At 36.0% G+C, this 144,179-nt stretch overlaps 7 protein-coding genes and 1 long non-coding RNA gene across 22 annotated transcripts; 7 read left to right on the top strand and 1 right to left on the bottom strand.

The window, feature by feature from the left end:
* The first annotated feature begins 20,070 nt into the window (after positions 1–20,070).
* On the top strand, positions 20,071–57,239 carry LOC114308905 (vesicle-associated membrane protein 714). Of its 3 annotated transcripts, XR_014350995.1 has the most exons (6): positions 20,078–20,568; positions 23,565–23,755; positions 24,631–24,794; positions 31,620–31,816; positions 32,431–32,482; positions 56,662–57,239. XR_014350995.1 is itself a non-coding variant. In XM_028254607.2 (4 exons), the coding sequence occupies exons 1-4, from the start codon at positions 20,352–20,354 to the stop codon at positions 31,708–31,710; spliced, it is 663 nt and encodes a 220-aa protein (XP_028110408.1). In that variant the 5' UTR covers positions 20,071–20,351; the 3' UTR covers positions 31,711–32,007. The 3 variants fall into 3 exon arrangements, 1 of the variants encoding a protein (XP_028110408.1); XR_014350994.1 differs by lacking the exon at positions 56,662–57,239 and having other exon boundaries at positions 32,431–32,706; XM_028254607.2 differs by lacking the exons at positions 32,431–32,482; positions 56,662–57,239 and having other exon boundaries at positions 20,071–20,568; positions 31,620–32,007.
* LOC145807689 (uncharacterized) lies at positions 25,738–26,726 on the top strand. The gene is made up of 2 exons (XR_014350996.1): positions 25,738–25,823; positions 26,670–26,726. It is a non-coding gene; the product is annotated as an uncharacterized LOC145807689 (long non-coding RNA).
* LOC114308904 (mitochondrial fission protein ELM1) lies at positions 57,195–68,868 on the top strand. Of its 2 annotated transcripts, none has more exons than XM_028254605.2 (10): positions 57,195–58,474; positions 60,819–61,057; positions 63,426–63,522; positions 64,216–64,365; positions 64,479–64,605; positions 66,034–66,146; positions 66,234–66,297; positions 66,403–66,496; positions 66,580–66,688; positions 68,435–68,868. In XM_028254605.2, exons 1-10 carry the CDS (start codon positions 58,289–58,291, stop codon positions 68,534–68,536), a joined length of 1,281 nt encoding a protein of 426 aa, XP_028110406.2. In that variant the 5' UTR covers positions 57,195–58,288; the 3' UTR covers positions 68,537–68,868. The 2 variants fall into 2 exon arrangements, with proteins under 2 accessions (XP_028110406.2, XP_028110407.2); XM_028254606.2 differs by lacking the exon at positions 68,435–68,868 and adding an exon at positions 67,720–68,220 and having other exon boundaries at positions 57,704–58,474.
* Positions 68,869–69,992: 1,124 nt separating this feature from the next.
* Positions 69,993–71,515, top strand: LOC114308903 (casparian strip membrane protein 3). Its single transcript, XM_028254604.2, has 3 exons — positions 69,993–70,411; positions 70,907–71,030; positions 71,129–71,515. The coding sequence occupies exons 1-3, from the start codon at positions 70,125–70,127 to the stop codon at positions 71,342–71,344; spliced, it is 627 nt and encodes a 208-aa protein (XP_028110405.2). The 5' UTR covers positions 69,993–70,124; the 3' UTR covers positions 71,345–71,515.
* A 3,313-nt stretch (positions 71,516–74,828) lies between these two features.
* On the top strand, positions 74,829–95,699 carry LOC114308901 (OVARIAN TUMOR DOMAIN-containing deubiquitinating enzyme 6). 12 transcript variants are annotated; one of them, XM_028254602.2, is made up of 11 exons: positions 74,915–75,045; positions 75,237–75,252; positions 75,333–75,410; positions 75,473–76,128; positions 76,714–76,875; positions 80,909–80,986; positions 93,669–93,747; positions 93,850–93,995; positions 94,366–94,431; positions 94,540–94,714; positions 95,230–95,699. In XM_028254602.2, exons 4-11 carry the CDS (start codon positions 75,496–75,498, stop codon positions 95,448–95,450), a joined length of 1,560 nt encoding a protein of 519 aa, XP_028110403.2. In that variant the 5' UTR covers positions 74,915–75,045; positions 75,237–75,252; positions 75,333–75,410; positions 75,473–75,495; the 3' UTR covers positions 95,451–95,699. The 12 variants fall into 12 exon arrangements, with proteins under 12 accessions (XP_028110404.2, XP_082762455.1, XP_028110399.2 ...); XM_028254601.2 differs by having other exon boundaries at positions 75,479–76,128; XM_082906332.1 differs by having other exon boundaries at positions 74,917–75,045; positions 95,233–95,699.
* A 2,645-nt stretch (positions 95,700–98,344) lies between these two features.
* MEF22 (mitochondrial editing factor 22) lies at positions 98,345–101,574 on the top strand. Its single transcript, XM_028254597.2, has 2 exons — positions 98,345–98,627; positions 98,933–101,574. The coding sequence occupies exon 2, from the start codon at positions 98,937–98,939 to the stop codon at positions 101,130–101,132; it is 2,196 nt and encodes a 731-aa protein (XP_028110398.2). The 5' UTR covers positions 98,345–98,627; positions 98,933–98,936; the 3' UTR covers positions 101,133–101,574.
* A 4,149-nt stretch (positions 101,575–105,723) lies between these two features.
* LOC114308899 (mRNA-decapping enzyme-like protein) lies at positions 105,724–116,551 on the top strand. The gene is made up of 8 exons (XM_028254596.2): positions 105,724–106,152; positions 106,228–106,268; positions 106,427–106,476; positions 108,067–108,211; positions 111,746–111,802; positions 112,756–112,882; positions 114,776–115,246; positions 116,278–116,551. Exons 1-8 carry the CDS (start codon positions 105,994–105,996, stop codon positions 116,332–116,334), a joined length of 1,107 nt encoding a protein of 368 aa, XP_028110397.2. The 5' UTR covers positions 105,724–105,993; the 3' UTR covers positions 116,335–116,551.
* An 8,453-nt stretch (positions 116,552–125,004) lies between these two features.
* Positions 125,005–142,944, bottom strand: LOC114308898 (uncharacterized). Its single transcript, XM_028254594.2, has 14 exons — positions 142,467–142,944; positions 139,072–139,235; positions 138,031–138,134; positions 133,769–133,835; positions 133,155–133,247; positions 132,906–133,070; positions 132,663–132,803; positions 132,485–132,562; positions 130,347–130,459; positions 130,184–130,244; positions 127,232–127,399; positions 126,634–126,735; positions 126,443–126,532; positions 125,005–125,566 (listed from the first exon to the last, which is right to left on the bottom strand). The coding sequence occupies exons 1-14, from the start codon at positions 142,753–142,755 to the stop codon at positions 125,504–125,506; spliced, it is 1,698 nt and encodes a 565-aa protein (XP_028110395.2). The 5' UTR covers positions 142,756–142,944; the 3' UTR covers positions 125,005–125,503.
* Positions 142,945–144,179: the final 1,235 nt, after the last annotated feature.

Below are 144,179 nucleotides of genomic sequence, written 5' to 3' on the forward strand. Positions count from 1 at the left end.
TTGGAGTACCTCCTCTTTGCAAGACTCCGACACAAAAAAATGGACAAAATATCTAACACTCGAGTCAGAATACACGTTCAAGCCCTCTTCTACCTTCCCCTCTTACATTAAAACACAACCCAAACCTTCCCAAGATGCGTCACAATATACAGAATAACCCAAACCTCTCCTGGAGTAATCGACACTGGAGTTGTGATAAGTCTAACCTTAAGCTCTTAAAATGACTTCTCACAAGTTTCATTCCACACAAACTTAACTCCCCTCCTCGTAAGCCTAGTCAATGGTGAGGCTAACCTCAAAAAATCCTTCACAAACTAACAATAAGACCCGACCAACCCCAAGAAACTACGAATCTCAAAGGTATTCTTAGGTTGTTCCCAATCTTGCACTGCTTCTATCTTAGAAGAGTCTACAGTCACTCCCTTCCTGGACACCACATGGCCTAAGAACTTCACTTCTTTCAACTAGAATTCACACTTCCTGAACTTAGCATACAACGTGTGTGCTCTAGGCAACTCAAGCACAACTCGCAAGTGTTCCTCGTGCTCCTCCTCAGAGGGTGAGTAAATCAAGATGTCATCAACAAAGATGACCACAAAGCGGTCTAGAAATTTGCGAAAGATCCGGTTCATCAAGTCCATAAACAAAGCCAATGCATTGGTTAGCCTAAAAGGCATCACTAGGAACTCATAATGGCTATACCATGTACGGAATGCCGTCTTCTGGATATCCTCTTCATTCACTCTCAATTGGTGATAACTCAATCTCAGGTCTATGTTAGAAAAGCAACAAGATCCATTCAACTGGTCAAACAAATCATCTATACGAGGCATTAGGTACTTGTTCTTAACGGTTACCCGGTTTAACTTTCAGCAGTCAATACCAAGTCGCAATGTGCCATCCTTTTTCTTAGCAAAGAGAGCCAGTGCTCCCCAAGGCGATGTACTAGGGAAGATAAAACCTTATCTAACAATTCTTGGAGTTGAATTTTCAACTCACTCAACTCGACAAGTGCAAATCTATACAGTGCCATAGAAATCGGTGTCGTGCCAGACACTAAATCAATAGAGCACTTAATCTCACGGTGAAGTGGCAAACTAGTGAGATCCTCAAGAAAGACGTTCAGGTATTCACAAACTGCCCTCGACAGCTCAACTCGGACCACATCACTCTCAACACCCAAAAATGTAGCAAGAATGAGACTAAGTTCACCCCGACCACGCAAGGTCACACACTAGAAATAAAGCTCTATCAACTCGGTCCCCCAAGAAATGAAAACAGTCACCGCTCAAGGTATATACAGTAACCCTCTGACGGTAGCAATATATAACAGCCCGATAAAATGATAACCAATCCATACCCAATATAGCATCAAAGCTCAACAATCAATCAATGTAAATGCAAAAGGAAGTCGGTGATCGGCAACCTCTATTTCATAACCCCGACACCCCTGGTCCAACACAACCTCACCACCAACTGGTAACTCTACCCTGAGTGGAGATGCTGACTGAGCCACTTCTAACCCCAATGTTGATGCAAATGCAAACGAAATAAAATAATAGGATGCATCTGTATCAATTAACACATTTGCAATAGAATTGCATAATAACAAAGTACCTCTCACTACTAAAGGCGCTGGCACACGTCCTGTAGGTCTCTAGTCTACTTGCTCACCCCTTGGAGCATAAGTCTGATGCACTAACTCAGCCGAAGAGGATCCCTGATTGGCCCTCGAGGCCTATACTGACTCGGTAGGTTGATGACTCTATGTCTACCTCGAACTAGAAGCACCAGGCGTGCCATCCAACTGAGGGCAAAATCTCTTCATATGCCCTGACTACCCACACTGAAAACAGGTAGGCGGCTACCCTCTCCCTTGACTCTAGCCCTAAGAACAAGACAAAGATGGTGCAGACTATTGCCATCCTCCTTACTACGAGAAAGCTAGAGACTTGTGACCCAACTGGCCACACTTAAAATAAGTGAAGCCTCCCTAATTACCTCTTCTTGAACCCAAACTCAGCACAAGAAATATGGATTTAGACTGTGTTGCCTAGGACTACTATGGATTAGAACCCCTCTGCCTCTTACTGTCCCGATTCTCCCCTTGGACGTCCTGACTCCTCTGTCTAGAGCCCCTCACCCTCTCTTCATCGGTCTAAATCACGGTCTCTAAGTGAGCCACCGCCTCCACAAGATGACCGCAATCCCTAATCATGGATACGGCCACCTTGAAAATGAGTCTGGTCCTCAACCTCTTCTCAAACTCCAAGCAACGTCATTCCTCTGTCGGTACCAACTCTGGTGCAAACCTCGACAAACTAGTGAAGGTAGTCTCAAACTCGGCCACCGGTGTGTTAAGCTACTTGAGCTTCAAAAACTGCTCTCTCAACTTCTCCCTAATAGTGGAAGGTAAGAACTTATCCAGAAGCCATTGACGAAAACCTCCCAAGTCACCCCAATACGCCCACGCGCAAACTTACACCATTGACTTGCATCTCCCTTCAGCTGGAAGGATGCCAAGGTCACTCTCAGCCTATCATCCTCGATGTCAAGCATCTCGAACGTCTTCACCATCTGTTCTAGCCACTCATCCGCCTTTAGTGGCTCTTTAGAATCACCCAAAAACTCATCTGAATTAGACCTGAAGAACTCCCTCTTCAAGAATGACGGCCCTACTTCAGTAACTTAGGCCTAGACTTGATTCTCAGCCCTGAGAATGTCCATAGATTCCCATAAAGCTCCGGCCATTTCAAGGGCTAAAGCACCCATAGCCTGCTGACCCACTGGTTCGACCATATTTGCCTGACCAACTCCTTTTTCTTGCGTCGAAATCTCATCTAGTAACGGCGCTTCCTACCACCTAGGCCTGCCACGCCTACTACCATGCCCATGTCCTAACATCCTAATGAGGGTAACACAAGAAATTAGCACATTTAAAAATGTGCCGAAGCTAACTCACTCAGGTCCTAAGGCAATGGACAACAGTAATTCACTCCACATAAGCATGCAGTCACATAAACACATACGAATTTCCTTCTTAGATAATGATTGTCCCGTGACATTCCTAGAGTTACAGTTAGAAATAGCAGTGATCAAGTGCTCTTCTAACAGGACTTCTAGAAACTCGTAGGCCCAATCAATATCTTAGAAATTAAATCTCATACCCATATAATCACATAAACATGTTATCACATAGCATACCATACATACAAATATCTCTATCAAACGAAATAAATCCATTGTGGTAACAACCACTTCCCACATACTCAAAGTATTCAAACCCGGTACGCTCTGATACCAAGTTGTAACGCCCCAAAAATATAACGATAGCTCATGACATATAACCAAATAAGATAATGCGTTTCCAAAATAAATATCATTTCCATTCATATATGATTTAAATTATACAAAAGATAACACATGCATTTACACATTTACAAGCTCTAAACCTAAATCTGTAGCATGTGTTATAACAAGAGATATGATATGAAAGTATAATAGATAATAAATGCCCTAAAGGCTTACAACTTTCCAAGACGATACCTGGTTATAACAGTGGATTTAAATCCAATACAGTTAAAGGCCCTTGGCCTGTACAAAACATATACAACAATCAAACAAAATGAAACTCTTGCTCTATGTCCTCCCAAGCTAATGCCTTGGCGGATGCATTTCATCAGCACCTAAAATTGTTTTTCCCACATAGGGTGAGCCAAAGCCCAGTATAAATAATCCAACAAAATATATAAATCTTAACAAAAATATAAGGTGAGTGCACATGCAATGCTCATGCCAAAACATTTTATGTCTTTTCCAAAACCATTAAATGCCAAGTTAATATCAGAATTCATAAATCACTTCCTTTACAATAGAAAACAAGGTAGTGAATCACACCTTGGGAATCTCAAAACAATTCCAACCTTTCACGAAAATTTCATCCGTGGGAAACCGTAAACAGGCACCCACCCATGTAAACGTAGGCTCTATAAGACTACTATTGCAATTTCACGAAAATTTCATCTGCGAGATCTGCACCCATGTATACGTGCGGTTTTTAGGACTTTCACCATGGACACTCAGGCCAACTTATTTCAACGAGACAATATATACTTCCTAGATTCACCTATTTTTCTCAAAATGATAAACATTTCCAATATATAAGAATGAAATAATACTCGATGCAAATGAATGAGACAATAGTTTCAATTCTCCTAATTTTCATGCAATTTCTACAACAATCATAGCTATCCTCCACCGATAGCCCAAAACAGATATTTCTAAACAGATAAGTAATTCTCAATAAAGATAAACTTTTCAAATTCCAAGATGTCAGCGATAATACATATCCAACTCCACCATCCTCATCAATATCAACCTAATTCCACATTTGCAACATCAATTTCATTTATCCTTTAAAAATCAACATTTGATACATTTAGCGTAAAACCATCATTCCTTTATAAACCAATTTCAAAAGTAAAAATCCACTAATTCATCATAACTCAAAAATAAATACATTCTCTTAATCATTTCCAACAAATCATTTGAAAACCCCTATTTTGAAATCAAGCCAAACCCTAGGTTTGTCCAAAACTCCTCCAAATCACAATGTTGTTTTATAAAGACAAATATCTAAGTTAAAAATCATAAGAAAGTGAGGAAAATCCCTACCTCAAACTTAGAAAATGAGAGAAAGAGTGAAGGAACTTCAAAAATGCCGAAACCCAACTTTGTTTGGATCAAAATAAAGCTCATGGCATGCTCGGCCTTTCTAACAAAGGAACGCAGGTGAAGAACTCAATGGATCTAGGTGTATTTGTAGAGAGAAGTAGAGTTTTAGATAGAAAATGTGTATATCTAGGGGTTTTGGAATGTTTAGAGAGAGAGATATGAAAAAATGATCTAAAAAGTTACTTTTACGGACTGATATAAGCGTGGACTGCTCGAGCACAAGAAGTGTCATTCGAGCGTCGAGACACAAAAACATGGGACCGTTCGAGTGCAAAAATTACCACTCGAGTGAAGAATACAAACTTCCAGAAGTTTTACAGACAGAAGACCGCTGCTCAAGCTCAACAAAGACTGCTCGAGCCAACACCGCTTAAGGGCAAGAAGTGTCGCTCGAGCGAAGAATGCCAACTCCCAATATCTCTGCAGGCCTGTAAAAGTACTGAGAGTTTACAATTACCGCTTGGGCGCAAGAAATAACGCTCGAGTGAAGAAGCCAAAATCTAGGCAATAACAATTTGAAAAAAATAAGCTACTAACCTGTTCCAAATAGGGATGGCAATTTGAACCCGACCCCGATTAGAACTGATTTTTCTCGAAAAATACCCCCTAAGGGCCGGGGATGGTATTAAAAAATGAATCCCGACAATTTTCAGGCCGAGAACGATGATACGTTTCCCAACCCCGGATCCGACCCATTCTCATCCCCGTTTTTCCCGAATTGAAATTACTATCATACCCCTCTATCCATTCATATATATACCTCTCTCTCTCTCTCTCTCTCTCTCTCTCTCTCTCTCTCTCTACTCTCCATCACCGCTGATCATCGTCGTCCCTCCATCGCTAGAGCTCTGTCGCTTCTGTTGCCTCTGTCGCCTCACCAACGCTGGCGTAAGATCTTCGTCCTCCTTCTAAGCTCTAGCTCCACCATCCTCCTCCTTACCTCCATCCAGATCTACTGCCATATCTGCCATATCCATCGTCTCCATCAACATCTACGTCGTCTCCGCCGCCGCTAGTGAGGGAAAGATAAGAAATAGAAGCCGATCTCCACCACCACGACATCGAGATCTCCACCACCACAACATCGAGATCTCCAAATCTCTAGATCTACCACCATATTCTTCCAAGTAAATTCAATTGCAAATTTTTTTAGTGTTTGTTATCTAGATAAACATGTTTAGCTATACAAATATTAAAAATATATTTTTATATATTCTGGAATTGGAAGTGGTCAGTTTGTTAGATTATATTGTTGTTTGTTTATTGTCAATACATAAAAGCTTTTTTTTGGGGGGGGGAGGGGGGGTTTGCACATCCCATACTGCCATTGGTATTGTGTTGTATTATTGACTGAGTCACTGGAAGTGTCTACTGCTTTATTAATTTTGAATGGATAGAGTATGTTTCCTTGAGCATTTGTGGATTGGAATTTTTTGTGGATTCATTCTGCTTTATCAATATTATTTTTATTTGCCTAAAAAAAAAAGGGATATGCAAAATTCAACAAAAAAAAAAGGATCCGGAATTTTTCGGATCAGGGAAACCCGCTTCCCATTAAGGGGGCAAGGTGGGGCCGGGGGGTTGATGGGTTCCTCGCCAAGGATCAAGGGCGGGGATGGGGATTTTTTTACCTTCGGGGATCGAGGACAGGGAGTGTAATCCCCGACCCGTTGCCATTCCTAGTTCCAAACACAACCAACACATTCCTATAGCCAAATTCAAAAAGAAATAAGGAAAAACAAGACATGAACAACTATATAAGACATTGAAACCCGGATCCAAAACATCAAATGGGTCGAGTCTAAACCAAAATCGCTATAGAGGGATTTTAAGTTCATCCGAAATGAAGAGGGTCTTTATCCATCCATCAAAGTAAATCACTACTCCTATATCTACCGACGACTACCTATATCCAGATACTCAGTGTTGAATACAAGAAAATTGGTTCCAGTTGTTTTATATGGATACTTAATGCCAAGCAAAATATATTTATCCAAATACTTAATTCTAAACATGTGAAGTTTGTTTGAATACTCTAATATAAACCATAGAAAATTGGTTCTAGTTGTTTCATATGGATATTCAGTATCGAACAAAATATATTTGTTCAAATACTTAATTCTAAACATGTGAAATTTATTCAGATACTCGGTTCCAAATCAATTCGGAAAACAAACTTACCAAAAAAGATGAACAACAATTAAAAACTTATTTTTTCTATAGAAAATTGCTTGAAAACGTCTTTTTTATTGTCCATTATAGATTTCAATATAAAATAAAATACAAGAATGATAGATTAAAATAAATAGAGTACGGTTTAGGGTTGAGTATAAAGATGCAAAGTGATAAAAATAGAAAGAGAAAAAAGAAAATAAATATTAGGGGTAATGATGAATGTGAGATCCAAAATACTTTTATCAACAATGATTCATCCCACTAAAAATATCACCACTAATAGCACTAATGCATTAAAAAAGTTAAAAAAAAAAAAAAAAAAAAAACACAACTCCAAGACCAAAACATCACATCATTAATGACAGGACCCACTGCCACCTAATTAGTGGGAGCACTAATTAGTGCTCCCAAGCATTTTTCTACTTTTATTTACATTTTTTTCAAAATCAAGTACATTTTGATCATTTTAAATAAAAACTTAATAATAAAAAAATATATATCATTAAATTAGAGTGTGCAACCTACCTTTTAGGTGCAAATAGAAGCTCCCAAATATTAGTCGTAGGGTATGATGGGCCCTTCGTTTGGGTTAGAGCTTAGATTGGCCCATTCAACCGAAATTGCTGCTTGTGTGTGCACATAGCCAATTTTATTTTTTTATTTTTTATTTTTTTAGTTTTAGAATCCAACACAATTCTATAAAAAATGCCACAAACTGTATAAAAAAATTATTAAAAAATTTATACAATGCTCATATGAGTCTATGTGCATCTCACACCCATGTAAGTATTGTATAGAATTTTTAATAATTTTTTAAAAAATTCTTAACATTGCTCATTTTTTTGTATAAAAGTTTTATGTTCAATTGTATGACACGACTTTTTTTTTTTTAAACCAAATAAATTAATTGAGTTGCCTATTGAGAATTTATTTTTTTTTCATTGAGGCTGGTTAATTTTTAAAGTTGGGCCCCGTTAACTTTTTTTTCATAAAATCATAAGTAATATCAAAACAAATAATTTGTAGTAGTAAAATAAAATATATGTGAGATATGATATATATATATATATATATATATATTCTATTATTAAAAGGGAACAACTTTCTTAGAGTTTTGAAGCCATTGTCTTAGAAATTTTTTCCTATTTTTTCTAAAATGACCTTAACTTTGTAAATAATTATACTATTTTTACACTTATATCAATTTCTAATTAAGGGTAACATGATAAATTACTAATTCACAAACTGAATAACCTCCACTACCCACGTTTCACAAAATGCTGCAGTTCCACGTTTACAAAACAACTGCTGCTGGTAGCTATTTTCTCTCCTTCCCTCTCTATTCACAAACTTTTTCTTCTTTTTGGGAAAACACTATTCAACTATTCAAACAACTTTTTCCTTTTTTTTATTTGGTGAAGAAAGACTAATCAACTACATTCAATCTTATGGACTAATCATCTAAAACTGTAAGTGTACTATTGTTAAGCTTTTGTTTGTTTTTTTGTACACAAATTTAGTATTTTAAAATTAAATTTGTTTGTTTACTTAATTTTGTGTGTTTGCTATTTAAAATTAAATTCAATGTTAGTTTATTTATTTGTTTATTACAACCAATCCAATATTCAAATAGAGATTTAACTTCTATTTCGGTCATTTTTCTCTTCATTTTTGTTTCTTCTCATCACAAAGCCCTCCCTCAACTTATTGATCCAAACAGAGCCTCTCAATGGCCAAAGCATAAATAACTGTTCAATAGGGAATGGAAACATTAGCATAAACAACCAGTCAGGATGTACTGCTTGGAAATTAAAACCCAAAAATGAGAAAAAAAAATTATCAGTTTGATTTATTTGTTAATACAATCAGTGTTCATAAAATTTCTGTGTTTAAAAAAAACAAAATCAATGTTCTTAAATTTTCTGTGTCTGCTTAAAAAATCAGTATTTATTTGTTTGTTGTCTTCATTTTGTGTGTTAAAAAAAAAAAAAACTGTGTTCTTAAATTTTTGGTGTGTGTTTAAAAAATTCAATGTTCTTCAATAATTCAATGTTCTTAAGCAGTTTGGGATTTTTTCTCATTTCACTTTTTCAAGCTATTGTTTTTTTTTTTTTTTTTGTATAAATTCAGTATTTTAAAATTTGATTTGTTTGTTTACTTAATTTTGTGTATTTTTTATTTAAAATAAAATTCAGTGCCCTTAAAAAATATATAAAATGAGTGTCTTGGATTTTTTTTTTTTTTTTGTAATCATACTTTCTATAAAAAAAAAAAATATTAGTTTGATTTATTTGTTAATACAATCAATGTTCATAATTTTTTGTGTGATCATACTTTCTATAAAAAAAAAATTATTAGTTTGATTTATTTGTTAATACAATCAGTGTTCATAATTATTTTTTAAAAAAATTATTGGTTTGATTTATTTGTTAATATAATCAGCGTTTTAACCGTTTGTAATAATATACGAATGTTGACAGCGTGGATGGACATGTCTGGAACTTGAAGGATTTGATTTTGCCCAATATGAAAAATAAATAAAATAAAATAAAAAATAAAAAAATTCCCAATTTTGAAGAAAATAGAAAAGTTTAAAGTTGTGTGCGGTTTCTGAATTTAAAAGGATAAAAAAATATATTTAAAATATAGGTAAAAAATTAGGTTGTTTGATTGCTTAATTTTGTGTATGTGTTTTTCTATGTTTTTTATTTAATATAAAATTCCTTGCTCTTAAAAAAATCATATAAAATGAGTGTCTTCGATTTTTTTGTCCTATCAACTTTAATTGTTTAGACTTAGACTAAAATAGTTTGGGGTTTTTCATGTTTCACTTTTTCAAGCCAATTAGTCAATTAGAAAACCAAAATTATTATTGTACTCTATTAGTCAAAGTACGTATGTGTACAATTTTTTATTTATTTTTTTTTTTTTTGATTGAAAGAGGTATTTCATTTAATAAAGCCAAAACGGCAATTACAAAAGTCCATTTAATCCAAAACTTACACCAAACAAAGAAAAGATAATGCAAGAAGCACCGAGGAAGAAAACTAAGAAAATATTCGAATGTAGTGCTCGTACTGCGAAACAGAGTCGATCATAAAAGTTCGACAATAGAGCATGTCCGAAATAATTCATAGATCCCAACCACAATGAGGGTAAGCTAAGCAAATCCGCACAAATGGACTCTGAGCACCAAACAAACCCTGGAACAACACAGACCGAAAGAAAGAAAAACAAAAAAAAAAACAAACAAAGGTAAAAACCAAACAAAATAGACCCACAACCAAGCACATCCAACAGCAACGTCGGCAAATCCGACGATGGAGAAGACTGGCGAGGGAGAGGCGGCGGAGAAGAGTCGGTGAAGGCGGTGGCTAAGGCGAATCCGGCGTCGGCAAAGGAGGGAGGAAGAGAAGGCAGTAGCTATGGAGAAGACGGCGATGGAGAAGACTAAACCAACCGGCGAGGAAGAGAAGGCGGTGGCTATGGAGAGGACGACGGTGCAGAGGCGGTGAAGGCGCGGATCTGAGATAGCCACTCCCGGAGTGAATGGGTGGGGGAAAAACCTCACAAAGGAGGGAGAGGATGGAAGCCAAAGCTTCCAAGTTATGGGAAAGCAAAAGGAAAGGAAAGAGCAAAAGAGGGGTAGGGGGAGGGGAGAGGAGGCTGGAGGCCGCCGGAAACCCCTCCCCCACCACCACCAGCCACCAACTCAAGAAACCCTAGGGGGAGAAAAGTTTAGAGAGAGAGAAGCTCTCAAACTAGAGAGAGAAGCAGGTTAATCAAGTTTGGCATGTGTACAATTGTTGCTCACTTTAACAACATAAAATTCTAATTTAATCAATGTATATTGTTTGTAAATTAATTTTTACATGTATCTTATATATTTTTTGCAAGATTTGTAAGATCTCCAGTCTTATCTTTCCAAATTGAGATTTTATATGAATTTTTGTTGTAAAGTTTTCTTTAGTTAAGATTAGTAAATATTATATTTTCTTAAAAAAAAATTTGAACAAATTTGAACATACATATTTTTATTTATTAAATAGCTTAATATCAAATGCTACATTACACATAGTTATACATGTGATTTATATGTGCATTATTAAAAAATTTAATGTGAATTTCATATTATAATTCTAAATAAGTTTGTACACACATCGCGTGTGCGCGGTCGCTAATATATATATATATATATAGGTAACCTAATGGCCTAAATAAATTTAACGTAACCCAATGGGACTTATGAATATATCGGTCTCTGTTCGGCATAAATTTAATCAGACTTATGAATTATTGTCCAGGCCCACAATGAATTTAAATTAGTCCTATACTCCTAGAGAAGGAAAAAAAATTAATGAACCAATATTGTGTTGTTTTGGTTGTGTTCAATTTATGAATTTGGAGAAAAAAAAAAGAAAATTAAAAATGAAAAATATATGCAAAATTAGGTAAAATATGAAAATATTTTATTTATATTTTATCTACGTTTTTCCTTTTTAAATCCCTATCTAAATCTGAAAATTAAATACAACCTTAGAGTATATTATGTCATTTAGGACCCAAAGCCTGCTACATTATGCTGCTAGAACGCCTTCCTGTTCTATTTGTTAGGCACTAGCCCAATGGCCATCCAGCCCGCTATATTTAATCACGTTGGGTTCAGTTGGAACAATTTTTTTAACACACTAATTAAATAAGTTGGGTTTGCAAATATTATAATCGGCCCAATCTGGCCCAACCCAAAATAATATATTATACAAATTATATATTATGTACATATATATTAGTATATATATATTATGTACATATATATTAGTATATATAATTTGCTTAGTTTTATTTCTATTAAATAAAAAATGAAAATTGATCAATAAATCTTAAATATTGAAATTGTGATCCGATAGTCTCAAGATTTTTCTTATGTTTCATTTGGTCCTATTAGATATATAATGACAAATTTAACTTTTTGTTGATTATTACAATGGGAAGAAGTGGAGGTCACAGTAAGAAAAAGTACACTATAACAATTTTAGAATCCTTCATTGTGGTGGAACATGTCACATCAATACTCTCCCAACCTTTTGTTAATTTTTTGTTGGGTGTTCTAGTGGGAAACGATGGGTGTCACAGTGGAAAAAAGTACAATACAATCGTTTTAGAACCCTTGTGATGGAACATGCCACATGTCACATTAGTTGATTTTTTGTTAGATGTTGCAGTGGGGGAAAAAATGGGTGTCACAGTGGATAAAGGTACAACCATCCAACAAAAATTATCAAACATACAAAACAAGATCTCACGATTATATTGTTAATACCAATAGAACTTATTAGAGCAATAAAAAAAGTATGGGACTGATTGGAGTAACTGTTACTGAGATGGACTTTTTGATAATTTTCCCAAGTTAGGCTTAGAAGGAAAATATATATCTACCAACTAGATCACGTAATTATTAATTATTATTTAATATATAAATTTATGGACACTTAGTTCATAAATTTAAATTTAAAATTTGTTTGTCCAAAGGTCCAGCTGCTCAAATACCTTGTCTAAAATGACAAGCTTAGTAAAAATGACCAAAATACCCTCTATATATATATATATATCATATACACGACCAAACACTTATTCGAAACCCTAACTTGTCATCTCTCTCTCTCTCTCTCTCTCTCTTTCTCTCTCTCTCTCTCTCTAATGGCCCTGTTTGGTAGAGCTGTAGGAAAGTGCTTATAGCTTATGCCTCAACAGCTTATAGCTTATAACTTTCAGCTTAAGCTGATTTCCAGCTTATTCTTAAAGCATCTCCTGCCCCACTCAAAGAATAAGCTGATTTCTGACTTCCAATAAGCTATAAGCTAAATTAAACACATCAAAATAGCTTAAATTAAGCTGAAAACTAAAATAAGCTGTAATTAAGCTCTGCCAAACAGGCACAATATCTTCTCTTCACAGCATCAACGAATGCACCAGTGTCCCCGTTGTCCTCCGCCAGAGTACCCTCTCCGCTGCAGTGCTTCCTTCTCTCTCGTTCTTCTTATTTGGAATCTCTCTCTCTCTCTCTCTCTCTCTCTCTTTCTCTCTCGACATTGTCAAATCGAAGAAAACAATCATCAAACTCTCATCATCTCTGAACTCTCGCCGAAGATTTCCCCAGCAAAGGTCGAACAACTCAATCTCAGGCAGCGGAAGTCAAGCTGTTAGTCGTAGTTCCTAGCGGTAAGTCTTCAGATCTACCAGATTTGTGGCAGATTTGAGATCTAAGGTCTCTCAAATATATTATGGATCTAAGACCTGAGAACGACACCGATCTCCCTCCTCCTCCGCCGCTCTCTCTCACCTAAACACCATTCTTATTTTCGAACTCTACGATTTTGGATGGAAAATCTTGAGATCAGTTTGTAACACCCAAAAATATATGGAATTATAACATTGTTTTGGGCCATAGTCGAATTAGGGGAAACTTATACAATTGTTGTTCAGAACCACATGGAATTCATGGGTGCCATGTGGTGAAACCACATAGTACAACAGTAGTTGCATAATGTTGTCTTCTCACCTATAAATATGTAAGTTTGCATAGTAATGAAATCATAAAAATAACAAACGGGGGTATATGAAAGAGTGAGCCGAAGTCAGAACTGAGAGTTAGGCCAAATTTGGTTACCCAAAATAAGTATACATTTTTTATCTTTTTATCTTTTTTCCATCACATCACCTCTCTACTTTTTTGTACATCTTTTCATAAAAAGACAAAAAGTACACTTACTTAGATCATTCTAAACAATCCTTTAATGATCAAATTTTACCATAACTTGTTTTTTTGTAAAATCTAATTTGCAAATTATATTAGTTTTTAGAATATGTTATTGTTAAAACAACCTTATTTTCTTAAAAGGGAAACACATGGATAAAACTGTTTATGAAATGTATTTTTAAACAATGATTTTGTAAGTACCACCACGAAGGTCTCGTGTCTTGTGAGACTTAATTTACCATTGGCTCTTTGAATTGTCACTTTATGTGATCTTCTGTTCTGATTTGTTATCACTTTAAGTGACCCTCTGTTTGTCATGGATCCACTGACCCTCTATTCTGTAATGTTGTCACTTTTGTGACCCTCTGAAGGTCCCATGCCTGGGGACTCAAATATCTGGCCCTCTAAAGGTCCCATGTCTGGGGGACGTAAATATCTATTGACTTTTTATTTTGTTCTATATCGTGGTTATGATTATTTTCTTATTATGATATTTGCATTATATGTCCATTATTCAAAATGATTTTCGTATTATGTATTCTGTATTTTAATATCAAACTAAGCTCTGTTTAGCCTATTAATTATTCATGGTGATTTTTATACCCTTATGCTCTCAGTATAATATTTCTCACTCTGCCATATACTTATAGTTGTTAACTACTTTCATGTGACGTATCAGCACCAGTGCGTAGGGTAGGCATAAGGCACTTGTAGTCATAGCTCTGGAAATGTAATTGAATAGTAGTTTCAATGTATATATTTTTATTATAATTAAATTAAGTTCTGGGTACCCTTTTATTTTACTCTGCTGCACTATTATTTTGTTATGACTTCAGTTATTGTCTTGTTGCAACGTTGAACCTCCGGGTACTAGGTTTAGGACGTGACATAGTTTCTATGAAGATTGGATTTGTCACTAGAGGAATGATCAAAGAGGAACCAACGTTGCCGTAACTCTAGATCCGACGCCTTTGTCTTCTTTCATTATAGTCGAAGTAGACATCGCGGATGCTGCCCTCCCTCACACCCTCAACAAATTAAGATCTTCTCATTTCTGTTCTTCTCCTGGGGAAAAAAAATATTATTAATCTCCTCTGTTTGTTACCACAGAAAGAAGATTTTCTAGGAAATAGTTTGTTTTCACAGAAAAAGTTATTAGATGTAGTTGATAGTTAACAAGTTGTACAGTAATTATTTGTAGTTCACATACGTCTATGTTGATTAGTAATTTGATTAGTATAGTTTTGGACCTTTTAGTTGGGAATTAATATAGAAAATGAATTCTAGGCAGTATAGTAACTTAATTATTAATATAAAACAAGTAGGATTAGTTCCATTTTCTTTCATTGGTTTAAAGATCTGTGAGGACTCAATCAATTTATGTATTATATGCCTATATATGCTACATTTCTATTTTAGCTAATCACTTTTTTAATATACGCTTCAAGAAGCATCTTTGTTTGAAATATTATTCCTTTCCACAATCATCGAGTGTCCAAATCTCAGGTTCTAGTCCTCCTCTCTCTCTCTATGATTACAGAGGCTCTCTTTTGCGAGGGGTTTATTGGTTAATTCCTTGTCGCCTTCTTGTTGATGAATCTTTGGTTGTTTTGATGGATGTTGTATATATGTGAAAATTTAAGTAACAGATCTTGGTGTATCTGTGTAAAATTTTCCATCTAGATCTGTAATGTGTGTGAATATGTTATAAAGGCTCTGGGTTTGGATTGAAGGATCTAGTTTGTTTAGTTTTTAGATCTATTATTAAATTATTGGTATTTATTTGTTTTCATTGTTGTTGTTGTTGTTGATTATGATTTTAACAGATAGTGGCAAAAAAAATGTGTGGAGAGGTTGTTTGTCTCTATATATGTGTGGTTATTCAATGAAATGTTTTGAACGGATAGATTATTTTATTGTTGTTGTTGTTGTTGATAAAATTCCATTGGAGATTTTGTTTTTGCTTGGTTTGGAAGAGAGTGGAGAACATGTAGGTTGTTTTGTTGTTGTTGTTGTTGTTGATGATGATGATGATGAAGAATTTCGATAGATAAGGGAAAATATGTTTGGTAAATATCAATAGATAAAAAAAAATTAGTGAATTTTAACAGATAGTTACAAAATTGAACAGATAAAAAAATGTTGTTGAACAGATGGTTGAAAAATTTGAACAAATAGATATAAATTTGAACATATAAGAGCAAAAAATTGAACAAATAGTTACAAAGTTAAATAGATAAAAAATATATAGTTTGAAACTTTTGAACATATAGAGTAAGAAATTTGAACAAATAGGAAAATTTTTGAACAGATAGTCAACGAAAGTCAACAGATAAATTAAGGGGTAAAAGTAGAAACAAAATGTCCTTTAAAACAAATAAAAAGATTTCTCACCAAATTATTTCACAAATGATGGACCGCTCACTAACGAAAAATATCTACTAGACGCAATGATTTATGCCCTTCTTAGTTTGGATTTTTCAATAATTTACTCTAAATTTATTAGGTGAGCTTAGAATTGTAATATTACTTTGCCTCCGTTTGGGAAGTGAGTTGGCTTTTGGACTTTTTTGACTATTTTAGCCTAGGATTAAAAAGCCTGATTTGGGAAGGATTTTTTGCCTTTTTTGACTTTTTAGCTTCTTGGTGATGTGTCTTCATGATAAATTACCAAACTGCCCTTCACATAATTAATACATGTGAAAGAATTGGTTCTGCTTCTCCACGTCAGTTGATGGCGTGGATCACAATTGATTTAATTTTTTTTTTTTTCTCTATTGGGTTTGGATTTGGCCTTTTTTTATGTTTTTTTTTAATTTATTTTTTTTGTCATTTTTCTTTTTTTATACATTAATTAGTTCTTGTTCTTTAATTTATGTTATTTTTCTTTTTTATTTTTATTTGTATACAATAACTTTTTTTTATTTTTCAAAAATGAGTTTTCATGTGTTTGATTTATTTCTAAATTACGTCGCGAATGGTAATTTATGTTTTTATGTTTTTTTTAAAATATTTTTGAATGAGGCGTATTTTTGTCGTTCTTTTTTTTTGAAATTTACGTTTTTGTAATTTTTTAAATATTTTTGAATGAGGCGTATTTTTTTTTAAATAATTTATGTATTTTAAGTTTTTTTTTTGCAAATGGTTTTTTCATGTGTTTTTTATTTTATTTTTATTTTAATTTTTTTTTCATTTTCTGTGAAATGATAAAAAGTGAGGTTTTATTTTATTGTCCTGTGTATTTTAAATAATTTAATTTTAATTTAATTTAAATATTTATTTTAATTTTAATTTTAATTTTAATTTTAATTTTAATTTTATTTTAAATATTTAAATAATGTAAATAATCTAAAAAATTTAATAAGCAAAAATTTAAAATAAATATTCAAAAAATTTAAATCGTAAAAATTTAAATAATTTAAATATTCAAAAAATTATTTTAACAAAAAAATTTAAATAATTTAAATATTCAAATAATTGAAATAATTTAAAATGTTAATATTTTAAATTTAAAAACAACTCTACACTCAAATCGTAATCAAACACATAAAATAAAACTCAATTAATAAATTATTTTTTAAACTCATAACCAAGCACATAACTCGAAACCAGGGGCGGAGGCAGCATGTGACCAGGGGGTCACGTGGCCCCCCTGGATTTTGGAATTTTTTTTGGCAAACATAAAAAAAAATTTAAATAAAGAATTACAAAAATATTATTAGAGTGAAATGTCAATGACATTTTAAAATTTATGAAAACAATAATGGTTGTTTTGATTGAAAATGAAGAGACTATTATAAATAAACTATATTAGCTATGAAATTTTTTGAATGCAACGACGATATCATTATTAGTGATATGCGAGTATAAGTAATCTCACTATAAAGATATGAAATTTATTAGATTGTTAGTTATATTTGACATGTGAGGTTCACTTTTTATGCATTTATTTACCATTAGTGGGTGATATTACATACCAATGATGACATGGTATTACCATTATATTGAATTTTTTATCAAATTTTGTATCAAAAAATAATTTATCATTATATAATTTATTTTAAGGCTTACATCCATTTTTTTTTTGGTATTGTCCATGATACACTAGTTATAAATAATATTTTTTTTGATGCTTCCTGAAATCAATCGTAAAAAATTTACGTGAAATATTTTTTGTAAAAATTATTGTAATTAGTAAGTGCCCCATCTAAATTAAATTTCTGGCTCCGCCACTGCTCGAAACTCCATACTACTTTCACAACTCTACATTCAAATCATAACCAAATACATAACAAAAAAATTAAAATATTTAAAAATATTTTTATAAATAGAGTTTAAATTTATTTTTATAAATTATTTTTAAAACTCATAACCAAACATATAACTCGAAACTCCATACTACTTTCACAACTCTACACTCAAATCATAACCAAATACATAACAAAAAAATTAAAATATTTAAAAATATTTTTATAAATAGAGTTTGAATTTATTTTTATAAAATATTTTAACAAAAAACAAAAAAATGTTTTTAATTTTTTTTTCAACTGTATTTTAAGTTTTTTTCCTGGGAAAAGGTTTTTTTTTGGGAAAAGTTTTTTTTTTTTTTTACTTTTCATGTGCTAAGGCGATGCCCCTGCAAATCATATGGGGCAGTTTCGTAAATTTAGCTGGGCATTGATTGTTGCCAAGCAAAACTCAAGTTTTTGTCTTCACTTGGCTAATTAAGTCTATTTTGTCATGTAGTGACTAATTTAGCCTGAAACTTGCTTCCCAAACACACGCTTTAGGATTGGGATTGAGAGACTTTTAGGCCCAGAGTCAGCCAACCTAGATTTTACATAAAATTTTCAAATATTTTTTTACTCAAGTCCGACTTGAACTCAATCTAAATCGATGTTTGTTCACTCTCTAATTGTTATCATATGAGATATTATGATTTATTCCCCAAAGAAATATTGAAAAAAATAATAATTAATGTGTAATTTACATGTTTTGTTGGTTTAAAAGTCATTACATAAGTATGTTGTTTAAATTGAAAGGATAAATCAGCTCCTCTACTTGCACAGAAAATAGGATCATAAAATTATTACCAAAATACAGTTGCTTAAGCCCATCTTGTTTTAAAAATAAAAATAAATAGTCAATTTTCAAGACAACATTTTGGTTCTCAAGCTTTTGTGATAAATATTGTCATTGGATTTTGTGACAACATTTTGAAATTTTCAAATTTCAAAAAATTTTAGACTTTTTTTTGGATGACCAAGTTTATTTTTTGAGTTTTTACAAAAAATAAAGGGCAAATTATATATACCTCTCTCGAGGTTTGACTAAATTACAGATATCCCCTGAGGTTTCAGAAATTACATCTCGCTCCCTGAGGTTTATATTTTCATAACAATTTGCCTCATGTGGTTTATATTTCATAACAAATTACTCCCTAATTTGTTATGCAAATATAACATTCATGGAGGAATTTGTAATTTCTCAAACCTCAGGGAGATATTTGTAATTTAGCCAAACCTCAAGGGGTATATGTGATTTGCCCTAAAATAAAATGTGTAGATGTGATGTAACCCAAGTAAGTGCACCTATTTAGGAGTTATTTAAGATAATTTAAATAAATATATTTTTTAATTTTTTACAAAAAGATGTGATATGATCTAAAAAGATAAAAAGATTTTTAAAAAAAAGTACTCCCTCCGTCCCAAAATAATGGTCCATTTTGGGGAATCTAACTTCTTTTGGTAGTACAATTATTGTACTTTTAAAAAGTTGGTTTTCCAAAATTACCCTTTGATAGTACACTTTTTTGAGAATATCAATGTCATAATTGTACTTTTTATATTATTTATGAATTTAAAAGAAGGGCAAAATGGGAAATTTATATTATTTTTGTACTTGATTTTTGAAGAGAGACTAATATTTTGGGACAATGAAAAATGGAATAAGGGACTAATATTATGGGACGGAGGAAGTATACTATTTTAGGAGATGCCAAATAACTCCTTAGTTTATGCCAAATAGTGCCTTAATATGATAATTTTAATATCATTATTTTTTAAAATAAGCATAGTTACATCCACCGAATTTGAGCTCACTCAAATTGTTTGAATTTGTGCATACAAATTATCTAATTAGATAAGAATTGACACATCGATAAACAAATGTGACATCGCGATTGACAAAAACGACAATCACAATTAATAAGAGTAAGACCGGTTGTCGTAGCAATCGTTCAGACAGGCATCGAACTTATATAATTCGAGCAATTCGGATGAATTCAAATACAGTAAATCAATAATATCTCTTATAAAATTTATTAATGAAATAGAATTTGCTCTTTTTAAAACAAACAAATTCTATATTTTAAAATAAATAAAAAAGAAATAAGATAGGCATCAAAAAAACGTCCACGTGCTGGTCGTGGTGAGAATATCAAACTTACTGCACTACCAAAACCACCGTGGACCAATCGGTGACATCTCGGCATTGCTGTCTGTACTGTCAACTCTCTCCAACCTCGTTTCTCTCTCTTCGATCACCTCTTCTCTCTGTCTCTCTCTCTCTCTCTCTACAAATCCTCCGAAACCTTCAAAACCCTCAAATCAATAGCTCATCGTCAATCGAAGCAGTGGGATATATATATATATATATAGAGAGAGAGAGAGAGAGAGGAATTCGAATGGCGATTCTGTACGCGGTGGTGGCGAGAGGCACGACGGTGCTGGCGGAGTTCAGCGCCGTCACGGGAAACACCGGCGCGGTGGCTCGGCGGATTCTGGAGAAGCTTCCGTCGGAGGCCGATTCCAGACTCTGTTTCTCTCAGGATCGCTACATCTTCCACATCCTCAGATCCAACGCTCTCACCTTCCTTTGTATGGCCAACGACACCTTCGGAAGTCCGTACTCTCTCTCTTTCTCTCTATAATTATGTCTTGGATCAATGGTTTTGTAGTTGATATCATATTGCTGTTCAATTTTTAGTTAAACGTCTTAAAAACTGAGGTTTTCAAGAGGATTGGAAGTGTAAACACAGAGATTAATCGAGTGATTTGGAAGTTAAGTTACTGTCTTTTGAGTTTATGTGTCAATCAATAGCATGGGTTTTGTTTGGGGATATTTTGATTTTTAGTTGATTTTAAGGTTGAGATTTGCAATTCAAATTTTCAATTTGATGCTCTAGCTTCGAGAATCTTGTGGTGGCAATCAATTCTTCATTGGGTTTTGATCTCATCATATTCTGCTGAGTTTGGCTGCACTGTAATTTACTAATTTTTATTACTTTCGGTGGCATGAAATGGTTTAGCTGCCTATCTGGGATATGGAACTTGGAAGTGATTTCCATATAAGAAGTTAAGGGCAACTTTGGAGCTGCCATTTGGACAATGGGGAATTTGTTCAACCTAACTGCTTCCCCTTTTTTTACGTTGAATGTACTGGCATTATTGTGCTGATTGAATCATTTGCCCAATATAGCTAACCTTTGTATTCTATCAAAATGCAATTGGGAATACATAGAAGTTGCATTCATCCTAGCAAAAACCTCTTCCAGAGTCTGTTTTTAGCATCAAATGCAAATAGGGAGGTATTAGTCGAATCCCTGGGATACGACACCCACTTTATGATGTATTAGTCGAATCCCTGGGGTACGACGCCCTGCTCCTTGTGTATCATGGGATTAAATACCCGACCTCCCAGAGGCTCCTAAGAAACCTATTTCAGCCTGCTGAGCAGTAATGGGTGATTCCTACGTCCCTCATCGGTCTGGATTCCCACCCCCGCGGAAGGGTGGCACCTCTCGTGTGCATAAGTTCCTTGAACTATTTAAGTCTGGGAAAAGTGAGGTGGTTAAAGTTCAACAATTTTTTTTGTGTTTTGTGATCATCATCTGTTGTAAAAGTGAGTTTCTTGCTTCGTGTGGAATTTTTTTGGTTGAAGTTATAGTTCATTCATAATTAGTTAATGACATCCTCTTGTGAGCTATTGTTTTTAAGTTTTGCCAAATGGCTTTAAAACTATGAAGATAGATGATGCACTCAATAAAGGACTTGGCTAGGAAGTTTCAGTTGAATTGCATTTCAATTCTATTAAATTTCCACACACCAACCACTCTTAAAATACATAAAGTTTGTAATGAGTAAATAAATAGAAAAGGTACTGCATAAGAGTGGCTAAGCCCTTTTTATTGTGATTGCGATGGAATCTTTGCCTCCTTTTGAAGTTATTTTGTTTAAACGGTTTGCCAACTTGGTTTCACAATGTGCTCTTTCCACTTGGCATTGAATGTATCCCATTTTTAGGAAATCCAAATTGTGAAAACACCTGTTAGGATTATTTTTAAAGTCCATCAATGGGAGACACACAGAAATATTTAAATCCAACTTAGAGAATTCTACAGATGCAGGGTAACTCACCAAAGCCCATGCTATCAACCGGGATGATGATGTCATATTCCGTATTTTGAGTTTTCTTCTTCTCCTCAATCAGTAATTCATTGTAGAAACAAAAGCTAATTTTAGTAAACAAAGGCAGTTGAGCAGTGAATCTTGTTCCACTTAAAAGTACACATTAAATTGAAATTATTGTTATGTAGTATTAGTATTACTTATAAGACAGGGTATGGAAGGAAGGAAGGAATGATAATCTAAATGTTCCAATAAGAGATGAAAATTTTCAAAACGAAAATATAAAGTATTGTGCAAGAAAGCTTGCAGCATCCTATAACGCAACAACAGACATGGTTCCCTGACCCAAGCCCATTTCCTAAGCTCCCAATTTCCATCTACTCAGCTTACAATCCTACATATTCCCAGATAATGTAGCAGGTCATTCCCTTGTTTTGGATAGCTGCTAGTTTATTGGCTGTGTTTTACAGCAGAAGTTTTTCTCCACTGCATGGAAGTTAAGGAGAAGCTTAAAAAGATTTTGCATTGTAAGTCACTTGGGAAAATTTTGGAGCATAGGAAAAACCTCTGCTGCATTTTGGCTTTGTCACGATCAGTTAATAATACTTTGTCTTGATTCTCTGTTGCAAGTTGCAACCATATCAAAGTGGTCAGGTGGTCAGTGGATCCTATCCTAATAGTATCGTGCACACAGTCTATGCACCATGGTACAAGTTTGAGGCATGCAACATGTTGTGATTGCAGGTGTGATGCATCACGCATCACGGGTCTTGGTGAAACCTCTCTCATCTAAGACTGGTCAAGTGTCCTAAGCAGGAACCTTGATGATCCCTCAGCTCTAGCTTCCAAGGCACAAATCCTCCAATGATCCTAAGTAGAGAGCCTAGGCCCTGCTCCTTGCCTAGGTTATTCAGGATCTAAGTATAAGTGGAGATGGATTGCAAGTGATGAATCTCACGTGATCGATCTCATTTGGAGATGGGTGGTGGAACTAGATATAGTGAGATCTTGGAGATCGGGGTGAGATCCTACATGTAGATCGGAGAAGTGGATTGTATTTTAGGATCGGGAGGTGGATCCTACATCTTGGATCGGGAGGTGGATCTTACATCTGGATTGGGAGGTGAAATCCTACATGTAGATCCATGACATGGTGAGATTGTAGGATCCTTAAGCACACTTATGATGGTGCGTCAATTCCATGGAATGGAAATGGACCCATGTGCCTGCATCAATTAAGTGATTATACAATTGTACCTTTTTCATTTGTCTATCTGAGTTTATTTTGTCTAAGATTATCCTCTTTTTTCCCTCTTCTTTTATTCATGCTTTCTAAAGTCTATCCTATATCATATTTTCCAAATTTTGAGTACTATTTATACTTCTTCATTTGCTCATAACTAGGCTGACAAGATATTTTTAACTCTGATCTGCTGCGCTGCTTATTGTCCACATGAGCTGACAATTTGGTGGTCTGTACTTTGGTCCAGGGAGAATCCCTTTTACATACTTGGAGGATATTCACATGAGGTTCATGAAAAACTATGGCAGAGTGGCTCCCTACGCCCCTGCTTATGCAATGAATGATGAATTTTCAAGAGTCTTGCATCAGCAAATGGAATTTTTCTCCAGTAATCCTAGTGCAGATACTCTTAATCGCGTAAGGGGTGAAGTTAATGAGGCAAGTGTCTTCTAATACTGAAACTTTCTTCTGTACCTTTGTGTGTAGGTGCGTGTTTTTTTTTTTTTCCCCTTCCTTTTAATTTTGTAAATTTTTATTTGTCTAATGCTGGCCTAAGAGGATGAATGGATTAACTAACCAAAATAATTCTAGCTAAGTTCCCAACTCCAAATACTTCATTCTCTGGTTACTTAATGTACTAATGAGGTTCCAACCCTGGAGTTTCCCCCACGTCCCAGCTTAGTTAATCTCCTACCATGGCCCTTGACATCCCGTATACCATGGGTAGGGCCTGGGCCTTGAGTTCAGCCCAACCCATTTGCTTGACCTAGACCTAGACCTATGACCCAACCCGACTTGAATTTTTCACTAAAATGGAACCGTTGGCCTGAAGGTTATATTTGCTTTTCTTTTTTTCATAATAAATTTCTAATCTTGGGCAAAAGCCTTTAAATACCCAACCCCCAATCTTCATGTCTCACAAATCAATATGTACTCTCTCTAATCTCTCTAAAACTTTCTAAATTCTCACTCAACTCTCAAGTTTCTCTCAATATTTCTTCTATCATGTGTGAAAATCAATTCAAGGATCCACCATTCTTTTTTCAACTGCATCCAAAATCAATAATGAATAATTGTTTTTTGTGTTTTTCATAATGCTTGCCAAGAGTGGAAGCTGTTATCCAAAATGCAGAAACAGGAACTTTGTGAAAAATTTCACTTATATTCTCCTTTCTCATGATTTTAATGATCTAGGATTATGAAGAGACTGTAACCATTTACTAAATTGCCTGTTCTTGTAAAGCTATTTCTAAATTTCCCCTTTGTGTTTTATATTTGTTTATCTCACAGACATTGGCATTAATAATATGCAGGTACGAACTATCATGGTGGATAACATTGAGAAAATACTGGAAAGGGGTGACCGGATTGAGCTTCTCGTTGACAAAACTTCAACAATGCAAGATGGTGCTTTTCATTTTAGGAAACAGTCTAAGCGCCTTCGACAAGCTATTTGGATGAAAAATGCCAAGCTCTTGTAAGTACTGTTGTCCTGCTGCTTTTCTCTCCTTATAGTCACCCATGCTTGGACATTATTGAAAAAATTGAATTATTTAATACGAAATTGTAAAAAATAAATTGATAGAGAGAATAACTTGTATGTATTATTGATTGATATATTGATGGATTATTGTTGTATTATATTACAAAGCAGAGTAGCTCATTATATAGGAGAGGGTTTGGGTAGTAGGTGAGGAGTAGGTGAGGGTAAGGCGAGGTTGCCGCCCGCCGGTGACGCGAAAAAAATACTAAATTCTTAACCTTGCTCTGATACCATGTAAAAAATAAATTGATAGAGAGAATAACTTGTATGTATTATTGATTGATATATTGATGGATTATTGTTGTATTATATTACAAAGCAGAGTAGCTCATTATATAGGAGAGGGTTTGGGTAGTAGGTGAGGAGTAGGTGAGGGTAAATTGGTGGTAGGTGTAGTAGGTGTGGTAGTAGGTGGTGGTAGGTGTAGGTAAATTCTAACAGCCCCCCGCAAACTCAAGGAGGATAGAAACTAACCAACTTGAGTTTGGAGAGAGGAGTAAAACAAGAAAATACATAAAAATAAAAAAAGATAGGAGACACTGTATGGTCGTGTCAGACCGTTGGTGATGGCACTGTATGGTGGTGTCATAACGTGGTAGAGGACACTGGATGGTGGTGTCATAACATTATAGAGGACACTGTATGGTGGTGCCAGACCGATGTAGAAGACAGTTTATGGGGTCATGTCGGACCGTTGTAGCAGACAATGCTGTGACAGTTGTTGTGACACTTTACGGAGTCTTGTTGGACCCTTGTAGAAACTAACCGGAATCAATGTCGGGACAGTTTACAGAGTCTTGTCGGACCCATAAAGGAGCTAACCGGAATCAATGTCGGGACAGTTTACAGAGTCTTGTTGGACCCTTGTAGAAACTAACCGGAATCTATGTCGGGACAGTTTACAGAGTCTTGTCGGACCCATAAAGGAGCTAACCGGAATCAATGTCGGGACAGTTTACAGAGGTTGCCGCCCGCCGGTGACGCGAAAAAAATACTAAATTCTTAACCTTGCTCTGATACCATGTAAAAAATAAATTGATAGAGAGAATAACTTGTATGCATTATTGATTGATATATTGATGGATTATTGTTGTATTATATTACAAAGCAGAGTAGCTCATTATATAGGAGAGGGTTTGGGTAGTAGGTGAGGAGTAGGTGAGGGTAAATTGGTGGTAGGTGTAGTAGGTGTGGTAGTAGGTGGTGGTAGGTGTAGGTAAATTCTAACAGCCCCCCGCAAACTCAAGGAGGATAGAAACTAACCAACTTGAGTTTGGAGAGAGGAGTAAAACAAGAAAATACATAAAAATAAAAAAAGATAGGAGACACTGTATGGTCGTGTCAGACCGTTGGTGATGGCACTGTATGGTGGTGTCATAACGTGGTAGAGGACACTGGATGGTGGTGTCATAACATTATAGAGGACACTGTATGGTTGTGCCAGACCGATGTAGAAGACAGTTTATGGGGTCATGTCGGACCGTTGTAGCAGACAATGCTGTGACAGTTGTTGTGACAGTTTACGGAGTCTTGTTGGACTCTTGTAGAAACTAACCGGAATCAATGTCGGGACAGTTTACAGAGTCTTGTCGGACCCATAAAGGAGCTAACCGGAATCAATGTCGGGACAGTTTACAGAGTCTTGTTGGACCCTTGTAGAAACTAACCGGAATCTATGTCGGGACAGTTTACAGAGTCTTGTCGGACCCATAAAGGAGCTAACCGGAATCAATGTCGGGACAGTTTACAGAGTCTTGTCGGACCCTTAAAAAAGCTAACCGGTATCAAATGTCGGGACAGTTTATAGAGTCTTGTCGGACCCTTGTAAAAGTTGCACCCTCAAAAGGTGTGCCCAATTTTTCAAAAGGCGTGCCATCAAAAGGCGTGCCCACTTTATCAAACGATGTGCCATGAAAAGGCGTGCCAGTTTGTCGGGCGTCAAGAGGCGCGCGATGCGCGTGGCTGCCTCGGCTATAAGACAGAGGCTGAGGTTGAGGCAAAAACACCTGTGAGAGATATTCTGAGAGAGATTTCTGAGAGAGATTCTGTATAACACTATGTTGCCCAGAAAATGGCTTCGTCTTCGTCTTCGTCTTCCCGTGGACTGCTCACCCTCTTTCCCGACCTCAACGAGTCAACAAGAGAGAGAACTGGTGCGGTGGCACTGGAACCTCAACCAAGCGCCCCGGAGTTTGCTCCGTTGAACTTTCCGATGCGGTCGGTGGAGCAAAGAATGGCAGTGTAGTCGGATGTGGAGGCCAATCAGTATACTCTGAAGGCATGTGTGGAAAGCATGACGGCGGTCACAAATTTGTCGAACCGGCTGCAGAGTAGGACAAATGAGGTGCAGCATTTAAACTCCCAGCTGGCTCTGCTCCAACGCATGTATAAGGATGCGCGAGCAGAGATAAGTGTGCTAAAGGCGGAAAATAAGGAACTGAAGCGGAAGGCCACCGTGATGTTCCGTTTTGGAGGTCCGCCATATGCTGCAGTGGAAGAGTATGGGGGAGTGAACGTGCTGGGTGGCGTGGAAAACACAGAGGCAGCACCGTCAAGGACTGGCCAAGACGGAGGCAAGAAGAAGAGACCGGCGGCAGAGTAGAGAAGAAGTGAGGTCGATGTATGGCCGCTGCAGAAAAGAAAACAAAGCTTTTGTTGTTGTTTGTTTGTTTTTTATTTATTTATTTATTTTTATTTTATTTTATTTTATTTTTTTTTGTGTAGAAATGTGATGGGGGTTAATTCCCTGGCATGAATAAAATGATGTGTGGTGTGTTTGGTTTATGATTTGTTTTTTTTTTTTTTTTTTTTTTAATATTATTTTATTTTATTTTTTTTTTTAAATAGATATGTGATAAAATAAATGAAATTATAAAATCAATGGGGAACAGGTTGGCAGAAGAAAAGTTTAAAAGAAATGATGGGAAATATTAAAAGAAATGTGGGAGAAATGATGAGTGTAATGTGATGATGATAAAAGAAAATAAAAATCAGAAAGAGACATGCCACGTGAGTTGAAGAATAAAAAAAAAATAAAAAAAGGAAAAGGTTGAAAGTTTAAAAAACCAGAGGTGCATGTGTGAGTGTGTGGGTCTGTCCAAAAGAGTTTTTTTTTTTATTTTTTTATTTTTAACAAATGCTGTCCCTCATCCCCTCTTCTTTTACCGAGAGAGAGGTAATGGCCAGCTAAGTCCAACCAGATAGAAAGTAAAGGGCACATGGGATGGTCCCAAAAATAAATAAATAAAAATAAAAGACACACATGGGGTGGGTTATTAAAAATAATACTTATCTCTCGCTCTGTGTTGAAAGGGGAAAGATGAGAGAGAGAGAAGAGGGTTTGTTTTGTTCGACTAAGCTTCTCAAATCCACACTTGTAGAGAAGAAAAAAACCCTAACAGCAATAGAGGGCTTCGTAGCCTGCTCACTCACAACTCCATTGTTACCATCCCCAACCTGCGAGCACGAGACAGTCTCGTCCCACTCCAATATCTGTGCCGACGAAATCGGCGAAATGCAGTTGGCGACGACAAAGCCGAAACTGTGATTGCGAGGATGCGAAGTCCAGTGGAGAGTACGATCGCCCACGGCGGCGCGTAGGGCCAAGAGAGCGTCCCTGTACGCCATCAGATCTGATTTTCCGGCGGGTAGAGAGAGTTTGAATCGGACGGCGGAGGCGAGGACGTGCTGGATGGAGAAAACCAGGCTATCCAACGCCGCCAAGCTTGCAAGAATGACAAGGACTTGGACAGTAGCTCGGGCAAATGGACTGCAACCCAGTCTGAGGCAGGTCTCCAGGAGGAATGGGATGATAGCTTGCTGACAAAAGAGGAAATAGAGGCAAAGGTTTGGTTTCGGCGAGGTGGTGAAGCAGAGTGGAGGTATGTGTAGCAAAATTCTAGCGGACTAGGTTGAGGTCCGGCGGGCGGCTAAGGCGAGGTTGCCGCCCGCCGGTGACGCGAAAAAAATACTAAATTCTTAACCTTGCTCTGATACCATATAAAAAATAAATTGATAGAGAGAATAACTTGTATGTATTATTGATTGATATATTGATGGATTATTGTTGTATTATATTACAAAGCAGAGTAGCTCATTATATAGGAGAGGGTTTGGGTAGTAGGTGAGGAGTAGGTGAGGGTAAATTGGTGGTAGGTGTAGTAGGTGTGGTAGTAGGTGGTGGTAGGTGTAGGTAAATTCTAACAGAAATACATAACAAAGTGGATCAGTCATCCTAGGCCTAAAGAAAGCAAAGAGGTCAATCATTATGGAAGTAAGGACGCGATAGCATAGCTCTAGCTCTTATGGGCAAAACACCCCTACCCTAATTTTCCCTGTTGGAGATAACTACCATCCAGCAACTGTTCCTGCAATCTCGGACTGTGAAGATTCCTTGATACCATCTCCACCCTGTCTGTCCTGTCTATAAGCAAGATAAGACCATTAGATTTTGAGAAATTGTTATCACCAACAAAGATGGGAGGACCTCCCAGAGATGAACATATATATGGTGAAGAGAACATAACACTTCTATGAGATATATGTAAAAAACTGAGCAGTGAATTCTGGTAAGCTATCCCCATGGCTACCCATAATGAAGAGGAGCTCAGTAGAAAAGGCAACTATTGTTGTGAGGAAGGATAAAGTGGAATGCTGAGAGTAATGATAAGCAGGAGACCCTGAAGACATATTTTATATACCCCCAAAGATGATTCTGTTTTTTTTAATTTTTTAATTTATTATTATTATTATTATTATTATTATTTCTTTTCAAAGCGTAGTTTACCAGTATATTCACAATTTTTCTTTTAAACTTTATAATATTTGTCGGATTATTCCACTTCCACTTTGATCCATAGTATAATCTGAAGATTAACTTTGTATTTTAACTAGTTAAGGTGTTTGATGGGGTGACAAGGTGAGTTTTACCAATTGCTACTCTGCATTAAATTCTCATAGGTTTGTGATCGATTTCTGTCAGTACCAAGCATCAAGAATAAGAGAATAGTAAACATAATGGCAGAACTAATCAGGACCTTTTCTTTTTATTATAATGAACCATATTGGATTGATTTTATGATTTTTATCATTTATTCAGATTGTTTTCAATGCTTTTGAAGCGACCACCATGTTTTTAGCCCTCTAGCACTACTAATCAGTGTGAAATGAGCCAATTAAGAAAGTAAAATTGCAATATCATAACAAGAGAAAGATCTTTTATTAAGTACCATCACCTTCATTAATATTGAGGTCATCGCCATGTTAGCATCGCCACCGCCACTGCAATTATGATGCAAGAACTGCATAACTATGCCTATCTTTTGTTTTGCACCAACGGTAGGGGTAAAAAGTATGTCCTTCATCAGTGTTGTTTTTCCGTTCTCTTACTTCACATGAGTTTGGTGCTTCATTTACATTTCAATTCTGAGATGATGCATCCATTTATATTCCCTTTTTTTCTTTGAAGTTTGCCACTTTGAAATTCCATCGATTATCTTAATCTGTGACCTTACAAATTTCCCATATGACCCATCCTTCATCCAGCTTAGGTCTCACTTTTTGGCTTTCCTTTTAGGTGCTTTGGGGCATTAAAAATTATTCTCAACTGCAACCTTTAACAAGCAATATTTTGTTAATTTTCTTTAAAAGTCGTATTCCAAAAACTCCCTCTTACAGAAGGGTCTAAAAGAGGTAATAGATTGGCAGCCTTAGCCTTACCCTCATTTATTGTAGAGAGGAGGATTCCCATGACTCAAAACCAAAGGGCCGCAACCATAGTGCTAGAGTTGGATAGCACTTGTCATTGTGCAGGCCACAACCTCTAGGAAATAATAAAAATTCATTATATATATATATATATATCTAAATGGCAGTAATTTAGATGGAAACAATATATTTTCTCTATTATGTAGTGCTGAGGCCCTGTTTGGGGAAGGATTTTTTTGGCTTTTTGGACTAAAATAGCACTAAAAGACAAAATAGGCTAAAATAGCCAATTAGACAAAATGTCACATCAAACCCATAATCATTTCAATTTTTCTCTCACAAATATCATATTTAACTTTAAAAAAAATCCAGCCCTCTTCCCAAACACAACTATTTTAGCCTACTAAAATAGCCAAAAACGAAAATAGCCTACTAAAATAGTCAATGTCCCAAACACCCCCTCCGTGTGTCTGAAATGAAAGATTTATCTAAAGTGGAAGAAACTCTCTTTGCAGTCAATCCTGACTACAAGTTCTAATAATTGGTAAATCATTAGGTTACTAAATAGGTTATGTAAATACAATGTTGGAGAAAACCAAGACCCATAGGGACACAGCAAAGGAAAACTAGATATTGCTCTAGCCTCTAGCAAACAAAGTAGCAATGGAAAATTAGATCATGCTAATTGAAGACAATTGCTTGATTTGGTTGAAGTTGAAAGGCTAAAAGGACAGTCACTAACACTTTTATAGTGTAGCCAGCAAAATATTTGAAAGTGATTTTTTTTTTTCAGGCCATCTAGAAGTTTTTTTTGTGTGTATTATATACTCTGCCCTATAATCAAAAGCTGTCAAATTTTGAGTTATGACTACTGTAAGTGTGATTTGTTTCATCAAGGCATTTTTGAAATATACAACATGCTTTCTTTTTTTATTTTTTTTTTTCATTTTACCGAAGTTGTCTTCTGATTATGTAATTCTCCAAAATGTTCCTAATTTTGAAGCTTGGGGGTTTTGTCATTCATGCACAGAAACTTATATTGTCTTGTGACAGGGTTTTGTTGACATGCTTGATCGTTGTGCTTCTTTACATAATAATTGCCGCTTGTTGTGGGGGAATCACTCTACCATCGTGCAGATCATGATTTCCAGCTGTGTTACCAGCATTTTCTGAGACATGCACAGATGACTAAAAATGATCGACATCACATTATACTGGGAAGGAGCTGTCTTGCGGTTGAGACTTCCAAGGTGTGTTTGGAAATCTATTTTATTTTCAGAGATCTCAGAAATAATTCCATTGATTCTCTTGTTGTTGCGCTTGATGTGAGTTTATTGTGGATATAGATATTGTTGCAGATCATCTCTGTATTTGTAGATACCAGGATGTTTTCCTTGTACTATATTGATTATTATCAAAGCTCAGATTCCGCTTTCTATAATTTTACAACATTGTCGTATTTTTCATGACATAAAAGCCCAGTGAGGATAACAAATTGCGTTTCAATCTGTTGCCAATGCTTAATCTGTTTCATTTGTGACATGACATCACTATGCATTAGTCAGTGTGTGAAGGTGCATGCAGAGTATCTTTATTTGAATCTCTGCTTTTATTTACATGTTGCTTATCCTTTCTGGTTAAATAATTTGATGAATAATGTACCCTGGTATGCGTAATTTAGAGCAGTGATGCATGGACTAGATTTAAAACTAGGATTACTATTTTTTAAAGGAGTTGTACGAGGAATGCTAACTCTTTTTGGGATGGAGACTTTGCTGGCTTGATTTGAATGGGACTGTAGGAGTTTCTTTGATGTGTTTTTTTATTTGGATCCTCATTACTGACAATGATTTCCCTCCTCAAGATTGTCTCTAGGAGAGCTTGTCCCTGTTTGGACCTGCCTACAATCCATCAAGGTACGATATAGACTATAGTCACAAAGTGTCCTGCTCCCTTGGTTAAAATGATGGGATGTTTCTAGATTTACTGCGGTAGAAAAAGTTTATGAATACAAAAATTGATTATGGAATCGAACATAACTCTGTTGCATGAGATGAATCTCACATTTTTATAGATCCCGAACTTATATGAGAGGATTGTATCTAATTTTGTGTTTTCTATGCAAGTAGAAAATTTGATTTTTGAGTGACCAGTAATTAACAATTATAAAAAAAACAAGAAATTAACTTTAAAATCGATCTGATAAGGTTTTAGGAAGATGTTAATGTCAAAATATTCTGAAGACATAGTAGAAGGATATCAAACTGATTTTGGCGGTAATTATATAATTTTACTAAATGGCAATGAAATGAATCATCACCCTCTCAATGTGAGTTGGGAAAATCATATAAGCGAGGGGTTCAAAATTTTCTTTCCCCCTTTTTATCTTTCATTTTCTAAATTAGTTATGATAAAATAAGGGAAACAGATAATATCTTAGTCCCCCAACTCTCACATTGAAAAAGAGTAATTTTATGCATAAACCATTTTTTACAAGTTTTTATTTATTTATTAATATTCAATGCAAATTTAATAGAAGTGGTGAATACATGTAGGACATGCTCGCTTGCTTTATTCATCTCAGCGAAAAACATATTTTAAAAAATATTTTTTTTATATATTTTGAAGGAAATAAGTAAATGACGAATATTTTTTACTTTCAAAATGTGAAAAATATTTTTTGAATAGGGGATGGCAATTTTTTCGCACCTGCTCTACCTCTGCACCCCATCCCTCCTCATGCTAGATTTCCCTATCCCTCGACGAGGAAGTTGGGTGGGAATGGTTTTGCTTTTATAATATTAAAATATTACACTTAATATTTATTTATTATTCATCATACATCTTTTGACTTTAATTAATTATAAATTATTATTCGTAATATATCATATTATCTCTAATTTTTATTAATTTCTCAATTTTTAAAAATTATAAAATTAATTTGCTCCTATCGATCCCAATTTACCCCACCCTTGATATGATACGGTGCTGGTTCAGGATATTACAAACTTGTCCCGTTGCCATTCCTATTTTGAGACTTAAGTCTTACCATTTCGTCACTACTATCATTGCCAACCTTCATTACCACTTTTACCATCACCATCCCACTCTCACTGCCACGGTTGCCTCTACCACCACCCCTATCATTCTAACATTCATTTGCATATTAATTTTAATATTGCAACATAACATTGAATTTTTTTTTAAAATGTCTTTTGTAAAAAATATTTTCTCTTAAAAAAACAAAAGGTAAAATAAGAATACTTGTAGCTGCCAAAAAAAGAAAAAATCATTTCAAAAGAGAGTTTGTGCTAAAAGAATACTTTTAAACATGTGTTTAGCTAAATACCTTTCCGTCATGTTTGTATGGCAGATTAAGTTGAATGAAATTATTAGTGAGGAGATGGTTAGTGAAGAGATTATTAATATGGGGATTGTTAGTGAGGTAATAAAGTCAAAGTGTGTTTGTTTTGATGATAGTGGAGGAGATAGTTAGTGATGGGATTGTTAAATTATTTTTATATAAAATAAAAATAAAATGTTTCTATATTAAAAAAATTCAAAAACAAATATAATTTTATTATTTTTTTTATTTTTTACAAAAAACCACTGCACTTGGGTAAAAAGAAAAAATGCAATGTTCCGGTTGACCGGTTGGATGATCGGTCGAATGTCCGAGTGGATAACTGGCCAGACGTCCAGGAGGATGACTAGATACACTTGGCCTCGTTTGGGAACAGGCTATTTTAGTAACTTTTTTACTTTTTGGCTAAAATATGAGGTTAAAAAAACTAGTATGTTTGGGATATTTTTTGACTTTTTACGAAAAGATGTGCAGAAAGTAGAGAAAAAAATGAAATCTTTGACTTTTTGGTATAGGTTATAGGCTTTTTGATTTTTTTATTAACTTTTTGACTTTTAAACTAAAATAGCTACTTGCCAAACGAGGCATCCCCTCACTATTTTTCCAATCCTATCTTCAACCAAGCAAAGCTAATCCAATCACTAAGAAGTATTGTTAATACCACTGGAGTGTTAGTCTAGAAGCTCAAAGAATGCATCAAACATGCATCATGGACCCAACAAACATGCTAGTTCAATCCCACCCTCTAAGCGTTAGATGAAATTGTTAATGAGGGGATAGTTAGTGAAGAAATTGTTAATGTAGGAATTGTTAGTGAGGTGATTAAGTAAAAATGTGTTTGTTTTGATGATAGTGTGGGAAATGATTAATGATGGGATTGTTAAATTATTTTTACATAAAATAAGAATAAAATATTTCTATATTAAAAAACAAATTCTAAAACAAATATAAATTTTATTTACAAATAATAGCTGCACTTGGGTAAAAAAAAAATGCACTGTTCTAGTCAATCGGCCGAACATTTGGGCGGACGTTTGGGAGGATGACCGGATACACTTAATCCCCTCACTATTTTTTCAATACCACCTTTAACCTAGCAGAGCTAATCCGATCACTGAGGAGTATTATTAATACCACTAGAGTGTTAGTCTAGGAGCTCAAAGAATGCACCAAACATGTCGTCATGGACCCAACAAGCATACTACCAATCCCACCCTCCAAGAGGCAAAACAAACGTGACCTTAGAGTTAGATTAGGTAGGTTGTTAGTGAGGAGATGGTTAGTGAGGGGACTAAAGAAAATTGTGTTTATTTGTGATATATTTAGTGTGTTTGTTTGTGATATATTTTAGTAGAGGGATTAACTATATGAAATATTGTAAATACTGTTCGGTGTTTTTGATATATTTTAATATTAAAAATTATATTTTATAAATATTTTTTTGTACTATATTATTTTAATATTTTATATATATATATATATATATGATGTAATACCCATAAAAAAATACACACAAACACATAGCACTATGGGTGAAATCGGTTCGGTTCGGTCGATTTTTTCACTAGTTTTACACCAAATCGGTAATTTCGGTTTTACATATTTGTGAACCAAACCGTCCAGAAAAATGACATAAACCAGCGCAATTCGATTTATTACGGTGCGGTGCAGTTTTTCGATTTGTTTGCTCTTTTTTTTTTTTTTTTTTTTGCTGATTGGGCCTCACATTTTGGTCCTATATTTCTATCCATTTTGCATAAAATTTGGGCCTCAAGCCATGTAATTCTTGCATAGGTTTGGGGCCTCACATTTTGGGCCTATATTTTTATCCATTTGCATAAAATTTGGGCTTCAAGCCATGTAATTCCTGCATAGGTTTGGGCCTCACATTTTGGGCCTATATTCTTATCCATTTACATAAAATTTGGGCCTAAAGCCATGTAATTCTTGCATAAGTTTGGGGCCTCACATTTTAGGCCTGCCCTGTTATTAACATATACCAACAAAAAAATAAAAAATAACATATATCCAACCATAAAGTCTAAGCCTTGTATCCAAGTCTAAGTCTAAGCCATCAACCAACCATATATCCAATCCAACCATAAAACTATGTGTCTAAATCTAAACCTTAATAAATATTACAGACCATTAATATAATCAATCTCAAAACTCAAAAACATAAAATAGAACCATCTAAGGCAAGTCTAAGCCATCAACCAACCATATATCTGTACGGGGAGCAAATATTCAGGCAAACCCGTTTTCCTTTCTTCCAAGCTCCTGTCTGTCCGATCGATCTGCGTGCACAACGGCGGTGAGCTACCCAGTGGTGTGTGGCCGGAATACCCCTCTGACAATCAAGTTAGACACACACAAGGATAGAAAGAGAGAGAGAGAGAGAATTAAGTGTTTAGTGTAAATCTTACCAAATGTGCCTCTGCCTCTGCCTCAGCATGGGGGCGCAGACTTGCTTATATACGTTCTGCGCCCCAAATCTACTCCCATTAGTCTCTCAACACGTGGTGCTGCTATCCCATCTGTTAGCACAAATCTTGCTGAACACCACCTAACCAAACTGCCAGCCCACTCTACTGGGAGCTCGGCAGCCGAGCTGCAGCTTCTCGGCTATCAACGGCCATATTATGCAGCTAGCCAGAGCGCTCCGCTCGCCGTATTAAATGACGATCGAGCTCGGGTGCATCCCAGCATAGCCGAGCTTGGGTTAACTGTTAGCCTTCCTGCCGAGCTAACTCTCGAACCATGGAACCCAGTGAGGCAGTGGATATCTCGGTTGAATCCTCACTTGACCGGTTTCTGTACCATGAAGCCAAACAGCTCGGTCCAACCTATCTGGACAGGCCCATGCTACCATGGTCCACTGTGTCCGGCCCAAATCTGCCCAGTTATTCCCACGGCCCAATCCAGATCACAAATCTCCCTCTCAATTGCCCCTTAATTTCGTCCACGCATGCATAACCGAGATTACCTGTTCTGACCGGGGTAACGCCTCGGTCCTCAGTTTTGCAATAGGTCAACCGAGCTACTTTCCTTGCTCGGTTCCTTGACTCACTCAATTGATGGCTCGTCTGACCTTCATGTCTCTTCAACTCTGACGCTTCTATTAATAGGGACACGTGTCATGCATTGATTGGCCTCGAGCAGCCAACCATCGCATCCGTTGGCATTCAAATTTTTGGCGGCCTTTCCTCCTCTATAAACATGCCTCATTTCACTTCAACCCCTTCTTACTGACTCTCCTTCCTCTTTGACGATCCAAAGCTTATGCCCTTGCTTTCTTTGCCATTCCTGAGTTCGAGTTCGAAGAAGAAGCCACTGCCCTCAACTGGTAAGTCCTTCGAATCCTTTTTTGATTAATTTTTCGCTTTATACTTCACATTTTAGGGCACAAATCGTAGATTTTAGGGTATAGGCCCCCAAAACCTTCTCTAACCCGTCATTCTCCTTATTGTTCTACATGTTCTCTGATGAACACTGAAGATCTGGGGCGGACCGGGTTCCAGGTCTTCCTTTGATCCCAAAAAGCATTAAGACCGAGCGAATTCAAGTTTGTCGAAACCTTAGAAGAAACCGGGGTAGGCAGAGAACTTGGTCGCTTGACCGGGCTAACATCTAGTCCGCTTGAGCGACCGAGCTCCCTCAGACCGGGGTGGTCTGGCACTCTTCATGACCGAGCTAAAGTCAAGCTCGTTTGCGCGACTGCGCTTCCACTTACAATTACCTTCATTTTCCTACAGAGTCCAATGGGACCACAGACCAGTACTGAGGCTCTCAAAGACTGAGCAGCCATTAAACACCAGTCTTTGCCAAACCATCTCAGCCGAGCTAAACCAGCCGACTACACATGGGGCGCTTTCGTTTCCTTGTCGATACTCCAGCTGCCCTGGCCGTATTTCGGGAAGAGTATGGTATCCCGACCGATGTCCACCTAGAGCTCGGCAAGATTGAGACAACCCCTTGGGGAAGATTAGACCAGTGCCCCTTCACCGTGCTATCCATCATTGAAGGAAGCCTCTGCTTCCTGGTCAACCCACTGATGACTGAATTCTTGCGCCGCACCAGGCTGGCACCCACTCAAGTCTCAACAAACACTTACCGAATAATCAACGGGGTCCACGAGTTGAGCAACCGGCTAGGAACCAACTTAGGTTTAGCCGAGATACTCCGTCAATACACCCTTGGGCACACGGGCGATAGCTTCGCCTATTACTTAAAAATTCAACCGGGCAAAGAAAAAATAGTGACTGGCACTCTAGACAAGGACTTACACGATGACGATTTCTTTTGGGTGTCTGGTAACTATGAAACAGCCGACGTACCGGGCTGGTTCATTAGCAAGAACTTCGGCGAGACATGTAAGCCGTGCTAACTGCTCGGTCAATTTATCTTTCTTTAATATTCTGTACTTGACACTTTTCTTTTCTCTGCAGCGATCCAAGCCTTACAAGCCAACTACCACTACCCCAACGAAGCAGCCATAAGGACCGTGCTCCGTTAGCGCAATCGGGATTGTAACGAGCTCCTCGGCTACACTCCAACATACAGTACTCAGCTCCACGCCGGAGTAAGGTCACAGACTTTCTCCGTGCTCCATCATCTCCTCCAGATCCCACACTGCCAGACGTCCCCTTCATCCGTTTAACCGAGGCAGAAGAAATGGCGAAGAGAAGCCGTATCAAGAACCTACTCACCGTAACATCCACCGAGATACTGAGCATACCAACCCGCTCTCCTGCTGCCGGTCAATCCAGCGGGGCCGTGGTGGCGTTGGCATCTACCGTCACCGGGCAAGCAAGCCAAGACATCCGCCGCGCTGGGAAAAGGCCTCGTGCAGACCCATCTACCGAGCTGGTTGCGGAGCTCAATACCGAGCAACCTGCCGTCACGGTCGACCCAACACCCGCGTGGAAACCGCAGCTCAAGCACCGGGGGAAGGAGATCCCATCAACAGCTTCTGTCAAAGGCGACAAAGAGCATCTGCTCGCCTTTGACCTCACCAAAGCGCTCCTGCTACCGAGTGACGTGGTTGGCAGTGATCATGTGCCAGACACCCGGTTGGTGAAGTCGTCGGTCAAATCCATGACCAGGGTAAGAATCTCAAACTTCTCTTAAAATTTCTTCAGTGTTTGTTTGGTTTCCTTTCTAACAAAACTTTCTTCTTGTAGGTCATCCAGAAGCAGCACTTGGTCATGGAGCGCATTCATCGACTCCGGCAGAAGGCCAATGATTCTGCCAGCCAGGTTGCAAGCCTCCAAACCGAGCTCGGGTGGGCCAAGTCTTCTCTGCAAATCACAAATGCGGACAACGACAAATTGCTCGGCCATCTTGGTGCTACCGAGCAGGAAAGAGATGCAATAAAGGCCGAGCTGGAGGCCTTGAAACAGTCAAGGGAGAAGGATCTGGAGGACGCCAATAATGTCGGCTTTAAGGAGGCCGAGGAGAGCTACACGAAGTAGGTTCATGCCACCCAAGATATCTACTTCAAGGCGGGTTGGAAGACTGCTTATGAGCAGCTCGGCCAAGGACTTGGGATCGACATATTTGCCTCTCCTCCAACTGTCTTCTTGCCGACTTACCTTGTGCCATACGCCAACGATATCTTCGCTGCATTGCAGGCTGAGGCCGAGAAAGAAGGAGAAAAAGAAGTCGAGGGTAATGCTTAACAAGAAAACCATCCAGAGCAGCCCGGCGCCCAAGATCAAACAGCAACAATCAACCTGGAGGCAACCGAGGACGAATTCCCTGACCTTTCCCCCCTAGCTTAGGTTTCTTTCTGTCTTTTTTTTTTTTTTTGGCTTGCACATGTAACCGGGCTATCCGCCCCTCCTCTTGTAATTTCATTTCACATCAATGAAAAAACTCAATTTCCTTCAAGTGTTTGTACGGTCTACAAGCGAAATAGGTTCAACAGAGCTAAATATCTCGGCAAGACTAACAAGCTCGAGTAACCAGAATAAAACATCGTGGTTAAAGTCTTATGAAGTTGAATAAATCATCAACTCCTTCGACTAGAATAAAACATCTTGGTTTTAAACTAAAAGTTGAGCAAATCATTAACGCATTTAACCGGAATAAACATCTCGATTGAGAGTCTCAGAGTTGAGCAAAACATTAACTCATTCAATCGGAGTAAACATCTCAGTTGAGAGTCTAAGAGTTGAGCAAAGCATCAACTCATTCAACCGGAATAAACATCTCGGTTGAGAGTCTTTGAGTAAAACATCAACTCATCCTACCGGAGTAAACATCTCGGTTGGGAATCTGAAAGTTGCGCAAAACATCAACTCATCCAACCGGAATAAACATCTCGGTTGAGCATCTAAAAGTTGATCAAAACATCAACTCATTCAACCGGAGTAAACATCACGGTTGAGAATCTAAAAGTTGAGCAAAACATCAACTCATTCAACCGGAGTAAACATCTCGGTTTTAAATTAAAAGTTGAGCAAATCATCAACTCATTCAACCGGAGTTAACATCTCGGTTGAGAATCTAAAAGTTGCGCAAATCATCAACTCAATTAACCGGAGTAACTCATCTCGGTTTTAATCTCGAAATCAATCGGAGTAAAACATCACGATTGAGAATCTTAAAAAAGCAACAATCAGAATGCTAAGGCAAAGATGAGACACTTCTATATATTGACAAAAAGAATATTACATTCTGAAGTATAAGGCGAAAAATTCCTTTGCACAAAAAGAAAACAAAAGCTAAAAATAGTACAGTTTGAGGTTGGCCGCATTTCATGGCCGGGGTATTCCTCTGCCTTCCAGGTCCTCCAAGTGGTATGCCCTCTTGCCCATCAGATCGATTATCTTGTAGGGTCCTTCCTAGTTTGCCCCTAGTTTGCCTTCACCTGGCACCAGGGTATTGCCCATGACTTTCCTCAAGACCCAGTCACCTACTTTGAATGGTCTGGGGTGCACCGTTTTGTTGTATTTCCTTGAGAGCTCTTGTTGGTAGGCGGCCACATGGATGAGAGTCTTTTCCCGGCATTCTTCCACGAGGTCCAATTCTAGGGCAATGGCTTCGGCGTTCAACTCGGGCTCAAAACTTTCACTTCTGAGGGTGGGCATTCCAACTTCCAAAGGTATGACGGCCTCCATGCCATATGCCAAAGCAAAAGGTGTTTCCCTGGTAGATCGCCGCGGGATTGTTCGGTATGCACAAAGGGCGTTGGGGAGTTCCTCGGCCCATTTTCCCTTGGCTTTTTCAAGCCTCTTCTTCAATGCATCAAGCATGGTCTTGTTTGATGCTTCGGCTTGACCGTTAGACTAGGGGTAAGCCGAGATAGAGTTGTAGAATTCAATCTTCAAGTCTTCACAAAATCCTCTGAATAGGCGACCGTCAAATTGGGTGCCGTTATCTGAAATCAGAATTTTTGGGACGCCAAACCGCGTTATCACATTCTGCCAGACAAACCGCTTAACGTCTTTCTCCTTGATTGTTGCTAAAGGCTCTGCTTCAACCCATTTGGTGAAGTAGTCTGTGGCCGCGATAAAGAACTTCCGGTTGCCTGGTGCAGTTGGGAGTGGCCCCACTATATCGAGTCCCCACATCACAAAGGGCCAAGGGCTGGTGAGGGGAAGAAGTTCTCTGGCCGGTTGGTGAATTTGGTGGGCAAACTTCTGGCACTTCTCACACTTGCGAACATACTTCTGCTCGTCGGCTTGCATGCACGGCCATCAGTAGCCTTGCGAAATAGCTCGGTAGGCCAAAGATCTGCCCCCTATGTGATTGCCATAGATGCCTTCGTGAATTTCGTACAGGAAGGCGTCCACGTTGCTCGGGTGCACACACTTTAGATAAGGACCGGTAAAAGACTTCTTGTATAAAGCGCCTGACGGAGAGAGCCAAAACCGCTCTGACTTCACCCGGACTTTATATGCTTCTTTCTTCTCCTCTGAAAGGGTCCGGTCTCTGAGAAAGAGGATAACAGGGTCTATCCAAGAAGGACCTAGCTCGGCGCAGAGCACTTCTGTCTACCCGGTTTCTTCAATGCTGGGCCGCGGGAGGAATTCAATGAGGAGAGGGTTGGGAGATGTGCTGTCGACCATGGAAGCAAGGCCGGCCAATTCATCTGCTCGCCCGTTTTCTTCTTGGCCAATTTGTTGGACCCTTATTGCCTGGAATCGCTTGATGTGATCTCTGACCAGAGCCTGGTACTTCATCATCCTGTCATCCTTTGCTTCATAAACCCTAGAAACTTGGTTAACCACAAGCTGGGAATCACTGTAAACCATTAGCTCGGATGCGTGCATCTGAAGCGCGCTCTTGAGGCCGGCCAAAAGCGTTTCGTACTCAGCCTCGTTGTTTGAGGCCGGGAATCTGAGGGTGATGGAATGTTCGATAGTCAGCCCGTCTGGCGAAATCAAAACGATACCTAGCCCGGCTCCGTGACGATTCGAGGCTTCATCAATAAAAAGTTTCCACATTTCGCCAACAAAGAGCTTTTAACAGTCTGAGGGGTCCTGAGAGGCTTGAAGGTTGATGGGATCACGGTTGTTCGGTTGTTCGGCTTCAAGTTCTGTGCTGAGCGGTTCCACTTTAGCCCCCCTTGGCGATTCGGCGTCGGACTCAACAAGTTGATCCGTAATGCCTAAGTCCGTAGACGAATCGCCGAGTTGCAGTATTATGCCGACTGCAGGCTCTGTGCTGAGCGGGTCCATTTCTTCCCCCCTTGGTGATGCGGTACCGGACGGGGCGGGTTAGTCGGTGATACCCGACTCCGTCATCGCATCGCCAGGCTGTGATACTGTACTAACCGAAGGTTCTTCGGTGGGGCGCGCAAGTTTCGCGTCGCCGTCATTGCTTAGCTGTGTTATTGCGGTCCGGCCTGCATTCACCTCCTCATCTGCCGCAGCAATATCCACCGGGCATACTAGATGAGTTCCAGGTGAGAATTCAGCCACAAAGTCCGCCAATGTCTGGGCTTTTATGGCAGTGCGTGGCTGGAACTTGACGTCAAACTATCCCAGTTCGACCGCCCACTTAAGAATTCGACCGGAGAAATCCGCCCGTTCGAACAAAGCTTTGAGGGGGAACTCGGTCAAAACGATGATGATATGAGCATGGAAATAGTGCGCCAACTTCCTAGAGGCCATCATCAATGCCAGTGCAAGTTTTTCCAGTGGCAAGTATCTCGACTCTGCCGGTAGCAAGGTTTTGCTGACGTAGAAGATGGGGAGGTGCTTGATTCCTTCTGATCGGACAAGCACCGCACTGACTGCGTGCTGGGAAACGGCCAAATAAAGGTGGAGTTCTTCGCCAGGTTTCGATGTGACCAACAGGGGCGCTGAAGACAAATACTCCTTGAGCTCGGCCAAAGCCCGGTCACATTCTTCATCCCATAAGAACTTTGATTTCAGAGCTTGAAAGAAAGGGCGGCAGCGATCTGATGATCGGCTTATAAATCGATTAAGCGCGGCGGCCATTCCGGCTAGATGCTGCACGTCCTTAGCCGAGCTAGGCTGCTTTAATTCTTGTACGGCTCTGATTTGTGTGGGGTCTGCCTCGATGCCTCGATTCGTGACTAGGAAGCCTAAGAATTTTTCGGATCCCATGCCAAAGGCACACTTGGACGCATTCAGGCGTAGCTCGTGTTGTTTGAGAATGGCGAACATCTCGGCCAAGTCGGACAAGTGGTCTGCTTGATGCCGGCTCTTAACCACCATATCATCTATATACGCCTCCATTGTCCAGCCTAGCAGAGGAGCGAATATCTTGGTCACCATCCTTTGAAAAGTTGTCCCAGCGTTTTTCAAACCAAAAGGCATGACTCGGTAGCAGAAGAGTCCCCTTGGTAGTGAATGAGGTGATCTTGCGGTTGGGGCCATGCACGGCAATCTGATGATAACCGCAGTAGGCATCTAAGAAACTGAGTCGGTTATGTCCAGCCGTCAAGTCCACAAGCTTGTCTATTCTAGGCAATGGAAAGCTATCTTTAGGGCAAGCTCGGTTGACAGTTTTATAGTCGACACAAACTCGCCACTTCCCATTTTTCTTTGGTACAACCACGCTGTTTGAAATCCACTGAGGGTAGTGCACTTCCTGAATAGCTCGTGCCTCAAGCAAGTTCTTCACTTCCTCTACAACTACCTCGGCGTGATGCAGCACCGATCTCCTTGTTCGCTGAATGACCGACTTGGCTCCGGGGAAGACATTTAGGTGATGGCAAATAAAACTCGGATCGAGGCCGGGCATGTCATAAGGCGACCATGCGAAGACTTCGATATTGGCCATCAAAAACCCAACCATCTCGGTCCTTTCTTGTGTGGTAAGGCTGGAGCCGAGCAAGAAGAACCTGTCCGGACTCTGTGTATCAATTCGCATGTTGACCAATTCCTCGACGGCTTTGTCCTCGGCCCTTGTGCCCACATCGTCAAGGACTCCTCGATTTTTCGGTCCCTCTATCATTTGGACGAAGCCCTTGGCAGCTCGGCTCCCATTGACTACCACAAAGCATTGCTTCGACATGACTTGATCGCCCCAAATCTCCTCAATTGCCCCCGTAATCGAGGGGAATCTCATCACCTAATGGAAGGTCGACGCTACGGCTTGCATAGCGTGAAGCCATCCCCTTCCAAGGATCAGGTTATAAGTAGATAGCACCTGCAACACTCAGAACTCCACCTGCTTGACCACGGATCCCGCTTTGACTGGCAGGATAATTTTTCCCAAAGGCCACTCAGGTTGTGAGTTGAAACCAACCAGTGGCGAAGTTGTCGGAGCCAAGTCTGTATCCCGGAGCTTGAGTTGTTTGAATGCGTCGTAATACATGATCTCGACCGAGCTTCCCTAATCGATCGATCAAGATGCGCTTGACATCGAATTCTTTGATGCGGAGTGTGACCACTAAGGCATTGTTGTGCGACGTTTGAATACGCTCTAGGTCCCTTGTAGAGAAACTGATTACGTCTTTTTCTTCGGTCTTGCCCCTTTTGATCGTGGGCTAGACCGACAAAACTTCCCTCATGTGCTCCGATGTCTTGATCATACCTCGGAGTTCACACACACGCGCCGGTTCCACAATGCCGTGGATAACATTAACAATGCCCTGAGGGGGTGCCTCCAAGTCATCCGGTCCGCGCGGATCAACCGGGGCTTGATTTGCCTTCACGTCCCCGTCAATGTAAAGGTCCAGGTATCCGGCTACGACTAGCTCTTCAAGTGTTGCCTCAAAGGCAAACAGTCCTCTGTCCGGTGGCCGCGCTCCCGGTGAAACGTGCAACGATACCGCGGATTGAAACCCTTCTGTCCGTCACCCAACTTAGCAGGAAACCAGACATAATCCTCGTCACGGATTTCGCTAAGTATGTGATAAATTGGAATCTTAAAGACCGTAGTGATGCTTGTCCTGGCTTTCAACCTTCTGTTTGCATCAGCTACGTCGTCGTGGGGGTATTCATCCTAGTCATTCCGTCGACACCTACCCCGGTTTCGACGATTTGAACCTCGATCAGATTTCTCGGCACGATCATTTGAACGGTTGGTATCCTGTCCGACCGCGTGCACCTTGCCAGCCGACCTCTTGTCTGTTGCTACCGGAGTTACCTTTGCGGTAGATGCTGCCGCATCATCTTCTACTCGGATGTGTTTGTTGATGCGCTGCATTAATTGGCCCATGAATGTCGGCTGGTACATAGTAAGCGAGTCTCGCAGTCTATGACCGACCGGGAGACCACGCTTATACTGCGTGATTGCAAGGTTGACCGGGCAATCCAAGATCTCGTTGAAGGTTTCCCAGTACCTGGAGTTGTATGCCTTAAGCGTGTCGCTCGGCTCCATCTTGACACTGAGAAGGTGGTCAACTTCCTTCGGCGTCTTAGTGTTGGTTTTGAAGCGCGTCACAAAGGCTTCCGCCAACTGCTGCCACCCCTCGATGCTTCCCTCTGGCAACCTTTCGAACCATTTCAAGCCCAGCTCACCCAAACTTGACGGGAAAGTAAGGCACATAAGAGCGTCATCTCGCCTATGTCCGGCCATGACCTGTCAGAAGTGGCTCACATGCATATATGGATCAGTTTTTTCGTCGTAAAGCGTGAACTTTGGCTGGTGGAAGCCCGTTGGAAGCGGTGTTGTTTCTATCTCCAGGGAGAAATGAGTGGCGCTCAGCCTTGCCAAGTCTGTGTCTAAAGGAGAGGCGCAGCGAGGCGGGGTGGAGGCATTCCGACCTCTTCACTGGCTTGAACCCCATAAGATAGCCGCTGGAACGCCGGCACCCTCTGAGCCTCCCGCTGACGAGCTCGTTCCTTCAAGACTGCCCGCAAATCCTCTGAACGAGCGGAATAAGAATACCTCGACGTCGTCGCCGGACGTGAGAGTTGATAGGTGTTGTCTTGCGCGCTGGACTTCTCTACGTGCGCGTCAGAATCTCCAACCTTGTAACTTCTGGTGATTGAGATGAACGGAGTACGCCGCTAGCTCTGATTGCCTGAACGGAGGGGTTGGGTGCGCTCATTGTGGTCTCCCACTCCAGCTACACCCTTCCCTTTGACATGCCGCTTAAGATCCTCCATCTCCGCCGCCATTTACCGGATGACGGCGTCTTGGTTCCTTAGCTTGTTTTCCAGTCGTCTGGCATGCAATTCTTTCTGCCGCCGGGGATCGTCTAGACTCCATGAATGACCAAAGCTTCTTCCGCGCTTATCTCGCGCGTCTCTTGAATGTCCTCATGGAGAAGTCTCCTGGTCCGCCATCGGAGGAATGATGGTGGGATGTCCTTCTCTCCGTCTGCCTGACTCCGGGGTAACTCCATCGATGGCAGACAACGGAATTTTGTCGTTGTTCGCCATGGACGGCGATCAGATGAGCCTGGAAGACAAGGTTTTGTCTGTTAAGTCTTCCCACAGACGGTGCCAATTGTATGGGGTGCAAATATTCAGGCAAACCCGTATTCCTTTCTTCCAAGCTCCTGTCTGTCCGATCGATCTGCGTGCACAACGGAGAGCTACCTGGCGGTGTGTGGCCGGAATACCCCTCCGACGATCAAGTTAGACACACACAGGGATAGAGAGAGAGAGAGGATTGAGTGTTTAGTGTAAACCTTACCAAATGTGCCTCTGCCTCAGCATGGGGGCGTAGACTTGCTTATATACCTTCTGCGCTCCAAATCTACTCCAATTAGTCTCTCAACACGTGGTGCTGCTATCCCATCTGTCAGCACAAATCTTGCTGAACACCACCTAACCAAACTGCCAGCCCACTCTACTAGGAGCTCGGCAGCCGAGCTCCAGCTTCTCGGTTATCAACGGCCATATTGTGCAGCTAGCCAGAGCGCTCCGCTCGCCGTATTAAATGACGACCGAGCTCGGTTGCATCCCGGCATAGTTGAGCTCGGGTTAACCGTCGGCCTTCCTGCTGAGCTAACTCTCGAACCGTGGAACCCAGTGAGGCAGCGAATATCTTGGTCGAATCCTCACTTGACCGGTTTCTGTACCATGAAGCCAAACAGCTCGGTCTAACCTATCTGGACAAGCCCATGCTACTATGGCCCACTGTGTTCGGCCCAAATCTGCCCGGCTATTCCCACGGCCCAATCCAGATCACAAATCTCCTTCTCAATCTCAAAAACTCAAAAACATAAAATAGAAACCATCTAAGGCAAGTCTAAGCCATCAACCAACCATATATCCAATCCAACCATAAAACTATGTGTCTAAATCTAAGCCTTAATATATATTACAGACCATTAATATAATCAATCTCAAAACTCAAAACTCAAAAACATAAAATAGAAACCATCTAAGGCAAGCAGTAGTAACATGAACTTTCCAACTAAGCAAGCAAAAGAGACCTGTAAAAAAAATAAAATTATTATCAACATAATTCAATTTAACATAAAAAAAAAATTACATCAACTATTCAATTTCTTACCCTTGCTTTCAAGCATCAATCAATAACAGTTACATCCTTGTTGCTTGTTCCTTCCATAAGTACTAAAAAAAGACCCAATGCACAACAGGTTAAAGTGTTAAACATATAATTTTCATTAAAAAAAAAAGAAAAGAAAATAAGAAATACTTGTGACTTAAGAAAAAAAATACCTGAATCAAGCTCCTCCAATTCTTCCAATTGATCTGTAAGACTGATTTTTATACATCATTTAGAATAAAAACTGGGCAAATCAAAATTCTTCCTCCAAATGGACTCTTGCCTTGTGAAGTGTAATGTGTTTAACAATGCTAAGAAGTATTACAATCAAAATTTTTGACAGGATTGGGGTTTAACCCTCTTGTTTGCACCATGGTAGTCCCCAAACAACCACTACAAAAATTCTGAAGTCAAAATGCTCCTCAAGTGAATCAAACATAGGAATGAGGTCACAAGTATTTTTTTTTTTTGGGATTAAAAAGTCATGAAGTTTTGCCACTTTTCAAACTACTTGATATTCAATAGTTTAGTTTGCTGAATAATCTTCAATATTCACATGCTTTCACTAAACTTATAGTATGATGAGGACTCCTATAAGACTCAAATCCAATCAACAAAACTAGAGCAACCTAGCATATTCAACTCCCACTGAACCCAAAACCCCATTTCAACATCTCATCACAAAACAAGCTCCAAAACCCAATTCCCACACTAGCCCCAAAAAATAAAAGATCAATTTTTTACAAAAATTCAAACTGATAGCACAACATTCACAGCAATCAAACAACAGTTGCATCAAAAACAAAACCAAAGCAAACAATAAACAGCTGGAATTGCATGGAAAACTGAAAACCCACCAAGATCAATAAAAGGGATTTCGAAAATTAGGGCACAATCAATAAAAGGGTTTTCGAAAATCACCTTAGGGTTTTGATTAAGCTTCTGCTTGTTGATTTTGCTATAAACCCACCAAGATCTTCATCGTCTGCTTCGTTGATGAGTGAAGGAAGTGCGAAGAGAGAGTGATGGTCGGTGTCTCTCGTTCAAAACAGAGAGCTCTCGTTTGATTCTTGAGAGAGAGAGAGAGAGAGTGATGGCGAGAGAGGGCCGTGAGAGAAATAGAGTGACAGTTTGAGAAAAATGGAGAAAAAATGGAGAAACTGAGAGAGCTTCTTCTTAGGAAGAAAACGAAGAGACGAAGAGAGAGAAAAAATCTATGGTGTGTGGTGTGTGGTGTGTGGTGGGTTGGTGAACCGTGTATGTGTGGTATTTTTTTTTCTTTTTCTTTTTTTAACATAGTGAGACACGTGGACGGCTTAGATGATGCGATGTGGATGGCTAGGATTTTAAGACTATTAATATTATATGAGTCGGTTCGGTTCGGTGCGGTTCGGTTCACAAAACCAAAAACCATAAACCGAACCGAATGTACAGAAAACAATAAACCGAACCAAACCGCCCGATTGAAAACTTAAAGCACCGACCGAAAACTGTTCAGTTCGGTCGGTTCGGTCGGTCCTTCCGGTAATTCTTTCACCCCTACATAGCACACACCATGGGCAAAATAGTCATTTTCCAAGCTAATCCTTGGGTGCCTCTATTAACACATCATATTTCATCTCAAGGCCAACCACTACTCGAGGCACACCTTTAATAATTTGATAAATAAGAAATTTGCTCAATACATACCACAATCTTCGGTCTTTACCCTTACTCACTCACACACCCCATCCACAATCTTTAATCTTCAATTTCCTTAAAAAAATTTATTACATCTTTATCCTTCTAGTCAATTACATTTTTAACCTTCACACAAATTTCTCAATCCACACAACCCACTCCCACCAGCCTTAACCCTAACCCTAACCCTAATTGTCACGACCCAAACCTGCCCCTATAGGTTTAGCATCGTAACTGCCAATAATCATGGGATTACCGAAGGCCTCTAAGACAGATTAACATAATATTAGGGGCTAGCAGAAGCAAATAACAAATATACAATATCCATTGAGTTGTGCAGACTTATATGAGACAAAAAATTTTAAAGTTTATATACATACATTTACACATCATCATATATATAGGCTAGACCAAAAAGAAACTTAGTCCTAAATACAGAATAAACAAAAACACTTGTTAAACCAAAACAAGAAAACAAAACTTAAACTTTAATCACAAAAGTCATAATCACTTGACATATCTGAAACCTCCATGAGAGGCACAAAGGTTGGCTGACAAAAAAAACAGAATCCAGACAGTAGAAGCTCTAGGCCTGATCATGCGCTTGATCGCCTACATACATAAATAATACAATGAGCTGGGACCTGGTGAATAATAACAAAGTAAAGGGTTTAATGAATGTTGTCTATAACAGATACAGAAAACTAAATTCAGTTCATATCAGAAATAGAATCATAATCATATTCATATTCTTGTTCCAATCATATACAGAAATTAGAGTTCATGCTTAATCATACGTGGTACATCTATCAGCGCTCACAGAACAGATGGCGGTTATGAATAACCAGTTCCATAAAGGAACCTCTGAATCCAAGTAATAGATAATAGATATGATGAGCTCCATGATGAAGTCTCCGGTACGGGTAACAGATTGTCGGCATATTAAGTTCCATAATGGAACCTCCGATACTGGGTAACAGCTAACGGATATGCCAAGGATGTCATGAATACATATAAAAAATTGGACAATCATTCATTATATAGTACATAATATTTCAGAAAATAGATCTTATTTCATCATACAGAAAATAAATAAAGATGAACATAATTTTACTAAGTTATTACTCACAGACAGCTGCAGCAGTAGAACAGACGGATCAGGCAAACAATAGCGCGTGGCCTACACAAACACATAACATATACACATTGAAACACAATATTACTTCCTTGATCAAACTTGACTTTTCTTGTCTTCTGTCTAAATAATCCGAAGGTCTATTATGCTTATTCTTTCTTTAATCAAATGAATTGGGTTCTTATTTCACATACCCTTTCATTACTAAATCATTCTTTTCTGAATAAACTGATTTCTTACTTGGCTTCTTAATCAATTACTACTAAGTTAATGACTTATTCTTTAATCAACTAATTTATGTTGATTGTTAGCCGATTAATCTTCATTCAGTCATAAATCATGTCTAGAATGCTTTGGGAGGAAATGAGATGAAATTATAAACAAAGTGTGATTTTTCAAAACATGCTGAAAATAGTGTGGCCGCTCGAGCCACCACTTGGTCGCTCGAGTGGACTGTATTGTCTGTAAAAGTATCAGAAGCTCAAAATGTTCGCTCAAGCCACCAATTGGTCGCTCGAGCGGCCTGTAAATTTTTTGAGTTCCAAAACTGAAGATTAGCTTCCAAATTTCATTTTAAAACTTAGATTCATGCATTTTTCAACATGTAATGTCATTAATAAATATGAACACATAACTAATTTTCAAATCTTAATGCAAAAACCTCCTTAATTTGTCAAAATTAAAGCTATAACTTCATGAATATTATGATTCAAAACTTTTCTTCATTTTTCTTACAAAATATGAAATTAAAAAAGGCTCTTAGAAAAATATCTGCATATATAAAATTCAAATTAAGATCAAACTAATTCTTGATTGTCAAATTCAAATTATAATTTATTTCCTAATTTGTCCAATTTTAGATTTAATTCATTTTCTTCATATCAAACCCAATTTCAAACTCATAAATTCTAAAATATAAATTAAGCTTTTAAAACCCAATTTCATGTTCAAAACTCATGCAAAATTTCATCAAAACATGAAAATAATTATGAGCCATGATCAATCTTTACTAAATCTTTATTGCATGTAATTTATGGAGCTTAATTTAACAATAACTTTCAAAATTAAACCCAAAATAATTAATTTCTAATTTAACTTCATAAACTTGATCCTAGTTTCAATTCTTCATTTTCTTGTCAATTTCCTAGCAAACATTGAATATATGTAATTCCAATAAAACTAACTAATTTAATATATTCCAAAATTTGTTTAAATTAAATAAAACTCTTAAATTACATTACATGCATGGGTTAATAATCAAAATCAAAACCCATATTTTCATGGACTCATGGTTTCCAAACTTTTCTTCAAAATCAAATGTATAATAAACTTACATGGCTCAAATCCTTTCAAAACTCATGGTGCATGCAAATATACATCTCATATATATATATATATATATCAAGGTTCACAAACCCAATCTCAATTTGAAGAATTCCGACAATTATCTCCATATTTATTCTTTAATTCCTCCAATTTACATGCATGTAAAAATGAGACTCAAATTCATGCAAGATATTCAAAATCCAACCAAAAATAATTGATCTCTAAGTTTATTTTCATAACCATGAACCTAGCTTAATTTTCTTGTTCAAACCCATTTTCTTTCAAGAACCATGGAATTGATTCTATAACTCACTTAATTCATGATGTGTGGAGGATTTTTCTACAAAGTTAAGGCTTAGAATGCTCACCTCAAGCTTAAATTTTAGAATCAGAGATGATTTTCCTTAGCTCCTTCAAGTCTTCTTCAATTCCATATAAGTTTTGAGCTTCTCTCTGTCTCTCTCTCTCAACTCTTCCAGCAGAAAGCAAAAGAAATGAACCTTACTTCTTGACTCATCAACATACACACACACACACACACACACACATGCCTCTCTTGTTGACACCACATTGGACACATGCACACTTAATCAAGCCTCCAACACAACACTCACATGTACACACATACACAGATTTGCTCTGCACATCCACACCCAAATACACCCTCAATTCTAGGTTGTTTCATAATTCAATTTAGGTTTAGAATTAATTTAATTAAGTAACACTTAATCTTAACAAATCTTGACACATAATTAAATTAATCATAACTAATTACAAATCTCACATACTTTAATCAGTCTAATTTTGACTTCAATTATAGCCCAATTAATTATATTTAAATTTATCATTCTAAATCAGATTTTTAATCAAACTCCCAAAAGGCTCCAAATATTAAATTAAACTTATTTCCAATCTCAGTTTTGGTTTCTTAAATCATTAAGCCATTCAATTTCAGATTAAACTTTAAAAAATTTTGTCTCATATAAGTCTGCACAGTTCAATAGACGTTGTATATTTGTTATTTGCTTCCGCTAGCCCCTAATATTATGTTAATCTGTCTCAGAAGCTTTCGATAATCCCAAGATTACTGGTCAGTTACGATGCTAAACCTATAGGGGCGGGTTTGGGTCGTGACACTAACTGTCGCCGTCCACTCGCTACCCGTCATCGTCGCAGCCATTACCAACTTCGGTATAACTTTCTCTGCCATTCCTAGCTCCAGTGACCCACCCCCCTGCCATCCCCATCTCCCCCATCCCAACTTTAATCCTAAACCTTAACATCTCCTCACTGTTGCCGCTACTAAGCCAGCGTTGCCCCTCCAAATCTCCTTCAGTCAGCGCCTCTTCTCTGCAAATCCTTGCTCCACTGTTATTCTCTCACCCATTGCAGCTCCTCTTTCCCTCTATCTTCACCTATAGCCCCTTCTTCTTCTTCTTTTTCTTCTCTTCAAACCCTGGATCTGGAAACCCAAATCTCTCTCTCTCTCTCTCTCTCTCTCTCTCTCTCTCTCTCTTTCTCTTAAACTGCAGATCAAATAATAGAGCAGAGGAGCTGAGTTGCGCTGTGGAGGGGATCTAGATGATGGGTAGTGCCAAAGGGTGGCCAATAGAACTAGAGAAAGGTGATGGCGGTGAGGGAGATATGAGTTGCAATGTCAATAGTGAAGGAAAGAGCAGCAGCTGCCATGGTAGGGGCGCAAATGGATTAGGAATGGAAACAGAAAAGGGGATAGTGTCAGTCGGAGGGTAACGGCGGCAGAAAGAGTTAGGATGACTGACAACAACGATTGATGGTAGCGGCGGTTGTGGGATAGAGTTAGGGTTAGGGTTAGAGAAGATGAGGATATTTTGGAAATGTTTGAGGATATTCATGTAAGGAACCTTTAGTAAATAGTTGAGGAACCTTTATCCTTTATGGTCATGTAAGGAACCTTTAGTAAATAGTTGAGGATATTCATCCGTTTTAATTGTTTACAATACATTTTATTGATTAAATAATACATTTGAGGATGTTAAAGGAATTTATGTTGCATTTTTTGATGTTGGTTAACAAAGAGAAATTTGTATACATATGGATCATATTACAAGATGTGTCTTTTGTGTATAGTGTTTTGCAATTTTCTCTGAACTTTTTCTGAATTTTCTCTGTAATTTCTAGATCAATGCAAAACATACTTTGGATAGTGTGTTTATAATACCAGTCAAATTCATCTAAAGAAATTTTCCAATATTAGAGAAAATTAATTTGTGCATTGGGTTTTTTTGAATTGGATGGTGTAATTACCTTGTGCATTGTTTTGTATAAATACAATGCACTACAAATTACATGATCAGATAGGTCCCCTCTTTGCATCATACTAGATAAATTTCTTTGTTACTAGAATTTTCTCTGTGAAATTCTTGCAACTTCAAACTAGAGAAATTTCTTTACAAATATAATTTTCTCTATGTACATTATGTTGATAATCACTACTTAGCATGCATTATCAATAAGACATAAAGAGAACTAGTAATCATCAAAGAAACAAAAAAATAAAAAAATATATTTAACCATTAGTAGCAATGAAATTTTGAAATTTACATTAGTCAAAAAAAATATATACATATATATCAACCATCATCAATCTTTCAATATATAAAAAATATTAAAGGGCTATTTCTAAGTACATTGGTCATTTCCTAGTTGCCTCTTGGACTTGGACTTCTTTTTTTCTTTTCTTTTTTTCCTTTTTGTGCGGTGTTTGTGGTGTTTTGTTACTGCTCTGTTTTGATCTCAAATCATAAGTGGCAGACTCAGAGACTTTCTGTTTCTTTTTTGGTGTTTCTGGTGTTTTGTTGCTGCTGCGTTTTGCCATTTCTAAACAATGAAAATGTAAAAATGCCAACATTAAATTTCAGAGAAAATTACAGTTACAAGCACACAACTAGTCAGAGAAAATTAAAGAAGCAACATAAATTAATGTGGTCAGATAAAATTACACTTGCTAGAGAAAATTAAACATGGTAGATAAAATTACACACACGAGAGTATTAAGTGGTTTTTAACAAAATAAATCAAGCATGGCAAAGAAAATTAAACAAGCTAGAGAAAATTATACATGTTAGAGAAAATTAAACAAGCTAGAGAAAATTATACATGTTAGAGAAAATTACATGCATACAAGAAAGAGAGAGAGAGAGAGAGAGAGAGAGAGAGAGAGAGAGAGAGTACTAAGTGTTTTTTAACCAAATAAATCAATCTAACCATAGAAAATTTTCATTCTCAGAGTAATTTTCAATAATTGAGAAAATTAAATATACAAGTACACAACTATCCAGAGAAAATCTACAAAGCAACATAAATTAATGTGGTCAGAGAAAATTAAACATGCTTGAGAAAATTAAACCACGACCAAAGCCACAACTATCTGGTGTATTGAACCATTGTTAATGGAAACATTTTGTAGACTAAGAACTGAAAGGTATGGTTCAATACAAAGCATGATACATGCACCCCATTTAGGATCCTAGATGCATGAAGTAAGATTAGATAACCAGAGATGTAACCATGATGGTTAATGGCTTATTTTAAGTGGTTTCTAACTAAATAAATCAATCCAGCCACAGAAAATCCCAGAGAAATTTTCAATAGCTGAGAAAATTAAACATACGAGTACATAACTAGCCAGAGAAAATCAACAAAGCAACATAAATTAAACATATCAGAGAAAATTACACAACATAGAAATTTGAATGAATTGAACTTGAATCAAATTTGAAGGAAAGAGAGGTTGGTGTATATTAAAAAATGTAAGGGAGCAGAGAAATTTAAAAACAACAGAGAAATTTTCAATAGAAAATCAATTCTAAAGAGATAAAATCAATTCCACAGTGAATTCCAACAAATAAATAAATGTAGCCACAAAAAAATATAGAGAAATTTTCAATAACTGAGAAAATTACACATAGAAGTACAAAATAGACAGAGAAAATCAAAGTAGCCACAAAAACATAAATAAATGGAGAAATAAACATGCTAGAGAAAATTCAAAGAAAAAACATAAATCAAGCAAGCCATAGAAAATTTAAATGCTAGAGAAATTTACATACACAAACACACAACAAGCTTCAAGAATAAGTTCAAAACGCAAAGAAATTTCATTTTTCAAATTTACCTGGTTTTTATTACAAAATTGAAACCATAATTAATTGAAGGCTATTATAAAATCCAATTAACTTTGTTTCCAGGAGAGAGAGAGAGAGAGAGAGAGAGAGAGAGAGAGAGAAAAGAAAAAAAAACTAATTGATTTGTAGAAAAACTTACCAGAGTGAGGATGAAATCCTAATTACGAACTGATATGCTCTGAGATAAAGGTGCACTGTGATGAATATGAGTTGAGATGATGATGAACAGTGAAAATGTGTTAGAAAAATTTGTGAGGAAGGAATCACAAAGATTTTCGCGGAAGATGATGAAATCCTAATGTCGCTGTTCTCTCAATTGTAGATATCAGTTGTGGAAAGCTAGTCATCGGAATCCAGTTCACTTTTCTTGGTTGATTGTGAATGGTATTTTGGTCCAAAAAATGAATGAAAAGCGTGCGTGTTTTGGTTCAAGGACATGAGTCATCATCTATTTTTTAATATCTTTTATCGTCTAAATTATTATTACCTTAAAAAAAATCATCACTTTTTTATTAAATTTAAATTTAATGACAGATTTAAAGGATTGGAGATGGCCAAACAATCAAGGATGACAAATCAATCCAGATAAGTTCCAAATCACATAACCATTTTCAATTTGGAAAATTTTAGTTGCATTCAGTAGAACTTTAAAATTATGATTTGAAAATAAAGTTGTATTTTAAGTTTGTGAGTGTTGGAATTATGATTTGAAAAGAGAAAATTTGTTTGATTATGAGTTTTGAAAAGATTTTTCAATTGAGTTTTGAGTTTTTGATGTGACATATAAAAAGAAAAAATTTGTTTGGTTATGAATTTTGAAAGAGTTTTCAAAACTTAATTTCAAAACTTATAACTCATAATCAAACACACAACTCAAAACTCTATTGAAAATTCAACTCAAAACTCATAACCACACTCTTTTGGAATTCAATTCAAAAAAATAATTTGTCATTTTAGTCTAAAAAAATAATTTCTATATTTAAAAATATCAAATATATATATATATATATATATTTCCAAATAACAGGTGGCGATTGACAAATTGCAAAAAAAAAAAAAAAAAAAGTACTGTTTCAGTTAACCGGCCGGACAACCGGGTAAACCCAAAAAAATTTGAAAACTCACTGGGAGGAACTCTACCAAACGTGTTGTGAAAGGTGTTTTGAAATGTGATGTTAGAATCAGTTTTTGAAAACTCCATCTAAACAAAGGCTTCGCGTATGAGGGTGGAACTAGGATTCCAGAGCTACACCAAACATAGCCTTTATTTCTACACATTTAATTATCTCAGTGCACATCTTCTTTCAGTACACACACTTATTAATTTGATTATTAATTAATTTTCTCAATCTACACACTGAAAGTTACAATTATACCCTTCACTTATAATCATTGTACATACACTACTCAACTCTCATTTCCACACACTTATTGAGTGACCTTACTTCCAATTTGTAGACCCAGGTGAAGATCATTCAAGACCACGGTGTGAAGTGAGGACAAAGTCCTCCATTGAAGACCTTATTGAACCTCCATTAAAAATCCTTCAAAATATTGTTAAAGATGAGACATATTTCTATTTTGTTATTGCATTTACCATTTCCAAATCTCTGTGCACTCCATTGCCATAAAACTCTTGTTTTTATTTTTGTTTTTTTATGTTTTTCAGTTTGGGGATTTCGGCACTGATTTTCCAAAATTATACAGTTAATTTAAAACTTAACTTCCAAATAAAAATAATTAATTCGACAAATTTGTCCTAAAAAAAAACTTAATTTTTTTAATATAAATTGTTAGCTTTTTAATTTTTTTTTTTTTTTAGTAAAAACGTTACTTCCCAAACGAGCCTTAGTGTGTGGAGGAATTTCCCTCAGTTTGTCTCAGAGAAGCAGCCCATCTCACAGACGCAACTGTCTCCCTTTCTCTCAAAAAATACCGAACTTGTACAGCAATTCAAGCTCCCTCGTTTACGCCCTGCTACAGTCTTCTTCTTCTTCTTCTTCTTCTTCTTCTTCTTCACAGAAACCCTCCAAATCCAAACAGCACATACATATATTCCTATATCTATATCTATATTTTTCTCGAATTGACTTGAATCCAATTCGATTTGGATTTTATTTGTTTTTTTGGTTGGAGGGTTTTGGTTAGACAAGGTAAGTAGATGAAGCCAATCAGGCTTCCCGAACCTCCCGGAAGCCCCATCCAGGGCTTGCCTGACATCTTCGAAGGCGGCGTTTACGGCGTCATCAGACGCGCCGTCGTCATCGGCAACGGTTTTCCTGCTTCCGAGAACCAAAGCATCGGCCTTATTCGCGCCCTCGGCCTCTCCGAGAAACAAACGCTATACGTGAGTTCTGTTTCTTTCTTGTGTTTGGTTGCTAGGAAAATCTTCTCACTTTTCCTTTTTTCTTAATTGATTTTCTGTTCAGAAATTAACCTCTCTTTTTTTTCCCAAAGATATTTGGCTGTATTGTGTAGTGAGTTATTGAGTGGGAAATCAGGAACGGTTTGGTGAGTTATTATTATAAATAAATTCAGTAATGTGTATTTATATGTTGAAATTCAATTTGTTTGCATCAATTTCTGTTGAATTTTGATGTTATTGCCTTGAAATATGCATAGTGGGGGTTCGGGTTCAGGTTCGGAACTGAGATAGCCTGAAGGAAGTGGAACCCTAATCTTGGAAGGCAATGGTCGAGTGGGAGGGAGAAGCGTTTATTAGAGTCCTTTCGGATGTAGACGTAGGTGGATAAGCGATAAAGGAGTATTGACGGGATTCGTGTATGTAACCTTACCGGGATGTATTTTCTATTTCCGCTAAGGAAGCTCAGAGGATATTAGGCATGAAACAATTTTACTGATGGGCTTGTGTTACAGGACGAAGGATGATGCACAAGAGGTGTGGATGTATTTGATATGCTTGTCTCAACACTTGTGGGATGAGGTGACTTTCAGATTAATTGGGACTTTTGCAGTGGCTACATTAGAGTTGATGAGGCAACAACCACCAGAGCTCACTTCTAATGAACCAGATTCTGCACTGATGGAAGTGGTGATTGAATTCTGACTTTGGTGGTTATTGAAGTGGGTCCGGTGAAGTTAGAAATCCTAGTGCGAGAGGAGGTCAGTCTATGTGTGGTGTGTAGAATGAATATAAGAGGGGGATGCCAAAATGGACAGAGATGGAGGTGCATAAGGGTCAATCACTGGAGGCACCTGAGTTCAAATGGTAGGTAGGGTTGGAAGAACATTGGGAAAAAGAGGAGGGTTTTGAAATTCAAAATCGGACAATTGATCTGTTGTCGAATGTGGTTGTGGTTCGACCATGTAGTCGGGTGCCTAAACACTTCTGATTGAATATGATAAAGCCTTGGGTGGGTTTGTGGAAGATCATTATGAAGGTGAGGGAGAATTTTTCTAAGCTTACATGCTTTAGAGTGGGGAGTGGGTAAAAAGTGAATTTTTGGCAAGAGGGTGTGGTTACAGGCCTTTTTGGGGAAGTTTTCCTAGGTTTCTATGGGAGGATTGTGGTGAACAAAGAAGGTTTTTTAATAGAGGAATGTGGGACTCTATCTGCTACACAAATGGTGTGGGCACGTGTGTTTTGTAGAGCATTATGGGATTGGGAGGTGGTGTTAGTTGAGACATTTTGTGCTATATGCGGGTGGGTGAGTCTATTTATGGGGAGGACAGAATTGTGCAGAAGGGAACTAAGAATGGAATTTTCGTAGTAGTCTCCTTTTATTGGTGTTTGATCGCCTTATAGCATGTCATTTGACTCATTTTAGCTAAACGTGCTCTAACTCACCTTTGTAAAATGTGAATGTGCTGTCCTGCTAGCTTCATGTTGCATTATGGAATTAAACTACAACGGTGGATGGTTACATCAGTTGAAGCTCATAGGAACATTTGAAATCTCTTTTGCACACAAGTTGCCAACTATTAATTGGTTTATACTAATATGCACTTCGGACATTTGTTTGACTAAAAAATTTAGGAGTATTTGGTTGATACTAATATGCACTTCAGATATTTGCTTGACTATATAATGCATTTTAGGAAGGCTATGACGCATTCTCGTCTTGACATGATCTTCTGGTTATAGTCTATGTGGCCATATGTGCTTGAATCTTTTGGCTGGGATAGAGCAGAAAGCAAAACTGAATTCGTTCAACCAACTCCAATATAGTTGGGTACTATGGAAGGCACTTGTGGAGTTGATTAAGATATTTTATTTATTGACATTCGAGGTCTCATCACATTCATCATTCTACAACCTCTCTCTCTCTCTCTCTCTCTCTCTCTCTCTCTCTCTCTCTCTCACACACACACACACACACACACACACACACACACACACACACATTCTTGCTTTCTGTATGTGTGTGTTCATGTGTTGCACAAATGTGTGTGGAAATGTTGATCACAATTTCTGAGAGTTTTCTTTGTTGTACCTTTTCTTTTTCCAGTTTTTTGGGAGGTGGAGATTGATTTTAAGAATAGAAAGTTCTGTTTAAATTTTATGAACAAAATGTAATAGTATGTTTGACCATGATGTATTCCAATTTTGAGTCAATAGATGTATCTTCCAATATGTTACAGGGAAACTTTTAGGAGCTGTAATCTTCGATTATTTAGTCGTGTCTGGACTCTAGTAAGCTTGTTTCACATACTTATTATGTCATCTACAGCGGGTTACAAGGCCAAGAGGAGGAGTCAATGAGTGGCTTCACTGGCTCCCAGTTTCTCTCCACAAAAAGTTAGATTACATCATCAGGCAGATTTATGGTTACTCGCGAATTTCGTTAGCTGGCAGAGGGAAGAAACTTGTCTCTCGGCCTATCGAAAATGGTGGCAGTGTGGGCTTATCATCTGTCTTAGAAGCTGATGTCAAGAAGATTGTGACCATGGCTCATGAGACTTTTGAGAAGTATGTTCTTCCTCTCCTTGCATCTACCATACTTAAACCATAGTTGTCAAATCGGGATTCGTATTGTGAATCGAAATGGATTCGTACTGAATCGCGAATTGAATCAATCGTGAATCGTAAAGATCAGTCACTTTTTCTAAATTATTTAAAAACATATATGTACACATTTAGATGTTAAATATGTCTTATGAATATAAAATATCTAGACTTAAATCAATGAAAATGTTATTTTGAATAATAATCACGTAGTTTAATAAGCAAGAAACTGACAAAGGTTTTTATGTAAGATTACCATCTTATCTTTTTTCTTTTTTAGATATTTCTTATCAACCATTCTTAATAAAGATAATAACCAAATAGACAAACTGTCAATTTCCAAAGTAACAATAATTAAGAACAATGTTGATATTTGGACAATAAGCATATATACTTTTCTAAGTAACAGTGAGCAAATAATAAGAAAGAATTATTTAGAATCTTTTATTTTAAAGCCTAAATCATTTTAGAAAGTATAACTGACCTCACACATGTAATATTCAATTTAATAAAATAGCAATAAATAATTCATAGCGTAACTTTAATTTTAAATATCTTTAGAAGATATATTATGATTTTTTAAAAGGAAAACAAATGAGAAGAAAAGTTAAAAATATGTTAGGTCTGACTGAATCTAATTGGATCCTATTAAAAACTCCATGATCACTAAAATAACAATAAATCATGTATATATGTTGGCTATTTTGGTGTTAAACGCTATTAGAAGTTGTATTATGTCATTTTCACTAAAAAGATGGAGAAAAAAAGAGTTGAAAATATGTCGGATGCAATAATTTCAAAAATTGCATGAATCGTAAAAAGTCAATTGATTGTGAATCGTGTGATTCACTAGAGATTCATTTCCAAAATAGATTCACCCATAGATTCGTATCGATTTTGCAAAAATTGCGAATTGAATCACAAATCGTAAGATTTTGATAACAAAGCTTAAAAATGTTTGTGAGTGTAGAGAGATATATTTACAACTAAGATTTCATACACTACGGAAAAATGGTTCGAAAAACCAAATAAACGTTTGTAGTTGTAACTTTTTATGATGATTACTATTCAGGATTATGACAAATAACATATAATGTGCACTTTGCTTTTTTAATAAATGGACCAATTTGATGAATATGGAAATGCAATGCAGGTGGTGCCAAGGTTTTAGTACACATGAAAACTAACAGAAATAGCATATTTAGATATGTGGGTTGTTACTCCTTCCATATTGAAGAAATATTGTGGAAAATGGAGAGTTGATACTTCTGCAAACAAGAATTTGGTTAACTAGTTAATAAGAGATCTCAAGAATTTTATGATTGAAATGAAAACCAAAAGAGCCTATGAGTCAAAAAGTAGCCATTGTTGACTAATTAATTGAAGTACTAATGGTGCTCCATTCGCCTTAAATATATTGGTAATATGTGCTAATTGCTTATGCACATCAAACTGTCTGACTAATGCAATTGTCCAAGAGGTGTTGCACATGCTGGAGCAACACTTGCTCAAGCTAGATGCTGTATGACCGTAGTACTATCTCAATCCAGATAGCATTACAGTTGCTTGCATCCCAATGAAGTATTACTGATAATCGCCTAGAGGGAAACCTATATTTGGACTCCTCATAAGTCATAACTTCAACAATTTGATCTCCATGAGTTGGTGGTGTAACAATATCAACACTTGTACAAACACCAATAGACAAAAGAGGAGGTTCTGAGTTGTCTCAGTCAAGTAAAATATCCTCCTCGTGAAATATTGGACCAGTATTTAAATTTTGAATCCTATCAATCTAGAAATTTACTCATGTTTGGCATGGGTTGATTTTCACATGGCGTCTGTAGTGGATAAAGGAGAGGAGGGATGGAGTTTGTAATGACCCACCATTTGTTAAGTTAAATATACAAAAAAGATGGTTGATTTGCAGCTGAGGCTGATATGGGGTTGTCAAGTGCCTGAATAGCAGACATACTATATATATATGTATATATGTAAAGGTGAGTTCACTTGTCATAACCTTCCCAAATACAATTTAATGAGAGAGATAATAGAATTACTTTTGTTGTTATATTTATGTTATGTCTCGCTTGGTTTTCAGCAACTATACTTCTTGTGACATCATATTTTGCGTGGTACTCTGATTCTTATTTGGGACGCAGAAATTGAAGGAACTGCTCTGCTGATTAGCATTTTATTTAACCAAACACAATGGTTCTATCTTCTAATTTGAAATGCATTTATAGCAGTATAGCTAATGAAAAAATGTTTTTTTCCTAATTTGTTGTAAACTTAATTGGCTCTCTGATAATGATCATGTAACTTCGTTCAGGGACGGCCCTTTACTGGTGGTTGCGTCAGGTAGAGATACCATATCAGTTGCAAGTGCCATAAAGAGATTAGCATCTGAAATTGTGTTTGTTGTTCAGGTCTACATTGTCTTTCACTTTCTCTATTCTTAGTTGCCTATTGTTTACAGCAGCCATGTGCACATTTTATGTTAGCAAACTAGCAAATATTGAGACCACTGGCTGATTTGAATGGTCAAAGTTTGTTTTAATGGCCTTGCTGTTTGCTTTCCTTTATATTATGAATATGATACATACATCCTAGGCATGTTTAACTCATGGTGCACTGAATAGTGTCTAATGCATATGTGGTTTCTTCCTTTTACTGTTGTAGTTGATCGTGCATCATGCCAAAGGGTCAGAATTTAAAAGCACCTCTCCCCTTGCTTCCCACTCCACAAATTTCCAAAATGAAAATGCTATAAGCAGCTCCATAAGCTGCACCAAACAGCCCCAAAACTAGAGCTGGAGGCCTTTTGTTGTCTGCCAAAACCTTATTTTTTTTGTTGTTAATACATATTCAGGGGCTTATTAGGGAACTAAAATTTTTAATTGCATGCTGATGGATAACTTTATTTTGAAATAATGTACTGATTTTAAAATGAAAGTGAATCTTTTTTTCGAAGGTTAGGTGCGTACCTGTGAATTCAACTTTATGCACATCTGTGCCAACTGCTGTGATGCGGGCTGTGTTTTGACTTCTAGAGTATCTTTTTATTTAATGTCAAAATAAATATGTTACTTTTGCTCTTCTTTTGCAAATTTTGGTTTCAGATTCAACACCCAAGGACCCATTTAGAAAGATTTGACATGGTCATCACTCCTCATCATGATTATTATCCTTTGACTGCTCATGCACAAGAGCAGGTTCCTCTGTTTCTCCACAAGTGGATAACTCCACGCGAAGCTCCTGATAGGCATGTGGTATATCTCTTGACTATTAATCACTCACTAAAATGGGTTTTTCTATATGAGAAGCTTTTCCTTTTTAAGTGAATTTTAGTTCTGTAACCTGCTGAATGTTTTTCGTGTCCCAGGTCCGCACTGTAGGAGCTCTTCATCAAGTTGATTTTGCTGCACTGCGGAGTGCAGCTAATGCCTGGCATGATGAGTTTGCACCTCTGCCAAAGCCCTTACTCGTGGTTAACATTGGAGGACCTACAAGTAATTTTTTTCCTATATTAATGTTAGATTTACCCTACTGAGATTTTGCTTTTGGATGTTAATTTTTGGTGGTTGTTTATTGATTTTAATTTCTGTACGCATTTTGAATTGGTTTTCTTGCTAAAATAGTAGTTATTTTGGATTCTTGGTTTGTTGAAAATTTCCTTCTCACTGACATTGGTACCCAAGTACAGGTCAAGGCATAATATCACAGTTGTCACAGTTTCAATAGTACATATTAGTCCTTGTATAGGCTAATTTACAGAAAGCTGGGTGTCATAGCTTATTTCTTACGATCAATGATTGATCAGTTTAGAGTGGAAATGTGAAGATACTTGAGCTATGGAGTTGCTTTGTCCAGCTTAATATTTCGATGCGAAGAATACCAAGAAATGGATGGCTTGTTACATGTTTTAACTCTAGTAATTTCTCTTGGATTTAAAATTTAATTAGAAGAACGTAACTTTTTTGTTTGATTATCTGGGTTGGGAAATGGTTAAATGAGCTTAGTTACTCAATTCGGTGAACCAGAACAGCAGGTTCAGCAGTCATGGATCATTATATATGTGTGTTCTTGTGTGTATATAGAGCACCACCCCGCGGAAGGTTGGGTGGGGGAGTGACCATTATTGTCCAAGTGTTCCTTGGTTTAACTGCTTACCCCAAAGAAATATTTTCCATTGCATGTCTTGATGATCTCTGTCAAGATTTGATTACTCGAGTTCCCTTTCAAGGTCTTAAATGGTGCATGTTCAAATATGGGGAAGTGTAAGATATTGGTGTATATTGCAACTTATCTCAGCACTGTGTCTGTGTATGTATGAATAGTCTATTCAAATGTAATGAGAAAAAGCATTACCACTCTAATTAAAACTAAAAATCCATATATTCCATCACTTAAATATCATGATATCATACACAAAATAATTGCATTTTAGATAATGCAACAAAATTGTAAAATAGTGAAATATGCATATGTATTAGAGTTGAGAGCTAAACTCAGGGCATTTATACTGAATAATTGTCTCTTAACCTGAAAGAACTATTTTGGTTCAAGTCGTCATTGAAGACTGAGTGAAAATCCCATGATTAGATCTTTGTTACAATTAGAAAGGAAGGTAAACTTCGGCATCATTTGCTTCTGGCGGAGTTTGAAATAATATCTTGAAAGTGAGTATTGTTAAGTACAATTGTCATATTTATCGTAAATTTACACTGATGCTTCAAAGGGTCTGATTTTGAAAGGAATATTTGTTACTGACTCTTTTGATTAATTAAAATATATGGAAGTTCTGACTGAATGTTTTTCTTATTTCAGACAAGTTGAAATAAGACCTCAACTTTTACACTTTCTTTGATGTTTCATTGGACATCCATGTATACACAGAATTTTTCATAGTTCATATATTTTCTTAAATTTTGCTGTAGGCCATTGTCGATATGGTGTGGACCTTGCAAAGCAGTTGACAACCTCTCTGCAAAATGTTCTAGTGAGCTGCGGGAGTGTAAGAATATCTTTCACAAGGAGAACACCTGAGAAGGTATTACACCATTGTACAGTTTTTCTTATACATTTCCAATTAGTCCTTGGTTCTATGTTATTTATTTTTTTCTGGTCTTATCAACAGATTTCCAACATTATACTGAAAGAACTTGGAAACCATCCTAAAGTTTATATCTGGAATTGTGAAGGTAATTTATGTTTGTTTTTTTTTTCTTTCTTCAATTTAAAAGTGACGGGTAATGTGTAACTAATTCTGGAAAATGATCCATTGATTATTTATGTTTCTTTTTCAGAACCAAATCCGCACATGGGCCATTTAGCTTGGGCTGATGCTTTTGTCATTACGGCTGATTCTGTCAGTATGTTGAGTGAAGCTTGCAGCACCGGGTATGTTTGAGGAGAATTTCCTGGGTGGTTTTCATTTTGACTTACTGTATTCATATTATTTAGTAAAATTTTGTTTTGTGCAGGAAGCCTGTGTATGTCATTGGAGCTGAACGTTGTACCTGGAAGTTTGTGGAGTTCCATAAATCTCTGAGGGAACGAGGTCTGGTGCGGCCGTTTACTGGTCTTGAGGATGTAAGTTAAACACCTGTTAATTTTTGTCCCAAACTTCATATTTAAAAAAATGGTATAAGGATATTTTATTAACAAAGACGTGTATACCTAATAATTTTTTCCCTCTTTGGACCTGTGTATCTTGCTGTCTTTCTTTATGGATTAAGGTTTGGATTCACCCCTGAAACCTTTATGTATCTCCATATCATTTTTTCTATCCCCCGTTACAATGTTTGTCCTACAATTAGAAAAGAAAAGGAAAAAACGAGTGGGACCTATTTGTGTTTGACCTACCCAATCTTCAGAATGGTTCCCAACTGTGATGTCACTAAATAGATGAACTAAAAGTCTGGATGCAGTGTTTTAGGGTGATTCTATTTACACATTACTAATACTTTCAGTATACATCATTAATAGATTAAATTTATATTCCAATAATATCCTCCAATAAAATGACCATTAAGGACAGCATGAGGTGTATTCTACCCATTCAAAAATTTTATATTTAAAAACACAAAATACTCTTCACACACCATCATTCCTATAGAGTTTAGGGTTTAACATATAAACATTGTATTTCTTCATCATCTTCACTATTAACATACACTAATGATATCATTCATTATCAATTAGCTCACTTCATTTTCTTCTCCATTATACTTATTTTTCAAACTCAAAACATTATTGTCTTTGAAGATTTACGATTTAAGATTATTGAAATAAATCAGTTTTGAAGATTTGCACATAATGGATGACACTGAAATGGTTGGTTCAGATATAAATATTGAAAACGTTGATTTGAACATTGAAAATGTTAATTTATGACTTCATTTTATGGTTTTTTATTATCTCGTTCATATGTTGGGAAGTTTGTTCGTCGTGTTCGAATAACCATAGTTGAACTTTTAAACAATGTCCAATTATTCATATCTGAACAAAACAATTTTGCTCAAATTATTAAGATTGACCAAATATTAAATTTTTATACATAAAAAATTGAATATTTTAAGTTAGTTCGGTTAAAATAAATTAAATTTTTATTCATTGTACAGATATAAAATTTTGAACACATTAAGTTTGTTCAACTCTGTATTTATAAACATGATGAAATTGATGAATTTGAAATGACGATGAGCGACGAGAGTTCAAGACCGACAATGAAGATGAACGGCGAAGATGGAGGACGAATGAACACTAATCAGTGATCTAAAACGACGAGACGACGAGAGTTCAACACCGACTATAGAGATCAACGCCGGCGAAGATGGAGGTCGGCGATGGAGATTAAGACCGACGAAGATGGTCTTTGTTGGTCTCTGTTTTAAAGATTTTGGGGTTTGTGTTGTGTGTAGTGATGAAGATGAAGAGTTTTTGGTGTGTGTAATGGTGTGTATTCAAATAGCTAGTGGTGTGTTAATATAGGGTTAGTAATGGAAAGTTAAGGTGTGAACTAATATATTTGTGAACCCTAAAAATTATTTTGTGTGTACTAAGTAATGGTGTGTATTGAATTATACGTGGTGTGTATATAGAATCATCCAGTGTTTTATTTATTTATTTTCTCTTTTGAAATTAAAATTCATTTTTCTGGTTAAAAATGTTGAGGTAACGCTTGTAGAAATACATTTGTAGGTACTTATGCTAGATGCAAATTGCAAAGGTCTTGTTGGCCAGTTCTCCTTCCTTTTACACCAATAATCTTGAAATAGTTGGATTTTGTTTTTACCAATTATTATAAGTAACATTTCTCTTATGTAAAATATTCAGATGTCAGAAAGCTGGAGCTACCCTCCCTTAAATGACACTGCTGAAGCAGCCAATAGGGTTCATGAAGCACTTGCAGAGCGTGGATGGAGATTGCGGCCATAGAGAACCGCTCTTTTTCTTTTTCTTTTTTAATGCAGAGTCTGTTGTTTTAGATGTCTTGTATTTATAGTGTTCTTTGCTCAAAAGCATGTCTGGTTAACACTGAGTTACATAGCAAATTGATCATATACATGATAAGCATATTGGTTAATTCTTTTTTCCCGTTTGGGGGTTTTGAGGTGTGTAAAATAAATTTCAGCGGCATAATATATTTGGCTTGTAAAAATAGGAAGAGGTACGCTTGTATTCAATAGTGTAAAAGCATGAGTATTTTTTGGGAAAGAATTATTCAGTTTTGTCATGTGAATCCTATGAAATGAAAGACAAATTTCTCATTTTTGTTCTGTGTTTTCAAATTAGTGTATTTCTTGTTTTTGTAGTATTCATATTCGTAAAATTTTGTTTTCCTTGTGTGTGTTCTTCATAGCACCCGTCTGAAGTAAGGATTTGGTATATAGTTACTGAACATTATAGCTTCAAAAGCAAGGTGATACAGAGGAATTTGCAGTAGGGAGATCATGTAAGAAGCTGGAAAGTGTTTGGCAATTTAAATATACAAAAGACCCAAACAGGCCCTCAAGGTTTTGAACAAGTTTCTAGGTTTGTTCCCAAAAAAAAAAAACTTGTCGAACCAGTAAATTGATCTGGACCGGTTGAAATCGTACAATTTGGTTCAGTTTTTAAAAGGATTGGTTCAGTTTTTAAAAGGATTGTGAGGCTTTGGTGTCAAGTTATCAAGAACGGTTGATTATGATTCAATTTCTGGATTAAGCTAAAAAAAATTAAATTTCCCATTTATAGATTTTTACACTTTATATTATTAGATTTTTTTTTTCACTCGTTACTACACTAACCATTGGAGAGCGTACAAGGCCATCAGCGTAGTACCTAGTATATGAATAATTTGATGTGTATTTTTACACATTTTATAAAAGTTGATTTGGAGGATTATAAAAATTTTAAGTATCCTTATATAGTTTTGGAATGTTCATATAGGTTAAATTATTTTTTTTATTGAACTATATAGCATGGATACACTGATTACATTTTGAGCTCAGAACAGTAAAATAGAACCATTTTTTTGTGGTTTAGTTCGGATTTGGTTTGCCATGATTCAATTTAATTCCTAAATTTTTAGAATTGTGGAAATTGATTTAATTTTAACTGTTCCATTGACACTCACTAAAAGTTTTTATTTGGAGTGGTTGGAACCATTCTATAGGAAAGAAGACTTTGCACATCACAAATCAGAACTATTATATGTAATTTGTTGTTAACATTTCAGTTGCCAAAGTGCATCAAAAAGAAAAAATAGGTAGTGCTCTTTCATAACATATTGATGCAAGAAATGCTTTGTCTTTCTCCAAAGTGGAGCAAGTTGGCAACAACTCCTCTCTATTCTCTACAACATCATCCAAACCATCACAAAAAAAAAAACTAACCCACCAAGCAACAAACTCTCTCTTCTTCAAACACCCTATATAACTCTCATCCCAACAATCCAATATTTCATGTAGCTCTCAGTTATCTTCAGCAGCGCTACTCTTCTCATTCCCATTCTTGTTTTCATTTGATTAGAAATCCCATTCCCATGGAGGCAACGAAGAGCAGCGATGAAACGACAATCCATATTCCAGAATCCACGTCTACCAGAGGTAAAGCTGCTGCCACTGTTCCGGCAATGGTAGTTACTACGAAAGCTACACAAGCAGGGGGATGGAAGAGAGGGGTCGCCATTTTCGACTTCATTCTGAGGCTTTGTGCCATTGCAGCTGCTTTGGCTGCCACTACTACTATGGGGACTACTGACCAAACCCTTCCTTTCTTCACACAGTTCTTCCAGTTCCAAGCTAGCTATGACGACCTTCCTGCTTTTCAGTACGTACCATTCACTTTTAACATTTTAAAAAACTTTAGAAATACAGATACCGATAACAAAATTAGACACAATCGTCTCATATAATACTGGGTCTCACCATTTTATGTGAAGGAGTTGTGTCCGATTCTGTAATGAGCCTCTATGCAAGTTGAAAAACTGTAACATTTTTGCTTTAGATTTTGCAAGCTGTGTGGACAGGGAGTTATTTAAGTGCATGATTTTAACATAGAAGTGTCTGAGCAATTGGTTAGTACAAGTTAAACTTCATAATTTGTCTACTCAAGAGTAGATAAACCAGACTTTTAATTAATGTGAGAAGTACCCCCTAACATGAGTGACTAAAACAAAATTAGTGTGAAGATCACTTTAAAATTAACAACCCATCAAGTTGTCTTTTATTTACAAAAGGATCACCATCATGTCATTCAGATAAGTGATTCCGTAAAAAAATTCTGGAAGACTAGCAGTTTTCTGTTTGTTTTGTGTGGTTGTAGGTTCTTCGTGATCGCGAATGCAGTAGCGAGCGGATACCTCGTCCTCTCCCTACCCTTCTCCATAGTTGGCATTGTTCGCCCCCATTTAACAGGAGTGAGGCTCCTCCTCATCATCTTCGACACGGTGAGTGAGCACTACAAAACCTAAAAACTTCTCAAACTCCATTAATTTTCTCTCTAAACATTAGTTGACTTGTGAAAAACATATTATTAACATTTCAGGTGATGGTGGCTCTCATCACAGCTGCAGCTGCCGCTGCAGCCTCCATCGTGTACTTAGCACATAGCGGTAATACCAACGCAAATTGGAACCCAATTTGTCAGCAATTCGGCGACTTTTGTCAGAGCGTCAGCGGAGCCGTGGTGGCATCTTTCATTGCAGCAGCCATCTTCATTTTTCTGGTTATGTTGTCTGCTGTGGCCCTCAAAAGGCATTAAGAAAGGGGCATATATATGCATAATCTCATATGGCATTGTGAACTTGTATTGTATCATATTCTGTTTCATAAGTTGGGGTGGGAGGATGCATGGCATGGGTGGGGCAATTGTGTAATTTGGTTTGCTTTATTTGTGTGCTCAACATAATCAAAATTGTGTATTTGTTGTGTATCAGTCTCTTTTTTCTTTTTGATTTTTATTTCATGTTTTTCTGAAAAGAAAACAAATTTACTATGCTCTTTTTTTCTATGTTGACTAATCAGTTTAATTATCATATAAATAAATAATTAAAAAAAGAAAAGAAAAGAAACAAATTAAACTTGACAACAAAACTTGTCCTTGTTAATAATTAAATGATAAAAATTATTTTACAAAATTGTACCGAGCACATATCTTATATTGAATTTTAAGGCATAACATTAACGTTATGGTAACATAAGGAGAATTGAGGCGAACCCGGGAAAAATCCAAGCTGTACTCAAAAGAGTAGCAAAGATGTTCAACAGTTGATTGAAAGAGTAATTACCTTTGACATATTCATATGTACCTTGTACGACTCACAAATGCTTACCCTTCTTTGGAATGCTCAAAAAGACCTTTGAGTGGACAAAAGAAATGTGAAGAAACATATCTTAGTTCCCCATTGTTGCTCTCCTGAATGAAGCCATGAGAAGATCTATTTTTGTTTCTTGAAGTATCCTTGACTGTTCTAAGCTCGATGTTGATTAGAGAAGAAGATGGAGTGCAATGTCATACTAGGCGAGCGTCGAGCAAGGTTGAGTACTTACCCAGGATGGAAAAATTGGCTTCTGCTATGACAACATCAGCAAGAAGGCTACATCATATTTCCAAGCGCATTTGATTGTGGTCTTGATCGACTAGCCTCTCAAGCAGATTTTACATAAGTCTTAAAATGTTTGGAAGACTGGTCTTGGAAACAGGTTATTTTAGTAATTTTTTAATTTTTTATGAAAAAATGTTTAGAAAAGTAGAAAAAGTGATGCAATAATTTATAGTGACTTTTAAAACTTTTTGACTAAAATATATAGGAGTCTTTTGGCAATAAGCTAAAAAAGCCAGCTTTTTGGTTTTTTTAGTTTTTTTTAGCCAAAAAAGCTACCAAAAAAGTCAAAAAATAAAAAAGTCAGCTTTTTACCAACTTTCCAAAACACCAAATAATTGAAAAACAAGGCATGAGGTAAGGAGTTTCCTTTTTTTATTTTTATTTTTATTGCCTAAAGTTAATAGTTGTTAGATTAGCAACTTCAAAGAGTTGAATTTCCACTTCTCCTTGCAAGCATTTAAGACTTGTCCTTGGCAGCTAAAGGGCAGTAGTGACTCGACCATTAGGCAAGCTAGACAATTCCCTAAGACACCTCAAAAAAGAAAGCTATTTTTGCATTTAATATCATGTATATACATAATAAAAACAACGATGGAAAAAAAGAAGCATTTATGGCAAGGAAGCCAAGTATATGAAGCAATCGTAGCTAGGTTACAACCAGCAACAACTATGAGGAATTAAGCAGTCCTCAAAAAAAGAAAAAAAAGAAATGAGGAATTAAGCATGTATCCATAATGACTCTCCATTTTAGTAGATAAGCAACCTAGTGGAAAATTTGAAGTCTAAGGTGAAAAAATGAAAGCCTATTGTGATAGGGTTGAAGAATTTAAGAAGCGCTAAAACAACTACAACGAGAAGAAAACATGAAAGGGTACACTATATAGTTCAATTGGCTTCAACATGTGCATAAGGCTATCCCCATAAAATACTTAGTTGAATTCAGTGACCAGACATTAAGAGCAAAGTCTTTCGTCACATGGCCATTTAACTCTCAACTTAAAACCAAGCCCCATTTCCCCCTCCCCCTAATATCAATTCCCACCTTTCTCTGTAACGCCAGTTAAAAAAAAATAAAAATAAAAATAAAAATAAAAAATTCTCCATTCAGTATTTCTAAAATACCATGTGACCATGTGCACGTGCCAATCAATAATATGGAGCATGTCACCATTTAATAACAATGATTGAAAATAACCGAAGATGTTAATACAAGATAATAAACTTACTAATGGAAGGCCAGCTTCATCAGAATTGTTGTCATTGTCTTATATTGCTCTGTATGGTGAAATAATTGATGAAGAGTAATACGTTGGATTTAAAAAGAGTTTTCTAGTTCAAGATTTTTGATTCTAGAAGGTTTACGATAGTGCTGAAAAGGTGCATTCAGGATTTAAGATGGTTATGAAACATAACATGTTTAGGGTTTATGTTAGTTAGTTATGAAGAGTAACAAGTTAAGGGTTCAAAAAGGTAGAACACATATAACTAGAGGTAGAGGTGAGGGAGTGGATGAGTAAATAATATTGTAGAGTATTAGTTTTTCTTTAGTAGGAAGATGTCTCATTAAATGATATCTTTTAAAGTAATTTTATTTTAAAGAATAATTATAATAAAAAAATTAAAAATTTTAAACAAGTGCTAATAAATACTTTTAATATATTAATAGTATATACTAAAAATATGGGTAAATTACAAATACATATCTTGAGTTTTGTTAAAATACGAATTGTCCCATGTGGTTTGGAAAATTATAAATATTTCCTTATCAGAATTTTTATTTAATAAAATTAATTAAAAAATTGAAATTTTTAATTGTTCGCCTATATAATAAAAAAATTATCTGAATTATTAATTGAAATAAAATTTTAGCATTATTAAAAACTATTAATTAATTTGATGATTTATTAATAAAAGACATATTTGTTATGAAATTAGAAATCTTAAGGAGCATAATATAATTTTAAGAATCATAAAGAATAAATTATAATTTCAAAAAATTTCAAAAGATGTATTTACAATTTATCTCAAAAAATATTAACAATATACAAATAAAATCATATATTAAAAGTATTAATGATATGTAAATAGAATCCTATAATATACAAATAAAACCAATATTAAAAATATTAATGATATGTAAATAGAATCCTATAATATACAAATAAAATCATGTACTAACGCTATGTTTAGATTGAGTGATTTGGAGAGAAAAGAAAAGAGATGGAGAGATATGTATTTTTCTTACTTGTTTGAATAACTTAAGTGGAGAGAAATAGGAAGAAATGGAGAGAAATTCATTTATCTTATAAGCCCCATTTTCAATCTTCCTAAAAGTGAAGAGATTGAGAGAGAAAAGAAACTACTATTTTACAATACCAATTTTGTCCCTATAGAAATAAAAGAAATAAAATGATTGAAAATATAAAAAGATTATTTTGGTAATATAACATAAAATAATTTTTTTTCTTTTCTCTTAATGAAATCTAACCAAACAGAAATAAGAGAAATCACAATTATTTTTTTTATTTTATTTTTTCTTTATTCAAACAAAAAAAAAATCACAACCATTTTTTTTTTTTTTCTTTTCTCTTATAATTTAATTAACCATTTCTTTTGTTTTCTGTCCTAAGTTTCCAAACATAATGTAAAAGTATTAATGGTAAGTAAGTAGAATCCACCCATCAAAATTCACATGTGCAGGTAACATGAAATTTCCCCATCCTTCGCCATTAAGTTAACCTTTTGTTTGGCTTCCGCGAAAACCCAATCTTGTTCTTCCTTTCTATACGCTCTCTCAGCTCAGAATTTAGATATCTCAGTCATTCTCTACCTCATACACGACTTCGACATCACTCGGGTGAGTCTCTGAATTCTCCCAACTCTTCCAAGGTTTTCTTTTTTGCCCCATTTTCAGTTTCTTTGTTTGGCTCTTCAATTGATGTCTGATTTTCTTGGATATTGAAAAAAATTAGAAATGACTTTGATTTGATGCCTTTTGGGTTGAATTGGGTATCTTTTAATGTTTTGATTTTTGTGAATTTATTGCAGTTAGGGCTTGTGGAAGGTGAATTATCGAACCTTTTTTCGTGTAAATTGGGATTCTTTAGAGGGATTTGTCTCATGATAATTGTTAGGGGAATGCAGAGATCGATTCGCGAGGATCAGACGGCACTGTGCTGTATCAAATCATTCAACCGAGGGATTGCCGTGAATCTACCCAAGGCAAGAACACGAGACAAATTGAAAATTAGGGTTTTATACCTTTAATTTTGGGTTTCTTGAAGTTTCAGGTTGACAAAGAAACAAAATGACTCGGATTTTGGTTCAGCGAGGTTCAGCTGGCCCATCATCGTCGAACCCTAGCAGGTCATCTTCATTACCCAGCTCTTCTACTTCAACTTCAGCTCCACCCCAGCCTCAGGTTGAAATTGGAGAGGAAGTGCAAGAACAGGTTGTTGTGGAAAATTTTGTAGAGTGTTTTGGTAGTGATGATCATAAGTCAGCAAAAACCAATGATCTTTTGCCCGAGGATGACCAAGATAATGATCAAACAGTTGATAGTGAGATAGTTGGGAATGATGATGTTGGTTCAGGGGATTTGACGAGCGCATTGGGTGCGCTGCGAATTATGGAAAATGAAACTGAGGGTTCCGGTGGTGATTCTTTGCAGACGGTTACTGGCAGCTCGTATCCACCTCCACCTCCAGTCCCACCGCCAAAACCTTCTTCAGGAAACTCGAATTCTAGGAGATTTTTGTCTGGTAGTTCAAATTCTCCACGGATTGGACCGTCTAGAAGAACAGCTGCGTGGCCGATTGTTTCGACTAGGACTTCACCAACTGGGTCTAGACCTTCTTCGCCAAGGTCTCATTGTGAAAGTGAAGGTTATAATAGTGCTGATGAGCAGGGTCCTTGCTTTGGCCCCTGCTACGATGATGCAGTAAGTAGTTTTTTCTTTTTTTCTTTCAATTTTAACATTTTTTCTGTTAAACGAGAGATATCTGGGGTAATGAACTAGTTAGGCAATTTAAGTGCTCATCTACAAACCCTTGACTTCACTGGTAATTGATGGTTCACGCACTTAAGGATCAAGCTGCATGAAGATATGTGGAAGTAACTTCTCTTTCTTTGCCGTGGTTTATTGCACAATTGCTCATAGTCATATGAGCTAAACTTTCTTTGTCCAAATATAAATTTTCATAAATGCATTGTTCAATGTGAAGTGAAAGTGATGCCTGCACCTTGTGGCTAATGCGTAATTTGCCCTTCTCCTATTGAATGCTATGCTTGAGATATCAATTGCATCTTCAATTTGAAGTCCCTTAATTGTTAAACTCCAATGTAGGCTTATGTACCAGGATAAGATCAAGGCTATCCTTCAAGCCTACAGTATCGAAGCATCTTAGATATGTAGTTTATTAACATTTGCTAATTTCCATAGTTTTCTATCCAATGTGAAAAATAGCTTAATCTTTTGACTAGCCAATTCAATTATTGTCAAATTGACATGTTGCATTTTTTTCAGGAGAGAGAACGCCAGTTTGAGATCGATGTAAGACGGGCAAAAGGTTTAGAAGTCAAACGAATGCTGGAGGATGGGAACTGCCTCTTTCGTGCTGTTGCAGATCAAGTATATGGGGATTGTGAAGCTTATAATTTGGTTAGACAAATGTGTATTGATTACATGGTAGGCTCTTTCAATGCTTACTTTCAGAGTACACATCTTCACTCTATATTTTTATGTCTTGGAAAAAACAACACTGCTAGAATGACCATTTATTTTTACCATATTTTTCTTATCACCTAGTGGCCCAACATTCCCACCAAGAGAGAGTAGGAGTGGGAGATAAATTTGTAAAGCATCAGAGGATGTCTCACAATGTGCTTGTGAGACAACATTCTAGAGTCTCTCTTTGTAACCAAGTCTGATCGTTGGTTTAAGAATATATTATTTTTTATTTTTTAGAAACCATAGGTTATTGAGTTGAGGCAATTGCACAAATAAAGGAAAATGTATTATTCACAAGTTTGTAGAATATAACAGGGAAAGCATTAAACAAATGCTAATGTATGAGGAAACCCAAATAGCCAACTCCATCTAACTCTATAACTCAGCTGAAGGGGAATAAGGATGTCCATTAAACCTTTGGAACTTCATAGATCCTCTTTAGATAACCTAGAGAGATGCAAATAGTATTGAATGGGGTGAGAAACAAGCTAATAGTCCTGGGTGCATTGCCTATCCTACATAATAGTAATCCACATTAGCAGTGGGGTAGAAATGTTGAATTGTTACTTGGTTTTATGAAATGATGCAAGAATTCACCCTTATCATGTGACTTGTCATTTGCTGCTCTTTCATTGTATGAGCGGATCGTATGGATTGAGAATGATAAGTTTCACATGTGATTCAAGTTTTTGTAATTTATCCAATAATAATATCCACATTTCTATCTACTTAGCTTGATTGTGTCTTGACAAAGTTGTTTCTTTCAAGTTGTCAATGAAAGCTAAAATTTTTGCCTCCTCTCTACTGATACGTCCCTTTTTGTTGGCCATAGAGCATACTATGGCTCGGAGAAGTACCTTCTTTATTACATTGGAATAAAGAAACCATGGTTTAATTACCCATGATACAATATGAAGTTGTTTTTTAGATTCTTTAGACATCAAGATTTTGTGTGTAATAGCTCATTGATCGAGCACTCTTGCGCTGAAGATGAACGGGCTAAGTGATTTGTCGAAGTTGTGGGACGGTTTAATGATACAAGAAGGAAGTTCTCTAAAGGCAACTGGAATACTTTTGGTAGCAACATGCTATTGGGTGGTGGTCTCGTTTATGGGGTCAAATCAATACGTTCTAACAACCGATCAATGTTGTACAATTCAAAATCAATGAACTGCCGGGGGCTTGTATGAGAGTTGCTGACTTTGTTTGGTTTGTTTTTGAGAAACAAATTTTGGAGAAAATTTTCTAAAATTTTGTTTGCTTTAGTGATTTTGAAAAAAAATTCCCAAAATCACTTTCTATCTCCTACACATCAATCAATCACTTTTTCTCTCTCCTCTCTCATTCTCAATCACTTTTTCTCTTACACACTTCTACTCAACTACAACAAAATATCACATCATTCTAAAACTCCCACACTCTAAAATTATTTCCAAAATATACAACCGAACAAACTAAAAAAAATTTTGAACTCTTTCCCCAGGTTTTTTTGTAAAAATTTATCACCCAAAACCAAACCAAACACATCCGCCCTCTCTCTCTCTTCTTTTTTTTTTTTTATAAAAAAAAGTGTATAAATGTAGGAACACTTTTTCCCCCAATCTACTGCAAGAAAGGGATAATGTGCAACTTCAAGATGTTAATTGATTGCAGAGGGAGAGTAGACATTACCCTAACATATAAGTATGTTTGGACAAAAGCCTTTTGATGGGGATCTGCACCTTAGAAAGTATGGTTGAGAAAGAAGGGGGTAAATTTTTTTTTTTTTTAAAAAAAATGGTCTATTTGAACCCAACCATTGTACCAATCAGTCTAGCCATTTCTGACCCATGATCAGTGGGGACTACTTGTAATTGGTTTTCTTATAACTTTTTATTTTGAAATGGACTTGAGTTTCCATAATAGCGTATTCATAAATTTACAAATGGAGGTTGGTTCAGTAATTGCACCGTGGCCATTTGGCTTTCTTTTGTTCTTACTGACTTACTTGTTTAGAATTAGTTAATTCCTAAATAGTTTGGAAATCCTTCAGTTGGCCAAGAGTTGTCAAAGATGATAATTTTTATATTGGATCAACTGCTCTTCTGATAATTGAACAACCTTGTTTAACATTAACTACGTGCATTTGCTCGAGGTGGGGCTCCTTGTGAGTCTTGGTAAATCTTGTCTTCTTCTCCTTCTCCTTCACTGCTATGAAAAATTATTTTTATTTATCAGCCTCTTAAGTAATCCTATTTTAAGTTTCACAATCCCTGACCTTTAATGATTAAACCCTTGCACTTGTTACCGAACAATCTGATTCTGATTTTTACTTGCTGCACCAATTTTCTAGGAAGCTTTTTGTTTTAATTATATACCAAATTTAACAACAAATCTTAGCCAAATTAACCCCTTTTAGATACCTATTCCTAATTTCATATTTTCACCCAGAACCCTTAGAATTTGAAACCCTAGGCACCATTTGTTGATTGTGGGTAGTGTTAACAACTGTACTTAGGGATCCATCCTCCATTAGGTTTGGTATGAAATTCAAAAATTCTTGGCTTGCATAAATTCGGTTTGATGGAATTGGTATTTGGACTTTTTGGTATGGATAGAATTTAAAGTGGGATTTGATTTGTTAGGATTTAAAAGGAAAAAAGGCCAATTGGAAATCCCATGGAAAATTATTAGATTTTAAATAATTGGAATTAATAAAACCTAATCCAATATGATTATTCACATTCTCTCCCTTTGTTCAAGTTAATGCAATAGGGGCATTATTGTCTATAATTTTTTCCTTTTCGATTTCTTAACAAACCAAACAAACTAAAAATGGAATTATTTCCTTTCAATTCCAATTACTTCCAAATGCAAAAAATGGATTTCTATTCCAGTCCTTTCCCATGTTGAAATCCAATTTCTAAAAGAATTTGGTTGCAAACATATTGTGAAACTCTTGAAGAGCTACCAAGAAAAACATTAACTTGATTATGAGACAACTTGTCTGCTTCGGCTCGGCATATCAGGTTTTAAATATTGATTGACACATATTGGTTTCTTTGCCTCCCAAAATAGAAAGTTTTTTCACTCTTGTGGGACCCACATACTAAAGTTTAGGCTTCCAAAGCCAATATACTTTTGTAGTTGTTCAATAGATGTAGCATCAAAATCCTCTATTGACTATAAAAGTCCGATGCTGGGATATTCTGTTTTGCATTAACTATGCTCAAATGTAAGCAAGGCTTTTGTGGAGACAATTGAACAAGCTTCGAGAAACTACATAAATATCGGGATACTACAAGCCTTAGATAGCTTTGAACAATTAATATTCTTTTACTAACCCTATATTTATGCTCAAAAGCCTAGGCTTTTGATCCTAAAACCTTAACCCTTGTTACCATCATTTTAGTTCCCAAGCATTTTGCCTTGTGCCAAAATATTGTGCAAGTATTTTTCTTTTATTTTTAAACCAAGACTAACCTCAAACTCCAACCAATTTCATACATATTCTTCCTTATAGCCTTAATTGTAAATTGTCCTAAGTTGATTATGAATATAGCTGGGTCGTGAGGACTCTGAGTACTATATTGGGCTTCTTTACTGATTCCATAGACATTTTATGACTTTTGAATTTTTGTTTATGGATATTGCTTCTTTTCTTTTCTTTCTTTTTTTTTTTTTCTTTTATTTTATTTTATTTTTTTTGCATACACTGATGGTGTGCAGTGTAGATTTTTCCCTTCCTTAGTTTCTAGCCATTTTCACTATAGTTTTTTTTTTTTTTTTTGGGTTCGTAATTAGTTTTTCCATATTAAAGTTGAGGTGTTTATATGCTATGGTTGCACGTTATTTTGTTTTCTTTATTTTGTAAGACCTACTTGGGATATTTTAGGGTTACTTAGCATAATTTTATGGATGTGCCATTAATGGTTGTGCCAGCCATTTCTTTTGAGTGCAACTATTTTTCTTGGAGTGCTTATATGATTGATCTTTGTTTCTGTCCATGCAGGAGCAGGAGAGAGATCACTTCTCTCAGTTTATAACAGAAGGTTTCATGTCTTATTGCAAAAGGAAGAGAAGAGATAAGGTGTGATAGATTTTTGTTGACTGCTTGTTCCTTCTAATGCAAATACAAATAGTACACTCTCTTCATTCATTGCTCACATGATTTTTCCATTTTTCCTGTTTGATCAGTTCTGGTGATATAAAACAAATGCCAAAGATTTTGTGTAGTTGATTCTAGTGGTAGAGCTATTTCGATAACTTTTTATTATCATTTTTTGTTCCAAAGGCGACAATGGGCTAGCTGATGCTGGAATGACAAGGAGAAAATACAAGTTTGCAAAAGTCATAGTTGCAAGAAACTTTTATTTTTAGGAATTTTAAGGTTCCTTAGTTTCCAAAAGAGTTTCATTCCAAAGTTGGTTAGGAAACTTTTCTTGGGTTCGTCTCTCTGACTGCCAACCCTTTCCTCTCTAAGCTTATCTTGTGTAGACACCCCATTGTGACCAGCCTTAAGACTTGGGCGTTTTGTGTTGATTACCCGATAATGACAATCAGAATGTGTTTCTCATAGAATCCTCAGTAAGAGATGGAATTTAAACTTTAATCCCAACCTTTACACATTTTTTTGGCCAAATTATTTTAGACCTTAAAATCTTCTTTTCAAAATATTTTCTCAAATGTTTCTACAATGTTCCGAGGCTCTAATTTCAACTAAAATATTGCACTTTTCAGTAATCGAGTAAGGACAAAGTGGAAATAAATGGAAGGGAAGTTAACTCTTTGAAAAAATATTTGGAAACATCTTCTTTATAGGTTTAGGTAGGTTTGGATTTGACGGAAACAGAAGGGGATGGAAGAAATCATTAAGAAGGAAAAGAACAGCCTTTACTAAATTAGGTATATCTCTTTGTACACTTGGAATTTAGATGTGACGCCATCACCATTGGAAAGTAGACTTCTGGGGCTTCAATTTAAACCCAAGAACCACCTAAAACCAAGTCTGGATAAGGTAGATATGCCCATTTGAAGTTGGGCTTAAGAACAGATTTTGTTGACCTGGCCCAAGGAAAATGAACAGCCTTCACTAAATTAGGCATATCTCTTTGTACACTTGGAATCTAGATGTGAGGCCCCTACCATTGAAAAGGAGACTTCTGGGGCTTCAATTTAGACCTCAAAATCACCTAAAAGCAAGTCCAGATAAGGGAGATATGCCCATTTGAAATTGGGCTTAAGAGTAGATTTTGTTAACCTAGCCCAAGAGAAATGAACAGCTTTCACTAAATTAGGCACATCTCTTTGTACACTTGGAATTTAAATGTGAGGCCACCACCATTAGAAAGTAGACTTTTGGGACATCAATTTAGACCTAAGAATCACCTAACATCAAGTCCGGATAAGGGAGATATGCTCGTTTGAAGTTGGGCTTAATAGCAGATTTTGTTGACTCGGCCCAAAATAGCAATAATCCCGTTTTACTTGGTTTTAGCTTGGTTGGGACATCCCATTTACCTATTTTCTAATCCATTCAAGTGCACCCATGGATAGATAAGAAGTGGGGATGGAGAATTATTACAACACTTTAAATATTACAAATTTAAGGGAGATGAATAAATATTACAACACAGTATAAAAATCCTCACAAACACTCAAAATAAAATAAACATAAGGAAACAGCAGCTTCAAGTGCTTCAAAGACCATCGGAGGTTGATCTTCTCAACGTCGGAAGGTTGCCCAGTTTTGCCTAGAGGTCGTGGGCACAGTCATGAAGGTCGTGGGTGTGATGGTGTACTTTTAGGTGGCTACTCGACCAACTAACAGGCCGGGTAGCCCGGTAGGCTCGGGCCAACTCTGTTTTCTTAGATTTCCACAACAAAAACAGAACTAACAATAATATATATGGGAGTTTTAACTCTCCACTTTCAATTAGATTACAACAATATATAATATAATAAGAAATCAAAGCAAAAGAATAAAGTAATCAAAACAAAAGAGCAAAATAAGTAAGAAATGCAAGAAAATGAAAAGTTTGTGAAATTCACCTTCCAAGAAAAGAATGAACTCCTTAGTTCACAAACTGCCTCTTGATTACCTTCAAGTGTAGGAAGTGTGTTTTCAAATTCTCAATTCGAAATTATGGAGTTTATGGTATAGAAAATGACTAACTCTTTAGTTTTTCTCACTTTCAATCACTAAACACTCTTCTTTTTGATCAAGCCAATTGATCTTTGGCTATATCAGAATTTTTGGAGTGGTTTTGGTGTATGAAAATGAGGAATTTCAGTAGCTATGGAAGCTTTGAAGTGTTTTGACTCAAGGTTGCAATGTAGACAATTTTTCATCTTTTGCTCTCTTTTCTCTCTAACTCTCTCGAATGATTTTTCTTCTCCTTCATTCCATCCTCTCCCTCTTCAATATCTGATCTGAATGTATAAGCCATGTAGGAATAAACAAGTCAAGAAATGGGGGACAAGGTGGGAGACAAAGGTGATAGGCATGACAAAGATGACAATGATGATCAAGACTTTGTTGTTTTTGATTTATCTTTTATGACACGGCCAAAATCTCTTTTGATAATTGAGGGTGAGTGGAGATAATGGAGAATGAGTGGATGCACTTGAATGTATGAGAAAATAGGTAAATGGGGTGTCCCAACCGAGCCAAAACTAAGAAAAACGGGGCTCCTGTTGTTTTGGGCCGAGTCAACAAAATCTGCTATTAAGCCCAATTTCAAACGGGCATATCTCCCTTATTCAGATTTGGTTTTAGGTGATTCTTGGGTCTAAATTGAAACCCCAGAAGTTTACTTTCCAATGGTGGTGGCCTCATATTTAAATTCCAAATGTACAAAGAGATATGCCTAATTTAGTGAAGGTTGTTCATTTCTCTTGAGCCAGGTTAACAAAATCTGCTCTTAAGCCTAACTTCAAATGGGCATATCTCCCTTATCTGAACTTGCTTTTAGGTGATTCTTGGGTCTAAATTGAAGCCCCAGAAGTCTTCTTTCCAATGGGGGTGGCCTCACATCTAAATTCTAAGTGTATAAAGAGATATGCCTAATTTAGTGAAGGCTGTTCATTTCCCTCGGGCTAGGTCAACAAAATCTGCTTTTAAGCCCATCTTCGAATGGGCATATCTCCCTTATCCGGACTTGGTTTCAGGTGGTTCTTGGGTCTAAATTGAAGCTCTAAAAGTCTACTTTTCAGTGGTGATGGCGTCACATCTAAATTCCAAATGTACAAAAAGATATGCCTAATTTAGTAAAGGTTTTTCATTTCATTCTTAATGATTTGATGCTCATTCTTTTCCTAAACCAGTTTTCTTCCATCCCTTCATGTTTCCTTCAAATCCAAACCTATAAAGAAGATGCTTTTAAATATTTTTGAAAGAGCTCACCTCGTTTCTATTTATTTCCACGTTGTCCTTACTCGATTTACTGAAAAGTGCAATATTTTAATTGAAATGGGAGCCTCGAAATATCGTAGAAACATTTGAGAAAATATTTTGAAAAGAGGGTTTTAAAGTCTAAAATAGTTTAGCCAAAAAAATGTGGAGGTTGGGATTAAAGTTCAAATTCCATCTCTCTTACTGAGGATTCTGTGAGAAACACATTCTGATTATCATCATCGGGTAATCAACAGAAAGCGCTCAATTTTTAGGGCTGGTTAAAATGGGATGTCTACAGTTGCCCCTCTTTAACAGAGCTTGAAATCATTTCATAACGTGAGTTTGTGTCAAAGCCCGATGACGACCTTTTTGACAAGGCTGTAAGATTTGGGCAAACAAACAAGATGCAAGTGGTTGAGCGAGAAGGTTGCCGACGTATCCCTTTGCAAGGAATCAAACTTGCCTAGTTCAGGGCAAGATGCAAAATGATATGCACAAAAATATTGGACTTGCACGCCTCGCGAAGCTGATTATTTTTTAAAAACTTATGATCATGCAATGAGCAATGTGATAACATGAATGAAAAGCTTAAATCTAAACAAAAAGCAAGCCATGTCTCACACGGAAAGAAGTAAGCGAATAACGAGAGGGTGCAACCATTTAGAAACATCTCCTTGCATTGCATATGAAAAGAGAGGGAAGACCTCAACCAAGAGAAATCAACAACCTAACGCGTCTCACACAAAAGGAGGAAAGGTGGTGTGAACAACAGGCGCAATTGATGTTTTTAACCGAATAAATCAACAATCTAACGCGTCTCACGCGAAAGGGGGAAAGATGGTGTGAACAAATCCAAACGCGTCTCACGAGAGAGGAGAAATAGTGAACAAATCAAAACGCGTATCACGCAAGAGAAGAAATAGTGAACAGATTAAAATGCGTATCACGCATGAGGAGAAATAGTGAACAAATCCAAATGCGTCTCACACGAAAGGAGAAAAGTGAACTTGAGATCCAAACGCATCTCACGCGAGAGGAGAAAAGTGAACTTGAGATCCAAACGCGTCTCACGCGAGAGAAGGAAAATGAACTTAAGATCCAAACACGTCTCACGCGAGAGGAGGAATAGTGAACTTGAGATCCAAACGCGTCTCACGCGAGAGGAGGAAAGTGACTTGAGATCCAAACGCGTCTCACGCGAGAGGAGGAATAGTGAACTTGAGATCCAAACGCATCTCGCGAGAGGAGGAAAATGAACTTGAGATCCAAACGTGTCTCACGCGAGAGGTGGAAAGTGAACTTCAGATCCAAACGCGTCTCACGTAAGAGGTGAAAAGTGAACTTGAGATTCAAACGTGTCTCACGTGAGAGGAGGAAAGTGAACTTGAGATCCAAACGCATCTCATGCGAGAGGAGAATAGTGAGCTTGAGATCTAAACGTGTCTCACGCGAGAGGAGGAATAGTGAACTTGAGATCCAAACGTGTCTCACGCCAGAGGTGGAATAGTGAACTTGAGATCCAAACGCGTCTCACACTAGAGGAGGAAAGTGAACTTGAGATCCAAGCGCATTTCACGCGAGAGGAGAAAAGTGAACTTGACATCTAAACGCATTTCACGCAAGAGGAGGAAAGTGAATTTGAGATCCAAACGCTTCTCACGCAAGAGGAGAAATAGTGAACTTGAGATCCAAACGCGTATAACGTGAGAGGAGAAACAGTGAACTTGAGATCCAAACGCGTCTCGCGCGAGAGGAGGAACAGTGAACTTGAGATCCAAACGCGTCTTTCGCGAGAGGAGGAATAGTGAACTTGAGATCCAAACGCGTCTCACGCGAGAGGAGGAATAGTGAACTTGAGATCCAAACGTGTCTCACGCGAGAGGAGGAATGGTGAACTTGAAATCCAAACGTGTCTCACGCAAGAGGAGGAAAGTGAACTTGAGATCCAAACACGTCTCACGCGGAAGGAAGAAAGTGAGCTTGAGATCCAAACGCTTCTCACGTGAGAGGAGGAATAGTGAACTTGAGATCCAAACGCGTCTCACGCGAGAGGAGGAAAGTGAATTTGAAATCCAAACGCATCTCACGCGAGAGGAGAAAAGTGAACTTGAGATCCAAACGCATCTCACGCGAGAGGCAGAAAGTGAACTTGAGATCCAATCGCGTCTCACGCGAGAGAAGAAATAGTGAACTTGAGATCCAAATGCGTCTCACGCGAGAGGAGGAATAATGAACTTGAGATCCAAACGCGTCTCGCACGAGAGGAGGAATAGTAAACTTGAGATCCAAACGCGTCTCGCGCGAGAGGAGGATAGTGAACTTGAGATCCAAACGCTTTGTCTCGCATGAGAAAAGGAATAGTGAACTTGAGATCCAAACGCTTCGTCTCGCACGAGAGAAAGAATAGTGAACTTGAGATCCAAACGCGTCTCACGCGAGAGGAGGAAAGTGAACTTGAGATCCAAAAGCGTCTCATGCGAGAGGAGAAATAGTGAACAAATCCAAACGCGTCTCCCACGAGAGGAGAAAGGTGAACTGAACAACAGGCATACCTAGCCGTAACTCATACAGAGAAGGCGAAGGTTTTAGCCGGGTAAACATCAAATCCTAACACGTTTCACGTGAAAGGAGCGAAGGTAAATTCGAAGTCCAAACGTGTCTCTTGCGAGTGGAAGAAGGTATCGTAGAATGATTTTTTTTTTTTGTAAATACCAAATATCGGATGCTTATGAACACCATATACATAATACAAATATGTATACAGGCACACACAGGCAAGCTATATACATATACAGAGACACACATCACACACACACATATATATATATATATATATAAATACACACAGATATGTACATACGGTATACACATTTGGGAAATATTTTGTTCGTTGACGTTCACGGGGCATATTCCATTACTGATAAGGAATATGCCGTTTGCTTACGTCAGCGTACACAAAACACACAAAAATAAGGAAAAACAAACAGAAATGTATTGATACGGGGGTTCAAACCCCCAACCTTAAGCTCAGCCTCCCAGTCCTTAACTGTCGAACCAGACTACCAAATCGAGCCACTCTTGTAACAAAATATGCAAACAAATATATATTTATAATAGGTATATGATACACATATACATAAAACTAGAACACTAAAAAGAAACACTCGTTGCTATGGGGGTTCAAACCTTTGACCTTAGGCTCAAGCTCAGCCTCTCAATCCTTAACTGCTGAACCAAACCACTTAACCAAGCCACCCTTGTGACAAAAATATTCGAATAAATATGTATAATACATAAATATACAATACATATACACATGTATATAACTCCAGTCTCTCTTGTTTTTATCTCTCTCTCTCTCTCTCTCTCTCTCTCTCTCTCTCTCTCTCTCTCTCTCTCGTCACCTGACGCGCCTGATACGCGACTTCAACTTGTGCGTCAGCCAGCTAACAAGCCTTGGCTGTCACCTTCTGTTTTGCTCTTCTGTCTTCTTCTCCTCCTCTTCTGTCTCTTTCTTCATCACTCTCTTCTTTTTTTTCTCCTCTTCCGTCTTCTTTTTCATCACTCTCTTCTGTCTCCTTCTCTTTTGTCTTCTTTTTCATCATTGCTTGAGAGAGATAGAACAGAGAGACTGAGTGGAGGAGAAAGGCTACCAAAACTCAGTCTACTCTCTGCTATTACTCTGCCACTCCTTTTTACACCTCTCTTCTCTGACACGTGGCCTCGTCTCGTCCCCTCACTCTCTTTCTAGACCTTAATGATCCCATAAGCTCCCTTGGACAGAGTGCCCCTGCTCCCTACTGTTCCTAACCTCCCTACGCTGTCAATCGAGCAAATAATGGCAGCTCAATCTGACATTGAAGCCAACCACTACACGCTGAAGTCCTGTATGGAGACAGTGGCTGCAGTCTCCAATTTGTCTTACCGACTACAGAACAGGACAAGTGAGGTACATTGATTAAACGCCTAACTTTTTCTGCTCCAACATATGTACAAGGATGCGCGAGCAGAGATTAGCGCACTGAAGGCGGAAAATAAAGAGCTGAAACGGAAAGCCACCATTATGGTCCGATTCGGATTTCCGCCGTACTCTGCTTTTGATGGCTAGCAGGGAGTCAACTCTCTTAGCGGTCTTGCAAGCACTGAGGCAGGGCCTTAAAGGGTTTTCCAAGACGAAATCAAGAGGAAGAGATCGGCAAGAGAGTCGAGTAAGTGAGGTCGGCTTACGGCCTTCATTGGAAAAGAAAAATCCCTTTGTCTTTTTTTCTTTTTCTTTTTTTTCTTTTGTTTGTTGTTTTTGTCGTCTTTGTTTTTTTTTTTGGGGGGTATATATGCTTGTACAAAGTTGATCGGGGTAAATACCTAGCAGTAATAAAACGAGTGTGTTCTGCAAATCTGAATGGCATGAATGGCACAATACTGAGCATAAAAATCATTTTGTTTTGAATTTTGAACTTTGAAAATAACTGCATTTTAATGAATTTTGAACTGAATATTGAGCCTATCACAAACCAAAACACAAAATACAACTCAATGAAAGGAAAACAAATGCACCTCTATACGCTTGCCAGAATAAAATGGACACAAAACAGAGCAACACCGCTCGACTGCCCGACAGAAAAGCATTGCCAGCGACAACGAGCAAAAACCCTCCCAAACGCACCCTTGTATGCTTGCCGGAATAAAATGAATACGAAACAAAATGTCATTGGTCGGCCGCCCGACGGAAAAGTATCACCGGTGACAACTACTGTGCATTTTTCGGCGAGTGTTCGACTGAAAAAAAAAGTACAAGTTAATGTGACCTTGGTAACGAGGACTTGAGAGTGAAAAAATGACAGAAAACCTTTTAAATCTTTGATCACATCCAACCTTATTGTCCCTAGTTCAAAAGTTGCTTCCAATCTAAATCACATCCGACTTTATTTCCCCTAGTTCAAGGAAAGTTTTCAATCTGAATCATATCCGACCTTATTGCCCCTAGTTCAAGGGCTTCCTCCATTCCGGCTATGCAAGCCTTATACTTTTGTTGATTACTGAACATTTTGAATCAAGGTTTGAAAGCTAAGGAGGTCAGACCTCAAGTCGAGAGGGATCCTATGTTGTACAATCTCAAGATCAATTCCAGGCATGTCTTCATAGGATCACACAAAAATATTTTTTTGAAATCTTTTAACAAAGTGACTAATCGCTCGTGCTCTTACGAAGACAATATAGAATCAATCTAGACCAAGTCAGGATTCTTCTCAGTACCCACATTAACAGAAATGATCTCATTCATCAAGGGCTTAGCACACCTCTCTTCCTCTCAGTCGATCAAAATTTGCAAATCCCGAGGAATTTCTTCCTCTTTGTTTTTAGTAGAGTTTTGGAAAAACGTTTTGTAATTTTTGACCAATGTAATGAATTAAAGGCACAGAGAAGTAGGTTGAATCTATGGCACTTTTATTGAAAGAAACTACGACTCAGCGATGACAACAGATTCAAAAGAAAATGATAAAGAAGACCTAGACAGGACAGAAATGTCTAGGTTAGCACTCTCGAAATCAACAAACTATGACTCACTAGAATGACTTGAGCCTGATCCTAACTCTATAAACTTAGTGCAATCAAACTTAGACTCAATACTCAATTCAGAACTCAGAATAAAACCATTCTCAAATTGTTAGTCAAAGTATGGGCCATCAATAACATTCAAACTAAAGTTCGTGTAATCAACAGGCGGTCACTCCCCAATCACAGAAATGGTCGGATATTCCGCAAGTTCTATTTATTTACACTGGTAGACTTTGTGAGATATCGGACTTTTCTGAAGTAATGGTGCTACAACTTAGCAAAAATAGAACTTCCAATCAGAACCACGGCAGCGCTTTGGCCCAATTCGCACAACTGACCATTGGATACATCACCGAAAAACTAAATTCAACCTCATAAATTGAAATGCCTGGACCACTCATTCGAATTTGAGAACCCGTGTATAGATCCAATACATTGCGCATAACACATAGCAGGAAAGAGAACAAACACCCCAATGGAGGGTAGGGTTATCCTATCCTAGCTTTTGAAATGATCTAGGATTCACTATTCAAACAAGCGGCATCATACATCCTAGAACTGGGAGAGCGTCCTGTCCTAATTTTGAAAGGTATTATAGCTCACTATATGTACAGGGTTAGCTCTACTCTAGGGGTTGAGTTACCAAAGAGTCTTTTGGGTCATAACCAATGAAGATCTTAGGAAATCAAAAGAGTCAATATAGCCTCTCTTCAAAGTCTGAGAATCTTTAGATCTCAAAAGATTATAACAAAAGGCCTCCAAAATAACGTAGAGATAGGTGTAGTGTCACAAAAAGTGTGGCTGTGCTCCCACCAGTATCTAGGCAACACAGGGACTTTAAGTGCACCAATGCATGCAATGCAATGCAATAAACATATAATTGAAAATAAAAGTCATATCATGGAGTTCGAGTCAAGGTTTCATAAAATCCCCAGTAGAGTCGCCAGAAACTGTAACATGCCCGAGGGGTACCCGTGCGCGTTAAACAGTTCAGACCCTTGATTTCTTTGATCTAGTCTCACGAGTGCAATGTGAAACGTAGACGAGAATCCACATTTGGCAACTTTTAGAAAATCCATTTTATTGCAAAAAAAAATATTTGCCACAAATGGACTGCGTTATCAGATCTCAGAATCGCTACCTAATATTTATTTTGGGAAAATTAGAAAACGTGTGACTCGTGCCAAGGCCACTATTAGTCGTAACCAAAGTTATCTCGATTTGGAACCTTAGGTATGAGAGGGAAGGTCATTAATTGAGCACCCCCGCTCATCCGATCAAAAGATCAGCCTTTACTAAATCATGATATGAATTTTATTTTCTTTATATGTTCATATTCTAATTATTTAATAAATTCAAAAATTTACTATGTGAAGCATACAAATATAGATTATGCCATTCATTTTGGAACAATTTGATTTCATATATTTTGAAAAGTTTTTAAGATGTACAACCCAAATAAATTGAGTTTACAAGCATGAAAAATCAACATCATTACAAATTAAACGACACAACCTCCATCCACCGACATTTTTACAATTATATCACATAGGCAAATAGCCACATGGTAAGATGCTAAACATAATAAGAAAATTATTTACAAGTGGGATGCTAAAGCATAACAACTTACATACTTACCGATGTCCTGTGAACAGTTACAAAACAAAGTTAGTAAAATATGCATGATCCTATATACAAAATTCTAATGCAATACATACGCAAGAATGATTCTAAAGATCCGGCTTTGAAAACATGACATGTAAAACATTGCAAAACATTCGATAGCGTACAAAATCATGTAATAATCAATTAAAGCCCAAAGATGCAAATTTAATCGGATCTAGGTATGAATCATGTATATAAAAGCATGGAATTTGAACTCTAATCCCAACCTTTGCACATTTTTTTGGCCAAACTATTTTAGACCTTAAAACTTTCTTTTCAAAATATTTTCTCAAATGTTTCTATGATGTTCAGAGGCTCCCATTTTCATTAAAATATTGCACTTTTCAGTAAATCGAGTAAGGACAAAGTGGAAGTAAATGGAAGCAAGGTGAACTCTTTCAAAAAATATTTAAAAACATCTTTTTTATAGGTTTGGATAAGTTTGGATTTGAAGGAAACAGGAGGGGATGGAAGAAAACTAGTTTAAGAAAAGAATGGGCATCAAATCATTAAGAAGGAAATGAACAACCTTTACTAAATTAGGCATATCTATTTGTACACTTGGAATTTAGATGTGACGCCATCACCATTGAAAAGTAGACTTTTGGAGGTTCAATTTAGACCCAAGAACCACCCAAAACCAAGTTCGGATAAGGGAGATATGCCCAGTTAACGTTGAGCTTAAGAGCAGATTTGGTTAACCTAGGCCGAGGGAAATGAACAGCCTTTATTAAATTAGGCATATCTCTTTGTACACTTGGAATCAAGGTTTTAAAAAGCGGCCGCAACCATTACGTAACGTCGTTACGTAACGGTTGTGGTAGTTACCGCCACCCGTTACGGCCGCTTTTGCAGTGTGATTGAGATTCACAGATGTATCGGCCGTAGCGGCTGATATAGCGCCGTAACGGCCTGTTACGCACCGTTACGTAACGGTTCTGAATTGCTTTTTTCGAAAAAACACACAAAAAAAAAAAAAAAAAAATTGAAAAATGGGGAAGAGAGATAGAGAGAGAAGAGGGAAGATGAAGAACATGTTATTGATTTGTTGAAATTGTAAGACTTATGCTATTCTATTCAACTGCTGTCATTCAACAATTTTGTTTGTGTGTGTCTATCTATATATTGTTTGAAAATAATAATAATAATAATAATAAGATTCTAAACCCTAGTATCTAAAGATTGTGTTCAAACTATTTGTTCCACGTAGAAATTCGGACAAGTATGATTTTCTTTTCCATTTTAGTTGTATCTATGTTTATGGATTGAACATTTTAACTAAATGGTCAATGGAGCAAAATGTGAACCAACCACTTTTTCTGGTCTTAACAACTGTTTGATTAGTGGTACTATAGTGAAGGCATAATACTGCCCGTTAAGGGTGGTTAACAAATATTATTTTTTAGTAGTTTTTTTTCTGTTAAAAGAGAGAGGGGCTTCGGCTTTTGGGACAGGTATATCAAATGATTTATATGCTGGCATTCAAACAAGATATTACTATGTTCATTGCTCTATCCCAAAAAGAGGTTATAATTTCATGTTCGTTAATTTTGCTAGGGAAAGGAAACCTACATTTTTGCTTTTGAAAAAATTATGCGAACGTACTCAGAAAAATTAATGAGAAAGTTTTATTTGTAGAAGTCCCTTGGACTTCGTAAGTGATCATGCATAGTCCGCTATGCGACTGTAGTGTATTGGAGTTGTGCAACTCTGTTTGTGTCAGTTGCGTAATAAATGGGGAGACATTAATATTTAATGGACGACCATGAATTGGAGTAATGATCACCGGAGATGCCTTGTACATAATTCTTCTTCACAGGTGTTCAATTCCCATAACAGGGAAACGTAAATTAAGCCTTGAAAGGCATTGCGACATCCTTATGGAGACTTTGTTAATTATGTTTACAAGAGGAAAGAGTTCAAGGCAGATGGACGAACAAATCAGATGTGCATTTTCTTCAGCCTGTTGCAGCGTTTATTATTTTTTTAATTTTCTTTTCTGTAATCCTTGGAGAATAACATTCTAACCATGATGCCTATTTATTATTTTCTTGTTAATTTTGCATCAATTTTCTGCCAAGTTTGTGTTTGAGAGTGCTTCCTTGTCATTTCGGCATTCATAATTATATATATACATTTTTTTTTTGGGTCTCAGGTTTATGGAAACAATGTGGAGATCCAAGCATTGGCTGAAATGTATAATCGGCCTATACATATTTATTCCTATAGCACAGGTGCTGCTTTATTTTAGAATCAGATGTTTCTGGCATTCATTTTGAAGAATTGTTAACTTTTTCACCATTAAACTACTTTCATTCCATATTGTATGAATGCAGAACCTATCAACACATTTCACGGAAGCTATAATACTGACACGCCTCCTATACGACTAAGTCGTCATTACGGGAATCACTACAACTCACTTTTTGATCCACGGCGGTTGACGATTGGTGCAGGGCTCGGATTTAGCTGTCTGAGGGAGGTGAGTCGATATGTACATATACGATGTCTTGGTTCACTGTTATTTCTCTGTGGTAATTGTATTCCCAGAGCAAATGATGTAGTATAAGGTTTATAAGGAAAAAAATGTATGAGGGAAGGGCAGGCTTGTTTTCCATTTTTATTTTTCCTATTTTCCATGGAGTGGGGGGAGTTGGGCATTGGGAGGTTTTGGTTTGGGAATTGTTTCACATTGAATATCATAATATTAGCATGAGGCCAAACAAACACAATTGTAACTAAAATGTTGAATGTCATAAAATTTTGTTAAGTATTGCTAGCATAGTTGTTTTTGTTATTCCGCAGTACCCAATGGTTGACTCAGGACAGTATGTTTGTGCTCTGTGCTACAGAGAAATGTTGATAGGGATCAAGTCAAGGCTGCTATGAAAGCTCAACAAGACCAACAGATTGATAATGTAAGTGTCTTTTGTCTGTTTTAATAGGTATTGAAGCAAATTGTTGAGACTTTATACTTAACAAGATAACTTAAATGATTGGTAATCCTTTTAAATTTTTAATAAAAGGTACTCATTGCGGAAGGGAAATTTTATTCTGATCTTGAGCTCACGGAAAAAGAAATTGAACGTATGGTGATGGAAGCTTCTCGTTTTGAGTATCTTGCTGATGACAAGTTCAAGCAGCAACTTGGTTGGCGAGAATCTTCTACTTCTGGTGCTGAACCATCATCATCTGGAGCTAGTGAGTTTCCTTTGTTTATTGCAATTAAATAATTTAGTTGATTTTTAGTTCTTGCTAGTTAATTGCTTTTTAAGTTTTTTTTCTACACTATTTGTTTTGGTGAAAATGTACAACGGAAAACGAGAGTCAACAGAAAACTTTTTTCGTGGTCAACAGGAAACGAACTTGTTTAGGCGGAATTTTTTTTTCCTCTTTTGAATGGAGGTAAAACATTTTCTGGATCAGAGTTTTACCAACACCACCTCCACCCCTACCACCATCACCTTTCACCACTTCACCACTGCCACCACCTCCACCTCCCCCTATCAGCACCACTGCCACTAGCACCGTCACAACCACTACCCCATCTCCACAGCCACCGTCAAGGTTGCAACCAAACATGAGAAACGATTTTCATTGAAAAATGTTATCTGGCAAAACAAACGGAGCTTTAATATGCTAAATGGTTAGATTATGCATTTATTACCCTAGGTATCGGGCTCTTATTTTGACCAAAAGTTTTGAAATCATAAAAGCAGGGCCATCAGGGAGTGAAACCAACGTCGATGGTGGGAGAGCCCAACCTTCGGGTGATACTGTCCTCAGCAGCAGCATGCAGATGGTGCTGTCAATGGGGTTCAGCTATCTGCAGGTGATCGAGGCTTACAGCATATTTGGAGATGATGTCGATTCCATGCTATGTTATTTGTTGGAGACGGGCAATAGCAGCAGAAGCAAAGGCAAGGCAACTGAATGAGTAATAGCTTAGGTGCGCATTGAAGTTGATTGATCACATTGGCTTTTGATTTGACGAGGATTTATCACTGTGGGGCAGGCTGCTTTTGGAACTCCAAATATGCTAAATTAATTTGAACTTAATTAGATGAATATATTAGTTAATGTTTTGATACTGAATATTATCGGGTTATATGGAACAACTAAAATCCCCTGAAACATTTAGTCATTGGATCATTTGAATGCAGTAATTTATTTTCTTATGTGCAAACTTCTGCTTTTGCTATGAATGATCTTGTGAGGGATTTGAGCTGTCCTGTTTGAATTTAGGTTTCCAGGAAAAGATGCATTATTTCTTAAGATGCACCGAGTTAAATCGTACAAAATGTGAGAGGAGACCTACTTTGCCGAGTGGGTTGATGTCAAAATTTAGGCCATTCTGTGGATGTAATGACAAAGTTCTATGCAGTGGACTCATGACCCAAGTTTTGGGCAATGACTGTTGCATGTGCCTTATATGATGATTTATGAAGACCACCTTAACAAGATGGTCAAGTCGTAATACACAGTTGTAGAGTTCAGTTGTAATACATATGTTACATACTCAGAGCATCTCTAATCTCACTTTCAATATTTTTATTAAATGTTTATCAAATTAAGGGATAATTTTTTTTATTATCAAATTGATAATTTAGCAAATTTTAATTTGATGAAAATTTAGTTAGATAAAGCATTGGAGATTCTTTTTTCATTAAATTTGATGAAAAAATAAATTTGGGATAAAAGAAGAATCTTTTGAAAAAATTGAAGAAAGAATGTGGACCTTGTTTGGTTTTAATTTTTTGAAAATTGAGTTTTTTTATTTTTTGTTTTTAGTAAATATTTTTAAAATTTTAAGAATTTTTTTTTAACTTTTTACATGCACCTAACCTAGATATATTTAAAAAGTAATAAAAAAATATATTTTAAAAAATCAATAAATACACAAGAATATGAAAATATAATGAATTTTTATTTTTTTATATTTTTAATATTTAGTGAATTTTTTTAAAAAAAATTTATAGACATTATACGTTTTAAGTTTATTTATGTTAGGTGTATACAAAATTATTCACCCAAAAAAGTACTTAAAAACTAAAAAAATTACTTGAAATATTAAAAAAATCATTGAAAAGAAAATATATATATATATATATATGGAAAATAAAAAATTTAATTTTTTAAAAGGTGGATTCAAAATTATGATTATGTCTATTTCACTTATTTAAGATTGAATAGTATAGAAATGCACTCATTTCCTATGCATTGACAGGATCTATGATACTATCGTAGTGAAACACGAGATCTAAAGAAAAGCAGAGGCTAAAGTAACAAGTAAACCCTTTCTATGCATGTAAAAAGTCTCCAAATTTTGGGGGGGATAAACATAATAAATTGCAAGGTCTGAGACGACCTAGAAAGCACGTGATCATATTATGATCAACTTTGTAAGCCTACTTAGGTACTGAGTATTTGCTTATAAGAACGGAATTTAGATAAAAATAAAAAATAAAGTGGAGAATTAGAGATGATTCCAAATAGTAATCCTATAAACTATTTGGTCCTCCATTTTTTCTTATCAATCCTAAGGTCCCATTATGGTGTGAATTACATAAAAGACCAAATATAAACGCGTTTGTGTTATGTGTTGAGGGATAAATGTGGATTTTTCTCATAATGTTGAAATTACTAAACATAATATTTTTAAAAAAATTCTTAATATATTTTTTTTAAACGTGATACTCCAATGTAACACTCAAGAGCGGTAGCACTCTTAACACACTAAAAAACTTCTTAGTATACTTTTCTCAAATAAAATACTCCAATCAATGTAACATACAAAAACTCCTTAGTGTACTTTTTCTAAACGTAACACTCCAATATAACACACTCAAAAACTCTTTACTGTACTTTTTTCAAACGTAACACGCTAATGTAACACACTGAAAAATTCCTTGGAATACTTTTTTCAAACGTAAACAATGTAACATTCCAAAAAAAAAAAAAAAAAAAAAAAACCTCTTCATTTTATTTTTTTTCCAAACATAACACTTCAGTGTAACACACCAAAAAAAAACTCTTTAGTATATTTTTCTCAAAGATAACATTCCAAATAAGCTCTTTAGTATATTTTTTCCAAACATAACACTCCAATCAATGTAATACTAAAACTTGTTAATGTATTTTTTTTTCAAATGTAGCATTTTAATATAACACTAAAAAATCACACTAACAGAAACGTAGATTTCCAAACTCAATAACCAACATTCAGCTATCAATCTCTCCAAAAATAATCTTCCACATCTCACCTTTGGACATGGGGTTGCTACTGCGACTAAGTCACAACAATGATCTGTTGTGAGCCGAGAGGGCTTTTTTTGAGTCTTTTTCGATGATCCGAACCGTTCATATTGTAGGGTTTGTCGAGTATATCATCCATGTAAAAAATCAAGTTAATCTGAAATCTATAACCCTATGATCATATTCAAATTGTTTTACAAAAATTATTGAGATAATGTTAACCATTTATTTTTTAAAAAACAAATGTACTCTTGTTATAAAATTATAGATTTCCAATCAATTTGATTTTTTGCATGGATGATCTATTTTACAAACCATACATATGAACAGTTTAGATAATCAAAAAAAACTTGAAAAAATCCTCCAAGGAGAGCACAGCAGATTGCTGTTGTGACTAAGTAACAGCCGCATCCCCGGTTCCTCACCTTTTCATTCCAATCTCAAAAATAAATCATAAAATTAGAAAAATGAATTATAAAAAAAAACATTTACTTAAACTCAAATAATATCAAATCAAATAAATATAAATTTTTAAAACAAAAATGAATAATTAGTTCATATTTTCCAAAAAAATTAAAAATGCCAATCCCAAACAACACTTGAATGGGGAGGGAGTTGGGCGAAATACTGTGAGGCCATCTTCCCTATTAACCGCCGGCCAGAAGACCCTGCAACGATCGATTCAACACAAGCTTCCATTCATATTACTTTCAAACCATTTTTCTTCTTCTTCTTCTTCTTCTTCTTCTCTCTCTAGCGAAGTTCTCAGGCTTCACTCGTCCTCGCTCTCCAACGAACAAGGACCCAAGCCAAGTACCCAACATAACATGTCTTCACTGTTAATCCACTAAATCTCCAGGTGAAAAAAAAAAAAAAAAACTTGTTTCCTCTGCTTCAGTTTTTTCTTTACTCGTTTCTGTTTCAAATTACCCATTTTATTTATTACTTGAACGAACGATAATCACGCACAAACAAAATTAATCCTGGGATTGTTGAATCAATAATAATGTTCAATCAACATTGCAATTTCAATTGAAACCAAATCAAACCCATTAATGAATTGACACCATAGATTGATTGCTTAGTAAAAATGTAACAATAATATCATTAATGGGGACTCAATTTTCCAAATAATGTGTTGTGATTGATTATGTGACATTACAGATAAATGGCTGTGTATCTATCTCTCATGAGAAGGAGCGCGGTCCGTTCGAGAGTTCAAGGCTCGGTCACAAAACCATTAACATTCTTGCCATTTAACCAGCACTTCTCTTCGGTACCTCTGCCTTTGGACGACCACCACACTTTCTACTATGATAGTAACCTCCACCGAAGCTTCAATTCCGCGTCATTGTACACATTTCTTTTAAGTAGTTCAATTAGCAAGAGGCACTTGAATCAGATTCATGCTCAGCTACTTGTCTCTGCACTACACGATAATGGATTTTTAGTGACAAAATTTATTAATGTTGGTTCGGATCTTGGGGAAATTGGTTATGTCCGTGAGTTGTTCGATGATTTTCCTGACCCAGATGTGTATTTGTGGAATGCCATCATTCGAGGTTACTCAAGGCACAACATGTTTAGTGATGCAATTGACATGTATTGGAGAATGCAGGTTTGGGGGGTGAGTCCAGATTGCTTCACTCTTCCTCATGTGCTCAAAGCTTGCAGTGGATTTCAGGCACTTGAAGTGGGTCGAGTGATACACGGGCAGATATTCAGACACGGGTTTGAGTCAGATGTGTTTGTGCAAAATGGGCTTGTGGCTTTGTATGCCAAATGTGGTCAAATTGAGCGGGCAAGGATTGTGTTTGATGGGTTGTACGATAGGACAATTGTTTCATGGACATCAATTATTTCTGGGTATGCTCAGAATGGCCAGCCTCTGGAAGCATTGAGAATTTTTAGTGAAATGAGAAAATTGAACGTAAAACCGGACTGGATTGCTCTTGTGAGTGTCCTAAGGGCTTACACTGATGTGGAGGACTTGGAACACGGAAAATCCATTCATGGTTGTGTTATTAAAATGGGTCTTGAATTTGAACTGGACTTGTGCATTGGACTTACAGCCATGTACGCAAAATGTGGGCAGGTAATGGTTGCAAAGTCATTATTTGACCAAATGGAGGTACCCAATGTGATTCTGTGGAATGCCATGATTTCGGGGTACGCAAAAAATGGTTGTGCTGACGAAGCTGTGGAGCTCTTCCAAAATATGATATCTAATAAAATTAGACCAGATTCTGTCACAGTAAGATCTACCATCTTAGCTTGTGCACAAGTGGGGTCGCTTGAACAAGCAAGGTGGATAGAAAATTACGTCAACAGTAGCATGTACAGAGATGATGTTTTTGTCAGAACAACCCTTATTGACATGTATGCAAAATGTGGAAGTGTAGAGTTGGCTCGCAAAGTATTTAATTGGACACTGGATAAAGATGTTGTTGTGTGGAGTGCCATGATTGTAGGATATGGATTGCACGGTTGTGGGAAAGAAGCCATTGATCTTTTCCACATGATGAAGCAAGCTCGAGTCCACCCTAATGATGTCACCTTCATTGGGCTCCTTACTGCGTGTAACCATTCGGGTCTTGTTGAACAGGGATGGGAGTTCTTCCATAGCATGAAAGAATATGGAATTGAGCCACGCCACCAACATTACGCTTGTGTGGTTGATCTGCTTGGCCGTGCTGGCTATTTGGACCAGGCTTATGATTTTATAATGAACATGCCAATCGAACCAGGTGTTACCGTATGGGGAGCCCTTTTGAGTGCATGCAAAATCTATCGCCACGTGGCACTAGGAGAATATGCAGCAGAACGGCTTTTCTCACTAGATCCGTTAAATACTGGACATTACGTGCAGCTTTCAAATCTCTACGCTTCAACCCGTATGTGGAATGGTGTTGCAAAAGTGCGGATTTTGATGAGGGAGAGAGGACTGAGTAAGGATCTGGGTTATAGTATGATTGAGATTAATGGAAAGCTTCAAGCCTTTCGTATGGGAGACAAGTCACATCCAAGAGAAAGAGAGATTTACAAGGAACTTGAGAGATTAGAGAGTAGATTAAAGGAGGCTGGATTCATACCCGATACAGATTCTGTGTTGCATGACTTGAATAATGAAGATAAGACGGAGAGTCTTTGTAATCATAGTGAGAGGTTAGCAATCGCTTACGGCCTAATCAGTACACCGCCTGGAACTACGCTTAGGATAACAAAAAATCTCCGAGCTTGTGTGAATTGTCATTCAGCAACCAAACTAATATCAAAGCTTGTTGATAGGAAGATAGTTGTTAGGGATGCAAATCGTTTTCATCACTTCAAGGATGGCATTTGTTCTTGTGGAGATTATTGGTGAGGGCTGTTTGGTGTAGCTTATATGAATTGATTAAAAATTCTTTTATTTTAGGAGTTTATATCAAACTATTTGATGCAGCTTCTGCTTGCAACTTATTAGGAAAAAATAGCTTAAGTTGAAAAAGTTGATTATCTATAGAAGTTGAGGGTAGGATGTTTTTGGCTTCTGTTTTCTGATTATTTGTTATTAGTTTACCAAAAACTGCACCAAACAGGGTAGTATCTGGCTGCCAGGGAGCTCTGTAATTTTTTATAAACTAAACTTGGAAGAAGAATACAGTTTTAGAATGACAAAACCAACTTGTTTGTTTTGAGTGGTCTCGTCTGCTGTACATAGATTTTGAAGCACCAGACAGCCATAGACGATGTTGTAAGTTATCCTTTTAGCACTTTTTCATGTAACACAATAAATGAATAAATACATAAAGCATTGATTTGTTTCAGGTTCTTATTTGATTCCCAGTTCCATGCAAGTACATGTATTCTATAAAGCATGCTGAAATTCTTACTGTTCCTTCTCAGGGTTGTCTTTTTGCTGCATTCATTGAGGGTGATTGTTTAGTTTATACTACTTTGCTTAAATTTTTATTGGTTTGGTTCTTTGTTAATGTAAAACACAGAGTGATTTATTAGAGTTTAATAATTTTGGCTTGTTTAGCATTGTTGTTTTGTTACAATTTCATAAAAGATGTGCAAATCAATTACCCAACCAGGTCTCAAATCTAAAATATAGAGTAGAACCAAACCATACTAAAAGCCAGAAGAAAGCTGGCAATGGCAAAAGAGATGCTCTAAATTTCATGAGAAAGATTTTGATTTTTTCAATTGGAAGATGTTTTGGGACCCCCTTTGGAGATGACCCCCACACCTCCAAAGTAATCCTGACCTTCCATGTATGTGTGGGATCTACTTATGTATGTGTGAGGTCCATATTATGAGTGATTTGGATCTGTAGGGATCTTGTGAGGGTGGAGTTCTCAATCATTGCTCTTTTTGTAAATACTAATTATAAAATGAAAGTTTTAGAAAAGTTGTTTTTCAAAATATTTATATTGCATGATTTAATGTTGCAAAGTTCACCATTATAAATTGAAAACTATATAGAGTTATGCACAGCATAGTAGAATTTTATATAATATAATATATATACATAGATATACATAATGCTGAATCAACAATAGAACCATCCTAGTTGGTTTGGTTGAATCGAATTATGCCTCTTGAAGAACCTAACCGACCAACCTATCAAGATCAGGTTGATTCAATTCACAAGTTTTTAGGTTATTTGCTCACCCCTATTCTATATGTTTAGGACCCATGCTTTGAGTAGAAGAGACAACTAGTTGGTATAGTGGGAAGTGTAGTTAGAGAAATGTTAGGGTTACCAACACTTTCATACAAAAATAAATAAATAAATCTTACTAGTACATTTATAAGTTTTGTGTGAATTTCACACTACGTATGACAAGTTTTACAAAAGTTTGTGGAGTAATATTTTATAAATCAATAAATTTTATAATTAAAAAAAAAAAATCTACTCATTAATGTGATATTATATTATTGAAGGGAGTCCTCTTTTAAATTTCAAAATCAATTAATAAAAAAACACTAGTGAAATTTTTTAATTTATCTCATATTAATTTAATATTATCTTACCACTTATATTTGTTATTAATACAGCATTAACACATATGATTATAAATATAAGATAATAAAAGAAAAACTATAGAAAAAGAAAAACACTAAAAAACAATATTTTAATAAAAATAAAATACACTATTAACACAGGAGATTATAAATAAAATATAATAAAAGAAAAATTATAGAAAAAATAATATTTTAATAATAATAATAATAAAATGGTGCACTGCTGGTCATCTGGGAAGATGTCCGACCAAATGACATGCCGAATGTTTGATAATAAACGATAAAATATTATATTTCATATTCTAAACATAACTGATGGAGTGGCCGATCTTCCGGCAAGATGTATTCGATCAAAGTTATCTAGTTGTTGGCTATTTTAGTTCAACATCAACCCAATAGCTACAACTAGCTAGTGACTAAAGGACCATCAAATGATTTTAAATAATAACATATTCAATAATATTATAATTATTATATATTTTGTTTATTATTTATGCTTTGCTTATTTGGGTGAAAATTATTTTTTTTGGCTAATATTGTGTACAATGAAAAACATAATTCCATAACAAATTTTTTCAATAGTTATGTATGAAAATTATGTATAAATTTTTGGGTTAATTTAAAATAAAATAAAATAACTCTAGGGTTTCACGTGTTTTTCAATTTAAATCCCAGAATTTTGATTTTGACAAATTAAACCTTAGAGTTTCATTTGTGTTTTAATCTGACCCCTCCGTCCATTTCCATCATATTAAACTAACGGAAATCTAGGTAGAATTTCAGATTCAAACCCACATGCTTAAACACTTGTATCCCCTCGTCGTAACTCTATTTCACCTCAGTTTTGCGTCATTGGATTTACCTCATGACCTAGTTTTCAAACCCACATGTTCAAATACTTGTATTTCCCTCGTCGTAACTATGTTTTGCCTCATTTTTGCGTCGCTGGATTCACCTCATGACCTAATTTTTATTTCACCCTTCATATGCCTTGTTTCACCTCTTTTTGCATGTCGTCAGAGCTCCGAAAGTTTATCAAAAATAATATTTTTCTCTTTCTCTCTTTTTTCTTTTTTTTTTTTTTGATTTTTTCTTGCTGCTATCGCAACATTATTCTTAGCAGTGGAGATGCAATGGATAATGCTTGATTGGATTCCAATGGATGATGAGTGGAATAAGCCCTTGGATGATGGTGTTTTTGATCAGCAAACCCATCTCTTGCATGGGTTGATTCACTATAATGGATTTGGTCATCTACTCTGTATCAATGGCATCGAAGCAGGATCTAAGTACCTTTGTGGTAAAGAAATCATGGATCGCTAAATCGTATTTGTACAAATCTTCATGCCTGGTAACGAAATTTTCTAAATGAATTAAGTTTTTATTATGTTTAAGAACGATAAATGATCTGAATTGTTTTGGGTTATTGATGTTTTGAAGGAAAATAATAGTGGTGGATGTGTCGAAGAAGCGGTAGATGGATCTTCAATTGCTTCACAAGGTAGCTTATGGACACCCTTGGTTTGGTCGATGGGGTTATAAGTTCTGCTATGGAAGCTTTGGAGTTACAGAGCATAGGTACGAAAGGGCAATTGAAATTCTCAGCTCAATGGGACTCGATAAGACCATCCAAGATTTCAACAGAAAGAGAGAGAGAGAGATCTTATTTCTGGCTAACTTTCGAAACTTTGACGAACAAAAAGAGGTGAAACAAGGCATATAACGGGTGGAATAAAAACTAGGCCATGAGATGAATTCAACGATGCAAAAATGAGACGAAACAGAGTTACAATAAGAGAGATGCAAGTGTTTAACACATGTGGGTTTGAATTTGAAACTTTTGCCCAAAGAGAGAAAAATTGCCAACTTTTGGAGCTCCGACAGCAAGTAAAAAGATGTTGGGCAAGGTGTATGAAGAGTGGAATGAAAACTAAGTCATGAGGTGAATCTAATGACGCAAAAATGAGGCGAAACGGAGTTACGACAAGGGATATACAAGTGTTTGAATATGTAGGTTTAAATCTGAAATTTTGTCTAGATTTTCGTTAATTTAATATGACGGAGATGGATGGACGGGTCAGATTAAAACACCGATAAAACTCAATGGTTTAATTTGTCGAAATTGAAATTTTGGAGTTTAAATTGAAAAACACGTGAAATCCTGAATTTTTTTTTGTAATTAATCCTAAATTTTATTATCTCATACGTTAATATTGTATTGGTTTAATATTATCTTACCACTTATATTTGTTATCAATACAGAATTAAAACATGAGATTATAAATAAAATATAATAAAAGAAAAATTATAGAAAAAGAAGACAATAAAAAATAATATTTTAACAAAAATAAAATACATTATTAATACATGAGATTATAAATAAAATATAACAATAGAAAAATTATAAAAAAAATAATAAAACATAATAATAATAATAAAAATGGTGCAAAACCAGTCATTTGAGAAGATGTTGAGCTAAATGATAGGGCAAATGTTTGATAATAAACGATAAAATGTTATATTTTATATTTTTTAAAAAAATTAGTGCAGTAGTCGATCTTTCAGCGAGATGTTTGACAGAATAACTAACAAGATATTTGGTCACTCTTAAAAATAAATAATAAAATATTACATAATCTATGAACAATATATCACTATATATAATGATTTATTGTAATAATATTAAATTTAATTTTGATATAATGAGATTATGAGTGATTTTGCACCTTGGTAAGCAAACTTTGTCCAAAAATTAAAGTAGTAAAGTGGTATTTTAAGATGATGATAAAAAACTAATTTTTTACATTTTTTTATATAAAAAAATAAATAGATAATGTGAGTCAAAAAAATTAAAAAAAAAAAAAAAACAGAAAAGGTTGTCTAAAAAATCAATCTTCCCAAATTACCCCCTAGTCTATGTAGATGCTAATGTATATGTGTGTCACGTATTACTGCACAGCTGTCTCTGTCTCTGTCTCTCTCTCTCAATAGAAAACAGAGGAGCCAGAGAGGCCTCGTGAATGAGAAGAATCCTTTGTGTTTCTTTCTACTGAGAGAGAGAGGGAGAGGCACGCGCGCGCGCCTGATTGAAGAACTCAACACCCACCTAGGGTTTCTATGATTTCTCTCTTTCGATAGATTTATATATATATATATATATATAAGTTTGTACATAAAAATAATTACAAAATATACATTTATCGAGAGAGAGAAAAATGTCTCAGAATGGCAAATTAATGCCGAATCTGGACCAGCAAAGCACCAAAGTCCTTAATCTGACTGTTCTTCAGCGAATCGATCCCTTTGTCGAAGAAATTCTCATCACTGCAGCTCATGTCACCTTATATGAATTCAACATCGATCGAAGCCAATGGGTATTCCTCATATCGACCTCATACTAACTTTCTTATTGTATTTTTATTCGTTTTATGATTTTCATTCAATTGCAGAGTCGCAAGGATGTAGAAGGCTCTTTGTTTGTCGTCAAGAGGTGAGATTTGGGTCCTTTGAAAGCTTGAATTTTGGATTGTATTTCTAGGGTTTTGGTGCGTTTAGAGTTGATTTTGGCGTATATTTTGATGTTTTATGTAGCTGGGATTGATCTTTATTGTTGTCTATGTTACATTTTTAATCTTGTGATCATTTCAGGAACACTCAACCTCGGTTCCAGTTTATAGTAATGAACAGGAGAAATACAGGTTAGTTTCTCATTTTTATTTCCCTCGACTGCGTGGGCTGTTTTTAGTGTAATGCAATTCAAATTTTGATTCTCTCTCTCTCTCTCTTGGTATGGGCATTAGGTAGGTGTTGCTAGTAATTGAATTTGAGTCTGCTTAAAACCAATTACCTAAAGTAATATTTTAAGGATTGTCTCAAGGGTAATGCTAGGGACACCAAATTTTCTACTAAACAAATGACTACTGTCTCACATGGGTAGAAAATTTGGGACCTCTAGCATTTTCCATTGTCTCAATTAGAGACAAAAGTGGGATATCATGTAGCCACCACAAAATTGTGTTCTTTATGGGCATTCTCAAAGTCTTATTTATTACGGACTTCACAGTTTCTTTATAAAAAAAAAATAATAATAATAAGGGAAAATAAATAGATTTCGTATGTTGTAGCATATGTTGTCCTAAATAGGGAGACAATCAAGTCTGTCCATTCTTGCAATATATCATGTGTTTCAAAATTCATGCCTATCAATTGGATTTTATTTTGCATCCTCATGATTGATGCGTAGTGCATCCACCCATTAACTCTACTTTGGAAATTTCAACAAGTTGTGGGTGGAAATTGAAGTCTTCTGCTTTAGTGATCTGACAGAAAGGTTTGAATATTTTAGTTTGGAATTTTAAACATTAAAGGTAAGCTTTTGTATGTTGTGCTTTTATAATGTTTCCATCCATATATTTGTAGATGCAACGGTTAGAAAAAGTGACATGATCACCCTAAATAAAAATATTAGGAGAAGAGGAAGACTTAAATTGACATGAGATGTGGTAGTAAAAAATGATATGAGTTTTATTAATTTGACTTAGCATGTATAGCCCTTGACACAGCAAACTTTGGTTTGGTATCCATGTAGTGTGGTCTACACCAGTTTTCCTCTTTGTAACACTTGGTTTGCATTTTAGCAAATTTTACTTTTTTAAATGAAAAAAGAAAAGTAATTATATCCTTGATCAAATGTAGAGTAGATTATTTTTTCTGGGAAAAAAGACGACTGCAAATCGATTGTTTTTTTGGGTGCTATTAGATAATATCTCTATCATTTTGACTTTTTGATATACCTCCTTTCCCATTGTTAAGTTGCAAAACTTAGGAGTGGCATCATATAAATCTTTATTGATTTCTCATATATACACTGTTTCATTCTTTCATGATTCAATTGTCAGGAATTCTTTTGTTGCACAACTGAATTCTCACATTTACTTTTTCAAAACTTGTCCCCAGATAATCTTAGGACATGCCCAAAAAAAAATGTACGCTTTCAAATGTTAGACACCAACGATGCCTTTCCCTTAATTATGTTTTGGTAATTTGATAAGTATTTCATTATTTAGCCACTGTTCTCATATTATAAAACTACACAGAAATCTTGTTCTTTGCTCTCTCTCTGTCTGTGTGTGTTTGTGTGTTCTTTCTTAATTGCTACCCTCTATTTTTCCTGTCATCAGCATGACTTTTATTAAAGTCAAAAGGATAATAATAACCTTATACAGTGCATGTCAACACTTTGGTACGATCATGTGGCATTATAATGAACCATTAACACTTATGAGCAGATAATTTGGTAGAGAATCTCTTGGGTGATTTTGAGTACGAAGTCCAGGTTCCATACTTATTATATCGAAATGCGGCCCAAGAAGTAAATGGTATATGGTTTTACAATAAACAAGAATGTGAGGAGGTTGCTAATATCTTTAGCAGGTATTTTCATTTCCCTACATTTACAACTCATATGAATTACTTTTTTAGTGTCTTCCTACAATTGCAGCATGTGCAGATTATGGATTTTTATACATGCATAATATTTTCACTTCTTGTGTCTTAATAGAAAAGTTTACTTATTTGAATTTTCTTATGTTGATATTGACTGATCAATATATATGTATATATATCCTTGGTTGCAATAAATTTATGTTATTTTGTCATGTGGTTGGTTGACTAAATTGGTGGTTTGGGAAGTGCCCCTTTTTAATTGAAATGGGTATGGGATGCTTTACTATGCCGTAATTAATAAAGTAGAAGAGGGATTATGACCAAACTATATGGGGGAATTGGGAAGTGAGAAAGGATCAATGAAATGTGAAATCTAATAATCCTAACAAGAAAGTTTTGCAAAAAAAAAATAATGAAAATCCGTAAAAAAGCATATGAGAAACATATATGATTGCTTCAATGGATACTCATATCAAACATAGTGAATGCTCAATTCAAACTTAAGAAAAAATAAGAAAAGAACTAATAGAAATCTCTTGCATATTATTATAGAAAGCATATAGGAAACAAATAAGAAAATGTTTGTTTTATTGGGCAAAATTGAATTAGAGAACTCTCAAGATTTAAAGTTTAATGGTAAATTTCACTTTACCTCTTTGTGGTTTGGACCACATGTGCATAACTCCCTAACACTAAAATAAGCACTTAACTCCCTATGGTTTATAGACACCCCTCCCACCCTCACCTCTGAATATGACATAATAAGAGTTAGTGTGTTTGTTATGTTTAGGGCATCCCTCTATATATTTCCCTCCCCTGCCTTGCCCCACCATTGTCTACCATCCCCCTCCCATAGCAACACTCAATGACAACTCATCTCTTCTCCTCCACACCCTCATTTGTCTACATCTAAGACAAATGTGAGATATTGAGGTAGAGGGATGTGGTAGCTAGAAGCAGTGACGACCAACTCAAGAGTCCCTAACATAGCCATTGAATGCCTTTGGCATGACGTAGATTTGACCCACCAACCAATTCTAGTGGTTCCTACTGCTCATTATACGTGGGACTTTGTACCCTTCAATGACTGTTGATTCTCAATAGTATTTTGGGGTGGGTTTATTGTAAATTTTTAGCAACTTTGTCCAGATTCAATGATAGAGTACTTCTCGTTTTAATGCTAGTGATTGAGTTACTGAGTTGATTCGAGTCACATGTTTGCTATTGAGTCACTGTTGCATGACTGCAATATAACAAGTTCTGAAGTATCTCACTCTATTGTAGGTTGGGATGATACCAAGCCTCAAGGTCTCTATGCAGGAGGGGGTAGTTATGTGGGGAAGTGAGAGAGATAATAAGTACAGAGAGAAAGGAAGAAGGCAATGATAGTTTTGTAATTTTGAAGATTTGTAAGGGTTATTTTGTCTAAAAAAATAATTCATTCTCAACAAAGGGGCGTGAGTTGCACCTCCTGTTAATTTTGACAGTGCACTTTAGTCATTGACCTAAGCCATAGAGGGATCATGTGAAATACATCCAAAGTTTAAATCAAAAAGGTGTGAATTACGTTAAGTATTTACCCCTAATAACTTTAAATATATTTTGTAAGTATTAGATATGGAGGACTATAAACAAATTTTTTTTTTTTTAAAGAATTTTTTTTCTAATCAACTACAGAAAAACTAAAGGCTTGTTCTCCTTGATGGGTGGGAGTCAAGAGTGGTGAATGGGAGAAAATCTTGTTCTCCTTGAAAGTTCATTTCTCAAGGGCTGGATTCTTATTCAAGATTTATTAGAATATTTGTTTTTGGATAGATGTTTGGATTGGGAAGAATTCATTTAATTATTTGTTTTCTCGATTATATCATTTGACTCGTTCTCTGAATGTCTCCATTGTTTCTATGACATTGTTTTCTTCGGCTCCTATTTCTTGGGATTTTAATTTCCTTAGACATCTTAATGAGGTGAGGCTTAATGAGTTGACTTCATTGTTATTCATCCTTGAAAGGGTTTCATTGAGGCTTGATAAGAGAGTCTGAAATCTTATTCTTGTGGTCTTTTTTTTTGGGGGGGGGGGGGGGGGGGGGGGGTGGAGATGGGGTTGTTGAGTGATGCCTACCACTATTAAGGAGCTGTTTACATCTTGGAGAGGCTGCCTGAAGGGATTATATAAGAAGGCTTTTGGAGTCTACTCCATTATGCAAGTTTTGGTGTCCTTGGTAGTGATGCCTACCACTATTAAGGAGGATTTTGCATCTTGGGACAGAGGCTGCCTGGAGGGATTATATAAGAAGGCTTTGGGAGGCTACTCCATTATGCAAGTTTTGGTGTCCTTGGTGGAAAGACAGGATTAAAAAAATTTAATGTGAGAAATGGCTTATTCTTGAAGGGAATTATGCTTATTTTCATATATATATATGTGTGTGTGTGTGTGTGGGTTTTGGAATTTTTCCTTTCTCTTTTGCTTCCTTTCTATTGTTTTTGGGAGTATTGTATATTTTTGTAGAGATGTAGAGGTTTTGACTCTCCAATAATAATAATATGATGGATTGTATTTATACTAGGGGAACAAACATTGGGAAGAGTAGGAAACACGGTGTTTGGTGCTGTTTACTTTGACGTGTAGGAGAACTTTTGAGGGGATTAAATTTCTAATTAAGTTGAGGAGTATGATTTTATCTCTTTCATACAGTTGGCTTTTGGGTAGAGTTGATCCTTCCTTGAACAAAGTTTTGGATTTTGTAGTGTCCTTCGAGTAAAGTTTTAAGGTACAATCGGCATAGATCTTTATCTTTATCTTTTTCTCCTTTTGTATACGGGCTGTACCCCCTTGGTGTGTGCCTCTTTCCATAAAAATGCATGCTTACCAAAAAAAGGTTTTCACTTTGATATATACATTTGAGTATATCCCCATTTTAAGTATCTCTTAATAAATTTCTACTTACCAAAAAAGAAAACCGAGGTGAACTTAGCATAATTTTATGTGAATTTTGTGTAAATGATTTAGATAAGATAAACGCATCCAAGAATGTTTACATAGTTTCGCTACATGTACTTAACTTCTTTCGTTTCATCATTTAGTAGATGTACAAATTTTGGACGTAGAAAGTTGGTTGTATGTATGTGGTTTTCTTCTCTTTGAAATTGTGTGTTTTTTCTCTATCAGAAAAGATATCCATGTTCCCTTGTCAGCATTGCTTGCTTAATTGATGTGATCCCTTCATTTGGTCATTTGTACACTATTAAAAGATATACTTTCAAATTCTATACATGTCACAGGTTGAGTGGTGCTTAATACTTGTGTTTAGTAGTTTTTTTTATCCAATCCGTTGTACATTTTCCCTATATTATCATGAGCTGTAAAAAGTAGTTGTATTGTTGAGCTTTTAGTAGCTTTTTGTCCCCTTCTATAGCTAATAACTTATATGTGGGGAAAGCCAATTTTCATATTCATTTGATTCTTTATCCCTTGGGATAATGGCTTGTTGAATTGAGTTGTTATTTGCATTTGTGTATGAGCAGGATACTGATTGCATACTCCAAGGTGCCTCCAAAGTCGAACGTATCTCCAACGAGAAGGTAATAAATGATTGATGCCCATTCCTATACATACCAATTTAGGTTCTTAGAAGTGCTCATTTATTCTTTTGAGCTTTTCTAATATTTGATTAGTCATTTTGCCATTCATAAGATTTTCTTTGTTTTGTTTTGTTTTATTTTTTTTTTATTTATTTATTTTTTTGAGATAGCTATGTGCACGAATTCATTCAGCTTATAATATCTAATCTATGTGACACCCCATTGCATTTTGACCATAATAAAAATAGAGATACATAATTGAATTGGTTAGACCTTATTAAGTAGTGCAACAAATTTAATTCTATAATAGAATTGCAAAACTAATTGAGACACCAGACTAAGTAGCAGAGACATGCAACACTGGCACGTTGACACGTCGACACTGGCACGCCTTCCAAATAATTTTTTCAAACCACCTTCACAGTGCAATAGCATCATCATATTGCCAGAAACTATGTTAAATGTGACACTCCATGTTTCTATTTCCTAAATCCTTGCTTGAGAGGTTTTTATTCAAACATTAGCCTAGCTCCCCCTGCACCTCTGTGCCTATTATTCTTATTTCCTTATGTTGTGATTAAGTGTGCTGCCTTTGCATGTGTTTTCTTTGTAGAGTACTTGCAGAGTGGCTAGTTTGTTGTTTCTGCTCCTGCTTTAAATTTCAAGCTGATGGTATCTAAAGTTGTGGGTTTTATGGTGGCAAATGTGTAATGCCTCCGAGTCTAGTTCATTGTCTTTTTTAGTTTCAGATATCGTGTTAGTAAAGAGTTACTTATGTTCTTGTGGCTTTACCTTCACTCTCTGCTGTCAATGCTTTTTAATCCCTTGTATCTTGTACTTTGGTTGTTGGCTGCCATCATCCCTTATGACAAACATACATTTTGACATGTGGCATGATTTTAATATTTGGTTACTATTTTTTGAAAATTCCGTCTATATATGCTTCACTGCAGTGATTTTGAAGAACTGGAAGCAGTACCAACTATGGCAGTAATGGACGGTCCTCTAGAGCCATCATCATCAACTACCACTAACGTTACAGATGTTACTGATGACCCTTCCTTTGTGAATTTCTTCAGCGTAAGCACTCTTCCTAGCTATGTAACTTGGACCCCATAACTATATTATGGTTTATATTTCAAACCTGTCTGAAATTTACCTGTAATATGCAGTTGTCTTATTATGTTACAAATTTTATACTGCATCGAAAGATATCGTATTGCTGTATTTATTTTTATTCTTGTGTTCACAATTATTCAGGAAATAATTGTGTGATTTTAGTGCTCTCTTTCTCTCTCTGTGTTGATATTTTCAGAAATAGACTGCTATATGTGCATACATACTTTATGTTCAGACATTGAGGCATTATTCTTATGGATAATTCAACTTGTTTGGTTTGAGTTTTTTGAATTCACTTTTTGGAAAATTAAAACTTTTTATTTTCTGTATTTTTTGTTTTTACTGAATTTTTTTAACATTTTAAGCAATTGTTTTTTAATTTTTAGATACACATAACATAAATACACTTAAAAAGTATAATATTTGTAAAAAAAATCTTTTAAAAATTCACTAAATACCAAAAATACAAAAAAAAAAAAAATACTAAAATTCAGTACATTTTTCGTATTCTTGTGTATTTATTGATTTTTTAAAATATATTTTTTAAATTTTTTACTTTTTAGATACATCTGATTTTTAAGTAAGGTGCATATAAAAAAGTAAAAAAAAATGCTTAAATTTTTTTAAAATATTCACTAAAAATAAAAAAATACAAAAAACAAAAAACTCAATTTCCAGAAAATTGAAACCAAACACAGTGAAAAACAAATTTTTTTGTCTGTCAAGGGGGATGGGATTATGATTGGCTAGTATTTAGCAAGGGAAAAACAGATGAAAAGCAATTACTTCGAATAGAACCAAAATAATATGGCTTTGAATAGAATCATTTGGAAGAAATGAGCTGACCCCGTAATTGGAACAGAAACTTATTGAGCTGAGTTGAGTAATTCCTAATTCTAGACGAAACAAGATGGTTGTCTAGATCTCTAAAAAAAACATCAAAATATTGGGAAAACATGTCTTAGGTAGGATACATAAGAAATTTTATATGAAAGTTATTTAATCTTTACAAGTTAAAATGGTCATTGGTGGTTACTGGTTACACATCTATTTTACATGGGGTTGATAAATGAACCTTTACTTTTCCCTTGCACCGATGCTTGCAGTTAAATGGAGTTCTTTCTAATAAAGGCGGATGTGCTGAGGCCAAGGGTTTCTAGAATTTCTTGTGTGAAGTATTTTGGGTTATCTGTTGATAATGCTTTGCTGGATGTGGTTAAGCCCCATCGTTTCATTTCATGTTCTTTTCATTTTTCCCTCTACATTTTAGGTTTTTGTTTCTATTGTATTCAGAGTCCTCTGTGTTTTATATATGCACACTATATTTTTCTTATAACCAAAGACAGAAAGAAATCTTTATCCGAAGATATAAGTTGCATGGGAATGGTTTATCCTTTTCAAACTTTCCCTTTGCATTGAGTACATTTATTTAAATGTTCTTCATTGTAAGGTGGGCTTGTCGAGGACGAGGGTTTCAAGATTTCCCTTGTGAAGTATTGAGTTTTGTGTTGATAATGTTTTGCTGGATGTACTTTAGCCCTGATGTGTCTTTCATGTGCTTTTATTTTTCCTTCTTGTTTTCTTCTCTTCTACATCTTAGGTTTTTGTTTCTGCTGTGTTTTAGAGCCCTCTATTCATGCATGCATGCATGCCATATTTTTCTTACAAGTTTATAACCGATGAAGACTTGTATAATCTGAAATGATACTTAATTGAAAGATATGAAGTTGCATTGTGATGTTTTAAAGGATAATAATTGACTAACTGTCGCAGAATGTCGTTCACTTAAATGAAGTAATTTCTTTAGGACTTAATTGTTTGGTTGTGGTTTGATTTCCAGTTGTGTGTTTGCAGGCGGCTATGATTATCGGGAATGTTTCAAATGCAGCAATGACCGGACAGCCTTACCAGTTATCTGCAGTGATCCCACCTTCCCGTCCACCCAGCGTTCCTCCAGCTGCACCAACCATCCAGATGCCATCTCCTCCTCTCTCAGCATCGACTTCTTTAATGCCTCTCCTTGATACCCCTGAAATCAGCAACAATAGCAATCAGGCCACTAATCTTGTAAAGCCATCTTCGTTTTTCAGTCCTCCCCCTTCCTCTTCTACATTAGTTATGCCACCTGTCTCTCCATCTATGCCTACTGCTCCTCCACTTCAGCCTGTTGCGAGTCTCCAACGCCCTTATGGTGCTCCATTGCTTCAACCATTTCCGCCACCCACACCCCCACCATCTCTGACTCCAACTTCCGTACCTGCTGCAAACTATGGTCCTGTTATTAGCAGAGATAAAGTCCGTGACGCCTTTCAGATACTTGTTCAGGTATGTCTTTTCTGAGCTTTGTAATCATTTACCTTTTAAGTTATCCTTTCACTTTCCATCTATCCCTCACCTTCCGGCATGGGATGAACAAATTGTTGCACTCTGTTGTTATTAGTTGTTAGAATTGACGCTACCAGCAGTTGTCATGATTAGTATGTGATGCCACCCTTTGAGTGGGAGGTGCTCTTCAAGTCCAAGTTAACGTTGGAGAGTATCTTTGTAGCTCAAAAACCAAAAATAAATAAATTGAAATTTTTTGGTTTTACGCGGGGGGGGGGGGGGGGGGGGGGGGGGGGCAGTCCTAGTGCAAGAGGCTTTTGCCACTTTCTAGTGTAGGTAACCTTACTCCTGTTTGTAAAGCTTGTTTCTGTGGTTTGAAATTGTGATGCACATGCCGCAATGGAGCAACCTTACTGCTGTGCCATGACCCACCTTGTAAGTTTTAGGTTTAATTTATTTTATTTTTTTAAAAAAATTAAAGGCGGAGATATTAACAATTATAAATTCACATTATTTGGATTTTTTTATTGACTCTCAACTTATTTTATTTAAACTTGCAATGTTTTCATGTATATGTAAACGCTGGACACATATTTGCCGAATGTCCGAATTATTTTCAGCTCTAAAAAAAAAACTAGTAGGTCAAGTTTGGACAGACATTCGGGTAATGTTTATAATCAGTTTCTTGTGCGCTGAGACTATTAGTCTCTTTATATGGGTTGGTTTTGGGATCAATTGTTATCCCACCCTCTCCCTTTAGGATGGCATGTGTGAACCTCAATTATGTCACCAGCACGTTAAATTCAGTGGAATAGTCAGATCAAGCAACCATATGTTCAGATAATCAAGATTGGCCGCGGTAGTGTGACTGGACTTTGTGTACTCTGATTGCTATCATTGGCTAAGTTCCAAAATTGGTAGTTGAGGTAGATTGCAAGGCCTGTACAGATCTATTTGGATGCTTACTCTATCTTTAGTCCTCATTTGTTCATTGGTCTTATCTATCTAATTAACCATTGTTTGTGTGACAGGACAATCAATTCATCGACATGGTTTACCAGGCGCTACTGAATGCACATAATTCCTGAGCAGTTTGAAGAACCAATTTATTTGATTGTTTTGCCGTCTATTCTTTAGTAGTCTTTGACCCAACAACTTTGAAGCTTGTTATATGACCTGTCTGTATAGCACTCAGACTTGACTCGCTGTCATTTGGCTTGGGTGATGGGGAGTATGCTTTTTGTAGCATATACTTCTGTCTTATTGCTATCAGTTTGTGAAAGCTCCAAAGTGAGAATTGCATTATCGGTGTTGCGCTTTTCTTTGCTTGTATTCATTGAAGTTAGCTCTGTATTGCAGTTGGCTGGAACATCATAAAAATATAGCAATTCTTTGTCTGGATCTTGGAGAAAAAAGAAAATGGATTGAAAAAGTGTTGTGTTGGGTGGTTATTTTACCTACAAAAGAAAATGAAATAACCATCTCTTTCCATAAACTTACAGAATTAGAAGACATGAATCCAGTACGTGGTCAAATAAAATTCAATTACACCAGTTTGTTTCAAAGCTCGTGAGGATGATTTTACCTACTATATCAATTTCGCGCAGCTAAGCGTTTTTAATAGTTGTTGTCAAAATAACAATATGAAGACTATGGGTTGTTTGGGATGATCTAAATAAGTGCACTTTTTGTCTTTTTACGAAAAGATGTGCAGAAAAGTAGAGAGGTGATGTGATGGAAAAAAGATAAAAAGATAAAAAGATGGATTATATAGGGGATGCCAAACTTGGCCTAAATTTCCGCTAACAATATGCTAAAATGTAATATGATGTCATTTTTTTTTTATTATAGAGTATGAAATATAAATGCCATTTGTGAGCCTCATACGGATAAAGAAAAATTCTTACTAAATTTTGACATTTTTACCAAATTTTTTATTAAATTTTACGCAATTTGATGATAAAATAATTTAACATGAGAGGTAACTAATCATTGGATACATCAATTTGAAACTAGTCACTAAATTTTGATTTCGACAAGAAAAATACAACACCATTGGAGATGCTCAATGGTGTTGTTAAAGGAGCTGCTAAAGCTATAGTTTGACGAGTGACAAAAAAAAGATTTTCTAATGACCTATTATTTTTCTTGCCAAAGATAGCATATGTCATTTCTATTTTCAAATTTGGCAGGTTGAATAGCAGGTGCCAAAAATGTCACATCATCAAATGTCAACAGATTTTTGGTTCCAAATTCTGTTGAAAAAAAACAAAATTCATTCAATAGAAAAACCTTCCAAATTTGATAATCAAACCCAAATATCAAAGGAGTTGCCAAATTCACAAATTTCATACATATCAGGAACAAAAAATTAGAATAAATCACACAAATTTCAGAATCAATTTAGAACAAATCAAACCCAAAAATTAGTCAAGAACAAATCAACCTAAATTTCACAAATTTATATAAATCTTATAAACGAATTTAGAAGATAAATACTTGGACCGACCTCTAGGGCTTCTTTTTCATCGACTTGTAGGTAGGGATGTGCGCAGTGCGGGTCGGTGCGGTTTGAGAGAAAAATAGAAATTGTATGGCGGGTGGTGGATTGATAAAAATGTCACTAGAATTTGTCATTTTCCTTATCAAAACCGGCAGTTCGGTTGGTAAATAATGGCAGATTTGCCTTGGCGGTTCGGGCGGATTGACGGTTTATAAAAAATATAATTCAAATTACAAAACTTAAATCAAAGAGTAAAAAAAAAACGAGAGATACCGTGATGTTAAGCATCTTGTGAAGCTTTCTTCTGATGCAGCAAGTGTAGTAACAACATGAAAATATCAACAACCATGCCATCAGTTCATTATAAGCATCTGTGAAAGCTACAATGATCAAATACAATACATAAAATTAATATCATTCAGGGTTTACAATATATTGAAAATGTTTACTATTGAAAAGTATTTAGATTGAAAAGTGAGCTGATGCAAGTTTGCAACATGGCCAGAAAAAAAAAGGATTGAAAAGTGAATTGGAATCCAACTTTATTTTGGATTACTGATATCTTGAATTCCCCTCGAACAGTAATGTAATACTATATTTTAAGGTATAGAATAACAAGCAAACTTAAGTAAAAAAGAATTTTTAGAATCTTATAAAAGATGATTTAATAGTGGTGCGGGTCGGTGCGGTTTGGAAGAAAAATAAAAACCAACAGATTGATAAAAGTGTTACTAGAATTTGCCATTTTTCTTACCAAAAACCGGCAGTTCGATTGGCAAATAATAACGAATTTGCCTTGGCGGTGCGGTTCGATGCGGTTTTGGCAGTTTCGGGGGTATTATGCACACCCCTACTTGTAGAGCTCGTTCCCAAACCAATCGAGCTTCATTGAAGTCCAAACAGTGGTGTTCAGTCAAACGTTGGAGTTCCATTGAAACAGAGAGAGAAAGAGAAGACTGGTTTTGTCACGCCCCACTTTTTATTACTCGGATCCCATTACCAAACCATTATTATAAATTCAATTTCAGAGATAGCATACAAAAGCTCGTTATATTTACAAGGAATACATAAATTGTGTGGGTGATTTTCTGACCACACTGCCAAACAGGTACCCAACTGGAGAGCACCGGCAAAATAGGTTAAGCCCGAACGACTTGCAACAAAAAGAAGAGTTTTCGGCGGTGGCTCGTCCACCCGGGGGTACTCCGACGATCAAGCCAGTACTCAATATCTCTCAAAGATAACCAATAGTGCTTAACTCACTACACAGAATATCAAAAGCAATATCTTAGACCCATGGGGGTGCCTCCCTTTTATAACCAACTCAATCCTAGTCCCAATAGGAGCCTAGCTCTAATGGACTTAGGATTACTGCTAATCTTGGACTCCTAGTAGAATTAGGATAAACTCTCTAAGAGTCTCATCTTTACCTAAACTAAGTCTTCTTCCATTCTAGGACTCTTGTCCCTTATCCGCTTATCTCGGATTTTGGTATTCTCGCAGATAACCTCGGCCTAACCGAGATCATCTCGGTATCATGACCAAGACACGTGACACCTCGGCTGACACTTCGGTGTCACCTCGGTCACGTGTTGTCATTCAAAAATTATGTCCCCACATAAATAATAATTCTTTTATTCGAATATAAATGAATGCAACAGGAGTATATCCAAATAAATTGCCCGAAGGCTTACATCTTTAAAAGTAAAAGAAAGGGTTTGACCCTTTTACAAAAAGGCATTCCGTCCACAAATAAAGGCCCTGTAGCCAACAGGTAAGGAAGATCCATGACCTTGAAACACTTCTCCATGTTCACCTGAAAAAGATTAGTAACGTGAGATGAACATATAGTCCAATAGGGATCTCAACATGATCCTCAACAATAACAACCTATAGATAGCTATGATTATGAATGTTTAGTCTCATACCGTATAAGTAATGCGACAATTTATAACCAAAGTATACATACATATATACCTTTCTCAAAAACATTCATTTCTTTTGTTAATGTAGACAACTCGCATTTCCTTCATTTTAGCACCATTTACCAAATTTTATATGACAAATAACAAATTCTTGAAGCAAGACTTTTACCAAAAACCTTTTATACTTTCTCACCCTTTTTAGACTTGCACTCAATTTGACTTTTCAAAAATATGTTTACGAGTATCAAATATCTTTCACATTACTTATAATCCCAACACATTACTCACGTCTATTTCTCACACATTCATGCCTATGCAAGTATACCTTTAGTACAAAAGGAAACACACAAGCACCCAACAACTATCTACTTCTACAATTGGCAATTCAGCCTTTCAAAAAAAAAAAAACCACAACCATCATAACACATAACATACTCAAATATACTGAAGCATTAATAATAAATAAATTCCGCTCTACCTGCCTCAAGCATGGTAAGCCAATGGTAAGCCAATGATACATCTTTCCACAATGAAATGTCAATTTACCAGACATCGGCTGGAAGGGAATGGTACCTCTGTCAATTCTCTAGGCGCTAGCTAAAAAGTAATGGCACCTCTCATTCTCAACGCAACCAATTTTCCAGGCTAGTTGGAAAGTAATGGTACCGCTCATTCTCAACGCATTACACATTTTCCAACCATCACATTATACAACATTCACAGACAACTCGAGTGTACTACAGACACATAACCATTTCAACATTCACAATGTCATTCTCCACTGATGACCAAGGACAAAACCTCTAAGCAATATGTATTAAATGCATAAAATACAATCATCCAATTCTTATGAGGCATTAGGCCCAACAACAACAATGATACTCCAAGGTTTTCAACTTTTACTAAGGCTCTTTCTCAATTTACAAAAGAGTTATAATTGTCTCTACATTCCAATGTCAATTTCTAAAATTTCCAATTTACAATGCACCGACTGCATATATAGATATATGTATATATAGAATGAGACTATTTTCCTTCAATTAACCAAACTCCCAATCCATGGATAACTAAATCATGACCCACTCAATTCCCACTCAAATAAAAATAAAATTCAACATTTTAATCTCATGATTTAACACCTTTTTGAAATTTACAATTACCAATTTGTTATACTATAATATGGGCAGCCCAACACAAGATAAATGCTAACATCATAAGACCAATTTAATCTCAACTCAATCAATAATTCTTTGTTAAAATCCCTTTAGCTCATAATATGATTAGTTTCACAATTTCAAACCCCCTTTTTGCTATTTTGGGCATTATTTAAAGAGAAATTTAGGGCTTCATCACTTTCTAAACATGAACAAATTAAACCACTTCCCAAATCAACCCAACAACAATTAATTTCACAAATCTTAACCTCAACATCAAACCTTAAACCCTACCTTATGTCTATCTATAAAAGAGATATTGAAAAAGATCAAAGGAATCCCTACCTCAAGAGAGAAGAAGAGAAAAGCCCAAAAATCAACTCCGCCAGAATTCGATATCCACCGGTCAAAACGAAGCCCTCGATATGCCCATCATTTTGGTATAAAGGACTAGCACCAAAATCTCAATGGATTCTTGAGATCAAAAGAAAATACAAAGCTTTAAGGGTTTGGGTAGAGAGAGATGAGAGAAAAAGAAAGAAAGATTGTAGAGAGAGAGAGAGGTACATTCAGATATGGATGAAAATGGGACAAAAAGAGCAAAATATAGTTGGAAAGTACGAAAAACGAGGCTGAACACACGTCTGGCCACACTTGCGGCGCCTTCTCCCGCACTTGCAGAGTGGCCTCCCCTCCCGCACATGCAGGGCATGTGCGACTTTCACCCCCGCACGTGCGGTCTCTCCCATAGCTCCACTTCTGCACCTGCGTTTTATACAGTGTGCACACAGCCCTCTCCCCTGCTTCCCGCACGTGCAGCCTGATCTCCCGCACGTGCGGCCCCTCTCCCACACGTGCGGCCCAAGGACCTGCACGTGCTGCTCTAGCCTTCCATCCCGGAAAAACTTTAACTTCACTCCAGACATCCCGAACTTGACCTCACACCCTCCGGGACAAGTAAGAAACTCGGAAATGAAACAATGCAACTGAAAATATTTAGAAAAAGAATTTTCAACAACAACTTACCCAGCATAACTCAAAAAGAAATGAGACGGCTTTGGAACCGGTCATCACAAGTTTCGGAGATCGGCACTAGTGGTAGTGATGAAAATCACATAGAGAGTGAGAGAGAGAGAGAGAGAAAGAGAGAGAGATAAGACTGGTTTTGGAGATTGAAGATCGGTGATTAGTGCTCGATTTGAGGACACACACAGAGAGAGAGAGAAGACACCATCTCAACCGATTGGTTTGAGAACAGAAAAAGAGAGAAAGAGATGCTCTTGAGATCAAAGACATAGACAGAGAAAAGAGAAGACACCTTCTCAACTGACTGGTTTGAGAATAGAAAGAGAGAGATCCTCTTGAGATCAAAGACACACAGAGAGGAAGAGAGAGAAGAGACACCATCTCAGCACCGATCGGTTTGAGGATAGAGGAAGAGAAATGGCTTGATATAGGATTTTTCTAGAGAGATGATCTCAGCCGTTGGATTGTTATGCAATCAACAGCTGAGATCTTGTTATAAAATCAACCGTTGGATCATTCTAGAGAGATGATCTGGTTTGAGATGAAAACACAAGTGAAATGGGAAAAAAGGGTCATATTTCATAAATAGTCAAAATTTTCAAAATTCTCAACGGCTATATTTAGAAGAAAAAAAACTGTTATATTTTATAATTTTATAAATACAAATCTTTTTTCTCAATTTCATTTCACAACAAACCTCCCAAATTACATTTTTATTTATAGTTTTTTCACATAATCACTATGGAAGGTTCATCAAAAACAAAGAGAGAAAAATCATTCACCATTAATGAAGATGTGACACTTTGTAAAGCTTGGCGTCACATTTCTGAAGATCCAATTGTTGGCAATTCACAATCTTATGCTCACTATTGGGGAAGAATTTATGAAAATTATTGCTCACTTCAGAATGATTATGTAATGCCCCAACCCTTCACATGTCATCGATATTGTTCGCTTTGGGCCACGCCCGCACGAATTTGTTCTTCCCAGTGGGTCACCCATCCCAGAACTACTCCAACTTAAACACGCTTAACTGTGGAGTTCTATTGGAGATTTCACCACTCGGGAAAAGGCCTCGATACTATATAAGGGTCCAAGTTTTTACTTTTATAGCCTAGAAACTCCCTTTCCATTCCCGGTGTGGGACACTGGAACCTTACAATCCAACCCCTTTAGGGCTGCACGTCTCTATGCAGTAGCCTGCCAGCTCACAAGCCTGCCCACATACACCGAGAGACGCTAGAGGCCCACACTCGGTACTTCGGAGAGTCGGCTCTAATACCATTTGTAACGCCCCAACCCTTCACGCGTTATTGATATTGTCCGTTTTCGGCCACGCTAGCACGGATTTGTTCTTTCCAGTGGGTCACCTATCCCAGACAGAACTCCGCAGTTAAGCGTGCTTAGGCTGGAGTAGTTCTGGGATGGGCGACCCACTAGGAAGAACAAATCCATGCGGTATGGCCTAAAGCGGACAATATCGATGACATGTGAATGGTTAGGACGTTACAAATTAGTTAATAACACAAGTGTATTCAATCTCGATGGGGTATAATCATGAAATATTCTAATAAATTTCATGGGTGTTTAGTGCAAGTCGAAAATCTACACCTAAGTGGGATGTCTTAAATTAATATAGTAAGATTCCATCTTCATTTATTATGTTAGTTTTTTTTTTCTTTTTTCTTTTTTTGTCTCATATACAAATTAATTAATTACTTAATTTAATATTTTATTGATACAGATGCTTTAAGCAAAACTTTTACACCATTTATATGAAAACAAACATTTTGCTTTTGAATATTGTTGGCCAATCTTGCAAAACAATATCAGGTGGTAAGATGTAACTCTTACAAACACAGTAAAGTCAAGGATACATACACCGTTTTTTCCTAATTTAGCTCCTGAATCCCCTATAGATAATTACATTTCTCTTGAAGACGACAACAGTTCAAGTGTTGGTAATAATCCAATCAATGAGGGTTGTATTTCTCTGCAAGGGGTACAAGGCCTATGGGTAAGAAATTTGTAAAAGAATTGCTTTGAAAAAGTGAAACTGTTCAAGTAGAAGTCCACAAATATAACAATTTGTTGGAAACATTTAACTAACACCTTGTTGAGAAGGAATTGAAAAAAGTTTTTTTTTTTGGGTGAATAAGAATTGAAAAAAGTTGAAAGATAAGAAAAAAGAATTCAAACATTGAAGGAGATGAAAGAACTGAAGATCAAAAAGGACGAATATTTGCAAGAGATGAGAGAACTTTAGTTCAAAAAGGAAAAATATTTGATAATGATTACGAACATTTCCCATTTGGATCCTCAAACGAAAGCGCATTATATAATGTGCAAAAATGAGATTTTCGCCAAGTGATCCACACATGTCAACAACTCAAATTACTATTTTTTCCTGCCTCCTGATAAATAATGAAGAGAGAATGTATTTTTTAATTTTACAATGTCATTTATTTTTCAATGTAATTTTGAGTATTTTTAATGTAGTTAATAAAAAAAAATTCTTTTTTTGCTGAGTAATGAATGATTGTTATTGGATAGTTGGTAATTGTTTATTTTTTAATGTAGTTACAATAATAATAAAAACAAATAAGTTATACTTTTTTCGGCGAGATGAATTATATTTAAATTTTTTTTGAAAATTTTTAAATTTTTTTTTATTTTTGTCTAGTCGAATATAATATAAATATATATATTTTTTTACAAACAATTGAAAAAAAGATCACAAAAGACAAAAAATAAACACACACACACACAAAAAATCTATATCCAAACAACACCTACAAACTTAAAGCAAAAATTAGTTTAGATTTACCAAAATAACATGTGACCATTTGAGCATCATTGTTATAATTTAATAAAATAACACTATCCATTATCAAATTATACAAATGACAATGTTATTTTAACAAATACCATTGGAGATGCTCTAACTTAGCTAGAGCATATGGCCATCATAAAAAATAATAATAATAATAATAATAATAAAAAAGAACTCTGCCCCAACTTTTTCCATTAGTTAGCCACTAATCTACCAAACAGTACAGGCCAACAGAGATCCCTCTCAAAGTCCAAAACACACAAAGATGCACATCTAAGAATGCTTACATACATGCGCGACACACAAGAAAACAAACATCAACGTAACAACCATTAACGTGCTACCTAAATAGTAACCGGCAACAAGATTACATTGCTTAATGATGTAACAAAATTTTTCTGGGCAGCAATTGTGATCACTCTAGCAAAATAAAAATAACGGAACATCTTCCTCAGGTCAAACACTAATGTTGTGTTTGGTTGGGAGATTTAGGGAGAGATTTGAAAAAGAAAAGGGAAAAGGTGTGTGAAACTAGGTGAAATATAGGTATATTTTATTCACATTTCACCTAACTTTTCCCTTTTCCTTTCCAAATCCCTCCTCAAATCCTCTAACCAAACACAGCGTAAAACAATACGCCTCCTGAGAACAAAATTCTAAACCTACACAAGATAAGAAACCATCAATGAACTCATCTAAAGGTGTGCGTGAGATCCAAATATAAGCTTACATTCGATGACCCACAGTATGAGAACAAGACTTGGCCCCTGCAATTTTCTGAACTACCATCTTGCCATTTGTATAATCCTTAAATTGTCAAATTGCTTTTACTTTACGAGAGGGAGGACGACGGAATAGACTGATCAAATCATCAAGACCCTGTTGAGCAAAATCTTTCATGCTTAGTTTCATTTCATATATGTTTATAATACAAGGCTAGTAATTCAACAAACGACAAACCGTTAAACATGGAAATTTCAACTCGGGCGGGTTGGGTTGGGAAGTTGTCCAAGCCCAACCCAAGTTGTGCTGAGATCTGCCCAGGCTCGCCCAAATTCGAATTGTAACCCGAGGTTGCTTGCCTAAGCCCGACCTGAATTAAATCCGAATTACCCGAATTGTTTTTTTTTTTTTTTTTTTTTTTTTTTTGCAGCTACATTATAAAGTTATTAAAATTTGACTCTATTTACATTTTATATATATATATATAGAAAATCATTAATACCATCAAAACAAATAATTTATATAATGTAAGAGAGATACCGCTATAATGGTCTTTACAATTTATGAGTGAAAATAAAAATAAAAAGTAAAATTTTATGTTATTTATATATATAATATATATTAAATATGATTTAATAATCTAAATTACTTTAATATCATGTAATGACTAATAATTTGTATATATATTTAATATTTTTATATAACTATATATTTATAATTCGAGCTTCAGGTTGTTCGGATTATTTGATGTCTTTGTCCAAGCCCGCCCAAATTTAATTCGGGCTTCTGAATTTTTGTCCAAACCCGTACTGAATTTGAAAATATCTTGTCCAAACCCTAAAAAAATTCAAATTGGGTTCGGATTGCTCGGGTTGAGCCCGCTCAAGTTGCACCCCTAGAAATTTCCTTAGGCTAATGTGAATGAAGCTTAAAAAAAATATAACATTTTTCCTTCCCTAGATAAATCCATGATCCAAACAAGGCAATAATCTAGAAACAAAAGAGTTGTGCTAGTAAGGTAAGAAGTTATACCCTTGTTGTGATTACAAGAAAACTGAAGAGGACTATAAGGTATGATCCCAACACCAGTAGCAAAAGCAGGTCAAACGTAACGCTTGCAACCTGTAATAAACAACATTTGCCAAGTAGTTATATAGTAAATTCTTTGTATCTTACAGACAGACACACACACACTGTATGTGCGCATTTAGTAACATTGGCACCTGATAAATACTAAGCCTGGCACTTGTAGAATCGTAGAGCGTGAACATCCCATCAAGCACCTCGTGATGTAAATTCACATCAACTGTATGATCTGCTAATTCCTGCCAATGGATTGATCAAACAATAAAACACTGAAAATATCAGAAAGAAGGGAAATTGTCATCATAGAAGTGTGTTGGGTTTATTAATTTATTTTTGGAATTGTAACTCAAATCTAAAGTTCAATTCAAACATTGAAACAAGCACATCTAGAAGTGAGAATCACAGGCATAGACACAGGACAAGGATATGAAACAAAATGGACCCACCAACATATAATTTTCAACGAAAAGAAATGGAACATGATGACAATTTAATGTTGAATTGCCATCTATGTTAATGACCTTCCAACAACAATATGGTGACTCTCTTAAATTGGAAAACATGTAACAAATATAAATTAAAAAAAAACCATGTTACATAAAGGTGTTAACCACTCTAATTTTCAACCAAAAACACTCCAAACAATTGTACCTTTCCCATGAACCAAGTATTTGTAGAAACAAAGGAAATTCCATCAAATAAACAAGATATTATAAGTATAGAAAACAATAGCACCTTTTTCAATGCCATGATTAATGGGTCGTTCTTTGTGAGAAATGGTGCCACTCGAGGAGTACGCGACAAAAGATCCAACCAGGATGCTACGTAAGAAGGATTCACTGTCAAAGTACTATTGTCCGCAAATATATTAATGTTCTTTCCCTGGTGGCCATAAATATGCCTCTGTACATGAGAAAGGGAAAGTTACATTAGAGAGACGAAAATCGTTAAAGATTGATGACTGCCATTATCTGGATGCAAAATTACATACGTGAAAAGTAAAAGAGAAAAAAGAGAAGAAAAACTTCAATAATGACACTACAATGTTAAATTAGATACATACATACACAAACATGACATTTATAATGATAAATTTAATTCTTTTGTGCAAAATACTAATCTGAACAAGATAGCATATATTTTATTGATTTATTATGGATCCACTTCTAGAAAGTTAAAACTCAAGTAATATCAATCTGTCAGAAGCTTGTACGAGTCCTACATAATAAAGGGACTATATGGAGTACTATTGTATGTGTAGCAGTAGCGAAGACTATTGTGCAGTGAATTGTAACAGAAGTCCAAAGACTCCAAAACTACGTTGGCATTATTTCAAAGAATTCCGCAGAAATATCTTCCAGTTATTTTTTTCCTAATCATTTACAGTTAGGTATGGGATGCCAAAAGGATAGACATTAGAATTTTTCCTTATGATTTCTTAGTAAATGAATGCAAAGGATCAAAAGAATTTAGGAACAGAACAGTGAATACTGCATAGGGGTCTAAGACCCCAATTTCTTAAATCACTAACTATTTCATGTTCTATTCTACCAAGCTAATGCATGCACCAATCATAGATTCTAATCCAAAGTATATATATATAAAAAATTAAAAAAAAAAACTAACTAATAAAAACAAAGGAAAAAGAAATGCAATTATCATAGATTCAGTAACTACCGCATCCAAAAGGAAAAAAATACTACTCAAAGCCAAAGAGGAAAGTGTCAAGATGCATACTTTTACAGAGATACCCATACATATATCTATATATATATAAGAAGCTCTATCCTGCTTATGGATGGTCTTTTTTTTTCTTATTTTGCCCTTTTATTTTGAATAATTTACTAATGGTGGCCTATATATTGAGTGAAGGTTTTTTCGTAATTACGCAAATATCCTTGGTCAATTATGAAATATAAATCTTTTATTTTTTAACAAATTACAAATACACCCATAAGGTGTGTTTAAAATATGAATTTACAATTATTGTTTGTTATAAATTTTAATTTAACACAATAACCAGAAGAAAAAAATAACAATTCTCCTATGCAATAATAAATTGTCAAAATTGTTTATTGAAAAATATTTCTCATATCATTAAAAACAGTTACTTGACTTAATGCTTTATCTATTAACAAAATGGTTAATTGAAAAATATTTTTCATATTATTAAATATATTTAGTTTACTTAATGATTTACTCTTTTTTTTTTTTTTTTTTTGGGAGGGGGGGGGGGTTAGGTAATTAATAAAATTGATCATTTGTATATATATATATGTATTTTCTTCTGCTTTTTTATTAGTTCAGTGAATTGTCTTAGTAGTTTTTTTTTTTTAGATGGAGGAATTATCTTAGTATTTGTTTTATATTTATCTGTTGAGAAAAGTGACACACCATAATTTTTTTTTTTATAAATTCGAAAAAAATGTTAAAAGACTCATAAATTCACCCAAAATGATATGGTAATAGAATTAGAGTCTACATCATTGGGTGTATAACAAATCAAAAAATGATGCATACCATACCACATAATTGTATATCGAATTGTGTGAGCTTTTGGAGGTCTCAAACATTTTCCAACGATGTGATAAGGGAGTTGAGTTTTATATCATTGGGTGTGTAACAAATTATCAAACTTAACAGGAAAAATAAAACTCCTAATTACTCTCCTATACAACAATAAAATCACCAGAATTGTTAATTAAAATATATTTATGATATCATTAAAACTATTAACTGACTTATTGGTTAATTAATGAGATTGGTCATTTGTCATGCGATTAAAAATTTAAAAGGGTGACATGTAAGTTTCAATAAGTCGTAATTAACAGAAGTTGAATGACCATTCAATAATCTTCAGATAGAATGACCATTTCCTTACAATAGTGAATAAGAATCCATTTTTAATACATTTTTCATCATATGTGAGAATTAACATTTTAATTGATCATTCCATTCCACTTTCATTTCAGTGAACTGAATACTACTGATGAAACTCACCACATTGAATAAGTATTGAATAACAAAATGAACTAACCCAAAAGATATTTATATAAAATAAAAAATTATTGAATAATTAGTTTAGTGACTATTTTAAGTTGATATGCATTTAGACAATAGCACAAGTGGTCATGAACAAACACTTTTTAAAAATATAATAACTTATACAAATTTGATATAATTATATTGGACTCCTTTAAAATTTTAATTTACATAACACTTAGCTCAATTTTTATTAGTAATTCATTAGTCATATAGATGTAAAATAAATTTTTTTACCTCTTTTATACTCAAATGTATATTTTATTTTGTTTATCTTTGTGTCTTCACACCTTCTACAATAATTTCGGTCATTTTTAGTCTTACTGAAAAAGAAAAGAGTATAATTATGTTAAATTGATAGGACTTATTATATTTTTTCTAATTGCTATTATTTATAATACAATTTATATAATTCTATCATATCTCTAATGATTTATTCTATTCAATTTCATAGAACAATATTTTTATTTTTTTCAAATTATCAAATTACAAAACTTAAATGTACTGTAATCCTTTTTAAACTAGTATATATATATATATATATACACACACAAGTATGCATATAACGTGCATTTGTGTCAAAAAGAAATAATACAAAAACACCATGACAAAGTTCTACCTCAAAAATGTAATATAAAACCTTACCGCTAAACTCTCTGCAACTAACTTCACACTTCTCATAATTGCAGCTTCATTCAACAAATGCCTGTAGAGAAATTTAAAAAATAAAAATAAAAAAATACTCAAACGAGAAACTATCGTGTAAAAGGAGTTCTGGAAGAGGACACGTTTAGTTCCAAATCTTGACCTGTTATCAAACAGACCTCCAGTGCTTTCAAGCAATTCAGGTGCCACAGACAGTCCAGAAAGGGTCGCAGCAGTAACTCTCAGCCTTGAGAACTGTTCATGCTCCCAGGCTACCTACAGCAGATTAACAGCTTTAGCATCTCATCTGAAGTTTGATACACAACATACTAAAGAAATCATGGTTGTTAGGTACAAGCATAAAGCAAAATGCAAAACATTTCACTAACATCAAACTACATGACAAATTTGTTTATCCCAAACAAGTTCAACTCATAATAGGCTGGAAGTGCAGATTAGGAATCGTAATAAAGAGGCATCATTATTGTTCAAGACTAATGTTGATAAGAATGGTTGCAATGCATATATGTTCATTTGAATTTGCAGAGCAAAACAAGTTATAACGGACTATATAAACTAGAACTGGAAAAAAACAAAGCATGCAACAAATATTTCACGTTCTCAAGTTGTTTGCATGGAAGAAAGAACAGAAGAAAAAAGGGGAGAGAGAGAGAGAGAGACAGAGAGAGAATTCTTATCATGTTCTAGCCATGCTCATGTTCTATTTTCAAATAAAAAATAAAAAATTCTAACGATATTCAACAGGGAAAGAATCTATCTTCTAAGGCAAAGTAAATATATTAAGATGTAAAGAAGTCCAGTGAGTGGTCATTGATTGGGCTCAGAAAAAGAAAATCAAATAAAAAGTGATTTGTTAAGCATTCCTTTTCTCCTCAAGATTTATAATAAAATAAAATGACTTGTTACAGCTTAAAAACTCTGATGACAACTCTTTCTGTTGTACATCAAGACTGTTATTGTCTCTTGTATGTATTCCAATGCATTTTTTTTTCTACAGGGTGGAATTTTGTTCAGAACAAAGAGCAAGAACCATCTGGCCTAGTTTTTTGAACTTCACATATGAAGCTGGATTTTACATCCTCACATTAATAATATTCTCATCATGCAACAAAATCGTATCTTACTCTGAAAGAACAAGGGCACAAAAAACAACAGGCATGTGAACTGACTTTATCACAAGTTACTCACAATAATAAGCAGAGCTGTTGATGAGATCATACAGCTGTTTCATCTAAAAAATCTTTCCAAACAAAAATAGATAATAAAACAAAAAAATTTGCCTAAATAACAAAAACACAGAAACAACTAGAATAGTGGCACACACTATGCCATGCTGCTTGCCTTGTGTAACTATTTTTCTAATTTAAAAGGTTCAAATTATTTATGATTGCAGATGTTTGATAATTTCAAATTTACTGTAAAAGCAGATGTTGATCTGGCTATCATCATCCACAGGGAGAATGGTTAAGGATGATGCAATTTATATTTGAAAAAGACTAGATACGAGTTCTCCCAAATCTAAACATCACTAATAAAAACATAAGAAGAAACAGATGGAAGAAGTTGTGAGCATTTTAGGAAGTAAAACATGATGATACCAAGAAGATGCGCCGTCTTTCTACAGTAGTACAGGTAATAATAATGGAGGAAAAGGACAAACATCCAAAAGCAGTCTGCCCCTAAAATCTGCCAACTTAGCAGAACTGATTATCAGAGAACATAAACAAATTCCATTGAAGCACAAACATTTAGTGGAGATAACGATTTCTAAAAACCTTCTGCAGACTTTAATAATAGCAAAATATAGCATATCAAAGAATTCTGTGTGTAGCATTGTAAACCAAATACACCCATTAAACATAAGAGTCATATTAAAACATGCAAAGAGAACAAGTTTTTAATAGAAAAAATGGAAAAGGCTAAAGTTATCAGAAGAACTCAATGAGTAATACTGAACAGAGATCCCAATGCAGTAAACATAACATAAAAAGTATTGAGTCTAATATTTATACAAAAATCATCTTCTCAGTTGAGTTATATCACAAACTGTTGGTCCTGGTTTAACTAGAGCTGATAACAGCACTGGCACAGAGACTATAAATGAATATAGAATAAAACCTATTTATATCATAATTCAATATAGGTGTTCCTGAACATGAGCAATAAGGTTGATATTCGCTATTTTTTCTTTATTTATTACTCACTCCACTATTTGGAAAACATTAGATTTATGTCATATGCTGATTTACACTACTTATAATTTCAAGTATATCTACTTACTCGAGGATTAGAAATATTTATTTTCTTGTGCTTGAGACCAACTTTAAGCCCTAAATCTTCTGCTACGTTCGAGAAACCCTGCACAAAATTCCTTCTGTTAAAATAGAAAGTGCCACAGTGCAACTTCATGGAATTCAAGAAAATCCATTTTCTTTATAGGAGAATGCTATTTGCTTACTTCAAATATTTGTTTTATATATGCATTTTCTGGAGGCTTAGACACATGAATCCACAATTCATTATCCCATGACCCAATACTATTCAAGCAGATAGCATAATCAATACTCTCACGTAAACGTTGATCAAAGCTTCGAAGCCACTGCACATAGTAAAGTACAAAATTGAGTGGATGTGAAAAGACATTAAAAATCAAAAGAAAAGAAAGTAGTGAGAATTCTAATCCAACAAAGAAGCTAAGCACCTTATGTGTTCCATTATAGTTGTAAGGTCCACCAGATGTTAGCCCAAAAAGTAAATTGTACCTTCCTCTTGTCCTAGGATTTGAATATAGAAGTGAGAATAACCTAGCTATTTCGAGAAGCACTACAACGCCACTTCCAGTGCTATCACTTCCTACTGATAAAGCCTAAAAATATTTAAATGAAAAGAAAAAATCAGACTTCTTAAAAATCATAAAAAATTTTGGGTAAGAAATTATTAACTTAGATACCGGTGCTGCCCCAAAAGTGTCATATGATGCCACTATGGCGATGGTGGGGAGTTGATTTGAATCTCCATCTGCTTTCAATCCTGGTAACCATCCCTATCAGAACAACAAAAATAGTTAAACTTACAAACAATTTCAAGCTTAAAAGCATAAGCAGTAATCTCCATGCCACCTATGCCCCAAGTGAAACTAAGAATACAACTAATTTTACAAAATCAACACTCCCAATTACAAGAGTAAAAAAGAAGCTACGAATAAAGACTAAGTAGTGCATGCTATAAAGAGTGGTGAAAGCTCATCAACTAAAAACAAAGAACTCAAGTATCAAAGTCAAAATAAAGGATGTGTTACTTCAAAGAGGTGCAACAACTTAAATAAAATGATGAAATAAATAAATGAATAAATCAACAACGCAATCACCATAGTGACGCGCAAAAAAGATAGATATTTAAAGCCAATTGCAATTTGAGTTTTTTTGTTCTTTTTTTAGTTTCTAAAAATATCAATCACAAAGACTTCCACATGCTACAGTATTTGATATGAATTTAATCATTCTGAATGTATGTTCGACTGTGTTTGGGGAAGGAAGAGGGGGAGGGGGGGAGTTGAATCTGGACCTGAATATTTGTAATTGTGGGGGATGCAAGTTTCCTAGGTTCAGGTGCTGAGACAACAAGCTTGTATCTGCAACATTTTAAAAGCAAAAATGTGATCAGTGAGATCATCGAGAATAATGACAATTCTGCATGAACATCTCAAAAAAAATAATAAATAAATAACTAGCCAGAAAACCACAAGCATGTTGATATGGAGAAGACTACAATGAGAACAAAAATATATATACTTCTAATTATTTGTCAAAAAATAAACTGATTTAATTGCAAATCAAATCAGCAGGAAAACAAAAACAATTACAACAAATAATCCAGTTAGCAACAACTGTAAGAGCAGAACCACCAATTTTATAGAAAAGCAATAGCTATTAATACAACATTAGCAAAAGCAAAACAAAGTAAATCAACTCCTTAGTTTGTCAGACTTTACCATACATGTTACTCTATTTAATACTTTGCAATTCTATACTAAGAATTTCATAATGTGGAAGCTGAAGCTCATCAAGTTCATTCTGATTATCATATATAAGACTAGAACTCTCTTACATATCATGTACTTCACAGAATGTTGAAAGTGCCAAATTTGCCAATTGCAAGCTTGGCTCGTGGTTGCCATTGTGCAATCAAAATTCCTGAAAAGGAAAAGAATGTTGGAAATGTTGGGCTACACTGCCATGATGGAGAGTGGAGTGTTTAGAGATGTGCCAACAAAATAACCCCACCAACATTTACGGGCTCAAAATGGTTGGTTGGAAATGGAGCTGGCAATAATTTATGGTTCCATCTAAGGGTGTAATTTTGGCTCTGCCCGGCCCGGCCCATTCGGGCCTTGCGGGCTCCCGCCAAAAAAAACGGGCCGGGCCACGGGCCAGAAAACTAGGCACGGACCTAGGTATTTGGGCTTTGGGCGGGCCAATGGTCCGGGTCTCGGGCCGGGCCCTCGGGCTTGGGCGGGCCTAAACAATTTTTTTTACTTTTTTTAAAATTTTTCCCAGTGTTATCAGAGGCGAGCCTAAGCGCTAAGCAAGGCGAGGCGAGGCTTCAGCGCTTCACGCACACTGAGGCGAGGCGAGGCGAAATGGTGAGGCGATGGAGAAGCGACTGAAGCGAGGCTTAGGCGATGAAGCGGGAGGCAAAATGAAGCGACGCTTCATATTTTTGCTTGATTTTAGTTCGAACCATCTGGGCCCTTCATCGACTTCGTTCGAATCATCTGGGCCGTTCATCGACAAAGTTAATTACTAAATAAGAAGTCCAAACCCTAAATCGACTTCGTTCGTCGACATCTGGGTCTTCTGGGTCTTCTGGGTCTTCTTCTTCCGAAGTCAAATCATCTGGGTCTTCTTCTTCCTTCTTCGGACGTCGTTCCGAGGTGAGTTCCTTCTTCTTCCTTCTTCGTTTCTTCTTCTTCTTCCTTCTCCTTTGTTCACTGTCAGAACCCCCCCCCCCGCCTTTCTTCCCCCCTGTTCTTCCCTTCGACTTCACCTGTTCTTCTTTATTCATTTTTTTCTTCGACTTGAAGAACACAGTCGAACCCTGTGTTAAAATTAATTTAATTATTTTTTAAAATTAATTTTTAATTCGCAAAAATTAATTTTTAAAATTAATTCAATTATTTTATCTTTAATTTTTTTTCAATTAATTCAATTATTTTTTTTCTTCTGTGTTAAAATTTCAATTAATTCAATTTATTTCCTGGTTATTCAATTAATTATTTTAATTCAATTAATTTGTTTATTTTAATTCAATTAATTTCCTGTTTATTTTAATTTCCTGGTTATTCAATTAATTATTTTAATTCAATTAATTTCAACTATTTTAATTTCTTTATGTTCTTTAATGTTGTTAAAATATGTTCTTTAATTTCTTTATGCTGAAACATTGAATTGCTTGTTGGATAGTATTTGGAATGATAACTGCATGATGGTTTTTGAAAATATTTATATTTTTGTCTATACCATTTATTTTAAAAAAATATCCTTTCTGGTCGTCTCGCGCTTAGGCGTTAGGAGACCTTGTCGCCTCGATTTGCTTTTCGCCTTAAAAAACACTGATTTTTCCCACCAAAATTTTATTATTTTCCATTAAAAAAATTGGGCATCGGGTGGGCCGAGCGAGGCGGGCCTGGCTTTTGGGCCGGCCAATGGGGCAGGGCGGGCTTCGAAACGATGGCCCAGGCCCAGGCCCTAACCCAAGGCATCTGCCTGGGCTCGGGCTCGGGCCTTAACGAGCCGAGCCCACATCGGGCCACCCGTAGGCCACGGGCCAAAATTACACCCCTTCCATCCCGGGCTCTCTGATATTCCTCTCATATACAAAATAATGAAATATAGTTTGAATAATGGACACATCCACGAGTATTAATTGGACACACGTGTAGAAGTGTGCACAAATGTGACCTAGAAGGGTCTATACTCAAAGCGGCAGTCCCTTTCACCCAAAATTTTAAAAGACTACTATACTTGCATTGACTTGCAAAAATAGGGATGCAAAGGAAGTAATAAACACCAAATTGTTTGGGCCAATAAACAAGTATCTGGATTTGGACGTATCTTAATGCTACATTTGGCATAAGTCTATTTTAAAATCTTTAACTGCATATCACTAGGATGTTAACATTTTGCAGAAATACAACTCATATTTGTAGGAGACTTGTTAAAAAATGTGAGAAAACCTAGGGGCACCAAACCCAAGCAAAGGGAAGACACGGTAACTTCCTCAATCAAAGCTTAAAAAATAAAAATTGCCCATTCAAATAGTTGAACCATGCTGCGTCCAAAACAGACGGAGACCAATCCATAACAAGAAAAAGAATCTCTCAAAAGAAAACAAATATAGAAAACAAATATACAGCTCCCTTAAGACATCAATCCTATTTTAAAGAGGGGAAAGTTAAGTCTTCAATAGCCTAAATAGTACATAGTACATATCCTAAAAGGGTGACAGACACACAACACATATACCTTACTACACCCTATAAATTTGCCATTTTCAGCATTTAAAATTCCCACTTCTCACAAGCTCTCCTCTTTTCAATCACCTCCACTCTTTGAAATCTCACAAAAGTGGGTTAGAATCTAGATTATTTTCAAGTACAAATTCCCAACTTATCCATATTTGAAGGAAAATTGTCAAGTCACGGTCTAAAAAGTGGATGGCTTTTATTGGAAAAATAAGTTGATAGAGTTGAATGGCGAAAAAGATATGTGTAGCCAACTCTACTTGATTGGAAACAAGGCTTAGCTTGGTTTGGTTTGGTTTGGTTTTGAAAGAAAAATCACCAACAGAGGTGTTCTCTTTATATAAATCCTCTCCAAAAAAGTCATATGTAAGAAGATCATGTGATTGGGAACTCTACAGATGAGGCACCCTTATAAAAATAAAATTTTTGCTATCTAGTCCCTTGAAAAGAACAAATAAAGGCAAGGAGGAATACAAATAGAAAAAAGGAACCTCCCCTCAAGGGAGACGTATGCTATAAACATTAAACAAGTTCCTTAACTTCTAGTACTGTCCTCTTGATTAAAAAACCTTAATCAAACTGGAGACTTTAGGACCAGAAGCATCTAAACCAACCAGAAGATTGGAACTGAAAAAGGAATAAAAGAAACCAATTCCTTTCTCTACGGAATTCAAAACCAGTAAATAATTCAGTTTTATCAAGGACCAGTCTTTGGGACATTTATATTCCAAGTGTGATTGTTGAACATGCTCAATATTTATACAACATACAAAAATGCTATGAAGCCACCCTTATTAACCCATAATTTACCCCAAACATGTTTGTGTGGTGGAGATTAAGGCCTCATTTGGCAACATCACTTTTTAGCCTAAAAGCCAAAAAGTCACTAAAAAAATCAAAAAGACAACAACCTATACCAAAAAGTCAAAAATTCCCTTTTCTCTCTACTTTTAGCACACTTTTCGTAAAAAACCAAAAAATCATCCCAAACATATTAGTTTTTTTTACATCACATTTTAGCCAAAAAGCCAAAAAGTTACTAAAAAGCCTGTTCCCAAATGAGGCCTAAATTGATAAAGTGTGGAGTCCATAAGTAAAATAAATTTGAACCGTTGATTAGTTTTTCTGGATAAATTCTGGGTTTTTAAGTCTGGGTTTGTAGTGTTGTTGTATAACATATGAGATAGGAGAACCAAATTTTAGAAATTTAAGTAAACATAATATGCACCAAGAAGGTTAAGCATCTAGAAGATTTTAGATTTAGACAACTCCAACAATGCTAATTATGAGTATATCAACTAACCCTCCAGCGGTTGCAGTAGCAGGCTGACCAGTAGCATCATTCATCCTGACATCAGCTAATACAGCATTGATATTGTCATCCTCAAAAGCAAAATACACTGGATACTGTAACCAAATACAGCATCATTAAGAAAGTTTAGAAGATTTTCTGTGGAAAAAAAAGGGATGCAAAACACCTTGATTTATGAGAAAGAGACAACAAACACTGCAATTTGCAACTGACTAGTTCAGCAGAAACTTTAAACAAATGTGCTCTCGAAATCAAAATTAAAAATCAACGACATATCTAAACTTCCAAGGAAAGTATGCAATGCCAAGAATGACTAGTATATATTAAGTCAGTGGCAAAAATTTTAATTGCATATAATTAGGGTTGGGTTTTTTTTAATACATACAGATATACATGCACGTGCACGCGCGCGCACACACACACACACACAAGTTGTCCCCACTGGCACTTTAAAGACTGCACCTCCCATTTCTGGGACTGACAGGATAACCAACTCAAGATTTTGGGATGTTAATCCGCAAAAATTGCCTGACCTTATTACTTTAAAAATAAAAACAATAACAATGAATCAAAATATGAAAAAGAAAAACGATAGAAACAACAATTACAATTCTATGATACTGGTTATTTACATGATCAGAGGTAATTGACGTGGAAAGCTATTAGCAAAATAGGAGATAGTAGTTTAGTAGACAGAAGTTACTCAAGAGGGAAAAAAAGGAAAGGAAGGAATTGCAAAAAGCATGTTTAGCTTTAAAGAATGATAACTTCAGAATCATGAGACATAATAAATTCACTACAATAGAACACATTGTACACCTGTTGCAGCATAGTGCTATATGCATGGGATGTGAAATAGATGGGTGATTAGGGATTTGTTTCTTTTCTTGTCATTGACGCAAAAAGTACCTCCAAAAAAAATATATTAAAAAAAATTAAAGGAGACAACCATTGAAATCAGGCTGTGAAAGATTTAATGACCAAAAAAAAAAAAATCAAAACAGAAGAACTAAAAGAAATTCTTTTACTCACAGGTATATTGGCATGTATGAGTAGCGGTTCCAGTTCCACCAATATGTTCTTCATCTCTTTACCAAAATCATCTCCCCCATCCATGTTGTCTTTGTTTTCAGGACTAAACATCCAAGGGAGTAAAAATATCAAACCCCCTAATGGCCGTCTCTGTCCAATATATTCTGACATATGGTTTACCACACATAAATAAAATCCTAATCAGGTATTAACCAAAGAAAAAATATTAAATAAATAAATAAATAAAATTAAAATGAAACAACAACAACAACAAAAGTAGTGTATTAGCTCTACGTCTCTCAAAACTCAAAAGTATCATCTTAGAAAATTTTAGACCACTAATTCCTTTTTTATAGTTCATATAGGAAGAAGGAAAAGGAAGAGACATTGTATATTCTAAGATTAATCAGGTTGAATATTAAAATATAATTTCTAAAATATAAAAGTAATAAAAATTATTATAGTTTGTAAAAACCTAATGAATAAGTCTTCTAGGCACAATCCTATATATATGCACTAATAAAATTATAATATTTTAATTTTTAGAATTATTACTACAATTTCCTTGCTTTATTATCTCCAAACGTATACTTTAAGACAGACATAAATTCAGCATTCAACATTCATCAAGAAATCTATGACTTCGTATTTTAACATATTTTTAATAGATACTTGAATCTTTTTTTTTTTTTTTAGAGCAGCAAAACAGAGATATATTTTATTAAAGCAATATAAGTACAAAAGCTTGGAAAGTAATTGCATCGCTGTCCAGGCTAGGCATCCCAACTAGGCTGGCACCCATAACAAAACTAATCATGTGCATTTCCAAAGCCGCATAAGAGAGTTAGAGAGTTTCCAACTCAAACCCCTCAAAACCTCAATGACAATAGAACATTACAACCTCCTACCCAAACAGAATCTAATTTGCACCAGGTTATACATAAAATCAGTAACTGAAAAATGAAAATCCCTGGATGTGGATTTCAACCAGATTGCAAGCCTAACAATGATAACTTCATATAGCTCCTCCATGTTTGATTGGATATCTTGGAAGAGACAATCATTCCGGTGCTTCCAAATGGACCAAAGGGCCACCAAAGGAATGGCATTCCAAATTCTGCTTTCAGCTTTCATGCAATTATTCCCAGCCCACCACTGCAGTAACCCATCAACTGTTCCAGGCACCAGCCATTGAGCTCCCCACCATTGCAGGAGACCTGTCCAAACTCTCCAGATCATAGGACACCAGATAAGCACACGCTCAACTGTTTCTTGGCCATCTTTGCAGAATATACATACAGTGACAGCACTAGCATCTAGCACTCCAATACTGTGCAAGAACACTGATGTTTTTACCTTATGTTTCCATACGAGCCACCCAAAAAATTGAACTTTAGGGGGGAGGTACTTGATCCACACCAATTTGCTAGAACACTTGAATTCACCATACTCTAAATCAGTGTGATTGTATAGGGTTCAGATAAAGGATTGACCTAATTTGGTTGCTAACCAGACTAGTATGTCCTTGTCCTGCAGATTCAAAACAGGGCCAGGTCTGATAGTTTGATTAAGTGTGATGAGCTCTTCATGTTCACATTGAAATAAAGCCCTCCTAAAGCTGAACACCCAATTTTCAGAGTTACCCTCTTTTGACAGCATAGTCCCTGAGTGACCCAGCCTTATCATTAGACATCTTGAAAAGTCTAAGGAATAACTCTTCGAGGCTAACTCCTCTATTCCAGCAGTCATGCCAGAAGCACACTCTACAGCCATTACCCACTCTAATCTGAAGATTATTGACATAAAATTGCAGGAGGCTAACCCTTTGATTTGCTGCTACCAATATATCTCACCAAATCTTGGAGAATCTGACACCTGCTTGAAATTCTAGAAGCCATTTCCCACCTTCAACTTTATATTTGCAGCATATCACTTTCTTCCACAGAGCTTTTTCCTCATTGGCAAACCTCCACCACCACTTCATTAATAAACAAACATTCATGTCTCTGATTCTTCTGACACCCAACCCCCCTTGCTTGATACTTTTTGTTACCTCTCCCCATTTCACTAAATGAACTTTCCTCTTTAGCTCAGAGCCACCCCATAAGAATGAGGCTTGTAATTTTTCAATTTCTTTTGCAATCCCTTCTGGCATCTTGAGCAGTGAGAGGTAGTACACCGGCAGGCTAGATAACACCACTTTAATTAGAGTTAACCTACCTGCAAAGGAAAGAAATCTCCTCTTCCAACAAACAAGCCTGAGCTTTATCTTCTCAATGACAGGTTTCCAAATCAACTTCCCATGGGGGCTAGCACCTAATGGCAACCCAAGATACTTCAGTGGTGCTGACTTAGTTTTATAGTTTAACATGGAAGCAAACTCATTGAGCACAGATTCAGAGATACCAAACCCACATACCACACTTTTATGATAGTTTATCTTAAGCCCTTAGGCAACTTCAAAACACCTAAGGATCCTTTTTAAATTTAGCACTTCTGACTAGTCAACATCACAGAACAATAAGGAGTCATCTGCAAATTGAAGGTGAGAAACTACCACATTATTATCACCAAAAACTACTCCTTTCAGCAGGCCCAACTCCCTAGCTCTCACAAGTAATATGTTCAAACCTTCTACAGCCAAGTTAAATAGGAAGGGAGATAATGGGTCCCCTTGTCTGAAGCCTTTTTGAGGACTAAATTCCTTAGTTCGTGAACCATTTACAAGGACTGAGATTCTAGCTGAAGAGAGACATTCTTTCATCCAAGAGATCCATTTTGCTCCAAAACCAAAAGATACTTGAATCTTTGAAGTGACATAAATTGTGATTGTCCAAACTTAAATTTATTTTCACACCACATATATTCAGTTTTAAAACACCCATCAATATTACAACTCCAATTTTATACTCTCTCTCAGCTTGTAATTGTTACTGAAACTACTACAAGTGCACTATAAGAATCTCCACTAACTAATAGCCTTCCAACATTTCCAAAAGAAAAGCACTACCAGAGCATTTTTTTTACTTCATTCCATTTCAAGCAGAAATTCCAATAAATCAGCTGACTTGAGATAAATTCCAACCATTTTCATCAGCAAAACCTTTATAACACACCACGATTCCAAATTTCCACCGCATTACATTACTTGTCTCTCACCAATAAAATTCAACATTAAGAGTATTCCAAACAATGATTCAGCTTCAGCTTGTAATCAATCATATTTTCGCCTCTAATATTAAAAAGTGCAATCAAAAATCTTATTCGAGCTTGAAACTTAAAAAACGATTTCATTAGCTATCATCAATTGGCAACTGAATGAGTAGTATGAATACGTATCAAACACAATTCCCAACCTTTAACGCATATATGTTGAAACTGAAGAGTATATATACCTCGAATGAGAGTGATGTTGTTCATTTCACGAACAGGAATCAGGATAACAGTACGTGAAAGATCGGCGGCGGGAGTGAGTATAGAAGAGCCGGCGTGGTGGTTGAGGGAGGCGAGACGAGATCCGAAGGGAACACCGGCGAGATCGTACTGGATGAGGCGGTAGACGTCGACGACGGCAACGGCGTCGCAGAGGTCGACGCAAGCTACCAGTATGAACAGCAGAGCGATCACCGAGTAGACTGACTCCAACACCTCGCCCTCGCGAGGTTTCTTCAGAATCGCCGCCATTGACGAAGACAGAGAGAGAGAAGATGGTGTCTAGGGTTTTTGTTGGTGATTGATCTGAAATATTAATAAAGAACGGGTTTATGTGAGATGCAATGAGTGAGTGAGTGAGTGAGTGTGAGAGTTTTGTCAGATGCGCACGGCAATGGAGGTTTCCTTTCGTGCTGATGTCTGGTGGGTTCACTCACTCCTAATTATTATTTTTTGTTTTTTCTCTTTATACGTGTCCAGTTGTTGTTTCCCTATAATGGGGAAAATTATTTATAGGACATATTAGGAAGATTTATGTTAGATATGATCTTATTAAAAAATTTATGTTTTTATAAGTCATATGGAAAGTTTATTGATATATCTATTCTCAATATTAGTTGTTAATATCATAAATAATAATAAAATTATATATAGGAAATTGAATGTTACCATAGATTCAGGTCCGGCCCTGAGATTTTCGAGGCCCAAAGTCGAAAATCAACTAATAAATTTTTGGAGCCCTTCACATTTTTTTTTTCATTAACTTAAAAAAAAAAATGAAAGTAAATGACAAAAGATTTGTGTCAAAATCACAAAAAATACTTAGCATTACATTACAATGGCCTTGTTTGGTAGGGTTTGGGGGTGTTTGGTGGAGTTTTTTTAAGTCAACTTATGGCTTCTGGCTTTTAAAAAGTTATTTTGGACTGTTTGGTTAAATTTATTTCAAACAGCTTCTGATTCTAACAACTTATTTTAAGCCAAAAAAGCTGATTCTCAGAAGCTGCTCACCCCTTGCTTCTGATTATCAGCTTCTGCTGTGGACATAGTAATTCACGGTTATACTCTTAGAATTTTTTATTTTTTATTTTTTTAAAAATAGAAAAAGACCTAAATGGACTATTAAATATTATTATTATTTTTTATGAAAAATATAGACAAATAGTGAATAATAAAAAATAAAAATTAATTGAAAAAGCTACTTCACAGCTTATTTAACAAACACTACTCAGCAACTTAAATCTATAATCCAACAGCTATACCAAACAGATTAACAGCTTCTGATTAAAGTCATAATCTATAATCTGTTAAGCTATAATCTATAATCCATTTTAACAGCTACACCAAACAGCACCTTTATATCCAGCTTATTTCAACTTTTAACTTAATTTAAACTATTTTGATGTGTTTGGTTCAGCTTAACAATACAGCTTATAGCTTTTTGTAAGTCAAAAAACAATGGCCATGTTTGGTAGGGTTTATATCCAGCTTATTTCAGCTTTTAGCTTAATTTAAACTATTTTGATGTGTTTAGTTCAGCTTAACAATACAGCTTATAGCTTTTTGTAAGTCAAAAATCAACTTATTCTTTGAGTGGGAAAGGAGAAGCTTAATTTATAAGTCAGAAATCAATTTATGTTCACAGTTATAAGTTATAAGCTGTTAAGATATAAACT

The sequence above is a fragment of the Camellia sinensis genome, chromosome 14, assembly GCF_055761805.1.
Source record: "Camellia sinensis isolate YWXY chromosome 14, ASM5576180v1, whole genome shotgun sequence".
NCBI lineage: Eukaryota > Viridiplantae > Streptophyta > Magnoliopsida > Ericales > Theaceae > Camellia > Camellia sinensis.

Bases quoted from the DNA above. Each gene is read 5' to 3' on its own strand.
- LOC114308905 (XM_028254607.2), top strand. From the start codon at position 20,352: ATGGCGATTCTGTACGCGGTGGTGGCGAGAGGCACGACGGTGCTGGCG. The intron at 23,756-24,630 runs GCAAGTGTCTTC...AATAATATGCAG, and splicing joins TAAGGGGTGAAGTTAATGAG to GTACGAACTATCATGGTGGA. The intron at 24,795-31,619 runs GTAAGTACTGTT...GTCTTGTGACAG, and splicing joins ATGAAAAATGCCAAGCTCTT to GGTTTTGTTGACATGCTTGA.
- LOC114308904 (XM_028254605.2), top strand. From the start codon at position 58,289: ATGAAGCCAATCAGGCTTCCCGAACCTCCCGGAAGCCCCATCCAGGGC. The intron at 58,475-60,818 runs GTGAGTTCTGTT...TGTCATCTACAG, and splicing joins CCGAGAAACAAACGCTATAC to CGGGTTACAAGGCCAAGAGG. The intron at 66,298-66,402 runs GTAATTTATGTT...TTTCTTTTTCAG, and splicing joins TTATATCTGGAATTGTGAAG to AACCAAATCCGCACATGGGC.
- LOC114308903 (XM_028254604.2), top strand. From the start codon at position 70,125: ATGGAGGCAACGAAGAGCAGCGATGAAACGACAATCCATATTCCAGAA. The intron at 70,412-70,906 runs GTACGTACCATT...GTGTGGTTGTAG, and splicing joins GACGACCTTCCTGCTTTTCA to GTTCTTCGTGATCGCGAATG. The intron at 71,031-71,128 runs GTGAGTGAGCAC...TTAACATTTCAG, and splicing joins TCCTCATCATCTTCGACACG to GTGATGGTGGCTCTCATCAC.
- LOC114308901 (XM_028254598.2), top strand. From the start codon at position 75,496: ATGACTCGGATTTTGGTTCAGCGAGGTTCAGCTGGCCCATCATCGTCG. The intron at 93,996-94,365 runs GTGAGTCGATAT...TCTGTGCTACAG, and splicing joins GATTTAGCTGTCTGAGGGAG to AGAAATGTTGATAGGGATCA. The intron at 94,715-95,229 runs GTGAGTTTCCTT...AAATCATAAAAG, and splicing joins ACCATCATCATCTGGAGCTA to CAGGGCCATCAGGGAGTGAA.
- MEF22 (XM_028254597.2), top strand. From the start codon at position 98,937: ATGGCTGTGTATCTATCTCTCATGAGAAGGAGCGCGGTCCGTTCGAGA.
- LOC114308899 (XM_028254596.2), top strand. From the start codon at position 105,994: ATGTCTCAGAATGGCAAATTAATGCCGAATCTGGACCAGCAAAGCACC. The intron at 106,269-106,426 runs GTGAGATTTGGG...TGATCATTTCAG, and splicing joins TCTTTGTTTGTCGTCAAGAG to GAACACTCAACCTCGGTTCC. The intron at 112,883-114,775 runs GTAAGCACTCTT...GTGTGTTTGCAG, and splicing joins CCTTTGTGAATTTCTTCAGC to GCGGCTATGATTATCGGGAA.
- LOC114308898 (XM_028254594.2), bottom strand. From the start codon at position 142,755: ATGGCGGCGATTCTGAAGAAACCTCGCGAGGGCGAGGTGTTGGAGTCA. The intron at 130,245-130,346 runs GTCAAGATTTGG...ATTTCTCTACAG, and splicing joins GGAGGTCTGTTTGATAACAG to GCATTTGTTGAATGAAGCTG. The intron at 127,400-130,183 runs GTAAGGTTTTAT...TCTCATGTACAG, and splicing joins TAGTTGCAGAGAGTTTAGCG to AGGCATATTTATGGCCACCA.